General features: G+C 34.9%; 16 protein-coding genes and 1 pseudogene across 25 annotated transcripts; 7 read left to right on the top strand and 10 right to left on the bottom strand.

The window, feature by feature from the left end:
* Positions 1-1,051: 1,051 nt before the first annotated feature.
* On the bottom strand, positions 1,052-5,054 carry LOC18052515 (disease resistance protein At4g27190). The gene is made up of 4 exons (XM_024190168.1): positions 1,654-5,054; positions 1,426-1,513; positions 1,302-1,327; positions 1,052-1,164 (listed from the first exon to the last, which is right to left on the bottom strand). Exons 1-2 carry the CDS (start codon positions 5,041-5,043, stop codon positions 1,442-1,444), a joined length of 3,462 nt encoding a protein of 1,153 aa, XP_024045936.1. The 5' UTR covers positions 5,044-5,054; the 3' UTR covers positions 1,052-1,164; positions 1,302-1,327; positions 1,426-1,441.
* Positions 5,055-8,043: 2,989 nt separating this feature from the next.
* LOC112101008 (probable transcription factor PosF21) lies at positions 8,044-11,483 on the bottom strand. The gene is made up of 6 exons (XM_024190900.1): positions 11,453-11,483; positions 10,781-10,921; positions 10,283-10,640; positions 9,142-9,274; positions 8,890-8,974; positions 8,044-8,429 (listed from the first exon to the last, which is right to left on the bottom strand). Exons 2-6 carry the CDS (start codon positions 10,917-10,919, stop codon positions 8,044-8,046), a joined length of 1,101 nt encoding a protein of 366 aa, XP_024046668.1. The 5' UTR covers positions 10,920-10,921; positions 11,453-11,483.
* Positions 11,484-12,857: 1,374 nt separating this feature from the next.
* On the bottom strand, positions 12,858-15,644 carry LOC18052514 (cytochrome b561 and DOMON domain-containing protein At3g07570). The gene is made up of 4 exons (XM_006447834.2): positions 15,401-15,644; positions 14,797-15,199; positions 14,008-14,291; positions 12,858-13,119 (listed from the first exon to the last, which is right to left on the bottom strand). Exons 1-4 carry the CDS (start codon positions 15,587-15,589, stop codon positions 12,889-12,891), a joined length of 1,107 nt encoding a protein of 368 aa, XP_006447897.1. The 5' UTR covers positions 15,590-15,644; the 3' UTR covers positions 12,858-12,888.
* A 6,620-nt stretch (positions 15,645-22,264) lies between these two features.
* Positions 22,265-29,421, top strand: LOC18052513 (auxilin-related protein 2). Its single transcript, XM_006447832.2, has 8 exons — positions 22,265-23,423; positions 24,292-26,119; positions 26,204-26,336; positions 26,407-26,507; positions 26,611-26,676; positions 27,292-27,381; positions 28,430-28,606; positions 28,866-29,421. Exons 1-8 carry the CDS (start codon positions 22,804-22,806, stop codon positions 28,902-28,904), a joined length of 3,054 nt encoding a protein of 1,017 aa, XP_006447895.1. The 5' UTR covers positions 22,265-22,803; the 3' UTR covers positions 28,905-29,421.
* A 2,200-nt stretch (positions 29,422-31,621) lies between these two features.
* Positions 31,622-34,185, bottom strand: LOC18052512. Of its 3 annotated transcripts, none has more exons than XM_006447831.2 (5): positions 34,011-34,185; positions 33,761-33,853; positions 32,958-33,192; positions 32,456-32,544; positions 31,622-32,343 (listed from the first exon to the last, which is right to left on the bottom strand). In XM_006447831.2, exons 1-5 carry the CDS (start codon positions 34,101-34,103, stop codon positions 32,074-32,076), a joined length of 780 nt encoding a protein of 259 aa, XP_006447894.1. In that variant the 5' UTR covers positions 34,104-34,185; the 3' UTR covers positions 31,622-32,073. The 3 variants fall into 3 exon arrangements, with proteins under 3 accessions (XP_006447894.1, XP_024046946.1, XP_024046945.1); XM_024191178.1 differs by having other exon boundaries at positions 31,622-32,331; XM_024191177.1 differs by having other exon boundaries at positions 32,456-32,538.
* Positions 34,186-34,515: 330 nt separating this feature from the next.
* Positions 34,516-43,064, top strand: LOC18052511 (homeobox-DDT domain protein RLT3). 3 transcript variants are annotated; one of them, XM_024191103.1, is made up of 18 exons: positions 34,516-34,621; positions 34,891-35,014; positions 35,356-35,760; positions 36,244-36,302; positions 36,454-36,696; positions 36,812-36,874; positions 36,951-37,167; positions 37,348-37,448; positions 37,805-37,891; positions 38,025-38,156; positions 38,617-38,757; positions 39,077-39,199; positions 39,333-39,788; positions 40,178-40,594; positions 40,743-41,360; positions 41,614-41,718; positions 41,829-42,048; positions 42,489-43,064. In XM_024191103.1, the coding sequence occupies exons 2-18, from the start codon at positions 34,957-34,959 to the stop codon at positions 42,509-42,511; spliced, it is 3,468 nt and encodes a 1,155-aa protein (XP_024046871.1). In that variant the 5' UTR covers positions 34,516-34,621; positions 34,891-34,956; the 3' UTR covers positions 42,512-43,064. The 3 variants fall into 3 exon arrangements, with proteins under 3 accessions (XP_024046871.1, XP_006447893.2, XP_024046872.1); XM_006447830.2 differs by having other exon boundaries at positions 34,516-34,688; XM_024191104.1 differs by lacking the exon at positions 38,617-38,757 and having other exon boundaries at positions 34,516-34,688.
* Positions 43,065-48,630: 5,566 nt separating this feature from the next.
* Positions 48,631-51,394, top strand: LOC18051641 (xanthohumol 4'-O-methyltransferase). Its single transcript, XM_006447829.2, has 3 exons — positions 48,631-48,981; positions 49,099-49,700; positions 50,657-51,394. The coding sequence occupies exons 1-3, from the start codon at positions 48,936-48,938 to the stop codon at positions 50,954-50,956; spliced, it is 948 nt and encodes a 315-aa protein (XP_006447892.1). The 5' UTR covers positions 48,631-48,935; the 3' UTR covers positions 50,957-51,394.
* Positions 51,395-60,030: 8,636 nt separating this feature from the next.
* On the bottom strand, positions 60,031-62,926 carry LOC18051640 (glyoxylate/succinic semialdehyde reductase 1). 2 transcript variants are annotated; one of them, XM_006447828.2, is made up of 8 exons: positions 62,601-62,926; positions 62,360-62,470; positions 62,149-62,250; positions 61,595-61,696; positions 61,178-61,293; positions 60,937-61,015; positions 60,687-60,857; positions 60,031-60,374 (listed from the first exon to the last, which is right to left on the bottom strand). In XM_006447828.2, exons 1-8 carry the CDS (start codon positions 62,703-62,705, stop codon positions 60,285-60,287), a joined length of 876 nt encoding a protein of 291 aa, XP_006447891.1. In that variant the 5' UTR covers positions 62,706-62,926; the 3' UTR covers positions 60,031-60,284. The 2 variants fall into 2 exon arrangements, with proteins under 2 accessions (XP_006447891.1, XP_024047783.1); XM_024192015.1 differs by lacking the exon at positions 62,149-62,250 and having other exon boundaries at positions 62,601-62,912.
* A 483-nt stretch (positions 62,927-63,409) lies between these two features.
* LOC18051639 (adenine DNA glycosylase) lies at positions 63,410-66,732 on the top strand. 3 transcript variants are annotated; one of them, XR_002907027.1, is made up of 8 exons: positions 63,410-63,880; positions 64,006-64,065; positions 64,264-64,383; positions 64,454-64,551; positions 64,860-65,401; positions 65,513-65,619; positions 65,854-66,007; positions 66,353-66,732. XR_002907027.1 is itself a non-coding variant. In XM_024190108.1 (7 exons), the coding sequence occupies exons 1-7, from the start codon at positions 63,410-63,412 to the stop codon at positions 65,950-65,952; spliced, it is 1,497 nt and encodes a 498-aa protein (XP_024045876.1). In that variant the 3' UTR covers positions 65,953-66,732. The 3 variants fall into 3 exon arrangements, 1 of the variants encoding a protein (XP_024045876.1); XR_002907026.1 differs by having other exon boundaries at positions 66,322-66,732; XM_024190108.1 differs by having other exon boundaries at positions 65,854-66,732.
* A 381-nt stretch (positions 66,733-67,113) lies between these two features.
* LOC18051638 lies at positions 67,114-68,950 on the top strand. Of its 2 annotated transcripts, none has more exons than XM_006447826.2 (5): positions 67,114-67,397; positions 67,733-67,808; positions 67,951-68,147; positions 68,280-68,352; positions 68,444-68,950. In XM_006447826.2, exons 1-5 carry the CDS (start codon positions 67,299-67,301, stop codon positions 68,596-68,598), a joined length of 600 nt encoding a protein of 199 aa, XP_006447889.1. In that variant the 5' UTR covers positions 67,114-67,298; the 3' UTR covers positions 68,599-68,950. The 2 variants fall into 2 exon arrangements, with proteins under 2 accessions (XP_006447889.1, XP_024047288.1); XM_024191520.1 differs by lacking the exon at positions 67,114-67,397 and adding an exon at positions 67,422-67,614.
* A 73-nt stretch (positions 68,951-69,023) lies between these two features.
* On the bottom strand, positions 69,024-71,485 carry LOC18051637. The gene is given in 8 exon segments (XM_006447823.2): positions 69,024-69,362; positions 69,364-69,424; positions 69,505-69,515; positions 69,517-69,563; positions 69,940-69,990; positions 70,278-70,460; positions 71,020-71,051; positions 71,141-71,485. Coding segments are annotated over 8 exon segments (492 nt in total). The 5' UTR covers positions 71,224-71,485; the 3' UTR covers positions 69,024-69,338.
* A 430-nt stretch (positions 71,486-71,915) lies between these two features.
* Positions 71,916-73,984, bottom strand: LOC18051636 (ultraviolet-B receptor UVR8). The gene is made up of 4 exons (XM_006447820.2): positions 73,526-73,984; positions 73,029-73,245; positions 72,601-72,913; positions 71,916-72,520 (listed from the first exon to the last, which is right to left on the bottom strand). Exons 1-4 carry the CDS (start codon positions 73,834-73,836, stop codon positions 72,036-72,038), a joined length of 1,326 nt encoding a protein of 441 aa, XP_006447883.1. The 5' UTR covers positions 73,837-73,984; the 3' UTR covers positions 71,916-72,035.
* On the top strand, positions 73,982-76,916 carry LOC18051635 (transmembrane 9 superfamily member 12). Its single transcript, XM_006447818.2, has 2 exons — positions 73,982-74,286; positions 74,599-76,916. Exon 2 carries the CDS (start codon positions 74,669-74,671, stop codon positions 76,637-76,639), a length of 1,971 nt encoding a protein of 656 aa, XP_006447881.1. The 5' UTR covers positions 73,982-74,286; positions 74,599-74,668; the 3' UTR covers positions 76,640-76,916.
* A 6,802-nt stretch (positions 76,917-83,718) lies between these two features.
* LOC18051634 lies at positions 83,719-98,437 on the top strand. 2 transcript variants are annotated; one of them, XM_024190199.1, is made up of 22 exons: positions 83,719-83,895; positions 84,007-84,573; positions 84,758-84,978; positions 85,079-85,168; positions 85,491-85,625; positions 85,724-85,845; positions 86,197-86,361; positions 86,643-86,748; positions 86,956-87,061; positions 87,166-87,276; positions 87,743-87,906; positions 88,045-88,162; positions 88,323-88,547; positions 88,880-89,070; positions 89,210-89,377; positions 89,541-89,646; positions 89,858-89,995; positions 90,163-90,321; positions 90,431-90,637; positions 90,981-91,175; positions 97,976-98,047; positions 98,146-98,437. In XM_024190199.1, exons 1-22 carry the CDS (start codon positions 83,848-83,850, stop codon positions 98,302-98,304), a joined length of 3,573 nt encoding a protein of 1,190 aa, XP_024045967.1. In that variant the 5' UTR covers positions 83,719-83,847; the 3' UTR covers positions 98,305-98,437. The 2 variants fall into 2 exon arrangements, with proteins under 2 accessions (XP_024045967.1, XP_024045968.1); XM_024190200.1 differs by lacking the exons at positions 97,976-98,047; positions 98,146-98,437 and adding an exon at positions 91,290-91,306.
* On the bottom strand, positions 92,311-92,993 carry LOC112100754. Its single transcript, XM_024190201.1, has 2 exons — positions 92,811-92,993; positions 92,311-92,503 (listed from the first exon to the last, which is right to left on the bottom strand). Exons 1-2 carry the CDS (start codon positions 92,937-92,939, stop codon positions 92,318-92,320), a joined length of 315 nt encoding a protein of 104 aa, XP_024045969.1. The 5' UTR covers positions 92,940-92,993; the 3' UTR covers positions 92,311-92,317.
* Positions 98,438-98,620: 183 nt separating the features above from the next.
* Positions 98,621-106,263, bottom strand: LOC18051633 (flowering time control protein FPA). Its single transcript, XM_006447816.2, has 4 exons — positions 106,064-106,263; positions 105,627-105,941; positions 100,790-102,003; positions 98,621-100,155 (listed from the first exon to the last, which is right to left on the bottom strand). The coding sequence occupies exons 1-4, from the start codon at positions 106,064-106,066 to the stop codon at positions 98,949-98,951; spliced, it is 2,739 nt and encodes a 912-aa protein (XP_006447879.2). The 5' UTR covers positions 106,067-106,263; the 3' UTR covers positions 98,621-98,948.
* A 3,188-nt stretch (positions 106,264-109,451) lies between these two features.
* On the bottom strand, positions 109,452-111,611 carry LOC18051631 (annotated as a pseudogene).
* Between the last annotated feature and the right edge of the window lie 28,346 nt (positions 111,612-139,957).

Genomic DNA, 139,957 nt, shown 5'->3' with positions numbered 1-139,957 from the left:
AAATCAAGATTTATATAAGCCGTATAAAAGTCATCTATGGAAATTAAACTGAAATAAAGTACGCAAATAATATCTTTGTGAAACTAAAAACTCCAAACACAAGTTGTTCCAGACAAAGTTATGTTGAAATAAACATTCAGCACAACACCAGAACATAGTCAACGCACTTAATCATCTCATGATAGAAACACAATAAACTCTTCAGAAATCAGAATGATGATGGCCCGATTTCTGTTCTCACCCTCCAATAGTGAAGCTCCCACCGGCCCCCACGGAGCCGCTGCTCCAATTCTGAAACCTGTTTCTCTGCTTGTGCCTGTTCATTTTGCATTTGATAATGATCAAATGGTTGTGCATTTTCTTGGTGCAGCTGCTGCTGAAGGTAAAATTTTGCTTCAAGCATTTATATGTCAGCCAAATCCTGAAGGCCTTTTGATTGATCTCTGATGGCAGGGCATCTTCTCAGAGTTATTTCTGAGATTGGCTTGAGACAGGATTGGGCACAAGTAGCAGAGAAGCTTTGAACTTTGGAAAAATGGTTACCAAGAAAATGTGGCTACAGATTCAGCATCTGTTACTAGGAAATTGTCATTCCGCTTTTTATTAGTTAATGAAAATTTTATCCCGAAACTTATAAATTTGTGTTCCATTGGCAGCCTGTTCTATTGCCAGAAAGCAATGTTGCATTAGCATGCGTTGATCTGGAAAGAGGAAAAATCTAATTTTTTTAATTCAGTAACTCAATACTGCAAAACTGCAACTAAATTAGCAGGCTCTAAAAGTAGGTTACTAGGATATCAAATAATTTTAATTTTTTTTTTACTATGAAAAACAATTAAAGAATAGAAGAAATAGAAGAAGAGAATATCATTAAGGTATCTCTTAAATTGACTATTAACAAAGTGCAAACAAAAGAAATAAGGATTCACAATTATTTTTCTCACTTGTAATACCAAATTACATTTATTTTTCAGAATTGACATCAGCACTTTCCTGCCGACACTTATTACATTGAGAATACGTCTATGGTTAACAAACTCTAATTGTTTAATATCTAAACAAACAACATACATTATGGATACCAAATTTTTACAGGCAGCTCCACGAACTAAAGTAATTATTATTTTAACATCCCAAGCAATCTGGCATCTGGGCTTGGCATACCTGAGAGATTGAAACCAGAATAAATAACATCATGCACAATCCCGAACGAAGAAAATACATGAAATTCTTTTGTGCATTTAATATATAAGACATGAAAAAGGAGAATGAAATTCAATAAACTGGTGATGTATGCGAACCTGTCAACGCTCCTTATATGATGGTTCTGAAAACAAATCAAGTATTTGGATTAGTTAGAGCAATGTCAAAGGATAAATATGTGACAAAATCTAGGGAATTTAGTAAAATTTTACGCATGCATACCGTTTGTTTTACACAATCAATTCTCAGTGTCAGAGGAAGTAGTCTCAGATGAAATTCCTGACTTCATTGGTTCTTTCTCCCGAATTTTCTGCCCCAAATGAAAAATAAAATTAAAATGGTGTGCTAGTATAAGTAGATGTAGAAAATTATTTTACCACCACATACAAATACAATTAAGAAAAAAAAAACAAGGAATTTAATGGGCAAGCAATTGCTAACTTGACGTACCTTCTCGTTGTACACGTATTGTTGAATGGTGTGGTTAAGGTTACCCGTCCAGCGATATTCACCATTTACTAACACACCTTTCAGCAGCTTGGGTGTCAGTTGGTCTCCATAACCAAAGGTCTTCATGCTTGGACAATCAATTATTAGCAAAGCCGCCAAAGTTAGGAATTCAATAGTAGCATGTGAACCTGCTGAAAAGAAACAAGCGAGGCTGTCTAAGTGACAGAGTTGTATGATGAACAAACTTGGAAACGTGATCTTCTCTGTTGATGCTCCCTGCAGTCCCACTTCTCCATCATCATCCATGATTATTTCTTGCAGTGTTGGGCAGCTGCTTACTTCTAGGCTTTCAAGTCGCACCAGGCTTTTGACCATGGAGGTTGTGAAGAGTTGTCGTAGTTGCCCACATCCCCGAATTGTAATAGAAACCAGGTTTCCCAAACTCGGAGTCGGAGAGGAGGTTGAGGTTGTGGCGTGAATGTGAATCTGATCTCTTCTGTTCCGGTACAGTACCATCTCCTCTGCTGCTGCTTTCTTCCCAAGATTTGCCGGAAATACTTGTCTCAACTCATCGCACTCTTCCACTCTTACTTTCTTCAGGTTACGGAGGCTTACAAATTGAGTGTCACCCTTCCATATGTCTGTCATCCGAGGCAGGTCGATCAGAGTCAGTTTCTCTAATGACGAAAACAACTCGATTTCTTCTTTTGCAATATTAACCCTTTCAATTTCGAATACAGACACCAGCAAGTCACAACTTTCTACCCTCAAACGTTGAAGATTTTGAAAGCTTTGTACCAAATGACTTGGTAAAATTTTCAACATACTGCCACAATCTTCCACATCTATCCTTTTTACATTGCTCAAGCACCCGGCTGGGAGTTGACCGTGGCATATTTCAACAAAATTCTGATTTTTATGTATAAACAACCATTCTAACTTGTGGAGAGTTACTCTTCCTGTCCTTTCCAAAGAGTTCACGAGACATTTCATCTCATTGCAGCTGAAAATAACTAGAAACATCAATTCGTTAAAGCCATCATTAGCTAGGTCCGAGACTATATTCTCCAAATCGTTGACATCTACCAAATCAAGAATCTCTGATCTGAGCAGCAAATTCTTAATCCAAGAAGGTAGCGCTGAAATCCTCATGTCCTGTGAAAGCCCCATTGCTCTCGAGCATCTCTTCTTAAATTTTCTAGAAAATACTTCTATATCTTCACTGATATAGCCCGCCGCAAGGTCGCCAATTGTAATCGAAAAGCTTGTCAGATTTTGGAAGGACATATCAGAAGGCATGATTTTGCCTTTCGGGATGCCAATATGCAAACTAGTGAGTCGACTTAAGGCTCCTAACTCAATAAATTTGGCATTACTTCTTGCATCTTCTTCGCTCTCAAATTGCCAGTGGCAAAAACTGTCTGACATGTATAACTCCTCTAACTTACGAAGGCTAGAGAGGACACCTCGGGGTATTAGTTCTAGGTGCTCACAGTCTGTCAAATCCAACAATCTTAGATGACCCAATCGTCCAAAACTGACCGGAATTTCACTTACATCAGATTCTGAAAGATCAAGAATCTCTAATCTACTTAACTCTCCGATTAAAGATAGGTCGCCCAAGCCACGGCAATCATGAAGACTTAAAGTTCTAAGGTTAATAAGGAATGAAAGTGAGGAAGGCAGTGAAAACCCTCGGATTCCTCCCAAGTCTAAAACTTTCAGATCTTTCATCCCTTGAAAAAATCTGTCAGGAATAGCCAAGGGAGAATTTTCCTGCAGGAATAAAGCTTGGAGCTTTGGACACTCCAACCCCTCATGTACCTCATGAATATCATTGAACATCAATGAGATTCCAGTCAGATCTTCAAATGTATTTATGCTTGGCCAGTCTTTTAGCTCGACGCCGGCCTTAATCATGAACTTATTTTTAGACGCTATTTGTTGTGCAACATAACGCACAACGTCATGCATTTTAACACGCCCTTCCTCCTCACCATCAATTAACAAATAAGAAAAGATAAGGGTACTTACGGCACTACGTGCTCTGCCTCTGGCCTTCTCCACTGAATCGACGTTTGGGAAGCACCTCAAACCCCATCCGTATCTCGCCAACACTTCAATTGGAATATCGTGATCTTCTGGAAAGCAGCTGCAGAGTCGGAAGATTGATTTTGCCTCCTCGCTTTTCAGATAATTGTAGCTCAGCTCCACGCGTGAAACTACAAACTCTTCCATCCCTTCGATGTTCGTTGTGGTGGAACTTTTAAGTTGCTCGGCTGCATCTTTCCAAACATACTTGTCTCTATCCTTCAGCGCTCCTCCTATTGTGAGAATCGCAATTGGCAAGCCACCGCATCCGTCAGCTACCTCTCTTGCCGTCGGGTTTATTTCAGGATTATCTACTTCTGGACCAGCTACCTTCCTGAAAAGGCTCCAAGATTCCTCTTCTGTTAAAGTTCTGACATCAACAATATGAGCTTGCATTTGATTGCAGGCAGCACGTGATCGAGATGTGAGCAAAATTTTACAGCCTCTGTGATCCTTTCCGTAAGGAATACCAACCCTAGCCAATTCTACCTGCACCCATAAGTCGTCCAATATGACAAGCACTCTCTGCTTCTCCTTGATTCTTTCGCACAAAAAACTAGCTCTTACTAACTCGTCATTGTCAGGCAGTTTTTTAATACCTAACCAGCCAGCAATCTCATCTTGAATCTTGGTAATGCTTGGAGTTTGAGTCACAACGGCCATCGCTACTTCATCAAACATCTTCTTTTCTTTTGCTTGCTTCTGAATTTCCTTGACTAGTGCGGTCTTCCCGACACCCCCCATTCCGCATATTCCAATTATGCTGACATTTTCATCCTTCATGGCCTCCATTATATCCTTCATTGTTGATTCCCTGGATTTGAAATTGTAGAATCCTTCAGACAAAGATATTATTGCTGGTGGAAGGGCAGGACGAGACACATCTTTTCCAAAATTTCCTTCAGCCATGAGAGCAGACATTGCCAGAGTCTTCTCCTCTGCCTCCTTGCTGAGTTTGTAACGTGATTTGAGATCAACGCACAACCCGCCAAGGCATTTCTTGTTTACTTTCACTTCATCCTCCAAAAACTTTTCCGCTTTTGGAATGATCTCATCAACTTTTGCTATCCATCTTTGAACCTCATCCTTAATAGCTTCTCCAATTCTTCTTGCAGCATCAATTTCCGCTTGCAAGTCATTTTTTCTATCCGTGAGCTTCTCTGCTTCTGTCCTCAACACTTCAATGTTGTGTTTGTACTTACACAAGTAACCAAACTGACGGACTGTTGCATTGAACAACACGTCAACAATCTTCTCCGTAATAGGCTGGGTAACTGAAGTAACAGTTTCCGCGGCCATATTCAACTTGTTTGCTGAGGTTAAGAATGAAGGAATAATGGTATAAAAGGTAATGAGCAGGCAGTAATTTAGGCTAGGATGTATATATTTTCTGGGGCAGTTTGCAACAAATGAAAGGGTAAGAAAGCAATCGCTTGCAATATTGCACATCAACATGCATATATATACTTGAGGTTGACGACCAGATTAATGGTTGTGTCAAAGTGTGTATTATAAGAAAAAGAAAAGCATAATAACAGAACAAATATTGCAATCGGACAAAGAAAGAGTAAAGTGTTAACAAATTAATATAAAGCAAAAGATAAAGAACAAAAAGTACTTAAAGAAAGAATGCTCATCAATGAATATGGCAACAGATGTGCAAAACTTAAAGGCCCTCGGAAGTATTCTTTTTCGTTCACGGCACTCCTGGTATAGAATCTTCATAAGCTTATAATTATGATGTTGTTGATATATTCTTGTACACCTTAAGAGGAGAAACCCAACAAACACAAATTTCTGAAAAAACACCTTCCCCAGTTGATATGGCGAAGAAGACTAGTGCAAAAAAAAAAAAAAAAAATTTGAAACAGTTGCACATAAATTCTGCCTGTTCATAGCCCTTGTATCAAATCTTTAATCAAGTGAACCAATGCACCAATCCTTAATTTCTCTTTCTTTAGCTAATTGCATTCTTCCTACACGATTTATCAGAAAATTATATAAACTTGCTTGTAGTTCAGTAATTATCTATTGTGCGTTGTTTATTAAACCTATTTTAATAATATTACTAAAATGATATCAATTTTTTAGATTTTAGCATTTATTAGTCTAGTTCATACATAAAAACTGTAGGCTCCGTTTGTTTATATAATAGCTTTCTTTTTATTTACAGGATGGTTTTATTATATGCTGCTATACAGCTGGATCGATCCCATGCTTGTTTATGGATAAATTGCAATAATATTTGGCTCAATTCTTAGCAATAATCAATTGGATTATACGGTGATTTTCATAAACCAATGTTTAGTTTGTCAGAGTGTACTATAAGAGACAGAAAAGAATAAAAACGAAGACTGTAGATAAAGGAAAATTAAGCAGCCGCATCAAGCAAAAGAAAAAAGAACAAACAAACAAATAAATGATGCTCAAGAGGAGTGCTTCCATTCTTGCCTTTGCTCTCAAGGCTACTTGCTTTCATAAATATTATTTTCTATGGGGAAAGTTACGAGGAGTAATCTGGTGCTTTTTACAAAAATTATATATTTTTTAAAAATTATTATTGTTGTCTTGAGAATAAAGCAACAAACTCCGATCCCTGTACAAAAGGGTTAGTAGTTCTAGCACTGTTACCATTATAATTCTAGCATTGTGGTACTTTTTTTTTTATTACTCTATAAAATAAAAATTTTTATTTATACCAAAAGGATTGTACGCAAGAAACAAAAAGAATGGAACTGTGATTAAACATTTTATTTTTGTGTCCGCCTTAACTAATCTGTACTTTGGAACTTTGTTGCAAGAAAGTAGATGTATCTATAGATACAAGCTATTAATTAACAAGTATGATTACAAGCTATTTATTTATAGCTAATATGTCTATGCACATCATCAAGAAAGAAAGCGAGAATAAAAAAATGATTCATATATATCAGGTGCTAAAATGATGACGTGCAAATAACCAATTTAATACTAAACGCATTATATATATAATCGAATCCAGAATTTTAAAGTGCGGGAAAGTATGAGAAAACTCATAAGCTGTTGGGTTTATTCGCTTTAAATTTTAAATCTTTTAATCCCCATGTTTTAAAGTTTTTTCGGACTCTTCCCGCTCTTTCAATTCCGGACTAGAAAACTATATACAGTAGAACCCCAAAATAGGAATACTCTATATAGGAATAACCTCTTCATAGTACTAAAAAATTGTGGTAACAACTTGGGACTAGTTTTAATTAAGAATAAACTCCACATTGTAATAAATTATATTTTTTTAGGTCCCGTCTTAATTAATAAACTTACCTCCACATAGTAATAATATTTTTAAAATATATGTCATGTTACATTAAATAATTAAGATGAAACAAAATATCTTTTTAAAGTTACTTGTGACAATGATTTATTCTTTAAAATTGCAACCACATCTTTTAACTTGCAGGTATGTAATAATTGATCAGGATACCCATCTTCTTATTGAAACCAAAATATTTCTAACTTCTTAAGTATCTTAGTAGTTTCTTGGCATGAAACTTTTTGTATTAATTTTTTGAAACTATATATCTTTTTTAATTAATATTTATCCATTGAATTTGACTCACTTACTAATTAATTTATTAACGTCTATACATTGAATTTGACTCCCTTATTAATTTATTAATACATGAAATAATTTACCTCTATATCACTTGCATTAAGGATAATTAAGTAAAGACAATAATTTTTGTATTATACTTCTATTGAGTTATAACATTTTATAAGAATAAATTTCTCCAGTCCCAACAATATGACTATATAGAGGTTTTACTGTATATATATAGTCTTTCTCTAATGCAGACACCCTTATTTTTTTTTTCATACAGACACGCTTCTAACCCATACGGTTTAATAGAATCAGATTTTAACGTAATCAAAACTGTGTTGCTTAACAGTGTCTCAGCAATAAAAAAAAAAAAAACGATGACGTCCGCACATGACAATGACAATGACTATATACACACACATATAACAAAGAGCAACTTAAACCCTTCAGAAATCAAGATTTAAGCAGCATCGATCAAAGCCATTTATGGAACTATGGAAATTATAATAACTGACATAAAGCATAGCATATTAAGTCCTCCTGAATTTTTAATTAACCCCAAACAACAAACTATAGTTCTGTTGAAATAAGCAAACCACAACATAATAAATTAACACCGATACTTAATCATCCAATATTAGGAATCCTATAAAATCCATAGAGTGATGATGCCTCATTTCTGTTCTTACTCTCCAATGTTGAAGTTCCCAGCACGGAGCAGCTCAAAATCTCGGCAGCTGTTGCTGTTGTTGAAGTTGGCGGGCTTGTGCCTGTTCATTTTGCATTTGGTAATGGTCATGTGGCGGTGGATTCTCTTGGTATAGCAGCTGCTGCTGAAGTTGGCTGCATTCTCCTTGCTCATTCTGAAATCCAAAATTATTTAGCCCGAGATATGGCTGCTGCTGAAAATCATACTGTGGTTGTTGATCCAGATACGAGTTCTGAAGCTGGAGCTCTGGAAGCAGTTGTGCGACGGCGCCTATGGGTGCATTCATGTCCTGATAGCTACTTTTTCTGGATAATCCAAAAAGAGCTCCAAGATTAGGTATTTTTTCTCCAAGCACGGTCTTCATATGCTGGATTTCACTTCTTATTTGATCATTCAACGCTGCCAAAAGGAAAGGTCAGAAGAAATTAATTAATGTTACATATATGTATCAAATAAGACAATAAAGATTCAATTCAAGAAATATGTACATATTCCTTCTTTGATGCGAACGTTCATATTTTTAAAGTGCAGAATTGAAATTTGACAACATTATAAGATCCGAATCTACATTTTAAAAATGAGGGAGCACGCACTGAAAACGATTATATAATATTTAATCTCCCATTATCATTAACATTATAGACAGCAAGACTTCGCGTGGTTCAACAAAGATAATGAAGCTACAGCATGAATATAAACACAATTAATAATATCATAATTTTCCTCATCATTATGCTCTATTTATATGCATGGAGTCAATAACTGATTCACAAATAACACACAGCAACAGACACACACTAAATCAAACAAAGAGAAGTGTAAGGATATATATAGCAAAGGAGACAGAAGAATTACTTACAGTCTTGCAAGTGAATCTTTTGCAACGTGATCTCCAATCGATGTTTCAGCACGGCCTTTTCAGCATCCAATGAATTGCTTTCTGTCTGCTTGTAATTAGTAGACAAAAATGTTTTTAGAGATACAACATATATCACATATGAAGCGGTTTCTTGTCTTAAAAAATAACATTGAATGAACAGATATATAAATCATTGCTGCATATACCCTACATATAGTCTATAAACTACAGGTTTATATGACAATTAAATACCTCCAATAGGGTCAATTGAGCAGTCAATGTAGTTGAATTAGATCGCAAATTATGCATCTTATGTTCAAGCATGTATATGTACAGCTTCTTCCGTTCCTTTGCCCTAATTGCTGACATCCGGTTTGCCACGATCCTATGACACATATTCAAAGGAGCACATAGAGTATGATATAGAAACAATCTTTTAACCTTTGTTATAAAACCTACAAATAGGATTAATTAAAATTCATTTTCGCTTGCAAGCATATAGACCTGCTTATATAATCATCATATGCATTTACAGGAAGTATGAAAATGCATGATTACATGACAAATATAGATCAAAAGACGATAACACTTGAAACAAATCAAGCCATGGACGTAGTACAAAAAGTTTGAATAAATCAGACGAATTGAGGAAACTTCTATAGATCATTATTCTGTGACTGCTAGTCTCTGGACTTTAATTTGAAAATCTAGATGAATACCAAATACATGTTCAATAAACACTCTTCTAATTAGTTCTTTGATTTGCACATATAATCTTACATAGATTCTATGAATTGAAAGTTTAACATAAAATTACATTTTATACATAAAATCTTTATCTAAATTTCTATTTTTAGTATCTTTTTCATGCAAAAGACATCGTTATTTACGTGGAAAACAAGCGTTAATGATCACGGAGCTCGCGAAATACTTATCTAATTCATGTCTAATGTTCCATTTCAATGTTTGACAACATTATATAACATCATGTGTTATATTTAAACCAAAATGCAGATTGAAGTTTAGTACTACCAAAACATGAACAACTATTATTCGATATATAAAATATTGATACAAATATATTCTTACAACTATATTTCTCAATTAATGAATTCAGATCCACTTAGACATAGATTTGATGATCATTGGCGTATATACGACTAAGAAAACATATATAGAACCTATATTTTTTTATAAAAAATGTATCAAATAGATTTTGGGTACCACTTGTGAATTGAGAAATGAACACCATAGAGGTGCTAATAATAACACATTTACTTATCAGCATATTAAAGTAAAACTAAAATGAAGAGAAATAAGTCACTAATAGCACAAGAAAAGAGTGTATGGATAGCAACGATTGTAAGTTTAATTTTGAAAGAAATCTATGTACCTCTTTGCTCGCTTAGGATCAAACATGGCTAGTTGAGCCAGCTCATGAGGAGGCATGGTTTTTTTGAACACAAGTGGTTTATCTTTGTCATCATCAGCTGTTGCCGGAGGTGGCTTATTGCCAGCAAGTTTGTGTGAAATTGGCAGTATCGGATCGGCCATTTCATCGTGATAACCATCAGCTTGAGCCATTGGCAAAACTCCGGTGTTTGATGCCGACGACATAGAATATTCCTCCATAGAGGGGACAGGAGCTCCAGCAACGGTCATGCTCAAGAACTTGGAAAAGAAATCTTCCTTGGCCACCTGATCCATGTCATCCACAGCAGAAGCTGCTGTTGTTTCTTTTGATGAGCTGCCTGCACCACATATATTCAAGTTCAACTTAAAAGTTAATGTTTACTAATTTTTTTTTTTTAAAAAAAAGAAAAGAACTAAATAAAATCATCTCTAATTAACTTATAACTTGTTTGGCTAGGGTTTCATATTTTTCTATCACCTGATCCTTCAAAATTCAAAACACTGAAACCCGGTGGAGCTAGTGGCGTTGGAGGTAAGATCATATTATTTGTATGATAATCATCAAGAGGAGATGACAAATTTTCTTCTTCTTGGATTGGTCTCTTGCCCTTATCCATAACTGCAAATCCCAACAAAACCTTCAAATTCAAAAGCAAAAAAAAAAAAATATTGAAAAACAAAGCCACCAGAATTAAGATCATAATATAACTACTAAATAGGTCAAAATTGCATCCGCATCATGTATCAGAATTTCATATCGAAATGCAGTTTCAAGATCTTTATCTCATGATCAACTGATAAATAACTTTTGCAAAAAATATCATGGTTAGAAACCCTAATAAAAAAACTTTTGGAAACGTTGTGATCTAACAAACACTTGACTAATCAGAATCGATCTAATAACTATATATAATCAAGCTTCTACCTATATATGTATGTGTAGATGATGCGTATACATGATGCAATTGTGAAAATAAAAAAGAAAAAACCCCACAAAAAAAAGGGTTATCAGAGTGATTATCTGATGATATTTACAAATGAAATTCACATTTAGAGAAAGATTAAACCCTAGTGATTTTTTTCAAGTTTGTAAGTGAATAGTGATACAATAACAGTCACTGCTAGAACATATTTATAGGAGACCAGAGACGTGGTGGTTGGTGTGAGACTCAATTGAGAAGCAAATGGACAAAGAATTGACAGAATGCCAATGACGGGATGAATTTATTGAGGAATTTTTAAATTTAGTACTTAATTTATGAAATTGTTGTCTTTATCCGAAATCCAACGCAGCCTTTGGGGCCCACCTGGGCTAGGACTCTGCTACGCTTCTTCAGTAACAAGAGAATTTTGGTCAACGTTTGACAGGTCAGCTGATAATTAGGCGCTTGCAGGTCACTTAACAGATAATTACAAGGTTCATTTTATTTATGGCAACCCATCTGGATGAGTATCTGCTCTCCAAATGTGGAGTCTGAGTAAATTTGAGTCCAAAAATGGAGTTTACTTTAATGAGATTTACACTTTAATTATTATAATTATCTATTAGTTAGTTTTCGGTGTAGACGTCAACTCTTAGCGAAAATGCGGATTTAAAATCTAACCATACAACGATATACATTTATTGTTTTCGTTCGAGTTCGGGCTTTATAAAATAAGAATGTCCGCACCAGAAAAAAAAAATTTCATAAATAACCAATTGTGTTCATTAATTTCATATTTATTTAAAAGAACAATCAATTTAGTAGTTTTTTTTAATTAATTAGAGTTTCAACCCCATCATCAATTTGATTGTTTATTCAATTTCAACATTATTTGGTTGTCTGACATTAGGAAAATTATTGAATGGACGAATAAAGTGTAGTGGGGATGCAAAAAAAACAAAAGGTACCAATCTTAGATAAGTAGTTGAAACTTTTTGAGCTTTATTACAACAAGAGGAGTAGAGGACCTCAAGTGGGACAATTGAGGTGAAGTGTTACTTTCTTTCTCATTTCATATTGAAAAGTTTTGGCATAAGGCAACATCATTTGCACGATGAAAATATTGCCAATGGAGAAATGAGTCCTAATTGAGAGCATGACTCGTACAAATCAATATACCGAGTGCAGGTACAAGATGTAAAACCCAAAAGTTCAAAAATCAGCAAAGACGTTTTTAAAAATCTTCTAAGGTACAAGGGTTGTTATGATGTTATACATGCATCACATAATTTTCAAAACTTAGATAGGGCATTGGTTTATCTAGGGAAAATAAGCGACACCCCCTCGTGCTTGATTTTATTAAACACGAGGAGCATTTTTATTCATTTTCTCATTTATCTATTTTTGTTGGTTCTGCGAATGTCTAAAAGTAAAAATTTGATATAACAAACTAAAAATGAAATATTCCAATAATTATAATCATATGTTTTCATTGTCTTTAGAAAAATCAATAGAATTTATGAATAAAACAAAAAAAATTAGTCATTAATCAATATATATAAAATAATTAAAAGGTACATCAATACTACTTTGACAAAAAAAAATTTGTAATATTTTTTTTTAATGGTCCAAATAGCATTTTTCATAAAGTAGTAAAGAACTTTTATTTTCTCATCCACATCCTTATTTCTAGAACAATAGCGATCAAAAACAAGATGGCAATAGTGATCCCATAACCAGCATTCCATCCCTTTCCTTTTTCACCCAAATGAATTCCGTAGAAAATATTTGCTATTGCAAATATGATCAGAATCCTCCCCATGTTGTGATGGTACCAATTCCAATATTTTCTCACTTTTGATTCCTTGTTGGGTCGGGCCAAAAATGCCATTACCTATAGCACAAATCATTTAACATTTTACATTTTATAAAAATTTAAATTAAATAATCTAGTGACACATAATTAAGAAAAAAAAAAGGACAAAAAATTGTTAGCGGTTTATCAAATAAAGTTTTGTAAATTTTCTAAGGACTTTGTTTTGACGGCAGCATAATGGAGAAATTATATTCTCGATTTGGCTATAAAATAAACACTGTAAAATTAAAGAGGCCGATAGTGGGGCTATAATTGATGAATCGTAAAATATACTGGGCAAAGTATAATATGTGGTGTCAAATGTAAAATTAACATAAGATGGGGAAATTTTCAATTCAATTTTTTTATTTTCCTAGATTTTTTATTTTTTTCTGGACTTGGCCACCCTAAAAATTTATGTAGTGTTCCCTCCTGCACATTATGGTTAGAAACAAGGCAGAGCTAAAATCGAAAATTTGAAGGGGCCAAAAAGCATTATAAAGTAATGAATTTAGAAAGTTCAAAGTCTGTAAACGATATTTAGAGAAGAGAGGGGTAAAACGTAAACCTTTCAAAGTTATGGGTTCTAAAGTATAAAAATGTGTACTTTACATGAAATGAAAGCTTTTGGAGGGCCTTGGGTCAGGGCCCAAGATCTAAGGCCGTATCGGAGGTCCGACCCTTATTAGTAAGTTGCATATAGTTTAATATTTTATCATGCTTATTTTTAAAAAATGGTAAGAGGTATGGACTGTGGACAAAGCTTAAATTATTCCTAACAATTAAATTCAAGTGACAAATTATATAAAATTGTTTGAAAATCGTTCCGCATAAGTAAATATAAATTTATTAAGTGTGGGCATAAAAAAAAAAGAAAAAAAGAGAGAAAAGACTCTAAATTGCTAAATAGTGAGAACAGAAACGAACCTGGAGGCAACCAAGAACAAGTATGAAGATTCCAAGACCTTTGTGGGTTGAAACATCGGCACCGAGTTTATTTTCCAGCACAAGTCCGCTAATTACACCAGCTACGCCAAGTACAAATCCCAGTGACTGAACCAAAGTATGCGAATAAAACCAAATTGGATCCCATTGCTTGAAGTATCGAGCCAATATTGCTCCGATTATCATCAAAATCCCCCAACCTAGAATGTTCAGTATTCCATGGCTCCTCCTTAATTTTTTATAAGGAGTTCTTGATGACGCTTGACCTTTTTAATTGTTCCCACACAAAATAAACAAATTCCAATAAATTTAAATCATTCCAAATAGTCGACGGTTTGTGTGTCAATTCTTGTGAAGCTGAAGGCCTATTTGTGCATTAAAGTCATCATTGAGGGTGTAGGTATCTTAATCATAACACAAAAGAAAATGTACCCAACATTGTTTTTCAATTGACAAAATGTTTGGTAAGCATTGTTATTATATTACCAGATTGGGGTGTAACTCACGTAATATATTATTGGTCGTATTGTTATCATCACTGTTCAAGTGTCCCTAATCATTAACTGTGACCAAAAATAAAGATTAAAAGAATAATTGAACCCATAGTACATTAACTAATCACATATGCTTTCGTAGCGGGCGGCACCAAACTACACACATTCTATTCTCATCACATAATTAAACAATTACATTAAGCTCTATATGGCCAAAACAATAATATAATTAACTAATCATCAAATTAATAATTAATATACGTAGAAGGTAGCTCACCTGTAACATAATTCAATTCGGCAGTGACCTGGTCCCGGTGCCGTGTCAACTCATAATCCGTCCCCGTCGGGAAAACTCCGACGGGCCCGACGGAATAAATCAAACGTGTCAGCGGCTGGTTGGTGTTCAACTGAAAAACTAAGTACAAACGTGAAGATTGAGAGAGGATCATTGAAGAATTGCCAGTAATTTGTAGGCTTCCTTGATTAACAACGACTTGGCTTGGCTTTTGACCTCTTAGGGCATACTGCCTTATGGTGGGGGTGCCGTCGGCCGACACCCACCCTACGACGGCGCTTGATCCTACCATCCCCCCGCTGGGTGAGAATCCCATTGCTATGTATGAGTTGTTATCCGGCGCCGATAGAACAAAACTCCACACATCTGTTGACGTCTCAAGATACTGCATGTGCAAAAAAAAAAACTTACTGTAATCAAGTATATTATGATTATTAACGTGCAAAAATGTTACATTTGTATCAAAAGGAAAAGGGCACTAGCATATATTTTTGTTAAAAATTTTGATTTATTATTTTTTTTTCATGCACGATTTTATAAATCTACCAGAACCTCCGAGATGGTATAAGGGAAAAAGGAAGCTTACCCTGAGGATGAAGTTGTGGGGAGCCCAAACAGAAGCGCAATGAAGGGAACTTGAATCGAAGGGGAGGCCATTGAGGGTGAGATTGGTGTTGCATGAATCTGCACCTTGAGAATTCACAGAGGCTAATAATAAAAAGCCACAAGAGATGAAGAAGTAGAAGAGAACTGGAAAATAATGAGAAAGCCTCATGATAATTTTTCTCTATTTGATTCAAGTTTTTCAGAGTTGTTGAGGTGGTTGTTGTTTTGATATTTGGAGAGTAATAGGAGTAATGGGTGGTCTCATGAAGCATGATGACTCATGTAAAGCAAGGGGAGCAGTTGAAAATGATTGATTTGATTATTATTTTTAAGTGCAGACGTGCATCATAGGGTGCAACGATTCTGAATAAAGTAATGGGGCGCATTAGCAAATATTAGGTAAGCTCCAAAAGCCCGGCTGGCACTATTCCCATGATATTCATAGAAGGCAACGTTAACGTTGCTGATAATTTAAGACTGCGCGATTGATAATAGTACAAAGAGAAATGGTAAAAATTGGTCGGCAATTTTAGGATGAATAGGTTTTGTTCTCGCGCGTCCTCGAAAAGACTCAAATTGGTGGGGATAAAGACATAAAGTGAAAGACATATAGTCAAAATTTGATGTAATATCCAAGTTGGAATAATAAGAATCTTAATTTTAAAAGGGTTAAAAATAATTGGGGTATGTTTTCTCGTTTTGTACGAGTCAAAAAATGTTCAAACCACCATAACTGAATATTTTACTTTATACTTTTTGGCCTTTAATAAAGTTAAAAATGAGAGTTCTTTCGTGAACTCAATCAAGGTCAACATCTTAAATGTCTTACAATTTTTTATAATAGCTGATAAGTAGTTAGATTTACCAGTGAATATGCCATCTAATTAGTAGTTGAATGACATGTTATCTTCATAATAATTTGTATGAAATAATTTGTGAATTGTGTTCATAACATCACTCTTTATAAATACAAGTTTAAATTTATAGTCAAATGACTAGACTCATAGTTTGCTTCGCTGAGATTTTTTATTTGAGGCCTTGTAAGTACTCTCTCTCTCTCTGAGACAATAATAGAATTCACCTAAATTTAGATGTAATAATGAAATTATTTGCTAAAATGGACTATATTTGATTTGGAAAATGAATAAATATGATCCAATGTTTCACATTTCACATTTTACAATCTTTAAAAGTATAACTTAAAATACAGATATTGTTAAAGTGATCCCACGAAACAAATAATTTTAATATTAATTTTAAATAATTAATGTAATAGTTCATGTGATTGTATTAGATTGTAGGGAAAAGGACATTCAACTCCCCAACGTTTAGGAAAAGGGACAAAAAACCCCTCAACGTTTTAAAAATGACTTATAACCTCCTTTCTGTTAACAAACACCGTTTGTTTTAACAGTAAATTTATTTTTAATTTTTAATTACTATTATACCCTTATAATAAATAAATTAATATATTAATTTGAGATATATCACAATTAATAATTTTTTAAAAGCTTAAAATTGAGATCCAATTATTTTTTTATCTCTCACTATAAGTGTCGTCGTCAAGTCAATCTAGTGTAATGGTTTTGATTCCTCAAAGAAAAAGGGTTTAATCAAATTTCGTTTTATTAGTAATAATCACATATGAAAGGTTTGATCATTAGAAAGGTATAATTTATAGCAAATCATTTGGGCAAAAATGTAATTGTATCTCAATTTTTAGTTTTAAAAATTATTAATTGTGATATATCTCAAATTAATATATTAATTAATTTATTATAAGGGTATAATAGTAATTAAAAATTAAAAATAAATTTACTGTTAAAACAAATGGTGTTTATTAACGGAAATGGAGTTATAAGTCCTTTTTGAAATGTTGAGGGATTTTTTGTCTCTTTTCCTAAACATTGGGGGGTTGAATGTCCTTTTCCCTAGATTGTATGATGTTAATGCTCGTGCACCCGATGCCAGAACATCTCAAAAGAAGTAAATATTTTTCCCAAAGCTTGTTTTAAAGATTAATCAATCTTTTATTTCATATATTGACAAAATGTATATTTTGTAAAGTGGCAGGTCTACTGGAGAGTGGAGACTAATAAGTAACAAGAAACAGAATAAAGTTTGGGTATTTTCGTTATGTTATTTCAATGTCTTTTCAGTCTTTGTAAGCCTTGCAAAATTGGAAGAAATATATATGGCGTAATTTGTTTTATTAATTAAACACATACGCACACTACATGAGACTTGAACTTAAGATTGAAGTCTTGATAAGACTAACCAATGGGCCTTTGGTCCAGTGGGAGAGCCCTTGCACTTAGAATAATGAGTGCAAGGGTTCGAGCCTCCATAAAAGTATTTATGGGACTTATTTACAATCATTCCTCAATTATCACATAATTGAGTGGAGCCAGTCTATTCCTCACGAAATGTGAGTAGAGTGGACAGCTCTCGAATATTTGAGAGGGTTTGAAGAATTTGGGCAGCGCTTCAGAGGAGTACATGCCACGATAAAGGTCCCAATTGTAGAATCTGTGTGTAAATATTAATTGTAATACCTACAGTCCTGTATAAACAGTATTAAAAAAAGAAAGTCTTGATAAGACTATCACTAATAAATGAACCTAAGTTTTAGTAAGAAAGGATTTAATTTAGTGAAGATATAAAAATATCTTATTTTAATAGAATTTATAGATGATAAAAGGAAAATTATTAGCTATCCACCCAAAATTTATGTTATTATAAAAAATTTTAAATTTGTCTGATTTTATACCCATTATTTACATTTTCTATCTACTGACCACCAAGATGTTATAGTCCATGGTTGATGACTTGACTGATGATAGTATTTTAATGATTCTATAAAATTTAAAATATAAAAGAGATATTATCATTTTATAACCTAATTTTTTTGACATATCAATTTACCACTAAAATTTCTTGACAATTACTTTTCCCCATTTAATGTTTCAGTTTTTTATCATTTTACTATTAAATCATTAAAGTTACTAAAATTTTAATAAAAAAATATAGTAAAAGTCTAATTTACTCTTAAAGTGTATAAGTGTAGTTTAACACTCTAAATAAAAAAAAAATTAATCATATACAAATAAATAATGTTTTTACCAATTGATTATTTATATAATTAATTGATAAAATTACAAAATTTTATATCTTGTGAAATTTTTAAAATAATTTAGTAGTAAAATAATAAAAATTAAAATATTAAATAAAAAGGTAATTGTCAGAAAAGATTGATGATAAAATGATATATAAAAAAAAGGATGATAAAATTATAATGTCTTAATATAAAAATTAAAAAGAAGAATAAAGATAAAGGTAAAGATAAAAACTATTTTTATAATAAAAAATAATTTAAGAACAACCTAAAATCCCATCACCACCCACTTATCTTTTTTGCTTTAAAATTTTTCCAGGATACCGAATTAACTTCTCTTTCAATCCCACTATCAAATGCGATTTTCAGGCCTTGAAATTAGAACTTGCGAACTTAGGCGTGGTACCATTGCTTTGTGTCCCCTGCAAATCCCAATTTTCAGTACCAATCAGCTGCCACGAAACCCTAATCACCTAATAAACAATATAAATTGAAGAATTTCACCACTCAATTCAATTCTCATAAAATCAAACCTGCCCTTGTTGGTAAGCGCAATTGGGGTTTGCAAATACCCAACAAAATCTTGATTATACCAGTCAAAACCAAGATGAAAACTCCGAACTTTTAGGGTTATGTTTCTGACATGAATGGCTAAGAAGGTTGTTGCGCTCGCAGTGGCCCCGCTGCTGGTTTTGGAAGGCAGCGAGGAAAAGAAATGAAAGAAAATAATAATTAAAGGAAAATGTAAAAAATAATTTGTCTATTTTTTCAAATTTTTTAGTTTTCCAAATTTTGGTTTTCTACTATCTTATTTTGGTTTCTTTTTCTTATTTTATTTTCTTATTTAGGGTTTAAATAAAAAAAAAACCTTGAAATTTAAGAGTAAAATTTGTCATTTTACTATCTAGATTATGTTAAATATTATAAAATGTAAGTTATTAACATTTACATTCGTTTGAAATTAATACAAAATGTAAATAATAATTTTGAAGTTAAAGAAATTAAAATTTTGTAATATTTTTAAAAAGAGAATACCTTCAATGATGAGTGACTTACGGTGTATTTGGTACACTATTTTATATTATGTTATATTATATTATTTTAATACAGGTATATTGAATTATATTATATTATATTAGTATTGTATTATACTAATGTTGTACAATGTTTGATGTCACACTATGGTACATTAATTTTTAATTATATTATATTTGATATAATATAAAAAATAATAAATACAAAATAATAAATTATATTATTAAATTTATAAATAATATATTTAATTTAAATTTTATATTTAGAAAATAATATTTATTAGTACATAAAAAATACAAAATATAAAAGTCTTAAATTTTATAAATTTTAATGTTTTTTAATAAATATGTTAAAAATATCATAATTCTTCCTAAAGATTGAAGCTTATAACCTTAAATTTTCATAAGTATATTTTTTAGTATTTTCTAAATATATAACCTGTGAAATAAAGATTGAAGCAAATAATTTAATAAAATAATTTTTAAATAATTTAACAACATAAACAAATATTTAAAATCTTCAAAATTAGTTTAAAAATCATCTTAGGATAATAAAATAAAAGTTTATATATATCACAAGACAATAATAAAATAATTAAGTGATACAATTATTGTGACATATTCACTAAGAAAATGAATTGTGCTAAATAATCCAGTAATTATTTATATTATTACTTAAAAATAAGTAATTTAATTATTGTAATGTAATTAAATAATGTAATATTATATTATATTATTTAAGTATTTATTATTACTTATATTAATTTATTAAAGATTAATCAATTTTATATATTAATTAATATAAGATAATTAAATAATACAATATTTAGTTTTAATGTAATAAAATTTGAAATATAATATACTATTATTTTTAATAAATTAATAAATTTATTTATTTATATTAAAAATTATAATGTAAGAAAAAATAAAATATTATATTATATTAAATTAAAAAATTATATTTATTATTAATATAACAAAGTTTACAACAAAAAAAAAAGGCCAATGCGCCCTAATACCGCAATTGGATGCTTTAAGTGCATATCTAAAAAACTCTTCAAATAAGATTTTATTACTTATTTGAAGAGGCAAACACTCCAATTAAGATTTTTCAAATAAAAAATGATTCCTTCTTTTTAATTTTGTAGAGTTGTTTTTTTACTCTTCAATTTATATTTTATTACTTTTTATTGGAGAGAGAAAGAGAAGTTATTTAATTACCATTTATTTTTTTACTCTTTTTTTACCATATAAGTAAGCAAATAAATATTTAAAAGTAAAATTAATAGAGTTTTTTTAGAGATGATCTAATCATAAGGTTGAATCTCATCAATGAGAGGTGTGCCAAACAACACCTATAATTTTCTATATAAATTTTTTTAAGCATTCGTTGCTCCTTTACAATTTACGTCACTTATTTTGATTTGGGCCAATAACATCCCAACCCTAAATTTCCATCATCATCATCATTAAGGATGGGCAAACTGTTCGGTTTTTGCCAAACTGAACCGAACCGAACCGAACAAAAAAAATTCAATTTGGTTCTAATGACAAAAATTGAATGGTTTGAAAATTTACGAACGATTGGTTTGTATTCGGTTTGGCCCAAAATGAACCAAACCGACAAACCAATCAGTTCGTTTGAATTTAATTAAAATATATATTAAATTTAAAATATAAAAACCTAAAATCAATTTTCATTTGCTAGTTCCTAACAAAGAACAACCCCAATCGGTAAATCCCTAAATCGACATCCATCTTTCACGGTCAACAGCGGCACGATAATCTTTCTCGGTCGCAGCCTCTCACGGTAACGCCATCGTGGACGCAGCCCCTCAAGCACGATCATCTCGCGGTCTCACTCATCAACCATCAGTCGACTTAGCTCGTCATCTTCAACCTTCGCCGCTTGTCTCACCGTCGTCAATCATTACTCATGCTTTATTCACGTTGCTTGTCTCTCACTCATCACTCCTAGTCGGCCCGTCATCTTCGCTATTGCAGGTGTTTATTTATTTATTTATTTATGCTGCGTGTTTGTTTTACTTCTGTTTGAATCTTGTGAAGGGTTGCTTTTGTGTTGCTGGTGTTTGAATTTCGTGGGCTGTATTGCTTTTGTGCTGATGTATTTTGTTTTTGTGCTTCTAGTGTTTGAATCTTGTGGGTTATGGCTACCATAAGTGTGAAATCGGTGTGTATAGTGAGAATCCATTTGCGAGAGAAACATGTGTATTTAATAGTTGGATTTAAAGTTTATCATGCTTTTATGAATGAAAATTTAGAAGATATATGAATTGAACCAAACCTAACCAAACTGAATTTCAAAATCAAACCAAATTCAATTCGGTTTTAAAATTTGGTTTTTATTCGGTTTGAATTTTTAAGAACCAATCGGTTTTGGTTCGGTTTCAGTTCTGGCTCCAAATCGAATCGAACTATAAAACACCCACCCTAATCATCATGACCATCATAATAATAATAATAATAATAATAAAAGACATGATTTATCAGTGTGAATGATCAAATTAGTGAATACTAGCATTGAATTCTAATTCTTATTTACGACTTACAACGTACGAGGAGCCTCTTTGATACTAATAGATAAAGTACATCTTGCGTAAGAACTCATAATAATACAGGGATCTAAACATTATTTTGCCCTCTGAAAAAATATACTTCAAAGATGCAAAAATCAGGGTGAAACCGGAAACAAGTCCCAAATAACAAAGCCTTTCAAAAAATAAACAAATCCCAAATCCTCCTCAACAAAAATCAAACCTCAAAACTAATCCATCACCAGGGGGGAAAAAAAAAATACAAGAGCAAAATGAAAATGGAAATAAACAGTAACGTGTCTTAGCCCACGGCATAGATAGAAGCCTCGAAGAAAGAGGAAGACGAAGAAGAAGTACAAGCACAAAATAATTTTGAAATAAAAAAAAAAACAAATATTTTCACATCTCCTCTTTCCTTGCTATTATTAATCTAACTCGGTTCTTTCTTTCTCCTTTTTTGTTTTCCTTTTCCTTTTAAGATCATTGTTAATTTTCAGTTTATAAAAAAAAAAAACTAATTATTCAATAATTGACTGTTTACCCTCCAATTTATTTCACCTTCTTTTGATGCCCTTCATTCATTTTTTGTTCCTTTAGCCATCGCCTTGCCCCAGATCTGAATCATTACAGAAACCAAATTTCAGTTCAATCACTGCCGTCAGATTTGTTTTTGGAATTAATGGATGAATTTCCAAGTCTTTTGGCCCGAGATTTCGGCTTCAAACCGCAAGGCAAGTCGGCTCCAATGGCACCGTCTCGTGCTAGCAATTCGAGTTTCGTACTCGGATCTAATGCATCCGAATTCCCAAAATCCTCCTCGCTAAGATCGACGGATGTGTTCGACGATCACGATCGCGATGGACCCTTTTTCAACGACGTGTTCGTCGGTCCGCCGAAGTATTCTTCCACTTCAGCCGTCGATTCTCGCAGCGGTAACACGTCGTCGTTTGATTACGGCTCTATTTCCGGTTCTTCGAATGCGAATTCGATGCCGGTTTATGATAAGCCGGTTTATGATGACGATGTAGATATTTTCAAAGGATTGCCTGGATTAAGGACCTCATCGACTCCGGCTGCGGCGGCTTCGTCGTCGGGCGCGAATTTTGATGACGTGTTTGCCTCGTTCTCGAGATCGTCGGCGAAACATGAGAGCGCCAGAGAGAGTTCGCCCTTGGATGATCTTTTGGGCAATTTAGGTAAAAAAGAAACGGAATCGAGGGTGAAATCAGAGAAAGATGTGTCGGCTTTTGATGATTTGTTGCCTGGTTTTGGTCGCAGTAGGTCTCCTAGTAGTAACAGGTATGTTCTTTTATCTGCATTTTGATTTAATCTTTTAATTTGATGTGAAATATGACATTTTGATGTGTTTGCAAATATAGCTCTATCCACCCTAGAAATATGAGCAGTACTATTGGAGTGTAATTGGTGGCAATGTTTGAAAATCTAAGTCTGGAATGTGGTGTTACGAAACAAAAACCATGTCATTATATATTGTAAGTAAAATGTTGCTAGTCTGCAATATATTTACATAAAGGTGGCATTTGCAATTTTTTCGTAGTGTTTTACTCTTGGAATGTGCTTGCTGCGACAAGATTAGTGTTATTTTGTTCAATGTAGTAAAATGTGTCCCAGCAAGTCGTAAAAGTCCCTGCAGACCTAGGAAGCCATATTGAAGCCAAATTATGTTGTTTTCTGTAAGACATTGCAGAGGCATTCTATCTTTGGGCAGTGAGCCAGCAACTTTGTTTTGTAGAAGAATTGAGTGTTTTTAGGGCTAAGTTGTCACATCAATTTGTTTTTTCTACAGCAAAATTCAGTAATTGGAATGATATGAGATTTATGTAAATCCTGATTGGAAATCTAACAGAGGATGTTCTAATTGAAGAAAATAAGATTTCAGCTGGACAAGAGACAGAAATTCAGCTGAGGGTTTTGACAAGTCAGTGTCGTAGTTTCACTTTCATGTATAGATGTGGGAAATGCAATTAACATAAAAATGTGACAGAATTTGTTTTTGGTTTTTTCCCGCTTTTCTTTGTCATATTCAACTTTATACCACCCTTATAATAGAAAGTATATGTGATTCAGTATGACATGATGCCCTTTGTGTTATAGTTTCTGCCTACGAATTAATATATGCAGCTCCTATCTATTTTCCCTTGCACAGGTCAACATCAGAGTCCAGTCAGTCTCAAAAACCACCTTCTAATTCAACCAAGACAGCATCTAGTGTGATGGAGGATCCCTTTGGAGTTTCGGAATCAACTTCAACCCACGTGGGTTCGTCTTCAGAGGTGTTCACTGATCGACTGGAAGAAATTGGTAAATTTGGTGGCTCTGGAAGTGCAAAAGTAAATGGATCATCTGTAAGTGGGGGAGTATTTGATGATTTAGATTCCCTTAATATTCTTGGGAAATCTGTGCCTCCAGTTTCACCTGAGATCAACAAGAGAGGGAATGATAGATCTTTAAGAAGTAAAAGCGTGAGTGGCACCCAGACTCATCCCAGAAAAGAATCAATTGATAGATCTTCAGTGGAAAACTTTGATGGTTATGCACAGAATAATACACCTGTTGATAATTTTCAGGGATCCAATGACACCCTTTTTAACATGCCGAGTGTTGCAACTGATTCTTCTAGATCTGCTGGTAGAGCTACTTCCCCCCCATCCTATATGAGTGCAACCGATTCTCTTAGATCTGCTGGTAGAGCTACTTCTCCCCCTTCCTATATGAGTGCAACTGATTCTCTTAGATCTGCTGGTAGGGCTACTTCTCCCCCGTCTTACACAAGTGCCAGTCCTAGCGAGACAAATTCACAAGTCAACACAACTCCAAAATCAGAAGATCTGTTTGATTCAGCTGAAGATTTGTGGCTTACTGTTTCAGAGATTCCTCTTTTTACGCAGCCCACAAGTGCTCCTCCGCCTTCAAGGCCCCCACCTCCAAGACCTACACGAGTTTCTAAGTTAGAGACTGGTAATGCAAGAAAGAAGGCTAATGAGTATTCTTCTTTCTCAAATTCCCCTCAATGTACTCATAGCCCTAAGTCAACCCATGCTGGAACAAGGAGCTCAGCAGCATCTCAAATTGATGAACTTGAGGATTTTGCTATGAGTAGGTCCTGGAATAATGTTAATGAATATGGAGAAGTTCCTTCTCCTGAAGATGTGGAAAGCTCCATTGCTGCAGCTTCTGCTGCCGCAATGAAGGAGGCTATGGATAGAGCAGAGGCTAAATTCCGCCATGCTAAGGAAATGAGGGAGAGGGAGTCTTTCAAGGCTGCAAGAAGTAGAGAATCTGTTCAACCAGATAGAGAGGAGAGAGCTACGCAACAAGATGCTCAAGAGAGATTAGATCGTGAGATGCAACAGAGAGAAAAGGGGGAAGAACAGAGGAGACTTGAGAGAGAGAGGGAGAGAGAAAGGGAGGAAAAAGAGAGAGAAAAGAAGAGAATTGAGAAAGAGAAGGAGCGAGCAAGGGAGATTGAGAAGGAAAGAGAAAAAGCGAGACAAGCTGTGGAAAGGGCTACCAGAGAAGCACGAGAAAGAGCAGCTGCTGAAGCTCGCCTAAAAGCTGAAAGGGCAGCTGTTGATAAAGCAAACGCTGCAGCCCGAGAGCGTGCGGAAAGAGCAGCTGTTCAGAGGGCACAAGCTGAAGCTCGTGAAAGGGCTGCGGCAGAAGCAAGAGAAAGGGCAGAAAGAGCTGCTGCAGAAGCTAGGGAAAGGGCAAATGCAGAAGCAAGGGAGAAGGAAGCACGGGAAAGAGCGTCTGTTGCAAGGACTGAAGCCGAGGCACTGCAGAGAGCTGAAAGGGCTGCTGTACAGAGGGCTGCTTCAGAGGCCAGGGAAAGAGCTGCTGCAGAGGCTAGAGAAAAAGCTGCTGCTGCAGCAAGGGCAAACCAAAACCAACAAAAGAATGATAATGATCTTGAGTCCTTTTTTAGCATGAGTTCCCGACCAAGCAGTGCTCCTAGGCCAAGGGCCAACACTTCAGTGAGAACCTGAACTTTAAAATCTGTCTATGTTCAGACTTTCTACAGTTTCAGAAGCCTTATATATTGAATCTCTGTATTTCAGGATTCCCTGTTTGATAGCCAGAGCAAAGGAGGCCCTGAGCCAGCTAGGAGGACATCAGTTGGAGCCTCATCTAACATGAGGAAAGCATCTTCTACTACAAATATTGTTGATGATCTTTCTTCGATTTTTGGAGGTAATACTACAAGATATCTTGTTTTCTTTTCCGTATAATACTAATTGACTGGACTACTTCCTTCCATTAGCTGCTGGATCATCAGCTGGAGAGTTCCAAGATGTTGAAGGGGAAACTGAAGAAAGACGAAGAGCCAGGTTAGAACGCCACCAAAGGACGCAGGAGCGTGCGGTATGTATTATATGTTGCATGAAAGCCATTATTCTACCTTTTAGGGTTGGTCCATATGCTCAGTTCCACCTCCTTTTGTTAAGTGCATGCAATTTTTGTTCAGGCAAAAGCTCTGGCTGAGAAGAATGAACGTGACCTTCAAGCCCAAAGGGATCAAGCTGAGAGACATGTAAGTAGGGCACAATGAATTTTAATTGAATCATGTTTGCTTACAATGAATTTTATTTGAATCATGTTTTCTTGTCTCATTATTCTTTCTTTCCCACCATCTGCTTCTCTATAAGAATGTTGGTTGTTGTGTTTGAGGGGGTCAACCTTAGGACTCTTATTGCTACAGCCTTCGCTGCTACTGCACTGTACAGTTATATTACCTTTTTTTGGGGTTATTTTTTGGTTTTGTTGTTGTGGGGGGGGGGGGGGGGTTCTTGAGCTGGGAACCTTCTTACTGTTTGTGGTTGAGGGCTGGGATAGGGGCAGTTCCTTGCAAATCAGTTTCCAACTCAGTTTGGGTTTTAGTGCAGGTCAATATAACCTAGAATAGAAACCAATTCTAAGTTGTATTTATGTGCAGGTCATTTAGGGAAACTCAATCCTAATTGTCATTTACTAGAAGCTATGAAACAAATCAATTAGATTTGATAATTAATCTTGTTTTAAGGAGTGCAGAATGAAATATGATGTATACATATATTGTTTGCATGTGCTTTCCCCAGTGAACTATCTCCTTGTTGAGGTTACTTCCATTTCTCATTGTCTGTCTAATATTAGTCTATGTTGATTCCAGAGGATTGCAGAAACTCTTGATGTTGAAATTAAGCGCTGGGCTGCTGGAAAAGAAGGGAATATACGCGCTCTCTTAGCTACAATGCAATATGTGAGTTATTCTTGTTTTGTGTGTATGTTCTATTACTTTACTGTATATTGAAAAAGTACTCCCATATCATTCCTATATCTCATGGTTTTATGATAAGTTGTTGTTGTCGCAACTCTGTAAATCTTGCCTGCAATCTTCTATGTCATCATTTTATAAAATATGTTGCCTTGCTGTGCATGCATAGACACACATCATCTTATCACTGTATTTACACCATATCTCTAGACACACATCATCTTATCACTGTATTTACACCATATCTCTATTCTAGTTTTCTAGGTTTTGGCAATCTGCTGTCTGTATTTCTGCTGCGTAGTGTCGGGCAGTCAGAAGCTTGACACTATTTGGCATGATACGAGTACTCATTAGATGCATTGCCCTTAAACTAGACACTATTTGGCATGACACTAGTACTCATTAGATGCATTGCCGGTTTTAAGTCTTCTCTTATTGAGTCTGGAAACATAATAAGTGTAAACTATTTTCACTATTCTGACATTTTCGACCATCTTATTGTGAACAATATGTACAGAAAGAATAAACTTATTTACTTCTACGTAATGCTAGACCATAGGTAGGTTTTAGAATTATAACTTTCTTTTTGGACCTCAAAGTTTGGCTTCGAGATAAGAATCCTGCTCTTTCGATGGTACTGTTAGCTGATGAGAGATTGGAGAAGCTTGAAGTACCTAATACAGATTCTAGATCGTAAGAAATCTAAAATGTTTGAGGACCAAGTAGTGCTTAATGTAGCAAAATTTATTATGAGAAAGTTTCTACATGAGTCAAATTTTGTGTACTAGGAAATAGAACTATCATCTAGTTATCAAGCAACTGTTAAGTTAGACACGCACGTGCAGAGATAGAGAGAGATGGAGAGCAATGTTTGTAGATCTCTTAATTCCCCAACCAAATTGACTTTCCTAAGCATGACCGCTGCTATAACTACTTTTCTTAGGTTCTGCAGAATGAGCAACTTCGTTTAATTAGTAGTTTTACTATACTGTTATCACCATCTGATCTTATGAATCTTTTCTGCAACAATTAGGTGCTCTGGCCTGAAAGTGGTTGGCAACCTGTTTCTTTGACTGATTTGATTACTGCTGCTGCGGTTAAAAAGTGTTATAGAAAGGCAACTTTATGCATCCATCCTGATAAAGTGCAACAAAAAGGAGCCAATCTCCAACAGAAGTATATTGCTGAGAAGGTGTTTGATTTGCTTAAGGTACAACAAATATACTGTCGTTTTTTCATACTATTATGCCTTGAAGGCTTCAATCTTACTATGCAAGATAGTTTTTTAGTTTACTATTTTGGGTGTTTCACTTTTTGCTGTCAATTCGATGACAAGCTACTGTTACATGCAAACATGAATAGTGAAAAATATGCAATTGGAGTTTCTATACACCGTGTTTAACGCATTTACGTCTGAATAGTGAAAAATATGCAATTTGCGCTCATTTTTCAATTGTTAAACAAAACAGGAAGCTTGGAACAAGTTCAATTCGGAGGAGCTCTTCTGAGTTCAAGTAACAATTATTTTACTCAAACTTCTTGATTCTTGGGAGTGGAACCATATTGACTGTCTCAGCTGATACATTCTTCAATCTGCTGTCACATTCTGCTTCAATTCACGTCATATTATGTCTATCAGCTGATAAGAGGGAGGCTCGGGGGCCCTTTCGCATATGCCAAGATGCCTATGTCCAAGTGTCTGCGCGCTATTCTTTTGCTGTAAACAAATGTTCCTGCATATGCATCAGGAGGTGTAATCTTTTGTTCGTGTAGAGTAATATTTGGTGCTCGAGTTCAGTCATCCCATTTTCATGAGACGGACGTTTGTATTTTTTGTGGTGTTAATTCATTTATAGTTATTATTTTCGTGGGGGTTTTTTTGGCCGTGGGTCTTTGGTATATTGAGTGAATACCAATATGTTCGTTACTATCAAACCGACTGTATGAATGATCCTTGTATGATTGCTGCGTTGGGAAGCAAACTCTTGGCAGGACGTGGCAAATATATGCTATCTATTTCTTCCATTCCATTTTTTGTTTTCAAGCAGTATACCATGCATATCCATTTTCTGGTTTGAAAAGTTTAAAACAATCATATACATCCGTAGGAACCACTATTATTACTAAATGATTAATAAACCGTAATTATTGCAGTCAAAATTTTTTAAGAAAAAGGACAGTGACTCCTTAACATTTGGGAAAAGGAGGTTTTAAAAAAGATATATAATCCTTATTTTTATAAATAAATTTTATTTATCTTAATAGTAAATTTATTTTAATTTTACAATTACTATTATGATCTTATGATAAATAAGTTAAAATATTGATTTAAGACAATGAACTTCTTGGTTTTACTTTCTGTTTATTCAATTTACCTTTCATCCGTACATAAGTCTATTTAATATCTTATTTTGCCTGATTTGTTCTAGAAGAAAATAAATTTGATTTTAATTTTATCTATTAGTCATTATTTTTTATCATCCTATCATTAAAAAGAGTATATTTATAATTTAGAGTGAATATTTTTTGTAAAAGGTAATTTCATCTCAATTTTAAGTTTTAAGTAAAAAGTTATTGATTTTATTATACACGTCATCGATGACATGTCTTAAGTCAATATATTGATTTATTTATTATAGGGACATAGTAGTAATTATAAATTAAAAATAAATTTACTACTAAAACAAATGAAATTTACTAACAAAAATGGGGGTTATATGTCTTTTTTGAAACATTAAGAGGTTTTATGTATCTTTTCTAAAAATGTTAGGGGGTTCATTGTCTTTTTCCCATCTTTTTATAGTAATAATTTATATAAGAATGTTTTCATATAATTATAAAAAATTATGATCTTAATTTAGATCAATTATAAATATGAATAAACTATGTATTATAATAAGCTACGATTTTTCAAAATCCAATCTTAAAAAACTTGTCTTCGTATTATAATAATTGTTTGTATATTTGAAAAATATATGTTGTATTACATTAGAGGTTTAAAACTAAATTAAATATTTTTCCTAAGTTGCTTAGGATAATGATTTATTTTTTAGAGTTATTACCAATTATTATATAATATATATAGAAATTGCGTTACGAGAAAAAAATTGAAAAGAACACAAACATTTAAACTTTTTAAGATGACTTAGTAGATTCTCAATCATATAAAAATAATGTAAAGCATTCTTTATTTCTACATCACTTGTACTAAGAATAATTACGTCACACCAATAAATTTTTCTATTAAATTATAATGTCTTCACATTAATAAAAATAAGTTGAAACCAACAATATGACTACGGAGATATTTTCCTATAGGGATATTATCATTTTCCTATCAAATGTATTTTGACACATCATGTCAGGACCACGGTTTGGTAAAACCATCAATTTACCACCAAACGTTTAAATTGTTAGTATTTTTCCACCATTCCGTTAAAACTCAATTAATATGTAACGGAAAATTCATAAAAGGTCAATTTTACCCTTGGAGCGTAAAAGACCATATAATTATCACACGAATTTAGTGGATGAGTTTTTTATTCACATCCAAATAATCTTTAGGAGAAAATTAAAAAAAAATGGATTGGGTTCTCTGGTTAGGGCAAATTAAGAATTGGAAATTTTGGAGCGAAATGCCATAGGATTTAATTTTTTGAGGGGTTAATGCTTAATAAAAAGTATGTTAATTTTGAGGTAAGATATTAAACTTTTAAAATGATAGGGACCAAATAATATTTAGTTGAATAAACCTTTTTTCGAGCCTTTTCACACGGAAAAAAATATTTATTTTTAAAATTTTTTAAAACCCAGACTATTACATTAACATGATAATTATATTGTTTTTATTATTTTAAATTTTACTCTCACAACCATCAAACAATTCAAAATCTTTAAAGAAAATACCACATAATGCTAAGTAAGTGAATTAACATTCTCAAATGAGAGATCAACTAGAATTTTAAATGTAAGTCACTTGTTGGTTAACTAAAACTTTAATTAAGTAAATACTTAAACATAATTTCTTAAATGACATAATTTTGTAATTTGATTAATATTTTAATCTTAAATCACATAAAACTCAACTTGTTGCTGAGATAAAGCAAAAGCTCAATTTTATAAGCTCAAGGTTAATTACATGATCTTTTACGCTCCAAAAGTAAAATTGACATTTTATAAAATTTTCGTTACATATTAACTGAATTTTAACGGAACGGTAGAAAAATACTAACAGTTTAAACATTTGATGGTAAATTAATGGTTTTATCAAACCGTGGTACTGACATGATGTGTCAGAATACCTTTAGTGGGAAAATGATAATATCCCTTTCCTACATAATCAATCAATAAACCAATGTCGTCAACGGTTTGAGATTCGAGTTGGAAGCGGGAATTGAAAATATACAACTTAAATCTGGTCTAAGGGACTAAAAAGTACAAAAGATCTGGTCGAAGAGGTATTAGCATCAACTCGAGAAGACCACCATGCGCTTTGCTGAAAGCATTAACCTGATATCATTCTTTTGTGGTTTTACTACCTCTGAAATCTAAACAAGCAGAACATCATTCACTGGTAACAACTTACAATACTTGTAAGGTACCGTATGCATGTAGCCAATGAAAGAAAACTGTCACTGTGGGATCAAAATTTAAGAAGTTATGCAAAGATGAAAGAAGCTATATCACAACCTCGAATGTACTGCAACCTTGACAGAAAATGTACAAAGCAGTTAACCCAAAACTAGTCTCAAGGCGGAACTTGGGTTTTAATCTACAGCCCCGATCAAGATGTTCTGTGTGCACATCAGCCAGTCGATTTCGAAGGGTAACCACATTGATCTCATCATCTTTGCTGAGCTGAAGTTCACACCCAGTGCAATAAATAAGTTGGCAGTTCTCTTGCAACTCTCCTCGCTTACATATGGGGCACCATGTCTGTTCACATGGCTAAGTGTACCCAACATCAGAAACCATATTGTTTTCATTTATGTTCAGAATTGGGTTAATGGAAAGGCAAAGACAAAAAAAAACCTCATGATTCTTACATATGAAATTATACCTGGTCATTTAGGTGCATATGCTCATAAACTGCGTTAGCCAAGTACTCATCTTCTTGATCTTCCCATGTTTCAACAGGGATTTCTGGTTCTGCAAAAAGCTAGAGTAAGAATTCAAGCTCAAGATATGATTACACCATGAACAAACTCCTAATGTGCACACATACACACAGGCAGATTCTCCAATCTGTGTGCAATGAGGAGAAAGACAACGCAAAACTACAAGGCCTAGCAAACTTGGAAACAAGATGAGGTAAAGCAGCATGGCAAACACAAGATATGAGTACAATAATATAAGGCAGAGAGGAGAAGTGGAGAAGAAGAACAAAGTCCAAGAACAAACAGAAAGGACTACAATCTATACCTAGTTAACTAGAAGATGATAAAAAGCACATCCACAGAAGTTTTCACAAAATATTTACTTGCACTGCAATGCATATTCTCCTCCTCCTCTGGTTATCAGGAGAATATAATCAGATTTGTAGAGCAGCAACCATAATTCACCTTTTCTAGTTGGTTCAGCCCTGAGATCCTCATAAAAGATCCTCTGCATCTCTAATAATATTTCTTCACATTCGCCTTGATAGGTGCTGTGAAGACCATCATATTCCCATAATATATCATTGGGTTCGGCTGTAGGAGATGATACTTCCATACAGTCATTTGGTTTTAATGGCAAGTTCTTGAATTTTTTCAGTTCATCAGAAACTATGTCTTGAAAAGCAGATTTGATGAAGTCCTGGAACCAAGGAAAAAAAAAAAAAGTGAACAGCTAGGGATTATACAGGGAAACTAATTCTACAAAGAATTTCTCCACAAGGTAGAGAAGAGAACTAAGGGCATGCCAGAACAAAATCAGTCACTACCGTACGTCAAAGCAATTAATTGGATTCAAATAGTCTGACACAAATATAAAGAAATGCATACTTTGCAACAAAAAGAAAGATGACAATTGGATGTCTTCATAAGAAGGTGTCTAGAAACCCTGAGTTTCTCCAACTATGAAAGCTGATGGGAGCTAATATAGAACCAGAAAAATGTTTTAACGAATCATCAGTTCTTCACTGTCTTAATATTCCACAATGCTTCACATACAAATACGAATGAAAAGCAAGAAACCACAGATGGCCATTTTACATGTTCAGCATTTTAAATTCACAATTTGCTTTCGTAACGGAATTTCGAGGTTCCAATGCAAGATTATTTGAAACAGCATGCTAAATGCATAAGATAATCAATCGTATACCAACAAAAAAAAAAATCGAAACAGGTACAAGAAACGAGTGATGTGAAGTAACAAATTAAACCTTGTGGTTTAAAGATTGAGCAGCAGGCAACCTCATTTTCCAAAGCAAACGGCTCCTGTCCTCTCGTACTCTCTTGTAACAGTTGTCTCTAAGCTACAATTCGTCAAACAAAAGCAAACAAAATTAATCCATATGACAAACCCACATCCAATTTCATATCACAATTGTTAAATGATTAAGAAAAATAACATTAAATACATTGGGGAAAAAAGCAAAAATAAAAAGAAGTGAGAATTAAAAAAAGAGGAACCTTGGCTTTCCAAAGTGGGTAATTGTTGAAATGCGAACTGGGTTTTAGAGAAGGGCGATTCGGAACTGCTTCAGGTTGATGATTATCCGCCATCGTTTTGACTTCTGAAAGCAAATCCTCCGCAGGTGAAAAACGAAAATTTCACGAAAACGGAAAAGATTTTCAGATTTTCGAATGGAACCTGACCAAATTTTATTTCCCCCGGCGCATTTTGATTATTGGGCCCGTAAAAGCAAGCCCAAACTCCTACCATAGGCCCGAATTAAGTATAGCCCAATAACCGAGCTCGATCAGACGGTATCGGATCGTCAGAAAGAAGTCCATTTTGAAGAAGATATTTTTATGGTTTCTTGATTGACAAGGCCGTAGTTTAAAAGATAAAATCCTCAAAACGCAAAATAAAATACAAAAAAAAAAAAAAAAAATCTAAAACGAAAATATAAAAAGGAAAAAAGAAAAAAAAAACCTCAAAAAAAAAGGACAGTAGATATAAAAATGATGATAAAACCCAAAACCCTACAATACTCTCTCTCTTCTTCTACAAAACCCTCACACTCTATTAGGCTTCTCTTGCATGATTCACATTTCTATCTCATCGTCACTCGGGTCACGTACGTCTCCGCTTCCCATTTCATTCCTTTTTCTTCGCTGCTTATTATATAAGCTGAACCTTTCAGTGTTAGTTTGACACTCTTTATCACTTGTTTTTTTGGTTTTGATTGAAACGTTTCTGGGTTTATTTGTTTACTTCGTTATAGTCAGTAGAGTGAATGATTGATTTCTGTTTATGTATTTGCGTTTCTTTCTTGAACTCCTGGTTTCTTTGTTCTTTATAAAATTTTCTTTTATTTATCTTGTTTTCTGTTTCATCTTGTTGCAGATTACAGGGAATTAAATGGGTTTAGCTTGATTTGGTTTATTGATATAACGAAGGAGTGGACAGAATATGGAGGTGAAGAGGAAAACGCCGTTGCAGGCTAAGGCCCTCCTGAAATTCTACTCGGGTATGTGGGAATTGCCTTTTAATGAGGTTTTGTTTATTTGATATTGAAGATTTTGTAACTTCATAATTACTGGGTGTTAGATAAGAGTGTTGTGTTTTCAGGTTTACTGTTCATCCATTACGTTTGAGTTGAGCAGTCTTATTTCTTCTTTTTAATAGGATTAGTTTTGAGTTTAACTTTATGGAAGTTCTTTTCTGGCTTTAAGTACTGGGGATATGCTTTTTTCAAACTTATTTTGTTTATTGCTGTAGTTCTTGAGATCATGTATTTTGCTGCGTTGATATTACCACCGTATTCTTCGTTTTAGTGATTTGTTAACTTGATGCTATTGCGTAATGCAGAAGAGAAGTATCCTACAAAAAGTGAAATGGAGGGCCTTGCTGCAGCTTTGGATTTGACGTACAAGCAGGTCCGGACATGGTTTATTGAGAAGAGAAGGAGGGACAAAGGTGATAATGGGATAGTCATACCATCCTCGTCAAGCAAGAAACTAAAAGGTTTCCATGGAAGAAATCGATTGGGAGTTGTCTCTGCAAAAATAGTTAAAAAACAGGACTCCTTAATTCACAATAAACATTTATCCTTGATGGTTTGCAATGGGACTGGTAAGAAGAAGAATGCAGTTTCTGTTCTTCAGGATTTGTTAACTCCTGATTACATTCTGAAGAAGGTATTCCGCAAGGATGGCCCTTCACTTGGTGTGGAATTTGACTCTCTTCCTTCTAAAGCATTTTTCCATAGTAAAGGTATACTCAAGGATCTTCTGCTTGTTTGTTGCTTTAGTAGACGGTATATATGTAATTATACGTGTAGATGTTAGTGCATTGTATTCCACTGGGTTGTTGTGAGTGGGACACTTTATTTTATTGCCAAGCTCAATCAAGGTCAAAATATTATTTGAGAGCATAATGGTAGTGTATGTCTCATGGATATTTGGTTCTGTTAGTTGGAGCTTGATAGTTCCTGCCATGCATTTTTTTTAACTGGGGCATGGAGGTTTTAGTTACCTTATAATGACTACTATATCAATGGCACAATTATTATTATGAGCGCATGAATGTGTATAGCAACTGACTGCCATTGTTTCTTTTTCTCTTTCATCATCAATTCAGAAGATAGAAGTTATGTACATTTGATTAGATTCATAACTCAATATTTTCTTTAGTTCTATGTTGACTTAGTTAATATCTCCAGTATAAATTTTACTTATACTCTGTTTTCATGTTTAGATTCTATAAATTCTTGTCCTCCTTTGCAAGAGAACCAAACAGCAAAAAGAAAGAGAAAGGTACTGAAAATGTATTTATTGGCATCGTCAGATACTGAGATTACTGCTATGAGGCTTCTTTTGATTTAACCAACTCTTTGCTCCTTTCCCCAAATTCTTTTCTGGGCGATTTTTGACATTTCTTTTCATAATGTTTCACTTCCATTTCAAGGTTTCCATTCATGATGAGTTAGATCATCAGGAGTGTTGCACAAATACAGATCATGTGAGGAAGCATGGTATGGGAAAAGGTTTGATGACTGCCTGGCGGGTAATGAATCCAAATGGTGGGACTGTTCCTACTGGCATTGATGTTGCTGATAGACAAGTCACTGTTGTACCTCAGATGGCAACCCCTCTATCACAAAAGCCACCGCTTCGAAAGAAAAGGGCTCAACAAATTGTTTCTCTATTGGTTAGTATATTAATCTGCAACTAATCATGTACTATTTTTGTTGGCTTGCATGGCATTTGAATAGAATAATGTAGCAAATGTTAGTAACTTTGCTGATAATAAGATGCATTTTCAGAAACAGAGAAGGTTAGCCAATAATCTGCAGAATAAGAGGAAGCCTGTTGCCAAAGGGAGACAGGTGAGTGTGATTCTAATATTACAAAATTTGGCTTGGAATAGCTTGTTGCAATAGTGACTCAGGTTTAACATGCCAGGTGAAATTGGACAAAGGGGAGAGGCTGAGGCAGCCAAACAAAGAGAAATGCGAACTCGCTCCGGATAGCGTTATATCTCAGGAGCGCCTTGATCAAATTGCAATGCTAGTAGATGATGAGGAGCTCGAGCTAAGAGAGTTAGAAGTTGGACCCAATCCACCAACATGTTGTGATCATATTTCTACTAAAGGACTGCATGGTTGTTCTCTTTGTAGAGGTTGGTATTTATAATGCCTGGTGGTTTTTTTTTTTTTTTGGTCCCCCGGTTCGGGAAAGAAATATAATGTCTAAGATTAGTTAAACAAGATTGGCTGTTTATTACTATAATGTGTCTATTTTGTGCATGCATAAGGTGTTCTAGAATTTCAATATCAGGAATCTTTTGTGATTTTTCCAGATTTACTGGCCAAGTTTCCTCCAAATTCTGTTAAGATGAAGCAACCATTTGGTACTCAACCTTGGGATTCTTCTCCAGAGACTGTCAAGAAATTGTTTAAGGTAAACAGAGAGGACTATTGCTTAATTAATAATGTTCTTTTATTTCCACTTGCAATGTTATTTGGTTTATGTGTAGTATGTCAAATGGGTCCGCTGATGTTCAATTTGTTGGATGAGGTTGATGCTATTTGTACCAATTATGGAAGCCAACTACTTATAATGCTCATCTCTCATGTTATAAAATTCTGTTTTAAGTGCTGACTGATAAAAGAAATTGTAATGTTAAAGATTTTTCTGCTATGGCTCTTTGGCTAGGTATGTAGGTTTTCACCTTGGAAGGTAGTTAAATACCTCAATTTGGTTTCATACTTTGGTTTTAATTTTCTTGATAAATCATAGAGTGCTTGTCTTGACAGGTCTTCCATTTCCTTTGTACTTATGCTGGTATTGTAGATATATGCTCATTCACACTCGATGAGTTTGCTCAAGCATTCCATGATAAGGTTATTTCTCATCTTTAAGCTTACCTTAAAACTCTACTGGTTCATTTGAAGCTTTGGATTAGTTATTTCTGAATTTGATTGACAATATATTCTTTGTTGTTGATTTCCTTGTTGCTGATATTATGTGCCTCAGGATTCCATGTTATTGGGTAAGATTCATGTGGCCCTGCTCAAACTTCTTTTATCTGATGTTGAAATGGAACTTGGCAGGGGGTGTCCCCCTCATTTGAGCGTATCATGCAAGTTTCTTGCATTACTTCACTCGGTGAGTATGCAACCCATTTAAGTGAAAGGCGTCAACAATGGTATTTAGTTGATCACTATGCTGTCTGTCTCATATCATTCTTCCTAGTTGCTAGATTGTTTCTTTGGAGACAAAACCTCTGCATGCTATCATCAAATTTTCACCTTAATTTTTTCACTAAAATTGATGATCTAGATTTTCAGCCATTGATTAAATTATAATTTTTCAAATTGCATTTGTTGGTTAAACTCTTCTTTTAGTTTAAAAACAAAGGATTTTGGTTTTTTATGATCCTTTTGACTTATGCTACTCTATATTTTAGTATTTTCGTCCAATTTTTTTAATATATTTTTTTATGTTGATTACACCCGCCTTTCTCTCCTGTACTTGAGTTGGTTCATATCAAAATCTCTGTATTATTAGTAGCAGAGATATGTAACCATCAAACAGATTTGTATTACTAATTCCATTGATTTTCTAGGTTGAAAATCAAGAATTCTTTGTGGAGTTTTGGAACAAATCGTTGAACCCTCTAACATGGACTGAAATACTGCGACAAGTATTGGTTGCAGCTGGTTTTGGTTCGAAACAAGGGTCGTCAAGAAAGGAGTCCCTTAGCAAGGTATTCACTAATTGGCACCTGCTCAATGATTTTCTTTCGTAATCGAGAAGTTATTCTAATCATCGAGAAAGGAGTCCCTTAGGAGCTCTATTTTCATCAAATGAAAGGCAATGGGTCTGTTGTCTGTTTGCTTCTCTTGGCTTATTTTGATTGTTTTAATTTTGTGTTTGTGGTATACTGCTTGAATTGCTCTATATCCTTGACGAAATGGTTTTTTGGTTAGTTCGTATCATTTTTTTATTTGTAAACAGTTTTCTTAGGTTATCTCAATATTTAAGCTTGGATGTTGATATTTAGTTATCATTCTTATGTTGTTAAGGAAATGATCCTCATGCTGAAGTATGGCCTTCGGCCGGGTACCTTGAAAGGCGAACTATTTAGAATTCTGTTAGAGCAAGGAAATAATGGATCGAAAGTCTGTCAATTGGCAAGATCTTCACAGGTAAGATATTGAAAAAGTTATTTTCTTGCATTTCTATTTAGATTATTCATCATTATTGCTACATGTTATGCTGCACAGAAACCAGCGATAACTCCAAATATTTTGACCTTAAATATTTGTTTTTGCTGTGAAGATTGCTGAATTGAATCTTGAAAGCACGACTGAGGAGGTTGAACTTTTAATATCTTCAACACTTTCAAGTGATATTACTTTGTTTGAGAAGATAGCTTCATCTACATATCGTCTACGTATTAACACTTCAAAGGAAGCCGATGATTTTGAATCAGATGCTGAGGATATTGGCAGTGTTGATGATAACTCCGACGATGATGACACATGCAGCAATCGTGATGATTCTGAATGTAATTCAGAAAATCAACGTCAAAGAAGACCTAAGTACTTGAATTGCCGTAAAAGTGAAAATAACATGTTGACAGTATACATGGAGATTGATGAGTCTCATCGAGGAGATGTATGGTTATCGGGACTTATGGAAGGCGAGTATTCAGATTTAACCATTGATGAGAAGTTGAATGCTTTGGTGGGTTTAATTGATCTTGTTAGTGCTGGATCTAGTATCAGAATGGAGGTAATCATTTTGCACTTTGCACGACTAAATTTTTGAAGGCTTTTCTTTGCTGTTGTTTTCGTCTCCATCAAACCCCCCAACCCTAACGGAAAGAAACCCTGTCAAAAATGATGATTTTAGTATATCCATTTTGATTGGATTGGGTCTTTATTTTTGGATTTTTGGTTTGAATCAGTAACTATTGTGTTGCTATTAAATTGTGATGACTGTTTTTGGTAATTGTATCTTGTCTACATATTTGTCATGTTCAGCATTATTTGCTGCTCAATTATGACCTTCAGAGATATTATACAAGTTGGACATCTTATTAGATTGAGCACCTTTCTAATTTTGTATTTGATTTGATTCAAGACCGATTGCTTGATACCCAATCTGTTGATTTTCTTTAGGATCCTACAAAAGCCATTGCTGAAAGTGTTCCTAGTGTTCGTCATTATGGTTCAGGAGCAAAAATAAAGAGAGCATTGCCAAACCAACATAGTCTCCCTAGGCCGTCATGGGTCCATGCTGGGGACTTCCATGGTGTAAGAGAAACAAACACATCACGGGAGTTGCATCCGCTTGATTCTTTTTCATTGATATCAAAGTCTTGTGGAAAAGAGAAATCAAGCAGTGTCAAAGATGCAAAAGCAACAGAAGTTTCCACTGATTTACACCCTATGCAATCTATATATTTGGGTTCTGATCGTAGGTACAATAGATACTGGCTTTTCTTGGGCCCTTGTAATGAATATGATCCTGGCCATAAGAGGGTTTATTTTGAATCTTCTGAAGATGGTCACTGGGAAGTGATTGATACAGAAGAGGTAACTTTCTCAGCCTTTGTTCTGGAGTTTGAAATTTGCTGATTTGTTTATTTTTTCCGGTGAAGTTTAATTCTATGGGTCTTTTCTGTATTATCTGACCATTTCATAACTCTTATAATTTGCTTGTGTTTACTTTATCCAAGTGCAGGCTTTGCGCGCCTTGTTGTCTGTTTTGGATGACCGGGGGAGGCAGGAGGCTCTTCTTATAGAATCTTTGGAGAAGCGAGAAGCTTTCCTCTGCCAGGCAATGTCAAGTGGACTGGTAAACAATACTGAAATCAGGCATGTAGCACAATCAGATCAATCGGAGCTAGATATAGTTAGAGAAGACAGTTCTTCTCCAGTTTCTGATGTTGACAACAATTTAGCACTGAGTGAGATTGGAAAAGAGTCTTTGCCTTCATGTGGAGCTATAGTTCTTGATGTGGGAAAGAAGGGAGAAGAGCAGCACAGAATGTGGAGCCGTCTCCAAGAATTTGATGCATGGATATGGAATTCCTTTTACTTGAATCTTAATGCTGTAAAACATGGTAAAAGGTCTTACCTTGATGCTTTAGCCAGATGTGAACGGTGTCACGATTTGTACTGGAGAGATGAGAAGCATTGTAAGATATGCCATACCACATTTGAGCTTGACTTTGATCTAGAAGAAAGATATGCTGTCCATGCCGCTACATGCAGGGGTAAAGGAGACCACTTGGTTTCAAAGCATAAAATCCTATCATCACAATTGCAGTCCCTGAAAGCTGCAGTTCATGCAATTGAGGTGTGTTGTCATTTGGCTATTTGGCTTTGTTTAGTGTGTAGAAGTGAAAAATCAATAGTGATGCTTGCTTTCTATATTTCTGAGAGTATGGAAAATAGGAGCTATATATAAATTGCTATGCAATTGGACATATTCCCTTTTCCACACTGAGGTCCTGACTCCTTGATAAATACCATGGGTGCACCATTGTACTTATATGGCTATGCATTCTTCTATTATATCCTTATTTTCTTTTCCTGCTTGATGTGTGCAGTCGGTTATGCCTGAAGACGCCTTGGTGGGTGCTTGGACAAAGTCTGCTCATAAGTTATGGGTCAAACGGCTGAGACGCACCTCATCTTTGGCCGAGCTCTTGCAGGTTTCATTTTGTTTTCTCTTTGAAATGTTTATAAAGGGGTTTCAAGCAGAAACTTGTTTTGGTTGATGCCTATCCTAGTTTCATTTTATGATGTTGAATCCATTTGGCAGGTTGTTGCTGATTTTGTCAGTGCAATCAATGAGGGCTGGTTGTATCAATGGAATGTACAAATTGCTGATACTGTCATGGAAGAAATCATTGCAGTCTTTCCAACTATGCCGCAAACATCATCTGCACTTGCATTGTGGTTGGTAAAATTGGATGCCATCATAGCTCCATACTTAGAGAGGGTTAATTCCGGAAAGGAGGATGCAAGGATGAGATGTAGAGGTATCTTCTTGTTTCCTCAAAGACCCTTCATATAATTTTTTTTTTTTTGGGGGGGGGGGGGGGGGTGTTTAATAAAGTATGGGCCTTATTAATTACTGATCTGGGTTTTGCAAATATCTTAAAACGTTAAATTGTGACTATTGTAATTCAGTTCTTAGGTTACTCTCTTTCTTGGAAGCATGTTTTTCTTGAGCATAGTGTTCTCAGGTGTCTCTGGAAGCTTTAATTTCTTTCTTGGTGTGATGGGAAGTTTTGCTGCAAGCCTGCATTTAAACTAGAATGCATTATTTTTCGGACTTTTCCCCATTTTTTCTAGAAGTTGCTGCATGTACCTTTCAATTTGAATATCCATGAAGATGTGTATATTGTTTTTTCTCACATGTTTAGTGAGTTTACAACTTGCTATTGAATTGGAACTGATAAACTGACATGTTGTCCAGGTAAGCAGGCTCTTGTCCAATAGCCCCACATCTGGTCTACTGCATGGCAAGCGGCTTGCGGGTTTAGATTTCAGCATATGGATTACTTGTTAGTGGCTTGTGGTCACTACATTCACCGGTGGTCATACCAGGCTAAATCTGAAATCAGCAAATCACTTGCAAGGTTTTCAGGATTTTGGCTGAAGAGTATCATTTTGACACATTCCAGGTCCAAATGCAACAGGATGAAAGCAATACACTAATTTGTACAGAGCAGAGTTTTCGACTCTTCCAATCTTTAGCTGTTGCTTTACTTGGGCAAAATTAACGAGTTACATATTGTACAGCATTACATCGCTACATACATATTCAGGATAGCTAAAAAGCTTTTGGTACATAAAGTTGTTTACCAAAATTCCCCTTGGTTGCAAAATAACCTGATTCCTTGATTTTCTTGTAGAAAGGGTTATTGCTCGCTCCTACTTTTGGTGTTTGAGTAATCAAAATTTTGTCCGTGTATAATTATCAAATTTACCGTTGTCAATAAAGGGATGAATTTGATCCACGAACTCTTGCCAGCAAGAAAGGGTGGGTAACTTTTTTAACTTTTCGCTTGCAATTCATAAAGACGGTCGGATAGTTTCAGATGAGATACTCATCTAAGATTAAAACTTAAATCAACCCCCATTCAGTTATTGGAAAAGTGAATGCTTTTGTCCAGTCATAAGGCCGATCTTAGCATCCGCACTTCCACAATTTTATGTGAATCTCTAGAGATTTTTAAGTTTTGTTTAGGGCGGGAATTTCACTATGGTATGTGTTACAAGGTTTGATTCTTTCGTAATTGAAATAAGACTGGCCTGATTGAAAATTCAGGCTTAGTAGTTTGTGATCTGCTTAATTTTATTATGTTATTTTAAAAAGAGAGCCTTCAAGTATTGGTATGACTTAAATGATTTCTTCTTGTAATTTTGACTACAATTGTTATCTTGTTGAGTAGCAGATTTAGACTTAAACAATAATGGTACTTGTTGTAAATAGTGATGCGGAGGCTTGGGAATGCAGTTGCATTAAAATATTTGTTGGGAGAGCTTTACCGGGGCTCAATATAGTTTTCGAATACTAGATGATTTAATGCACCCAAAAATAAATAAATAACTATCAACTTGGTATTAATATTCTAGAATTATTATAGTATAGAAAGTGTAATTAAGAAAAATGTGAGAAAATTGAAATTGTTTTAGGAAATGTTTCTAGAAAAGAATCTGGAAATATTTTTTAAAAAATTTTGAAAAATATTTTTGGGAGAATATTGAAAACGTTTTCTCATATTGTTTTTGGGAAAGCGTTTTCAGATTGAATGTAAAATATTAATTTTTTTAAGAAAAATGAATTTTGAAAATGATCTTTACTTACTTTAATTATCTCTTGAATTACTGAATTCCAAACCCATGCAATGCCTCTGTTCTTCAATGCAGGCCCTTTATATAGACAAATGATGACTTCAAAAGTCAACAAATGCATACTTTGCATTTAATATTAATGCAAGTCATTCCATGCATTCATTCGAATATTCTGTTCATGCATTTTACCAGTCATTCCATGCATTCATTCTAATACATGTCCTTGCGTTGAATTGTAATGCATGCTCATCCAAAGTCAGCCTATTTGCTACTAATTATTTATTTATATTTATTAACTTTTTAACTTTTAATTCAAAAATAAATAAAATAAACAATCGGTGTAGCGAACTAACAATGTATGTTCGTGATTTAGGATTTAATATTTTAAAATAGATATATATATTTTTTTAAGGATGATTGGTCATTTCACAAGGCGTTCTCTTATAGATTAAAGTCTCCCAAATAGACTTAGCTAAGGATTTAATGTAAATTGAGTCTCGCTTTAGTATATTCATACTTTCTAAAATCACAACTCACAGTAGTTGCTCTGTCATTGTGACCCAAGTTATGGGTTGGGGTGAATCTTTGAGCATAACATCCACATTTAAGTAGTAATAAGTTTTAAGAGCCTTAAGGTTTGTTCTGATCTCAGATGGAATTCACAATGTGTGGAGCTCCATTGTTTTCTTCACATTATATTTTAGTACCTCTCCAGCACTTCACTTTTATCATCTTATATCTATTAAGGTGTTCATTTGACTTGTTCAATAATGACATTATATAGAAGTATCACATAAATTATCAAATAATATACGCAATCTCAAGTAACACTTGAGTGTAGAGAATCCGAAGAGAACTGACAAATAAGCGATAAGAATTAAAGAGCACGCGAGAAGGAATTGATGAGTGAAGGACCCAAATTCCTTCAATTACTGGAAACAACGGATTTATCTTTCGTGTTCAAGCTTCTAAAAGCTTCAAGAGCTTCAAGCGCGGATCCGGTGGCTGCAAAAGGCATTCTCTGCTCAAATTAGTCTTGGTTCATGAGAAAATACAGGATTAAAAAAAAAAGGTTAACTCTGGATTTCCCCTTTTGAAATGATCATCTTTAAAATATCCTTCAAATTTTGTAAAGCTCAACTTACTATCTATTTTTGCAAAGAAGATTATTAAAAAAAAAAAAGAATCATCAATGAGCCTGCATTTTTCTTTCATCTTTTAAATAAAAACAACGATAAGTCGAGATTTATAGTTCTTTGAAGGTATTTTAAAATTTGTCATTTAAAGATGGAGTAAACCGAAATTTATCCTAAAAGATGTATATAATTAATTTTGAGTTGTCTGTGTCTCTCTATTTATGAGAGAGAATCGATCAGTTAATTTCTCGGGACTAATGTTTGTATCCCTTTAATTAATCAAGACTTTTATCAATAAAAACTTTTCAATTGGAGAGAGATTAGATCTCTTTTTTTATTTTTGGATCGATCCGGTCCGTTTCATTTATTTATCTGTCACGTGATTGTAATTGATTTGTGTGTTTTATTTTTTTATTTTACTGCACACTTCTAGAGTTAATTACCAACTCTATGGCGTCTTTACCATCTTAACTCACATGTGGCATAGTGGCGGCTAAATTTTATTGCACTTACGATCAGAAAAATAAGAATAAAATCATGAAAATTTTATCTTAAGAACAACATAAGGTGATTGCAGTGAGAATGAGAATGTGACGAGAAACTGAATAAAATCTCATGATTAGAAATATTGAAGAAGACGAGCCTTCCAAAATTTGATTTCCCAAGAGAATGGCCTGCGTAACTCCACCCACAAATACGGGTGGGCATATCGGATTTTGGTTCATATTGTTCGGATTTCGGTTTGGATTTCAATCCGATTGGGTTAGAGTTTGAACCCAATCAGGTTGAAAACGTCAACTCGAAACGAACCAAATTGAATTTAATTTGGTTCGGTTCGGTTCGGGTTCGTAATTCGAATCGGATTGAGTTGGTAATTCGGGTTAAAATTTCGGTTTAGGTTAATTCGAGTTAATTTAAGTTAAAACAATTCAATCTAAAAATTTGGGTTAGAACGAGTTGGAACAATTTAATCCACAAATTCTACCAAAAACCACTTAAAATCCAAAAATCTCAAATCAAAACATCTTTAACAACAAACATCAACTAAAATCATTAATCATCCTTAACAACATTTCAACAAGTCTTTTTAAAGTTAATAAAACATAAAACATATAGTCAAAGATTTTTTTTAATACATATATATTTTTTAACTTTTAAAAGCCAAAACTAAAAATAAAAAATAAAAAATCAACCCGTTCGGGTTAAAATTCGGTTCGGGTTTAAACAGGTTGCTAGTTTAAATCCGTTCGGGTTGCAAATGTTAACCCAATCCGAATGCCCACCCCTACCCATAACGCAGAAAAGTAAATTACGTGCAAAATTTATGGCTTCTCTTCTCTGCATCACTGCTTTAGTCTGATGGCATTCACAATGTAAGGAATCCCATTGTTGTGTGTCCTCTTCACAAAGTACTGTAAGTAACACTTGGGGTATTTTTATCTCACAATTTGTGTAAATTTACCTCATTTAAAAAAAATTACAAAAGGATCACATATTTAAAAATAATAATTTAACATAAAATAGTTTAAATGTTTAATTAATTAGTTCTTTTTTCATAGAGGCCTCTTGATCATTGTTAATTACTAATGGTGTGTTTATTTCATAAAATGAGGAATGAAAATGAAAAAATGAGAATGAAACTCATGTTTACTTAGCAAAATGTAATTTATGAATGAGAATAAAATGTATGGGTCCCACACAATTTGGGAATAAAGAATGAGAATCTTATTCCCATGGAGGGTTGAGAATGAAAATCAGAGAATGAGAATGGAATATATGTTTACTTTTGTATCCCTATATTTTTTTTCATATTTTCCAAATTACCCTCATTCAAATCACAAATAATTTTATTATTTTAAATGTCATTAATAATAATTATTATAATTATAATTATTATCATTAAAGTTTATTAACTTTATTATTTTAGTTATTATTAATTATTTTTATTAATATTATCATTATTAACAATAAAAATAATGATAAAATAATAATTAATAAAAATAATTAATTTATCATTATTAACAATATTATCATTATTTTTGTTATTATTATTATTATTATTAATAAAAATAATAATAACAATAATTAATAATAACAATAATAATAAAGTTAATAAAATTTAATAATAATAATGTAATTTTCATTATCTAGATACATGTATAAATATTATTATAAAAATGATATTAATTAAAATAATAATAATAATAATAAATGTTAATAATGATAATATTAATAAAAATAATAATAACAATAATTAATAGTAACTAAAATAATAAAGTTAATAAAATTTACTAATAATAATAATAATGTAATTTTCATTATCTAAATACATGTATAAATATTATTATAAAAATGATAGTAATAAAAAAATAATAAATGTTAATAATGATAATATTAATAAAAATAATAATAACAATAATTAATAGTAACTAAAATAATAAAGTTAATAAAATTTAATAATAATATTATTAATATTAATAAATGTTAATAATGATAATATTTATAAAAATAATATTAACAGTAATTAATAATAACTAAAATAATAATGTTATAATAATAATAATAATAAATGTTAATAATGATAATATTAATAAAAATAATAATAACAATAATTAATAATAACTAAAATAATAAAGTTAATAAAATTTAATAATAATAATAATAAATGTGAATAATGATAATATTAATAAAAATAATATTAACAATAATTAATAATAACTAAAATAGTAAAGTTAATAAAATTTAATAATAATAATAATAACAACAATAATGATAATTTTGTTAATAATGATAAATTAATTATTTTTATTAATTATTAATACTATGGGTATTTTGGTAAATTGATTCTCTTTCCCATTCCTTATTCCCATTTATTTTGCCAAGTAATCACATCAATGACATTTCAGCACATTCCCATTCCTATTTATTTTTGTCAAGTAAACATTAAAATCTCATTCTCATTCCAGCTCATTCCCAATCTATCTCATTCTCATTCCTTAAAGTAAACGCACCATAAAAGTTAAGATGAGACTATTTAAACCCACCAAAATATTTACTAAACCCAATTTTTAATAGAACTTTTTATTACTAAAATGCCCATGTTGAAAATTACTATTATAGACAGCACTACATAATTTGATAAATAAATTAAAAAAATTAATGATTTACTCTCATCTTCATTATTCAGTAGCAAATTTTGTTTTTAAATTTACCCATTTTATTGAATTTAGTTTTCCTCATCTATACTTTTGTTAATGGAACCAAGATTTTTCCGAATTTGTTAAATATTTGGCTTAAAGTCATCGTTGGTAAAATTCCTGTTGCCTTTCACCAATAGTTTCTTTCTTTCCAACTTTAAGTTTGATTGTGAACTCTTCCTGATTAGCAGCTGCAATCCATATACGAAAATTAAAAAAAAAAAAAAAAATCCAGGCAAGAAATATTAATTGCTAGATTTTTTTAATTAAGCATTAATGTAAATGTAATTTATTGTTAGTTGTTTCTTAAAAATTGAAGTAATTAATCAATTTTTGGCTTTTCCATTTGTCTCCTTACTCCTTACATTAAAGAAAAATTCATTTGAAGATCTTCCCGAATGTTGCATGCAGCTGGCTCCGCAAGCTTTTAAAAAATTATTGATGTCACACATTTTACGATTTTCGTTCACATGCACCAATAAATTAACAATTCTCGCAATAATCTCGACATAAATAGTAAGTTTTGCGCTATAAATATCGATCCTTTAACATATCTGTACCAAGTAAACTCTACCCTAGCTTAGAGAGAGAGAGAGAGAGAGAGAGAGAATGGAATCAGCTGACGTTCGCGAGGACGTCCTAAGAGGGCAAGCCCAAGTTTGGCAACTCATGCTCGCCTTTGCAGATTCCATGGCTTGAAAATCTGCCGTGGAGCTTCGCTTAGCCGATATTATGCACTGCCATGGCAGCCCAATCACTTTGCCCCAGTTAGCCTCAGGTATTATTAACTCGCCCCGTACATGCAAGCGAAGGCATAACTTAATTTATTGATTTCGCCTCTGACTGTAAATTTTGGATTTATTTATCTCTGATAATATGTATTTTTTTTGGTCAGGAATTAACTCATCGTGTCCAGATGTTCACATAATTCCCTCCCTTACGCGCATCATGAGAATGCTTGTCCGGAAAGGAGTTTTCGCCGCACATCGTTCATCAGACGGCAGTGAAGAGACGATGTACGGATTGACGCAAATATCAAAATGGTTACTACGTGACTCCGAGATGAGTCTTGCTCCGATGATACTTTTCCAAAACAGTCAACTGCTACAGGCACCGTGGCATCACCTTAGCCAATGTGTCCAAGAAGGTGGTAATGCTTTCAAGAAGGCTCACGGCTGTGAAATGTGGGATTTCGCTTCACAAAACTCTCAATTCAACAACTCGTTCAATAAGGCCATGGCATGCACGGCAAAGATTGTGATGAGCACACTCCTCTCACACTATAAAGACGGGTTTGATGGCATACGATCACTGGTCGACGTGGGTGGTGGCACTGGCGAAGAGCTTGCCGAGATTGTCGAATTCTATCCACACATCAAAGGTGTAAACTTTGATTTGCCACATGTTGTTGCCACAGCACCTGTGTATGAAGGAGTCTCGCACGTCGGAGGTGACATGCTTAACGCGGTTCCTAATGCTGATGCAGTTTTTATGAAGGTAATAGTTTTGATCCAAGACCTCTATTAAGGGTGTCTTTTATTTTATTTTTCAAAAAAAATTCATAATTCAATACACGAGTAACATGAAATATAAATTGAGATTCAAAAATTGAGTTTAACATAGGATAAATATTTTGTCCTAAAAAATAGTAAAATTCTACACTTAATCTAACTCCTAAATATAGTTTAATCCACCCCTCCCTTAAGATTCAAATTTTAGGATCAACCAAATAAAATTGCTTAAATTAAATTAGTCGATCGAACATTAGAGGACCTTTTCGAAATCACTTAGGGGCTCTTTATTTTTCTGACTTAATAATTTAATTTCTATAAGTTAAATCATTAAATCTATATGTTTTTTCAACTTAATGAAAATTTTCAATCATTAAGTTATTAAATTATTATGCTAATATTTTTTAGTTTTTTGTTTAATCTAAAAAATCTGAATGATATCATTAAAAGTTATTCTCTAAAATATCCTTATCTTATTAATTAATTTTCATCATTATATAATAATTAGCATCATTACCCACCTCTATAAATTGCGACAATATAATGGTAGAGTAGACTTTTATTATTATTATTATTTACTTTCTTTAAATTAGCATAATTTATCTTCATCATATAAAAACATTACAAACTACAATAAAATTGATTAATATATACTTAATTGCCTAAGCACTCCACTTGCTGTTTTTAACCCAATCCCTACAGGCTTTATTTCGAATTTAATAAAAGAGGGGGGGGGGGGGGGGGGAAGACCGTTTAGAAACACTTTGGAGGGGGTGGCCATTGGCCAAAAACAGCTAAAAAGGAATCCAAATTAGCAGTATTTAGGATTCGAAAGGAAAAAAGCACTTATCCTCCATTGTGACGACACTTGTTTATTATCATGCATGTACATGCTGTATAAAATTGTAAGTTGCCTATTTCTAACCATACACTTACATACAGTGGATATTGCATGATTGGGATGACGAAGCCTGTGTCAGGATTCTGAAAAACTGCCGAAAAGCAATTCCGGAGAAAACTGGAAAGCTTGTGTTAGTCGAAATCGTTGTAAAAGAAGATGATAACGACGTATTTGGCGACACGGCCTACTTATTTGATCTATGTATGTTTGCTCACACAAGGTGTGGGAAGGAAAGGACTGAAAAAGAATGGAAGCAAATATTGGAAGAAGGAGGATTCCTCCGCCATAACATCATCAACCTACCGGCTGTACCTGCCATTATTGAGGCCTATCCGCAGTGACATTAATTTGAAGCTCAAATAAAATTACAAGTTTCACTCCCACCGAATACCAACTCTTCCCCTCCCCCCCCCAAAAAAAAGCATAAAGTGCATTTACGGCTAGCTTAATTAATTTCTATTTGCTCTTGATTAAAAATAAAGTTCTGAAGTTTCACTCTGAACCGATCGCAGCATCATCATTGTAAGAAGATTGCTACTGTGAAGCATTTGCACTAGTTCGATTGTTAAATTGTAATGATGCTTCAATAAGAATAATGCAAGGGTGTGCTTGAATTCCGTTTGGCTGAAATGTCAGATTAATTGTTGTCCGTATTGTGTATCATTTGATTCTTCATTTCAAGGCTCCAAATGAAATCTACAGCATTTGTGACTTCGCAAGCTACATTTTCCTGTCAAAATCCGTTGTAATGGTGCTTAACCAAATTATTCAAATTTTATGCTCGCCTTACTTTAGAGGATTTAACTATTTAAAAGAAATTTTACCATCTCTATTTTCAAATATCTAAAATTTTTGCTTTTTCTTAGTAGACAGATAGCAGATTACTAATTTTTAAAATATTTTGCTCAAAATATAACCAAACAACACAAAAAATTTTTAAAATAATTTTTAGGATTTAAATAAATATTGTTTATCATTATATAAATTATGCCAAACATATACTTTTAACGTACATCACTTGGCCTTTATATAATTTGAATTGGGGTTAGAAATGTAAATAACATAATGATTATATAAGCTGCATTTGGTATTGAGATTTTGTGACTTAAAAGTTATAGATGTTGCATGCTGTGGAAAAAAAACTATAATTATGAAATAAAAGTTAATAGTACACAGTAAATACAATTTTTAAATAATAATTTTGAAAAAATTAGTAAAGATATAATAAATTTTTCATCATACAAGTGTAAAATCAAATCAATTTAATTTTCAAATTATAGCAGATAGTGTTAAATATCAAACACTTTAGTGCGGTACCCATTAAACTACAGCTATCCAATCTTAATCCTAAAATGGTAGTGGTAAGTAACGTGCACGGATCAATCATATGAAATCCACATGATTATCAAAGTTTTTTTCCACCCGGCAAGTTTCTAAGAAAACTTTTGACAACAACAGATGAGATTGATTATTGTCGGTCGTTGTTGTTGTTATCGTTTTTGGTGTTTTGTATTCATTTTCAAAGAAGAAGATGTCGCAATGAGAACAATAAGCTCATCTTTTGACAACAACATATGAGATTGATTATTGTCAGTCGTTGTTGTTGTTATCGATTTTGGTGTTTTGTATTCATTTTCAAAGAAGAAGATGTCGCAATGAGAACAATAAGCTCATCTTTTGACAACAACAGGTGAGATTGATTATTGTCAGTCGTTGTTGTTGTTATCGTTTTTGGTGTTTTGTATTCATTTTCAAAGAAGAAGATGTCGCAATGAGAACAATAAGCTCATCTTTTGACAACATGGCAAAATTATTAATACGAGAGCAACATATGAAGCCATTGAGACGACTTTTTAGTTCATCCCACATGCTAATGCCGACTCTCATTCATTTTCAAAGAAGAAGATGTTGCAATGAGAACAATAAGCTCATCTTTTGACAACAACAGATGAGATTGATTATTGTCAGTCGTTGTTGTTGTTATTGTTTTTGGTGTTTTGTATTCATTTTCAAAGAAGAAGATGTCGCAATGAGAACAATAAGCTCATCTTTTGACAACATGGCAAAATTATTAATACGAGAGCAACATATGAAGCCATTGAGACGACTTTTTAGTTCATCCCACATGCTAATGCTGACTCTCATTCATTTTCAAAGAAGAAGATGTCGCAATGAGAACAATAAGCTCATTTTTTGACAACAACAGATGAGATTGATTATTGTCAGTCGTTGTTGTTGTTATCGTTTTTGGTGTTTTGTATTCATTTTCAAAGAAGAAGATGTCGCAATGAGAACAATAAGCTCATCTTTTGACAACATGGCAAAATTATTAATACGAGAGCAACATATGAAGCCATTGAGATGACTTTTTAGTTCATCCCACATGCTAATGCCGACTCTCATTCATTTTCAAAGAAGAAGATGTCACAATGAGAACAATAAGCTCATCTTTTGACAACAACAGATGAGATTGATTATTGTCAGTCATTTTGTTGTTATCGTTTTTGGTGTTTTGTATTCATTTTCAAAGAAGAAGATGTCGCAATGAGAATAATAAGCTCATCTTTTGACAACAACAGATGAGATTGATTATTGTCAGTCATTGTTGTTGTTATCGTTTTTGGTGTTTTGTATTCATTTTCAAAGAAGAAGATGTCGCAATGAGAACAATAAGCTCATCTTTTGACAACAACATATGAGATTGATTATTGTCAATCGTTGTTGTTGTTATCATTTTTGGTGTTTTGTATTTATTTTCAAAGAAGAAGATGTCGCAATGAGAACAATAAGCTCATCTTTTGACAACATGGCAAAATTATTAATACGAGAGCAACATATGAAGCCATTGAGACGACTTTTTAGTTCATCCCACATGCTAATGCCGACTCTCATCCATCGAATTGCATGGATATGGTACTCACAGGACACAACCCCACTGCCAATATTTGTTTGTATACTGATTTCTGGCAATTATAATGCGAACAAAACCTTGTTAGTATCAGCCTGCATCAGTCATTCTTCGAGAATTTTTGAAAACCATCATCACTTCTGACACAAAATCCGGAAAAAAGAAAAGGACCCAAGAAGTGTATAAATATTTGTTTTATAGAATATTTAATTTGTTTATATTTAACCCGATTTTTTAGAAGAGATTAGTAAAATTTTATTGATTTTGATTTATCACTTTGGGCTTGCTTGGGTGCGCCCTACTTGTAGAAATAGAGAATGAGTAGTGATAATTAATCTCTCAATTTATCTCATCAGTCTCTACTTTTGATTTAATTTATTTTAATTACATAAATACCCTTATTAAAATAATTATTTATTATTTTATCTTCTCTCTCAAATCTCTCCTCAAACGTCACCATCCTCACCACCTATGTTTTTCACTGCCAAAATTAACCATCAACATCAATTAGAGAGGTTGTCCCTAACTTCCAATGAGTCTAATGAGGTGTAATTCCACCAAATTAATTTGTTCCATAACTGACAAAACTTAACTTCAATATCTTTGAATCAATAAAAAATATAATCTGACTATTTTTTCTTTTTTTCCTCCGTTGTTTATAGCCATGATCAAGCACCGAGGACCAAGAGGAGTAAAAAAAAAAAGATGAAAATTGTACAAATAATTGTGATTCACTTCGCCTTTTTCTCACTGATACTTCTATTGCATCTCCCAGTTGAGTCTGAATCCCTCAATCCAGCTTCTCAAGAATTTTACTTATGAATATTTTGTTTAACCGATAGTACTTGAATTCAATTAGATGAACATTTTGGATAATTACTTGTTGACTTTGGATCGTGGGTTCTATTTTTGGAATATCTAATTAACTGGGTATTACTTTTATTTAGTTATTAGATTTGACTTTTGTGAATCTAATTACTTTGTACCATTAATTTAATTATTTAATTTTTATTTCAATTGAAAGCATTGTAAAGTAGGGGTTGAAGAGATAAATTGAGGGGTCAATTATCAGGACTCATAGAGGATTCTAGATTATCCATGTTAGAAGGAAAATTGTGTCATAAGCTGGCCACTCTGCAAGATTTATCCATGTTCCATGCACAAGTAGGGGGAGGGGAGAATGGACAAACCCAAGAGGCATGCATAATGGATCCAATTAATAGATATGAAATATGCGAAAACCTAATGGTCCGTCATATTTGCTTGCTTCTTTTATTCTCCTAGATCACATTTGCCCTTTACGACATGAGGTCCTGCCCCAAATACCAACTTGCAGGAAAAGACAGGGAGGGCGAGAGCCCCGTCATAACCTTCAACGATTGACACCTAACTCATGCTCTTTGTATTAAAAATAATACTAACTTTAAATCTTATTCATCATTCACAAGGTTATCTCAATTATAGATTTTTGTAGTTTGATATGTTAGATTTATAATCAGCAACATATTATATAAAATTTGTAAATTACGTAGTTATTTTATAAGTATATGGTGTTTATGCTATTCATTGAAAGTGTGATGATTGAGTTTTATATATATTTATGTTATCCATTGTATCGATCCTCAACAAGATTATTAAAAGGTTGGGGCTATTTAAACCCTGTAAAATACTCATTAAACTCAAATTTTAGAATATTTTTCTACGAACCAAATTACAATTATAGTTTTTGGCACAACTTTGTTACGAAGAATTAGTCTTCCATTCTTCATCACTTTATTTCTATTAATTATTTAATGCTTGCTCTTCGAGTGATTTAAATTCCTCATGGAAGGGCATGTGCTCATCTATGTAGGGAGGGTTTTCGTGCATGGAAGACTAAGACTACATAGGAGAAATTACAGAAATCAGTCTTTGTTGTTTGTGTTGGCACAATTTTGTTATGACGAATTAGTCTTATGGTTTTCATCTGTTATGTCTGTCCTATAGCTAGGTAAGTTCTATATAATTGGTCCCTTCTGGGAAGGTCGTTTGTCATAATGAATGGATTCTTTCTATAGGCGACAAGTATTTCTTGTGGACAAATTAAACTATCAAAAGAGAAGTGGGGGCTAAAGATTCATTAAGATGTGGATTCAACAAGGTGGCGACAAGATAATAAAATCGGAATCTGAACAATTTAAGTCAAATAAGTTGTATCGACTAGCTCTTTCTTAATAAAGTATTCAAAAATCTGGGTGTAAAAAAAAAAAAATTACAATTATAGACAAAAGTAATAAAAATTAAATAAGAGTCTTACTCTTTACACCGTGTTTAAACCCATTTCTATTGTTTTAAAAGAGATTTTTTTTCCCACTTTAATACTATTCCCATCTGCAAGTAATTGTGCGATATTTTTGCTCTAGCAAACTGGTTTCTGGTGGTGGAGCTACTTGCCTTCATTTCAGGACCTGATATCTTTGTTCTTGAATTATGGGGCTGCACTAAACTATATTCAATCTTCTTTCGATTATGTACATAACAAATAACAAACATAAAAAAAAAAAAGCATAACGAAGCATAAATGACATTAATTATTATAATGCTGATTTGATTGGTAAGGATATGGCAAAGTGGCAGGCATAAAAGTGAGTTAACTAAAAAGGCTAATTTGATTGGTAAGTAAGAGTTTAATTCGAATCCAGTCATCCTCTTCGTCTTTGTCAAGCAAAATCATTTTAATTCTCTCTCTCTCTCTGCTTTTTCAGTCCAAATGTGTGGTTGGTTAGTTAAATTTGAAAATTTTGATTTTGTTCACTAGTTATAACCTTACTTATTATAATTGTTTAGTAAAAGATAACTGAGAAATATCTTAATATTTAGTTTGATAAATCTAAACATCGAAATGGGTTCATACATGCTGATGCAATAATAATTTATTTAAGGCTATTTTGGATATATAGGTAGGTTTATAAAGTAAAATTTTAAATTTTATTAATAAGTTTATTTAAAAAATGGGCTTAATGAGTATTTTGATAGATTCAAATAACCTCACTCTTACTAAAATTATACGCTCCTTTTCTTTCTTTCGATAATTTAACTCTTTAAAAAGAATTTAAAATCTCAATTTTCAAAAATTTAAAATTTGTGCCTTTTTAGTAGATAGATAGCAAATTACTTAATTTTTAAAAATTCTACTTAAAATACAATCAAACAATACCAAAAATTTTAAAAATAATTTTTTAGATTTAAATAAATTTTATTTGTCATTAGATAAGTTATACCAATCATATACTTTTATGAGTTTATTGTACATCACTTGACCTATATATAGCTTGAATTGAGGTTAGAACTGTAAATAACATATAGGGGTTTCATAAGGATTTAAAAAGGGGAAAAATAGCATAATGCGATTTGAATTTGTGTTGCCCACGTACTTACTTCCACAGGCCCGCGACTGAAGTTGGAATTCTGTTGGCCCAATTGAGACAGACACATGCATCTGCGATTGTGAGCCAGCTAATGACCCAAGTTTGTCCTTATATGCCGTATGATTCTATTGTCACTCCCTTCGAAAATTCTATGAACCCCCTTCTTTTTTGGCATTTCTAACTTTATTCGACCACATTTAAAAAAATTCACATTATTTTTTAAATTTTAAAATAGACAAAAAAATTCAAAAAAATTAATCAAGTAGATGCTTCTCACATCCAACAAAATTTCATAAGATAAATAGTATAAAATTCATAGTCAATAAAATTCGTGAGATATCATATCACAAGTGCATTTTTTTAGTTTAATTGAAACTGAATAATCATATTAATGAGGATATAATTAGTTAACTCTTCAAATTTAATCTTAATTTAAAATAATTACAAATAATGTGACTCTTTTATAATTAATCTTTTAAAGTGGGGTGGTTCACACAATTTGAGGGTGGAAATATCACCACCCAATATAAATGGTACTTAAAACGACAATAAATGATATTGAATCCTATAATATAACCACATATACCATAATGTAAAATAATAACCAGCAAATCAACAAATACAAATATAATATTTTGTATGATACTATAAAATTTTGTGAAAATTAATATAATTTCGTGGGCAATTTCTTCCTTTTATATTATACAAAGATAAAATAATCAAATTAATTTCCTATGATTATTAAATATTTGGATTCAGTACTGAGCTGACTTTTTTACTAATCTTTTAAAAGATTCAAGATAATTATTGAATATGGAATATGAAACTAATTAAATTTTAATCGTATATTGTTAACACATGCATGTGTGGTAGAAAAATATGAGGAGCTAAGTATAAATAAGCTCAGCATTATATTCAAGTTCGATTATAAAACCCAATAAAAACTATGCAGTTTGATTCTGGTTGCAATTTGTGACTAGACCCCCATAAACATAGCCATTTAAGAACATCATGACTGAAAAATGTAGCACTCGAAATATATGTGTTAAAAATAATAAAGCAAACTCAAAAACAAAATCAATTACAACCAAAAAATAAGGGGTGGAGCAAATATTTCAGGTTTAAATTTTAAGGATAGGGCTATGCACCGCAGAATTCATTGTTAAATGAAAGAGTTAGATCATTTTGAGGGCTTGTAACAACTAATTATTTCTTAATCTCTTTAGTCTTGATAACAAACCCATATGCCTCTTATGGGAAGCAACTTTCCTCATTCATGTCCAAATTAAAATTTAAACAAAATTAGCTATTTCTCACACAAGTTTACAGGTGAAGTAGATGTCCTTCAATATTTGTGAGGATAGAATTCTAGACTGTATCATAATAAACTTGATATAAATAACCTTAATAATTAAAAAAAATCTCTTAATAACAAAAATATTGACTGAAAAAAACTGGACTAAATCCATATAGAATGCACTTAAGAGAACATTAAATGTCACTACTGTAAATTTTCTATGAATTAAAAGTATCGGAATCATATACAATCTATTAATTGAAAAAAGGTATTAATCAATATTTACAATTTAATGAAAAATACATTTAATCAACATAAAATTTATTGTATTTTATCAATATAATCAATTAAATATGAATTATTGTACTAAATATAAATTAAATTAACCAAAAATTAAATTCATAATTATTGATATTTGAGAATTCAACCCCAGAACTCTCAGATGCAATATGAAAAATTAGAGATGAGATCCAACTATGTATAATTTTTTTTTAAAAAAAAAAGTAACAATGAGCCACATTTTATTTAATAGGATATCATAACAGTTATATGTTTAATTTAGTAAATTATTAATTTATAATAACATGTCATAACAATTATAAAAATTACAGTTTCATCGTGGGATAGACTGCTTCATAAATCAATATGCAGAGAGCTGTGCTGAGTAACCAAATTTAATTATAAAGGAAAATGAAGTCATGCTTGGATTTTATTTATTGATTGTTTCCATAATGTTTCATTATTGCAGAATTGAGCAAAACTCTTTTGTTGTTAAAGATTCTATTATTAAGTCAAAACTAAAGCTTCATTTTTTGTAAAGAAAAAGTTAATTTTTTTTTTAAAGGCATTTGATGTAAGTATATATAGTCTAGTTGGTTTGGTCTTTTTTAGTAAAAGCGGTTTAATTCTTAAAGAATATATTTAATTTGAAGTGGGGTGAAGAAAAAGAGGGGAAAAAAAGCATTGATGTAATCAGAACACTAGGAGAAATTGATGGAGGGATGATAGAAAATTTTAGTTCACCTGAGCACTTCAGCCGGGTTCAAGTTTCATCTAAAAGGCCTGAACTTGACCTGAAAGTCCGAAAAATGCTAAAAAATTTAGAAATATATATTATTTTAATTAAAATACAAATCTTAATATCTATTTGACCCACTCATAACATATATATAAAATTTTAAATTATGAAAGGCTAATTTTTAAAAATATAATCTAACGAAAAAACTGAGTTTTATAAACTATAAATTTGTAAAACATAATATATTGTTTTAAATTTTATAATGTAAAAAATCAAACTATTCGGCTTGGCCCAAAAAAGACTGACCCAAATCAGGCCGACAAAGGACATGAGAGGGTCAGACTTGGGCTTTGTCAAGCCCCTGAGGCCGACATTTTACCATCCCCAAACTGACGAGAAGAGCCGAATGTTATAAAATCTACAGCTTCTGCATCACTGGTTTGGTCTGATGGCACTCACAATGTGAGGAGCCCCATTGTTCTTTTCAAAGACTTGAAACCTTCCTACGGAATGGCATTGATAATTTTTCAGACAACCATTATTATACATCAAAAAGTTTGATCATGGAATAAATTTTCATGAGTCGTCATCTTGTGGTCAATTCTCCAGAGGAAGAAATTAAGGTTAATATAATCCATGAAATAGCATTGTTGCATGGTAAAATTGCAGAAAAACAGCTACCAGAATTCAAAATCAGAAAATGTTGGTACATTTCTGGATTGTCTAACACGTCTATCCGCACCATATAGATAAAACATAACAAGAATCGGAAATTTCTCTGATAATAGTAAGTAATCTACGTAGTATTGAATAGCAAATCAGCTTTTTATGTGATCATGGGGCTTCTTCAAACAAATTCACATCAGATATAGCAATAAATTAAAATTAGAATCCCCATTAAGAGCTATTCGCTACAAATCCATGAGCACATTTTATATCAAAAGCCATTTACCACCATGATCACAAAAGCCATGGATTCCATACTGCAAAGATTTGAGCAATCTTACATGAGAAGCTATAACTTCAAACGTGTACAATGTTAAGATGATCTTTTCAGATCTTTCACAACCTCAAAAACAGCAGAAAAGTCATTATCTCCTAACCCCAAACTTCTGGCCTTCTTGAAAGCCTGCAGCAAACATATTTATATCAGATTCAGTAAGCATACAGCTTGCTCGAAGTAATGGTATCCACTAACAAACACTTCCAGAGTAGATACATTATGCTATTTTATGTACTCCTAATGATGGATGATTTTTCTTTTAAAACAAATAATGAGTGATTTTCCTTCACAATACATGCCAAAGATATCCATCAAAACCAATATAACTAGCTAGTCTTATTAAAACTGTGCGCCCTGCACCAGGTGAGAATCTACGTCCTAATTGGGAACGAAAAATTTAATTATTTGTAGTTGCAATGAAGATGAAAAAAGAATTACCTCGTTAGCAGCTGCTGCTATTGGCATCGATACAGCATTTTCATCCCCAAGGGCAAGAGCCAACCTCATGTCCTTCTGCTGGTGTTTAAGAGGAAAGGCAAGGGCATAATTGCTCTGGAGCATAGGCGGCCCTTTCCCCTTGAACATAGGATTAGCAATACCACCCAGGTCCTGCCAAGACATAATACAAATCAACAGCTAGCTCAAAACCAACATAACCTGACACAGAAGTGCTTGGCTGCTCCCTCACCAGTACATCAAGTAAAGTGCGAGGGTCAAGTCCACTCTTTTCAGCCAGTACAAGTCCTTCAGAAAATGTATTCATCATACTGAAAACAATATTAAAACCATGAGCTCCAGTATTTTGAACTAACAGAAAGCAAAATGAAAATGTACACTTATGAGTTGACTACTAAATATCCTTTGCTGAATAATTCAACTAGTTCATTTGGAAACCAAGAATTATATCTTGTTTAAAAAAGAACCATTACCAGCCCATTATCATGTTAACAACAAGTTTCATTTTTGCTCCGTTTCCGACCTCCCCCAAAAAGAAGGCCTTCTTTCCAATTACATTGAGAGCTGAAATTGCTTCATCATAGAGTGCCTACACTTAGAAACAGTTATGTAATCCAGTTAACACTGCACAGACTTTTTTTTTTCAAAAAAGGACAGTTTGTAGCCGACAAATAGTTTAAATATAGAGTTATAAAAAGGACAAAAATGTGCATTGACATGATGGCTGAATTCAGACAAGCACAACCCCTGCTTTAAAAAGTAATCAATAGCAAATATACAGAGTTCTTTCTTTTTCCTCATAACTGTTAGCTTCAAGACATAATTGGCCATAGTCAAAATATGAACTAGATATTAATGCTGCAGAATAGTGAACCTATCTATCAATTTACCTTCTCCCCAGCAGAAAGGATTACTAGTTGACCAGTTTCTGCAGGCTGCTTGCTACCTGAAACTGGAGCTTCAAGGAAGTGACCGCCTTTTGATGTAATTGCCTGCAGATATCGAAAAGAAGTAAATTATGCTTTATTACTCTTTTGTTCTGTCCTCCAAATTCAATCATTTTATAAGCAATACCCCATCAAGGGACAATCAGACTGTAGAATACAACAAAAATTTATCATCAAATGTTAAAAAGCCCTCCCCTGACAAATCTTCAAAAGTAACATTAGTTTTAGGAGACAGCAGAATATAGCAACTTATAGCAACCTAAAAGATCTCTTGATGTATCACCGTTGTGAACTTCAGTATCACTGTTATGCACTACATAACATTAAAATGAATAAGTATATAAAAAAACTATAATAATACAACAAGCTATCACCCTACAAAGACCATGTAGAAAACCCAAACGTCCCATATTCTCTATTCAGAATCTAAATTTGAGCTCAAAACAAACATTTTTTATCCAAACAAAATTGACTGAAAAAATAGCAAAAAGGCAGACCCGGCTGATCTTTATTGAAGTTTCATGATCAACTGTTGACATGTCAATGTAACCTTTCCCAGGACAAATTTGCTCCAAAACACCACCTTTGTCAAAGACAACCTAAATCAATCCCAAAAACACCAGACCCCAATTAAAAGAATCACACATAAAACTAATACTGAAACAATGAAGTCGTCAAACACCACAAAACACACAAAAGAATACAAACCGAAAGTGCAGCCGCAGGATCAGCTAACATCCCAATAGTAATCGTACACTTTTTAATTACTTCTGCTGGACTTCCTCCAACTGTAGCACCGTGTGCCACGAGTTCATCACACTACATGTACCAAAAACAACATAAACAAAATTTCAAGCTTTTTACTTCACAACACCATAATCTTCAATCGTAAAAGTTAAATAACAAGAACAAAATAAGCACAGAAAACCAGTGTTACTCAATACAATACCTTAGAGAGAGTCCTGTTCCATACAGTAACTTTGAATCCATTTCTAAGCAAGTTCATAGAAATGGCCTTGCCCATAATTCCTAAACCCAGAAACCCCACTTCCATTTTCTTGTTTTTTCAATATCTTCCTCCTCTGTGTTCTAAATTTTTTCCGCTTTTCAGATCTACTTACTTGCAACTCTCAGCAGAGTCCAAACTTACATAAAGCAAGAATCTTTAATCCTTGATACGATCTATATCATTGTCATTTTATATTAAACAACAGAAAAATGTATTATACAATCAAAATATCATTATCAGCTTTAATGGAATACTAAATTTCAAGTGAAAGATATTGTGGCAATATCTCTTTACTTTATCTGATTTGCGGTCGTGGGGTCAATACTGTATGATTGTTAATGGACGGGTAGATGTGTGCCACGTCAGTCTGTAAGTGTTAGTTTGTCTGACATGTTTTGTCCTCCACTATAATCGGAGACATCATGGGTTTGTAGGGCTGAGCTGGGTTCAGAATGGTTTAATTTAATGCCAATCAGTGGAATCCACGTGTCACGATGATGGTTGATTTTCGTCCACGTTTGGCACGTGCGAAATGCTGTAGATGATGTTAGAGCTCACCACGGGCCGTTTCGGCCCCTATCGGATGGGCTGCGCCCCGACTTGTTGAGCCAAGTTTTGACAAATTACCAAATAAGTCTTATACTTTATATTAATAACAATTATGTGTATGGTTTTACCACTTGTCTCAGAATCGTCCCTATCATCAGGTATCAACAAAATGGCAATAGATGCTAATAACAAATGACTTCATGTCACTTGTCCTGTGGAACAAATCCCTTTTTAGTGCGGTCTCGAGTCTTGAACTAAGAACATCATTAAGCAGCAGCAGCAGAAGCACCCCATTTGAACAAAATAGCTCGTTTTGCTCTCTAACAATGGACAACGAAAGGAAGACGAAGAAGAAGAAGGAACGACAGTTACCAGAAAAGAAAACGGCATTGCCATTGGAAGAAGAAGACATAGAAGATTTATTTAGCGAAAAGGAGGTGAAAAAGATAAGGCAGTCTTTGTTACAGTGGTATGACAAGAACCAGAGGGAGCTGCCATGGAGAGAAAGAAGTGAAAGTGATAAAGAAGAAGAAAAAGAAAAGAGAGCATATGGTGTGTGGGTTTCTGAAGTTATGTTGCAGCAAACGAGAGTTCAAACTGTGATTGATTATTACAACCGTTGGATGACAAAATGGCCCACCATTCATCACCTTGCTAAAGCATCTCTTGAGGTGCCAAAAATGTTTTTATTTTTAATTTTTAAATTACTCTTTTGCTTGTAGGGTAACTTTGTCATTGTTACGAAATTGTTTCTTTTTGCTTTGTGTGATGTAATGTGTGTTAATATCTTGTGTAGGAAGTGAACGAGATGTGGGCAGGTTTAGGTTACTATAGACGAGCACGGTTTCTGTTAGAGGTAATGACTTTATGGTTGAAAACTTAGTACCTTGCAGGCACAGTCATAGCAATTGTTTAATTTTGATATGGTTGGTGCTGGAAGGTTGATAAGTGTGTACCTAAAGAGCTTTGAGGCAAAAGATTCGGATTTAAGAATATTCAGATGAGAGTATGTTTGTCTTGATTGAGAATATGTGTTTTGATGTTCCATAATTAGGGAGCAAAGATGATTGTTGCTGAGGGAGATGGGTTTCCAAATACAGTTTCTGATTTACGGAAGGTTCCTGGAATTGGTAACTATACAGCTGGAGCAATAGCCTCCATAGCATTTAAAGAGGTTAGTGGCTTATGCATTCTTTTCTGAAATTATATGAGGGGAATTTTTCTTTAAAAGCATATTATTTCAGGTGGTGCCTGTGGTTGATGGAAATGTAATAAGGGTGCTTGCAAGACTTAAGGCCATCTCTGCAAATCCAAAAGACACATCGACTGTTAAGAACTTTTGGTGAGTCCAGAACACAGTTTATTTAACTTCCTTTTCATGACCCTTTTGTTTTTTTGTTTGTTGGAGGGCTTTGATTCATTGATTTACACAATCTAGTAAATTGCATTCTCGTATCATTTATTAGTTTTATTCATAGTACCGCAATATGATGGTTTGGAGAAACATTGATACATCTACATAATCAAAGTGCATTCTCGTGTTAATTAAGACTAATGCAACAATGAAGCCTATTTTGAGAGAAAAAGTAATGACAGTATAATTTATGTTTGTGTTCTCAATATTTTTAGTGCATGTAAATAATTGGACAGGAAGCTGGCAACTCAACTAGTTGATTCTTGCCGGCCAGGGGATTTCAACCAATCACTCATGGAACTCGGTGCAGTCATATGCACACCTTTGAACCCAAATTGTACTTCATGTCCTGTTTCAGACAAATGCCAGGCATATTCTATGTCCAAATGTGACAATTCAGTTCTAGTCACAAGTTATCCTATGAAGGTTCTAAAGGCCAGACAAAGACATGATGTTTCAGCTGCTTGTGTTGTAGAGATACTGGGAGGTAATGATGAATCAGAGAGAACCCAACCTGACGGTGTATTTATTCTTGTTAAAAGGCGAGATGAAGGTTTGCTTGCTGGTCTTTGGGAGTTCCCATCTATTATATTGGATGGAGAAACTGACATAACCACAAGGAGAGAAGCCGCTGAGTGCTTTTTGAAGAAATCATTCAATCTTGACCCTCGAAACAACTGTAGCATAATTTTGCGAGAAGATGTTGGAGAATTTGTCCATATTTTCTCTCACATTCGACTCAAGGTGCATGTGGAGTTATTGGTCTTACGTATAAAAGGTTTGAAGCTTATTTCTCCCTCCCATCTTATCTTCATTGTTTTTCTCTTATTATATAAATTTTGAAAATGTAAATGAACGTATCCTTGGTTTGCTTTGCTTTGGCATGAAGGGGGGATTGACAAATGGGTTGAGAAACAAGATAAAGGAACTCTTTCTTGGAAATGTGTGGACGGCGGAACTCTTGCAAGCATGGGATTGACATCTGGAGTAAGGAAGGTAATGATGGGTAAATCCCCTCCAATTTCACATGATAAGAATTGTTTATGAAGAGTTGCCTTTGATAATCACTTACTTTTGGAGTTGGCTAGCCTTATTCCTTATTGGAACTTGGATCAAACCAAATGTTATTCTTTCTTTTAAACTTCTTCCTCATTTGGTTGGTTCATTTCTTTTCTGTCATTTGCAAGTTCTTTTATTGTTGATCTGCTTAACATCTGTCTTTTCAATCAGGTATACACTATGGTTCAGAAATTTAAGCAGAAAAGGTTGACCACTAATTCCATCCCAGAAAGAAAAAGAACAAACACGAAGAGACTAAGATGTTCCTGAATCAGATATTTTGTGGTGTGCTCCTCAGTTTTTACTAAATCAACAAGAAATTTGTGTAAGTTGCCTTATGCTGCCGTCCGATAGTATAATACAGCTCATTTTGTTTCTTCAATCGAGGTTGGATTCTGCTTTTTAATTTATAGGAAACTTGGTATGCATGGAGCATGGCATTCATTCTTACAAATGTTTACTTTTTCACCGCACGGTGTGGCATTTAGGTTCGCCCAGTTGGTTACTGTTTATCATTGAAATATTTGGATTGCATATCGAATTCCATCTTAATGTCATTACTGATAAATAGAAGCCTACTTTGTACTGCATTTTCGTTGGGCTTATAGCATTTTTAACACGGTGATGAGCTTCTGATAGATTGGATTTTTGTGGATTGTGGGAGATCAAGAAACAAGGCAGCAGAGTAGATAGAAAGTCTGAATCCTGAACTCTTGAGGACTAATGAAAATATGTGGAATCCTTCAGCAGACAAGCCTGTTCAAAAGGGAAAAAATAGGTCCATTAGGGGGATACAAGTTCCATCCTTTGCATCTCCTGCTACTCGTTATGTGGCTGCATTAGCTTTGCTTCATCTTTTTGGAATGCAATGGAAGCAGACTGAAAATCAAGTTTTTCGATATCTTCGCACTCGCAAGCAATCTCCCACATATCGTTAAATAGCTTTGTAATGAATGTCCTTATTTTAACAGAAATATTTATGAACATTTTTATTTCCAGCTTCTAAATGAAGCTAATACTTTATATATGTATTTCGGGGATGTGATTTTATGCTCTTGCTTTATAGCTGGTTGTCACGGGCTGCTCAAATTTGTCACTAACAGAGGCTAATTCCCTGTGCACCAATTTGCTGCGCAAAACACTCATCCTATGACAAACCGGTCAATTTGAAGTCAAAAATATTGGAAAGTGGCCTATGCCAGTTTTGTAAATATTTCATTTTGGTCCCCTTGAAAGAAAATCAATGGAGACGTGGACTGTGTTTGGCAGCATATGTGAGGGACCACGAGTTCAGAGTTCGACATTATCTACCGCAAGGACTCAAATAATTTTGTTATTATCTAACTAATAAAAATTATAAGTCCCAAATCAGAAGAAAACAATATATAAGAAACCAGTGGCATGTATTCTCCTAGACTTCATGTGGATCAGAAGTTCCATTCCTAGTGGCTTCTTTTCTTCTACCATAACCTCAACTGCACATTTTCCCTTTTTCTTTCAGGCTCAAATAAATAAAATTTAACATTTCTTGAATAAGAGAAATTTAATAGATATAATTTTTAGCAAGAATAAATTTATATTAGTAATTTGTAATTTTTTACATTTTCATTGTTGATATGTCTATACTGGGCGGAAGAGCTGTAGGCGTTTCTAGCTTTCCATCTTCTTCATACTTCAGCAGGAATGTCAAAAGCACCTCCTCTGCATTCCCATTGGTATATATGTATATTATTATTTAACATCCATGTGTTTATGCATATGGAATTATGCCTTTTGATGATTGCATGCTGTCAATCTTATTTCTTAGAAGCATGCCAACTCTGAAAAAGACTCAGAAATCTGTGCCGCTTCCTATTTACAAACATAAGAAGTAGCATGACATAATTTATGCAATCAATCCTATATAGTTTGGATTTATTAGATTTAGTTGAGGTGAGTTGAAAATTCAATTTTTTATCTAGTTAAAGATTAAGTCAGTGGCTGAATTCAAGTAGATTTTATCTCCAGAGGGTTTTTTCCTTCTGAGAAAGCTAATGTGATTTTTCTGCAGCAAATGGCTTGTACATCAGCAGCTTTGCGTGGATGTATAGCGTGCTCTGCTGTGCAAGAGACATCTACTTCTGCAGGTTAGTTGTTGCTGCTGCTTGTTAGCTATGCTTGAGTGCTTTCATCACATTGCATGTTGTTTAGGCGATAATTCTGATTCTTCTAGAGTTCAACATTTAGAAAGGAAAAGCAGTTTGTATCTCGTTTTTCATCTGTGATTAGTTGCTGCTGAAACAAAGGAGGCAAAACCAGTCGAAAAAGAAGCTCCAACAAAGCCAAAACCTCCAGCAAGAGCTCCAAAAGCTCCTGCCAAGCCATTGCCTGAGTTGATGGAGGAGGATGTGATCCCTTCACTCAAGGCAATACTGGAAGCTCAAGATGATCTCTCCAACATTGAGCTTTGTTTTAAAGACAATAAGGTTCCTAACCATATTTTCATTAAAGCACTTGACAAATTTATCATCATTTTCCCATTCAAATCTGTACGCAACATGTTTAATAAGTTCATAAATCAGATCTTTTGATGCTGAATTAGTTTTTGGAAATGGCAGTTGGAAGGTTCATTTATGAAGAAGGGCAATAACTATTCCTTCTGGGCTTTTTTCCCTAATGGAATCTTGGCAGGTATGATTTTGTAGTGGCAATTTGAGATATTGAACTCGTGCTTTTGTATCAAGTCATGGCAGCAACACTCAAAAGTTGTTGGTTTGGGCAGGACCAAAAGGGTTTTCATTGTCATCCTATGGCTCAGGAGCAAGCACGGTTGAACCATTTCTCATTGATGAGAAGAAAATCACAGCAAGGCATGTTGTCTTCTGGGTTGAAAAGCGCTTGGCTGCTCAAGGAATACTTCCTGTGTGGAAGGAATGATCATGTATAAATTTCTCTGATTCATTCCAAATTATGTATACCAATAATAATAAAATTGTATAACAATTTTGGTCAACAACCCATGAAGATCAAGCCAAATAACTCATAAAAATCGAGCCAAATAAAGGAAACCCGAATTTCGGAAAGAATGAAGAGAAATTGGACCATCTTTAGGTCGCCTTCCCTCAGGTCAGCAGTCTTAGCTATTGCTAATATAAGTGGAGAATTATCATGACTTTGTTTAACCAGTAAAGATTTCAGCGTACTGGGGTTAATAGCTAAGCATGGTCAAGAGGATGATATTCCCAATGAGGGTTTTAAAACAGAGAACACTAACTGCTCATCCACCCATTTACGCATCCACTATAACAAACTTCACTAACATGAAACGTGCAGTAAGAGAAAGAATTTTTGCAGGCAGCATCTTTAGCGTTCATCCTCGGTCACAAAGCTCATATTTCATTGCAAGCAGCAAGATCAGTTTCAAAAGTCACACTGTCTGAACCATGCTTTTGTCATATAAATCACATACAAGCAGTGCATGCCATGTCTAACTATGCATGCCTATGTGCAAAGATATCATTTTTTTGTAACAAACCACAAAAATAAGTAGCGCCCTTGTGGAAAATTAATGAACACAAATACAACCGGTGCTCCAGCTTCAAAACCATTTTTGATACTAGACATAATCAAAAGTACATCTCTACTTATGTCAGTGTTAGTTGTCAAAACTTGCACCGCTAGCCTGCATTTTGCGACGAAGTTCAGCCAAGAAGTCCATCTGTGTGCCCGATGTAGATCCCATACTGTTTGTTGGGGGCTGCATCTGAGACACAACACAAAAGCATATCATAGGAACATAAAAGCATAGTATACGAGAGGGAGGGAGGGAGTTCTTTTATTCACCTGGTGAGGAAGTTTAACCCCCAAGTGTGATGCACCACTTGAGTAAAGAACTGGTCTTTCTGAAATTCGGAATAATGCAAAATATAATTAAAAGCTCAATATAATTTCAGCTATCCATCAGCATGAACATGTACCTTTTTGCATATAACTTTAAATTGGGAACTTCTTCCATGCTTAACCAAACTATGAAATTCTTGCAGCTAAATTTTCTAAAGATGAAAAAGGCAAATGATTGTCCTAAATTTTATCATACCAAGGAAAGGAGCATCTTGTACACAAGCACACAAGTTCCAAGAAAAATGTACCAAAATGAGTAGTGATAAAAATGCTATTGCTTCTCAGATGCATACACTGGCATACCATTCAAACCAAAACAGATGAGAGATGCCATGCACCAGACAACCAAAATAAAAGTTTTGAAGCTCTTTCACTCACCAGATAAATCTATTGATGGATCATGAAAGAGATTCCAGATAGCTCTCCCGCCTAAAAATGAAGATACAAGAAGGAAACAGATAACAGATTATAAAAATGCATGCATTCAACCTCACAATCATCAAATTAACTCAGACCTCAAGTGTTTAAAACTTCCATTTTGCGATAAAATGCACTAAACATTAATTATGCACATGTCAGCTTAGCTGGGTAATGATAATATTAAACAACTTATATGCAACAGCACTTGTCTGTCGAAACTAAGTTGAGAATGACAATCTAAAAAAGGAAAAAAAAAATGTAAATAGTCCTTATAAGAAACTATAGTGGACACATACGATCCTTTAAAAGCTGAGCCCCTTCACTTCTACTAAACCCTTCTAAAGGTACTAATCTTGGTTGGGAGTTCACATTCGCGAAATTGCTGCTTCCTGAATCCCCATGATCTGTAACAGCAGCATTTCTCAAAGCGGCAAGCTGATTCTTCTCTCCATCATTCCCATAAAGATTGCTCGACCGATCTGCAGAGTTTAGTTAAATCAGTCCATTATGAAAAAATGGCATGTGTATGCGAGTAATACATCATAAACCTAACAGAACAATTATTGTCTCACTCCCTTAAACTATTAACCTTATACTTAACATGAAAACAAACATGCATGTAGCCCGTGTCCATGAATGAAACGTCTTTCAAGTTCCCACTGGTAAACACAATGATAATACTTCAGTAGCTAACCCAAAGACAAAAGTATTTACAGGCCGGATCATGATGATTACACATGCAACTAAGACAAAATAAGAAGATAAAAACACAAGATCCATCACAACATCATATTTTTCTTTTTGGTTCTTATTCAATTCAATTCAAAATCTGAAGCAACACATCACAAAGTTTCTTCCCCCCTCCCCCCCCACCTTCCCGGGTCCATATTACACATTAACACAATTCTAAGATTTCAATTTTTCCAATATCACCGAGCTCACAGTTCTAGCATCGCCTTTTAAACAATTTACAATTCTAGGAAACGACATCACTTCAGATCACAAAAAACATTAACAAAGAAACTGAAATAAACGAACCTCCGGATTTTCGCCTATTCAGAGACCGATTCCTGCAATTTAAAAAATTACAAAAATTAAATTATCAAACTTTTTTTGGTTATTAATTTTGGTTAGCTGAAGTAGGAGAGATTTTGTAGACCTTTGATTGGGGGGAGCGTAGCGCTTGACAACAGCTGGGGCGGAATCTGCTGCTGCGGCAGCTTGAGCAGGGTTTTCGAGCATCTTTCTTTGTACTTGTTCTCCCTTTAACTGCACACGTACAGCAACGCCGGCAGCGAGTCTACGCTACGGCCCTCACCACACTAGCTCTGGGGTTTTGTGATGAGAGAAGAGGGGACGGCTTGTCGTAGGGAGTCTTGACTTCGATCAGATTTCTTCTTGGTTGACGCCCCTTTGCTGGATTGGTGATGCTGTCACGCAATACGCGAAAGATTTTTTTTCGCCATCAATTTTATTAGTAATTTGTTTGTATATTTTATTCGATTAATTATTTTTTGTTTCATTTTCCTTCTATTTAAATACCGTATGCATATTGAAATAGAAGTATCTAGTTAAAATTAAAATTTCTTAAATGTTGAATCAGCTGATTCTAATTTGATCCAGATATATCTGGAATAACAATAAGCAATTTTCTCTTTGAAAAAATCTGATGTCATTAATCAAGTGAGAATTTAGGTCTTAAAATTTTTATTGATAGCATGCGTCGTTTATTTATCTATTATATCTCTTATTTCACATTAAATTATGATGATAGTTAAAAAATGGTTATTTTTATTACTTATTTGTTTGGATGGTGATGGTGATGATGATGATAATAATAATAAACCCTATTTTGTTGCTTAGGAAACCAAAAATGCAAATTTTTATCATCATCGCCAATTATATCCATCAAAATAATTGATAAGTGGTGGCAATTGGATATTTATGACCCATGAGGCCAAGACCCAACCAAACAGAGAATGCAGGACCAAAAAATAAACTAGTAAATTTCTATCTAGAATTATTTTACAAAAACAACTCAGTTTCAAGCTGCATCAATCAGCTACCAGCAGTAAATTATGATCAAAACCTGAGACAGCTTGTAAAACTTCACAACCCTCTAAACAATCAAGCAACATTGGTTCAGCTTCATCACTAGAACTTCCTAAACCAAGCCTGCCATTTTTGCCGAAACCCCATGTCCAAACCTCTCCCATTGAAGTGAGAGCCATGGAATGCGCACGCCCTCCTGACACTGACGCAACACTTTCGCCTTCCAATCCCTCAACCACCAGAGGCACATTATCTGGTCCCATTCTTCCCAGCTGAGAACTCCGGTTCCATCCCCAAGAAACAATGCCTCTTGCACCTCCTGTAACATTAGACGATCGTACTTCGCAAATTGCCAAAGAATGGCCGAGGCCTGATGATATAGACACAGGATGGAAGTTAATATCAACTGGGAACATTCCCATGTCTTGTTTCTCTCTGCCCAACTGACCATATACATTGCTCCCACAGCTTAATAGGACGCCATTACCTGAAACCGGACAATGGGAATAAACATGCTTGTATATCTACATGACTAAAGGAATTTAAATTTACATAAGTATTACTTACGGCCAAGAACCAAGGAATGATCAAATCCACACGCAATGTCTACAACTTCAACACCTTCCACAAGAAAAGGTTCCCAGATTATAGGCATATATTTCTCCTTCTCCATTCCTTCCGAAACCAGTTTCTGAGCTTTTTCAATAGTTGAACTCGAGATTTCTTGGTCACTTTCAGAAGATCTATCTATATTTGAATCTAGTGGAGAGCTCTCCAAAGCTTTCCCAAGATTGCCTATCCTACCATCAGCTGAATAACCCCAACCAAACAATTTCCCATCCTCAGTCTGTGCAAGAGCATGACCCCAACCAAATGATACCTATCAAAGAAGATAAAATAAATTTCCAAAATGGCATTATAATTGAATCCAAGCATTCTATGTGCAAATGGAGCATGTGCTGCTAGGAGTTTCTACCTTAAGCATAGAAGCCCACCTTGACAATCTTTTCTCCAGCAAGTGCCTCGACTCTTGAGGGTACAATGGCCTCTGTGATATCTTTCCCGAGACCAAGCTGCCCACGTTTTGACTTTCCCCAAACCCACAAACTGCCATCATCTCCAATGGCTGAAGAGACAACACCAGATGCAAATGCAGCACAAACATTTACCTGATCCAACCCTTCTACTCTCTTCGGATCATTCCATGTGGCTCTGCTCATAATCGAAACTTTCTACTCATTAATTACCTCTTATGTAAAAGTGTACAACACCAGCTAAGAAGAATTCATTAAGATCATTGAAGGAATGAAAGTTTTCAATTAAACCTACAAAATATTCTACATTTGCAGTTGCCAAACGTGCATTCAAAGCATTTTCGTTTCTTTCCCATCACAGTCAACGATCGTGAGCTCTTAAAACTCGTTCAGGTCTAAAGACAAACACTTGGGCGTGCCGATAACAAACTCGTAAACAAGAATTAACAAATGCTGACCTGGACTCAAGAGCTCCTCGCCCCAGCTGAACCTCGTTGTTTCGGCCCCACGCCCAGACGGCTCCATTATTAGTGACGGCGAGGGAGTGGTAGTGACCAGCACTAACACTAGTAACATCGGAGGGAAGACCAGGAACTCGAGTGGGCTCGTAGGCGTCGCCGCCAACGCCCGTCAGCGACGTCGGCAGACCTAAAGCTCCTTGGCTTCCGTCACCGAAGCTCATCACCGCCGTGCCACTGGCGCTCCTCATGAATATTCGACTAGTGAGGACATTTACGTGATTATGCACTACACTTTTGAGTAACCGCATCGGATCAATTCAATTCACCGTCGGAGATTTTTCAAAATTTCGACTAATAGGAACATGGACCGGGTTATTCACGTAATTTCATCTACAAACGGGACGAGCCTTTATATTTTGGGTCCATAAGGCCCAACTACTTAATGATTGTTCATTTTGCATTCATTAGCGGATTCGTGACTAAATTTAACCTAAACCGACGAGAACCCCAGTTTAAAAGAATAAAAATTTTATTTTATTATAACCATGCATTTCTCATTTTCTTTTCCTTTCTTAATTACTACTCAAATCAATTCATATTCAGATAATATATAAAATCCCGGTCCATGTTCTTGTTCGCTCTCGGAAGAATCACACCAAAAGATTAAACAAGAACGTAAAGTTCTGCTTCCTTTTCACGCGCTCGGATCCTCCCAGATCTATCCCCGACCCAAATTCATTTCTTCAGATCTGCTTCAGGTACCCTCAATTCTTGCGTATTTTCATTGGAATGTTTGATTAATTGCGTGTCTTATGAGCTTTCACGAGTTATATGATTATTTTCATTCATAATTTTTGCTGTGTCTTGAAGCTTGATCTATATTGTTCTTTTTTTAATCCCCTTTTTATTTGATGTGACTGAATACGACGTGTCGTTTAATGGATCTATGTATTAGAGAATTCGAAATGAACTTCTTGTTGATTTATTTTTGATTGCTTAGAGTTGAATCTTTGGTTTGTTTGAAGGAAATGTTGTGCAAATACTGACGAAGTTATGTTTGATAAATGTAGATTTGGTGTTGAATTCGTATGATATTAAGGTAGATTAGAAGACAGCGAGGCAGTGTTTGGATATTTGAAGATGAGAGAAAAAATATCCATGATTCTTTGGGCTTTTTTGTTTGCGGTTCTGTTTGGGCAAGTTTGCAATGGGTTTTATTTGCCTGGAAGTTACATGCACACGTATTCGAATGGGGAACCTATAGATACCAAAGTTAATTCGTTAACGTCTATTGAGACCGAACTTCCATTTAGCTACTATAGCTTGCCTTATTGTAAACCACTTCGTGGGGTCAAGAAAAGCGCAGAGAATCTTGGGGAATTGCTTATGGGAGATCAGATTGATAACTCTCCGTATAGGTTTCGGATAAATAAGAACGAAACTTTATTTCTTTGCATAACGACCCCATTGAGTGAGAATGAAGTTAAGCTTTTGAAACAAAGGACTCGTGATTTGTATCAAGTGAATATGATTTTGGATAACTTGCCTGTGATGAGGTATGCAAAGCAAAATGGGGTTAGCATTCAGTGGACGGGTTTCCCCGTTGGGTACACTCCGGGTAATAGTAATGATGATTACATTATCAATCATCTAAAGTTCACTGTTTTGGTTCACGAGTATAAAGGGAGTGGCGTTGAGATTATTGGTACTGGGGAAGAAGGTATGGGTGTGATTTCTGAAGCTGATGATAAGAAAGCATCTGGATATGAGATTGTCGGTTTTGAGGTTGTTCCATGCAGTGTTAAGTATGATCCGGAAGTCATGACAAAACTCCACATGTATGACAATATTACATCTGTGAAGTGCCCCTCGGAGCTTGACAAGTCTCAAATTATAAGGGAGCAAGAGAGGATTTCCTTCACTTATGAGGTTGAATTCGTGAAGAGCAATATAAGATGGCCTTCTCGATGGGATGCTTATTTGAAGATGGAAGGTGCTCGTGTACACTGGTTCTCAATCCTCAATTCTCTGATGGTGATATTTTTCCTTGCCGGTATAGTTTTTGTCATTTTCTTGAGGACTGTGAGGAGGGATTTGACAAGGTATGAGGAGTTGGACAAAGAAGCTCAAGCACAGATGAATGAGGAGCTTTCTGGGTGGAAGCTTGTTGTGGGTGATGTGTTTAGAGAACCAGATCATCCAAAGCTTCTTTGTGTGATGGTTGGAGATGGTGTTCAGATTACAGGGATGGCAATTGTCACTATCATATTTGCAGCCTTGGGTTTCATGTCACCTGCTTCACGTGGAATGTTACTGACAGGAATGATATTTCTTTTTCTTTTCTTGGGTATTGCTGCTGGTTATGTTGCTGTACGAATGTGGAGAACAATCAAGGGAACTTCTGAAGGGTGGAGATCAGTTGCCTGGTCTGCTGCATGCTTCTTCCCTGGAATTGTCTTTGTTATCCTAACAGTATTAAATTTCGTTCTTTGGGGCAGTAAGAGTACCAGTGCTCTTCCCATTTCCTTATATTTTGTGCTCTTGTCCCTCTGGTTCTGCATTTCTGTGCCACTTACTCTCTTGGGTGGATTCTTTGGGACACGAGCTGAGGAAATAACATATCCTGTGCGAACCAACCAGATTCCCAGGGAAATTCCTGCTCGCAAATATCCATCATGGCTTCTTGTGCTTGGTGCAGGAACCCTTCCGTTTGGAACCCTCTTTATAGAACTTTTCTTCATTCTTTCTAGCATTTGGCTGGGAAGGTTCTATTATGTCTTTGGTTTTCTGCTGATAGTTCTTTTGTTGCTGGTTGTTGTTTGCGCTGAAGTGTCTGTGGTCCTAACATACATGCATCTTTGTGTGGAGGATTGGCGTTGGTGGTGGAAGGCTTTCTTTGCTTCAGGATCAGTTGCACTGTATGTGTTCCTGTACTCTATCAACTATTTGGTATTTGACCTGCAGAGTTTGAGTGGACCCGTCTCTGCTCTACTATATCTTGGTTATTCATTAATCATGGCAGTCGCAATCATGTTGGCAACCGGCACCATTGGCTTCCTTACGTCTTTTTACTTCGTCCATTACCTTTTCTCGTCTGTAAAGATTGACTGAAAAATTGTGTTTGTGAATCAATCTTCATCGACCAGGTAGAGAAGACTCCAGTACGTAGGAAGAGGGAGTTTTCTTGGTTCAGCCTTCCTTTTGATAGATTTAGAGATTATGATATGCTGTCTCATTCCCCTATATTGTTGTTCTTGTTTTTCCTATTTTACTAGTTTTGAGCATCATTTTGGATTACCTCTCTCAGTTTACATTGACTGTTCTACAAAATTGTAATTTGTTGGTTTTGCTCTCCTTGTACTTTCGTTAGCTTTATCATTGAAGAGAATTTAAATAGTCTTTTTCTTTATATCTTTATATGTTTGGACATCGATTCAGCTTTATAAATTTTTTTTAATAGAAATTGGTAAATCTCGCTGAATGTGGAGGGTAAAAGCAATGATCATTGAATCGTACATTTGTTTTATGAAGTTAAATAAGCATCAAAAGCTTTCATTAAGCGTCTAAGTGCTTTCATTAAGCGTCTGAAGTAATCTCAAAGTGCTTGTCAGGCAGTGCCTATAGGATGTGTCAAAAAAGCAGGACGCAAAACACAAAAGTACTCCCAAGTTCCAACCATAACACTTTAGATGAGGCAACCTCGTTGTAGTTAAAAAACTGTATTTGGTCTATTATGAGCAGTTGAGCCGGGAACACAACACCGGCGCAAAACAAAAGTTTAAGCGGAAACTCTGTGTATGCAAGTCCACGCGTCCCTTTTTTTTTTATCTTTTTCTCTCTTTATCTACATACAGACAAGTTTAGTTGTATTTACTCTATTATGATGGAGAGAAGGTGAAACCTGAGGGGTGAAGCTCCAAATCCAAGCGTTAACAAGTCAGTTTGTTGTTTCATTGTCGGGAGGCTAGTGATTCCATGTGGCCACTTTGCTCTTTCAATTTGCAGCTAAAGTCATTTGTCTTGAGTATTTATCTCAAGATTGTCCCAATCAATAAGGGCGTTAACAGGGTCGAAGTTAATTGTCTCCAGGCTTTTGTTCTCTATCGCTGCAAGTGCTGCATTCAAGTCATTCAGATACGCAGTTTCTGAAAAATGCCCCTTTGAAGTTGGCAAATTATTGGGTGCAGAATAAGCAGTATTCTGGGGCTGGTAGCCATAAGCTGCAGCCTGAGGCAGACATTCGAAAACTTCATCCCGAAGCTGGTTACTGTTAGCTGCACTCTGAGGCTGATAATAATCATAACATGCATTCTGGGCTTGAAAATTAAAAGAACCACTCTGAGGTTGATAATCATATGATGCATTCTGAGATGAACTAAAGCTTACACTCTGGGGCTGGAAGTCTTTCAGATATGCCATGTTCTTCGAATAATTCACATTTGAAGGAAAGAATCCATTGGTTGCAGAATAAACTGTACTTGGATCTGTTGCACTCTGGGCTTGAGAAGCATGAACTTCATTCGGCAGCAAAGCATGCACATTGACAGCACCGGTGGAATTATAAGGGAATGCGTGCCCCTGTGAATCAATAAAGCCTGCTGTTGCAGAATGGTCAACTTTCTGGGACTGCGAACTAGCAGAGCTACTAATTATCCTTTGAAGGCCGATACACTCTCTCATTTTGTCAGGTGTGCTATTTTTAGGGTGTTTAGTCTCTGGGATGGAATTGGAAGAAGGTGTTGTTGCCTGCTTTGACATACCGGCACCTTCGACATCTGAATCTGCTCTTTCTTTATGTTGATTAACAAGCTTCTCACCAGTTTCTTGTGTCAGGCCATTTGACAATTTTCTACATGTTTCAGCCTGAGATATTGACAATATTTCTTAGCCTACACAGTACTAGCTTTAGTATGAAACAGAAACAAATTCATACGTTGTTAACAGATAAGTTTTGGAATTTCACTTTCTACAGGATCTTAACGTGTGTTATGTATTTTCAGAAATTATTTAAGTTATTTTGCTCTTTGTGTGGGTAGTGTGACACCAGAAAACTGGAAATTACTTAATAGAAGATCCATGTTATGAACAAACTTCTCCATTCAAATTTCCAACCTTGAAGGCTAATTAATCAAAGTTAATTCCTGACACCAAAAACTGAAACCCATTATGAGAACATACATGTTTGTAATAGCAAATAGATTTGTCACTCATTAATTACCAAACCAAGTAATTAAGTTACCTGGAGTTTCAGATAGAGCTGTCCCTGACAATCCTTAGGCATTTTATAGGTTTTCTTGACTTCGTTGTCTTTCCCTTTGCCTTTGAAGCTGTCATGCCAAATTGCCAATCCCATTACACAAACTAATAGTTAGCTTACGTACCAAGGAAATGATACCATTAACTAAAGCAGAATAAGCGGTTTTATGAACAGATAGCTATATACTTTTTATATCCATATGCTCCGAGTGAATGGTTGCTCGTAAAAGAACCAATGCCCGATCCTGCAGACAGCTGAGAAACTGTGGTACCTTTTAGTCCATGGTATTGAAAAATATATTGTTCACTCAAACATTAACACCCTATTAAAGGCGATGTATATCGTTTATTGATTATCACTATGCTTTAAATTTTAGCCACTAATAACATTAAAATTTCAAACAAAACAAGTAGAAGTGAAAATGAAACTTACAAATCTTAGATGGCAACTCCTTCACTGTGACCTTCCCCTTTCTGTACTTCTGTGATACACCAAATATTACTTGTTGGTGGTAAAATGAAAATGGCGAACATCTAATAATAGGAGTTTGCTGCTAAATGGCAGCCAGATATAATAATGAAGACACACCTGCAGATGGCTTTTAATGTGGTGAAGCTTGAGCCCTTCAATTCCTATGGCATCCAAAAGACGTTTTGGAGTTACTTCTGCAAACATTTCATATGAATTTACATGATACATTATCACAATCAAAAGATAGAAAATAATATGACTAGTACGAATACAATAAGTGATATAACATTGAGATAGATACCATGATCAAACCACTTCAAAAGAACATTGCAATGCAAGTCATTAGCCAACATGATTATTGTAAGGGCTTTCAATTGAAAATCTACTCATATTAGCAGGTTGTTGAGGGATATGTCGATTGTGGAACATAGTGATTTCTGAGTATAGCATCAAGAGGTAATCAAACAAATAAACATAACCTGAGGATTCAAGAAAATGACGGCAAGAAATTAAATAGTAAGTTTCTATATCTTGTACCATCAAGTCCTAATTCTAACTCTCATCTGGTCATACATCTGTAATTATGTCATTTCCTGTCTTGACAAGATAATCTCAGAAATTCTGAAATTCTACAGTTGAAGGAAACTGCATTAATATTTCCACTACTACATAATCTCTGAAAGATCTGTAACTTTTCTGTAAAAGGAAAATAGTTAATCAGATAGCAAATACATTCATCATCGCATAAACACTACAAGAAATGCAGGGAACATTTATTACAAAAGTGAATAAGCACAAATTCAAGTATAAACTGCACTTATTTAGTGTAACACATCAATATTGTTGGTATCATATTACCATCTGCAAACTACTGAAAAACCAGATTTTCAGTGACGAAACCCAAGCTGAATCGCAAAACATATTTATTGTCATTAAACCATGTTTAAAGTGCTTTAGAAGCCGACAAATGCATAAATGTCATACGACAAACATGATTCAAAGAAGACGAATATATGCTATAACAAACACATAAAGTAAATCCTCTAGAACATGACAACTGACACTTGTGTCCAGCACTTGGCAAACAATAAACAGTCTTCCTGCAATTTATTATGGCAGAAGAGTAGGAAACTAAATACATTCACTAATCTGACAAAAAATTCATCAGCAACAATCAAACACAATAAGTACTTTACAAACGGGACAAAGCTTTAATCAGCATTAACAACCAAGATAGTCAGTACTTTTACTAATCCGACAAACACTTCGTCAGCAGACATCAAGAAGCACATACTTCCCAGATTACCGTTAAAAGTACTTTTGACATGCCATTTATGTTCAAAGGCAGTTAAGTGCTGTGAAGCTGAACAGACATTACTGTCACAAGTAATAAGGGTTGCTTTTCATGTGTACTCCAAGAAAAAATAATTGAGGACAGTGATGCCTTTATGCCTTGAGCGTAGAAGAGTATTAGCTGCCCAAATTGAGTAGTATTAGCAACTTGGACATGAGGGGATAAGCTAAGCAAATATAAAAGGTTCCTTTATTTTATATTTATAAAATAATCAGATCATGCTGTCTTAGATTCTAAAAGTTTTCTAAAATATTTGACCTGATTGTTCTTTGAAGATGATGTCATAAGCTCATCAAAGTGCTATATGCAGCCACAGTTGTTTTTGAAAACAAATACATTACAGACACACAAAGCACTGGATTACCCACACATCCAGAGAAATAAAGCACTGGATATGCTTATGAACATGAATATGACAAAATCTTCACACCATCTCTGTGTACAAAGCAACACATGCAGATTAAGATCTAATTGAATAGACAAGCAAAGCAAATCATAAACATGAAATCAAAGCAACCACTTTCAGAAATGCTTTTGATAACCATTTGATTAAGCACAAAGTTGGCAAACAAAATAACACTATCCTGAAACGACTAGATTATCAAAATAAAAACAAAATTCATGATATGCAAGAGAAAGGGTTACTGACTATCAGGTCCACCAAGCTCATTAAGAGCCTCAACAAAACGAGCATGAAGTAATGGAGTCCATCTAAGGCGATGCTTGAACTGGGTAGTAAAAAGATGAACAGGAAGCTTTTCTTTAGGAGGCGGCTGCTGCTGCTCAATTATCACCTGCTTTCCCTTCCTTTGTCCTTCTACTTTCTCAGCAACAACAGAACCGCCATGAATTTTACCAGGACTCGGAGGACCTTCGATTTCTTGTGTAACAAGCTTCAATGTATTATCGACCCAATTCAGAAGGCTCTCTTCTGAAGACCAATTATAACCATCAACAACAACTTTCCCTCTACTACTACCATATTCACATTGATTTTGCTTCATCAACATATTTTCTGAATCCATTTCTTCAATTTTACACCCCCGCAAAACCAAGACTTACATATAACAACAACGACAGTTGATTACGATCTATGCAAATACAATTGACCCCACAAAGGAAAAACGTTTCGTGGGGTCCACTTCATGATAAACTTAGACTTGGTGTAATAAAGGATAGAATCAGACAAAAGTAGAGACCAATGGGTTCTTCTGTATGTGTAGAGAGTGAGAATGGAAGCTGAAACTGTGACAAAGAGGAGACGAAACCGAGGAAGTTGAAATTGGGCAAAGCTAGCTAGCTAAGCCTCACTAGTGAGTGGCAAATGAGAAGTGAGAGTGTGCAAATTTTGATAAGTGGGTTCAGAAATACATCGTACGGAGAGCCAATTTGACAATGTGACACTGGCTGTGACTGCTTTTTTGGCAGTGAGTCACCATCATGAAAAATGGACACACATCCTCTGTATTTGTTTCCATTGTTGCATGTATGGAAACGTGGAAGCCTCGTTTCAGCTGGCCTTAATTTTTGTTCCATTTTCCTTTATCAGTTTTGTTCCATTTTCCTTTATCAGTTTCATCATATCTTATTATATCTCAATGTAAAAGTGCTTTTAAAAAAAATAAAAAATCCCAGTGATAATATGTTCGTAACTTTAACATTCGTGAACATACAGTAGAAGACAATTGATTATTTATCATTCGTTTTCGTTTTGAATGCAAAAATCTCTAGCGCCAAACAAGGCTTTAGTTGTTGGGTATGGATTGTTATGTATGTTTGTCAATTTGTGAACAGGCTTTAAATGTGTAGTTAATTAGAGGAGGTTAAACAATAAAGACCTGTGTGAACTCATTATATCCATTGAACCGGATCAATGTGTGCGTGTGTATATATTTTAGAAATATTCCAATTTAGAATTTTAGATTTGTTAAAATTTGAAAAAATTGTTAAGCCATATAGTTTAATATTGTAATGTCTGTGAAACTTCATAATTTAATAGTACAATGACACAATGATATTAAACCATATGGTTTAATAGCTTCTTCAGACTTTAATAAATTTCAAGATCTCAATATATATATATATATATATATATATAGTCTAAAATCCTAAACTTTGTTAAAATTTGAGAAATCTATTAAGTTTTATGGTTTAATAGCATTATATTATTATACTATTAAACTATATAGTTTAATAATTGTTCGGAACTTTAACAAATTCAAGATATTATATTAGAACATCCGCACTAAACAACTTTCTGCAACATTATATTTTATTTTGCTATTAGATATACTAATGTCCTATCTGAATAATTCTTTTATGATGGATCTTAGGTCAGAATGAACTGAATTTACTTATAAATAGCGAAATTTCTTAAGTATAATATTTGTTTCACCATCACCTGGACAAGAAATAAAAAAGGTATTAAATTACGTACAATAATTCTTTTTTTAGTTAAAAATCCCGTGCCATCATGATTAGGATCCAAGGTTAGTACTATTGAGAGTTGAGACTGTCTTTAATTTTGCTTCACGTTCGTTAAAGTTCAATCAAAATTTGGAACTCAATAATAAATATAACATTTACCTTTTATGGTTTTTTTTTTTTGTATAATTAATATAAAAATCGAGTGCATTCTCAATCATGTCCAGCAATAATTAATATTCAGGTCCATGATGAGACTTTGAATAGATTTTGTGATTTAATAGTTGACTGCAATTTCCTTACTAACATAACATGCAATTTTATGATTCAATACATGATACTCTGATACCCAATTCTATTCGTATACTGTAAATTGTATCTTACAGATATCTTCAATTGAATTCTTACCAATTTAGGATATATAAAGATTTTGGTCAAAATTTTAGAATTTTAAGTTATATACTTAAAAAAGAACATTAATAATTAGTGCATTAATGGAAAGATTTTCTTTTTCTCGATATAGTATTAAAGAAGAAACCACTTCAACCACTTAGTAAATATCACTAAAATAAATAATTAAACAAAAGTCCTAAATCATTCCATAATAAAGTATTATGCAATAATTAATGGGCTAAAAAGGAGTCCGTTTACAAGCAATCAAGAAATTCAAAACTAGCCGTTAACATTTAAAACCGACAGCTCGCCCACACAGCTCAGCCATTAACGCTCCATCTTTCTCCTCTAAGCTCAAAGCCTCAAAATTTATCTGACTTTCACGATCTTGCATTTCACGACGTCACTTTCTCTGTAACAATGTTCACTGAAGGCTTAGACGAATCCGCTATCAACTGGGTCAAGCAGGTACTCTTTTTTAATTTTCTCTCTTTCATTATTTTATTCTTCTTCATTTGGGTTGGTTTTAAAGCCTCTTTGAATCTTGATCTGTAATTTTTTCCTCTTTTTTTTTCCCAGAAACAGGATTGTGTGGATGGAGAGCCGAGAATTCGATCACCATTAACGGAGAGATTATCACACGACCCATTTCCAAAATCTCCTCTAATATTCAACAACAACAACAGCAATGCTTCTTCTCTTTTGTCTCCTCACAGTTTGCCTCCTTTGAAGTTCCACTCTGGTTTGTTAAAGAGTGTACTGACTCCTCGTCTCGACGACGCCGAAGATTGTGATGATAATGAGAATGATAGCGGTAATGAGGAGGAGAGTGTGGATTCGGTTTCTAGTAATATGGATGTTAGCTACTCTGAAGAAGAAGACGAAGAAGATTTATTTGATAAGGCGAGTGAAGGGATGCACAATGATGATAAAGGAGAGACTTTTGGGTATAAATCTGGCAATTATGCAAAGTTGAATAGAGGGTTTTTCAATGATTTGAAGATTGAGGTGCCCGAGAATAACAGAAGATTTCCTGATGGTGATTTAGGGTGTAACAATTTTTCAAAGAAAATTTTGACCCCAAGTTCTGGTAGTAGTAGCATTAGCAGTCACCTGAGAGAACGAGTTCAATTGCGCAATGCTCAGGTGAGGTTATATCAAAAGAATTACCCTTTTTATTGTTCGTAATAAATGAGGTTGATTGTAGAGCTTAGCAAACTAGGATTGTGTTTAAGAAGTTAAAATTTTTTATTTTAATGATGAATGATGTTGGATATTATGTTGACATAACAAATTTATGAATTCAATTTAATGTTGATGATGCCTATAGCGTGCTGCAAGCAATGTGAAAACTATGATTAATGAAGTGGATGATATGGGAACACCAAGTGCACCTCCTATTACGGAAGTTGGAGCCGAGGAAAAAGAACAAATGGAGAAAACGGGGAATGGGGTCTGTGAGTCAAGAGTATCAGAGTGTCTGGATGGCACTAAAAAAGTTTTGACCGATTGGAAATCACAGTTTCAGAATGTGAGTGAGCTTGACGAAAGGTATTATAATTGCTAGTTCTCTTTTACACTTCGTTTATAAATTGGTGGACGTTTTTGATTTATACAAAGTTTTTGAGTTTCTTTATATTGCCTTATGCAGAGAAAACAATACTACAAGTGGGGAAAAGGTAGAAAAGATGTCTTATTGGCAAACCAGTTCATTGGACAACTCACCTTATTATAGCACCAGGTGCAATATTTGACCATAGATTTGGAGCTTTATTTCTGTATTTGGTATTTTCACAGTACTTCAAGAAATATCCTTTATGAGTTATGTAGTTTAAAAATATAGTATATAGTTCTATAAACCACAGATTGTCAAGTTCATTTTGTTTTATTTTTTTTACATGGAAGAAATTATTCTTAATTAATTGAATAAAATTTCTATGGGCATGCATGAAGCACACAGAAGAGAAATTTGATAATGTGTTTTCTATCTTTACGAACTTTTTCACATATCTAAAATGCTCCTTTTTATTCTTCTTACGGAATCTTCAATTCAATTCTTGCAGTGATCAATATGCCTGGCAAACACTTGTAGCTTATGATGCTTGCATCCGCTTGTGCCTATTTGCATGGGCAAGAGGCTGCACAGAGGCACCAGAGTTTCTGCGTGATGAGTGCTTGCTTCTTCGTAGTGCTTTTGGGTAGTAACTCATGCTTGTGAATTTCAATTTATCCATCGTACACTCTTTGGTTCATTTCAAGTATGATTGGGTCCATCTGAATGTTCATATTATTGTAGGCTACACAAATTTTTGTTGCAACCTCGAGGTGTAAAACCAGTAGAATTGGGGAATTCTAAGGGTGCACAACATGTACATCTTGTGAAGGCAAAAAAAGTCATGGGAAAGATAAGAGTGGAAGGTAATGTCTCCATGTTAGAACATAGATTCATTCTTATTTAGAAATTAGATATTTGAAAGGATGGGCTTGAATTTAATTTTGTTCAGTATACTTTGGTCACCATGTTCAAACTTCCTATTGTTTTTTATACATTTGATCATAGTTTTAGTCCACATTTATTTTACATATGATGATGTTCAGTTCATAGAAGTGGTTACAGAAATTTAGGTCAGTAACTCCGAACTTATACCTCTAAGCTTACCAATCTGTCTGTCTTGGATGTTTCAAAATAGAGAAAAGGATTGAAATTGTTTGGAATGAAAATTCCGTGGATTGCATTTGAACTGAGATCTGGTTGTTTGAAAATCACAGTGAAGAAAGTTCGAGTAATACCAAGGCGGAAGCTTAGAAGCACATACTCGCTCCGTAGTGCTATGTACATTGAAGCAGGGGCACAGTATGTCCGGCGGGTTTCATCTCTAGTGAAAAATGGCATGAATTCTCTTAAACTAGCCTCATTCCCGCTGCAATCAGAAGGTTTGTGTTCATTGCAACACATGATAATATTTTCTTGGTTCATTGTAATTTGCTCTACATTGTAGATGGAAATATCTGGGAGGCTATAATTTGAAAGTTTTGATGTTGTTGCATTTGGATTATGAAGTTCATGTTGTAGTTAAAAAGAGTCCATGGTGAATATCTTCAACTGTCCGAGAAATGTAATCATGATGGACTTTTTCGTGTATGTCATGGATACATCTGGTGGTGAGGGTTGATGTCTTTTATGTTGTTTCTGAACTATTGAAAAATAACTGCAGATCATTTATCATGCTTATTCCAATTGAAGAGTGCTACAGAAGAAACCGATGTTGAGAAAGGTTCTACCATATGCTTGCTTCCTGGAAGTGGCGATTATCATGTCTTGTAAGTTGCTTTCTTACTTTTCCACATATGCTGGCTTTTATTTTGACAGATTTGCATCGCTTATCACAGCATATACCGATTTGTTAATTATTTAAATCAAACTGTAGTAGATAAACAGCCCCTTGAAGTATAGTATGATTAGACTTTTGGGCATTGATACGCAGTAACGAATTTTAAAGTTGTTCTTAAATGCACTTGTAATTTCAGTTTTCCTGAGTGCGAAGGGGATGCCCTCTTGGTTGAAGTCCAAGATAAAAAGAACTCAGTCCATGGCAGAGCTACAATTCCAGTTTCATCCTTGACTGATAACCCTGTATGTATCCCTTACTCTATATCCAGTATTGGGTCTTTCGTAGAGAATAAATACAATTTCTACCATCTGATTATGTACTGAATGTGATTGTTGGTATCATTCAGAATGACAGAATTAGATGGTGGCCCATTTACCATGATGATCAAGAATGCGTTGGGAAGATCCAGCTATCCATTGGTAGTACAATCACATCTGACGAGACTAATCATATAAAGGTTTCGTTTTACCATCCCAACTCCACTGGCAAAAATTTTTATTCCAAAAGTTGGTTTCAAATTTCTGATTTTATTTTTCTTTTTCAAACTTAGGGTATTTTGGCAGTGCTTGTTGAGTGATGGCTAGTAATACTATTAATGGTCACTTTTTTTTCTCTAAAGTTCATTTAGTAGCAGGCTTACTTAAATTAATATATCTGAAGTATTGGTTCTGCTATATACTTAAACTAATAAAGTGATGTCCGGTAATATGGTTAATAGTAGATTTTATTTGGGAAACTGGAAATCATATATTCAAAGTTATAATACCTGGTCAAAGACTGGTCTAATGTGAAATGAATATTTTCATGATTTCATTTCACGGAAATTAGCTTTTGTTAGCTGGTGAACATGAACATGTCTGCATGCTGAGATGAGATTGTGCATGACAACCAGGTTTCCATTTTGTGGTCTTTACATATTACAGAGTGGCTCTGTTGTGGAAACTCTGGCCTATGATTTACTGTTGGAAGCTGCAATGCGTGCACAACATTTTCATCCTCGAAACTTGAGGCTACAAGGACCTTGGAAGTGGCTCTTGACTGAATTTGCAGATTATTATGGAGTTTCTGATTCATATACAAAACTCAGGTGGTTAAAAATGTCAATTTTGTCAAGCTAAAAGCTCATATAATGCACTTACATTTCTTATCCAAAAAAAAAAAGAATATAATGCTCTTACATTTAGGTTGCCTTGAATTTTTTTCATCCTTTTTGTTTCCTTCTTAGATATCTTTTACATGTAATGAATGTGGCAACTCCAACAAAAGACTGCCTAGAGCTTGTCAATGAGTTACTTGTGCCCATTCTAAAGGCAAGAAGTGAGAAAAGTTTGACTAGGCAGGAGGTACGGCTTCCCATTGCATTTATTTCCCTTTTGAAAATCTCATCATTTATTGTCTTTGCTTCCTACTGACCTAGAGGTGATAGCATTTTTCCTTATTTATGTGATCCCCAGCTAGCGAGGCTGATGATCATTTTGAATATTTGAACTGGCTCTCTTGCAGAAAAGCATGTTATTAGATTGTGAAACACAAATTGAGAGTCTCTTGGAAAAGGTTTTTGAGAACTATAAGTCCTTGGATGAAAACTCTCCAACAGGGTTGGCTGAGTTGTTTGGTCCAGCAAAAGAGTCTGTTGCACCAGCTCTAGCTCCTGCTGTTCAAGTTTACTGCCTCCTTCATGATATACTATCTCAAGATGCACAGACTATGCTGAAAAACTACTTACAGGTGATTTAATTTGTTACTGGAACCAATGTAGGCTAATACATTCAACTCAGTTTCAAGTATGTATGCACATGTAAGACAAACGTAAATGTCCGTAAGTAGCCACACTCTTTGCATCTTAGAGGTTATTAATATTTTCACTTAGTGGACATTGAACTATGTCATGATGCCTGGATTGGCAGTCTGCAAATGCTTTACCAGTGGGATAAAGAACTGGCAGGAAGTGGAGGAGAGGGGGGAGGAGTGTCAGACAGTTTTGTTCACATTCTAATATTTTCTTACATCAAACATACTGTAATTCAAATTTCAACCAAGTTCCTTGTTATGTTATGCAGACAGCAGCAAAGAAAAGATGTCGGAACCACATGCTTGAGACTGATGAGTTTGTGTCAACCAGCTCAGATGGTTTCCTCATGGACTCCATTACAATGTCAACTGCTTATTTGAAGATGAAGAATTTGTGTATAAGTATAAGGAATGAAATTCAGTCAGACATCAAGATACACAATCACCACATACTTCCAAGGTAGTAGCAACAATTATTTAAAATAAAGTTTTTCTGCATCTTGGAATGAAGTGTCCATTGACAAAGGTTAATTTTTCATTCACATACTCAAAAATCAGTCATATCCAATACCTTCTAACACACATTTCTCTGTTTCCAGTTCAATTGACCTTTCAAACATTGCTGCTGCTGTTTACAGCACCGAGTTGTGCAACCGGCTAAGAGGTTTCCTAGCAGCTTGGCCTGCATCTAGCCCACTTCCACATGTTAATGAACTTCTTGTAGCAGTTGCTGATTTTGAATGGGACATTGAGTCGTGGAATATAAGGTTCGTCAAGAAGTTCACCAAAATCCCATGTGGTGTTCGAGGAAATAAAATATAGTAGTAATAAAAAGTTTTAAGTATTATCTTGAGTGCTATCAACTCTGTTTATAACCTTTTGTGAATGTCGAAGCCATTGGCCTCATGCTCTATGTTCTTTTTGCTTCAGTCCAGTGCAGGGTGGGGTGGATGCAAAGGGTCTGTTCGATGACTACATAATGCTTTGGGTAGAGGATATGCAGCTTAAATTACTTGACCTTTGTAAGATGGAAAAGGTATCCTCACAATAGTTCTATGCACGCTTGAACAATATGTAGTCTCTCCTTTCCGATTATATTCACATATGATTTATATGCATACAATTCTCACCTTATGTCTACCCCTCATTCACTGAATTAATCAAGCATGGGCGAAAAATTAAGTGAATCAACAAATTGGACACTGCAAAGTGAACTTCTTTGGTTTACAAGGAGTTACTTTTTGCAGGTCCCCTGGTCCGGAGTAGCAACAAGTCACTCCACCTCACCGTTTGCAGAGGAAATGTATGAGAAAATTAAGAACTCTCTTATTGAGTATGAAGTAGTGATCAACCGCTGGCCTCAGTACTCGCTGGTATTGGAGAATGTAAGTTCCAATCCTTTTCTTCCTCGACAAATAAGCTGCATACGAGCATCAACACTGATATTCTGTCTCTCTTTCCTACAATATTCATTTCACACCTTGGACTTTTGATAGTAGTATTATTTCATTTCCATTGACACTTTCATAATTGCTTTATTCATTTCTCAAAGGCTGTTGCCAACGTGGAAAGAGCTATCATAAAAGCTATGGAAAAGCAATACAACGACATTTTGGCTCCTTTGAAAGACAGCATTCAGAAGAGGCTTAATCTTCATGTACAAAAGCTTACAAGAAGACAGTCATCTACCCTGTACTCTGTTCCAAGTCAGGTGAGTGCACCACATTCATGCTCTACTTCATAACATGGATGTTGACCTGGTTCTCTTGATATTCTTGAACCAAGTTTATTTTAGTTGATAATGGAAACGGTTTTGGCAGCTGGGAACTTTCTTGAATACCATCAAGAGAATTCTAGATATATTACATTGTCGAGTTGAAGATATCTTAAAATCGTGGGCATCTTGCTTGCCTGCTGTTGGAGATAAGAAATCACTCTTCGGAGAGCAGATGAATGGAGTGACGGTTCTGTTGAGAACCAAGTACAAAAATTACTTGCAGGCAATAGTGGAGCAGCTAGTAAGCAATGTAAGCGTATTTGCTTTCACTCTGTGTTTGATGTTAACTCAAGTTGCTTAAATTTGATTTTGGTCTGTCGTGCTGATCCATACTACTATTTCAGCTGATTTCTAGTTCTCTCTGTTCATCCTTTTGACGTAATTTTAATATGCTCTATTGAGGGGTTAGGACTTTTGGTCTGCCCTTGTTTAGATGTTACTTTCTAACTTTTCTAATGTAAGTTTTCTCCCGCTTTGTTGAGGGTTATTCGTTAAAAAAAAAAGTTCATAATTAAAAATATAGTTTTTCATTAAAGCTCTCCTAGAACTTGTTGAAAAAGAATCACCAATGGTTGTTTGTTGAACTATTTCAGATGCAAGCTAATCGAACTACACGTCTTAAGAGGATTCTAGAGGATATAAAAGAAGAAGACGCAGAGGCTGATGTTCGTGAAAAAATGCAGATGTTGAGTTCACAACTCATTGACTCCATTTCCAACTTACATCAAGTCTTTTCAAATAGGATATTCATTGCCATCAGCCGTGGGTTCTGGGACAGAATGGGACAGGTGAGAAACTCCATGACCACAAAAAGAAAAACTCATTGCCATTTTAGTTGGCATTTTTTTTAATTCTAACTCGAGAGAAAAGACTTTTTATTTTTCTGTTCATCTCTTTTTCAGGAATAACTTTACTACTAACACCCAACTATTAATTAATCAAACCATCATCTACCAAACACTCAACCACTAATATTAGGTAATTAACAGCTGTTTACTAATTGTAGCTAGTTACTAACTGTTCTTTCTGCAGTCCCAACGTGGAACTTTCCAACACTTTCCCTTTAGCTGATGCGAAGACACTTTGCATTCCAAACTTGTAGATTAAATCCTGAAACGTGGTGGTGGGTAGTCTTTTTGTAAGCACACCTGGTAGTTGGCTTTTGGAACAAACATATGGAACACAAATCTGCTCTGATTCAAGTTTTTCTTTGATGAAGTGTCTATCAATTTCAACATGCTTGGTCCAATCATGTTAAACAGGGTTGTGAGCAATACTTATTGCAGCCTTTTTGTTACAATAAAGCAATATAGGACTTTCTGTCTTGACCTTCAAGTTAGATAGAACTATCCTTAACCACGCAATAGCTCATATATACTGCAAACTCTACCTCTGCATTAGAGCGAGCCACCACATGTTATTTCTTGCTTCTCCAAGTAACTAGGTTTCCTCCAATGAATGTACAATACCTGGTAGTTGACCTTCGGTCTATCTTAGAACCAGCCCAATCCGCATCTATGTAAAATTCTAGTTTACGTTCTTCTCCCTTTCGGAATAGAAGGCCTTTACCTGGTGATCCTTTCAAATACCTCAAATCCCGCAGACAGCTTCAGGGTGAGACTTTAGAGGAGCATGCATAAACTGACTAACTACAGTCACGGCATAGGCAATGTCTGGCCTTGAATGAGATAGGTAGATAAGTTTGCCCACCATTCTCTGATATTCTTCTCTGTCCACAGGTTATCAGTTCTCTAAGTCCACGATTGGTTTCAATTGGAGTATCAATTAGTCGCCAGCCAGCCAATCCGACTTCTTGTAATAGATCTTAGGTATATTTCTGTTGAGTGATGTTGATTCCATATCGCGAGTCCCGAGAAATATCTCAAGGATTCTACATCTGTTCAAGGAAGATTGTTGGCTGCATGTAGATCTATGGGTCATTGGACGGATACAAAGCAAGTCCACAATCTGCTATGTCTGATTTTTTATCCAAGGCTTTTAATTCTTCGTTTATTGCCTTTTTCCATGGATTTGAAGTTAAGGCCTCTTGAACAGATGTAGGAACTCTTTGGGACAATAGAGATGTGAGAGAAGCACCATAATGAGCAGAAACGTTCTGCAAAGACGCAAAAATAAGACATAAGGTGTTAGGTACAACTCCGAACCCCTTTTCTTAAAGCAGTACGTAAATACATCATCTTGAGGAGCAGAATTAGAAATGATAATTAAAGCATTATTTTCATTACTAACAATTGGAGCATGGGAAGCAATGACAATCCTTTTATTCTTGGAATACGTTCTTAGAGCGAGTGTTTTCTGAGCCTCAATATCTATCTTTGTTATTAGTTGAAAGAGTGTTTTTTGTGGAGTCGTACATTCTGATTGGTTGGAACGATGACTGTTAAACTGAATTTTAGTCTTACGTTGAAGGAGGTAGGTTCTTTAGTGGATGTTACTTCTGATTCCTCAGTAGCTGACTCCATGTTTGGAGGGCCCTTTGTAGTAGTATCCTTAGTGGTTATTACTTCTGATTCCTTAATAGATGACTCCATGTTTGGTTTGTTAATTGGCTGCACAATGTCCTCCACATCCTATTCCCGCCTATCTTCCTCCACATCCTACTAAATTAATAATGATTTTTCACAAAGGTCATATCCATAATAACATATGTCTTCTTTGTAGAAGGATGAAAACATTTGTACCTTTTTTGATGAAGAGTAGCTAAGGAAAATATCCAAGTACCTTTAGTGGTAGTAAAACACACGTCAAAAATCTAGGATCAAGTTTACTCTGTAAATGGGGTTGAACAAGAGCATGAGTTTCTTCACAAGACTTTGACTATTAAGAAGGCATTCTGTTGATTAGATAAGTTGCAATAAGAATGGCATATTTGTTGAAAAGTCAAGTCAAATCCGTGTGGACTTTTTGCACACGGTTTGAACACGGTTTGCACGCGGTGTGGACGCGTTTGGAACGCAAGTTTTTTTCTTGATATTTGTTTCATGAATAATGCCAACATTTTTCCTATAAATAGCTAAGCATTCTTCATTTGTTTAGCATCCCAAAATTATTAAGCTTATAAGTTTCTAAGCTTTTAAGAGAAGTGAGAGAAGTGTGAGAGTGCTGGGTATATTTGGGTTATGGGAAAGTGAGATTTCTTTACTCAAATACTTGTACTCTATTAATTGTTAAATAAACAATTATTCTTTTTTACCTCCGTGGATGTAGGTTTAATTACCGAACCACGTAAATTTTGTGTCATTTATTTTTCAGTAATTATTTGGTGCGCTTGATTCCGCATTCCGCGCACAACAAGTGGTGTTAGAGCCGACGGTTCGTACTTGGTGGATACGGTACTGTTCATGTATACGGTACTATTGACGTATACGGTACTGTTCACGAATACGGTACTATTGACGTATACGATACTATTCACGTATATGGTACTATTCACATATACGGTACTATTCACATACGGTACTGTTCACGAATACGGTGGAGACGACCATTTGTACTTGAGAGACAGTCTATTGTAAGTAGTGTGTATTTTTGCATGTTTAAGAGTTTAAGGATTTTGGTTTTTAATTGGATCAAGTTCCCGTCCAGTTTCCTGGGAACTTTCCTAGTGCATTTATTTACGCGAAATTAACATTATAAAGGCTATTTTTCAAGTGGAAATAGTTCGTTGAGAAAATGGTAGAAGGTGAAACTTTCAGAATTAGGGAGAGATCAATTATTTCAGAAGATTATTTCAGGAGACAATTCAGGTGGGAGGCGAGATTTGTCAAATCGCTATTCAGCACCTGTTATAGGAGGCCAGAAGATCGATGTTGAAAAGTTTGATGGGAAAATCAACTTCAGCATGCGGAGGCGCGAAGTTATGGATGCCCTTATTCAAATCAATCTCGATGTTGTTCTGAAAAATAAATGACACAAAATTTACGTGGTTCGGTAATTAAACGTATATCCACGGAGGCAAGAAAGAATAATTGTTTATTTAACAATTAATATATTGAGTGCAAATATTTGAGTAAAGAAATCTCATTCTCACACTCTGCAGGAAAGATAAATTCCCCAGACACACTTCTCTCACTTATCTTAAAAGCTTAGAAACTTATAAGCTTAACAATTTTGGAATGCTAAACAAATGAAGAAAAAAATGTTGGCACTATAAGCTTAGCTATTTATAGGAAAAATGTTGGCACTATTCATGAAACAAATATAAAGAAAAAAAACCGCGTTCCAAACGCGTCCAAACCGCGTTCAAACCGTGTGCAAAAAGTCCACACGGATTTGACTTGACTTTTCATCTATTCGACTGCTTACGTACTCAAAGGTTGGGATCAAGCTTGCCGTAATGCCTCAACATAATCAAAGGATCTAAATTAATTTCAAGCAATGTTGAAACTTAACTCCCGAAATCACCTTTGTCAACATGTCTGATGGGTTATCTCTAGTATCGATCTTCTTTAATAACACATTACCGCTCTCGATAATCTCCCTCACATAATGATATTTCACGTATCGTCCGAGAATGATACGTCTGATTCTTTGCAAGAAATCACTTTGGTTATCACAAAAGACCTTAATGTTCTTTTGGATCTTTCCAAAATCACCCAACAAGCCTCTCAACCATATAGCCTCCTTGACAGCCTCAGTTGCTGCCATATACTCTGCTTCCGTAGAGTAATTGTTGATTGCAAAATCGACCTCTAGCTAACCGAACCTCCACCCAATGTGAATATGTAGCCCGTTGTTGATCTTCGCTTATCTAGGTCTCCAGCGAAATCAGAATCACAATACCCAACACATTGTTGACCACAATCCTTCTTGAACAATAACCCAACATTAACTGTCCCATACAGATATCGGAGAATCCACTTTACCGCAAGCTAGTGATTTTTACCCGGATTGTGCATGTATCTACTAACCATGCTCACTGCTTGAGATATATCAGGCCTTGTGCATATCATAGCATACATATAAGACTACCCACAACACTAGCATATGGAACACGAGCCATGCAATCACGCTCTCCTCTTGAGATGTAGGACATGAAGAAGAACTTAATTTGAAATGAGGAGTTAGAGGTGTACATACCGGTTTAGTTTTGTCATCCATATCGAATTTTTCTAGCACTTTCTTAAAATAAGACTTTTGAGTCAACCATACACTCCCATTCTTCTTATCTCTACAAATCTTCATCCCAAGTATTCTTTGTGCATCACCCAAATCTTTCATCTCAAACTCAGAAGCCAGCTGCTTCTTTAATCTTTTGATCTCATCTCTATTCTTCGAAGATATAAGCATATTGTCGACATAGAGTAACAAATAGATGAAAGCTCCATCTGATAGTTTTCTAAAAAACACAATGATTGTGTTCACTTCTGGTGAATTTTTGCCCTTCTAGTAAGTATTTTAGCTGGTTGGAACAAAAGAGATCAAGCAACTTTAAGAAGATTTCTATTTTTCCTTCCTGTAATATCATTTTGTTGAGGTGTATCAATGCAAGTTGACTGATGTAGAATGCCCTTCTAATAGGTATTTTCAGTTCCTGGTTCAAAGTATTCTTTTCATTGTCAGATCTCAAAGTCTAGATATAGAATCCAAATTGATTCTTGATAAACTTATGGAATAAAGAAAAAATCGATAAAATCTTTGATTTATTTTTCATAAGATAGACCCATGTGACCCAGGTACAATCATCAATAATGGTGACAAACTACCGGGACCTACAAATATTGTTAATACGGGATGGTCCTATACATTAGAATGAATTAGACTAAATGATGCAGAAATCCGACTTTCTTTTATTGGAAAAATTGAGCGATGATGTTTAGTAAAGATACAAGATTTGCAATGTAAACTGCTGATATCTATTTTTTGAAATAACTTCGGAAATAATTTCTTTTAGAGGGTAACGATTAGTGCTAAAGATAAATCTGTCAAAATTGTCTTGATGAGAGACGAGATATTGAGGCTTTTCTTCACCACTCCTCTAATCACTACCCAAGTAGTTAAGTACGTCTCTTAGTTTACCAGGCCCAATCATCTTCCTTGATCGATCCTGAAAACAGCAACCAGATGGAATAAATTCAACTGAACATTTAGGTCCTTTGTGAGTTTTCCAATAGACAACAAATTATAAACCAAGTTTGGAACACGATGAACAGATTGTAAGATTATGGTGTTCGAGAAGAAGTGATTGCCAGGTTATTATGTTTGAGATTTTAGCAGTTATCTGACCAGCAACTGAGGAAAAAGTCTCATCAGCTACTTTAATTTTTTGTCTACCTGAACATGGTAAATAACTATGCTTGTCATATGATCAGAAAACCTGAATCAGTGATCTAGGTACAAGAATCATGTTTTAGAAGTATTGAGGAGGCTTTTGTAGTTGATGAAGCCATGGAACAAAATGGTGGGTTCAGGGTTGGTGCTGGAGAGATCAAGTTGGTTCAACAGTTGTCAGAGCTTTTCCAAATCTTGTTGGTTGAATCCCTCTAGTCCTTGTCCATTGCTTCGATCAATAGTTGAAGTCTGATTTGCTTGGCCTGCCCAGTTGCTTCAGATTTTGTGGCTTGCCACATAGTTTCAAATATGTGGCCCATGTGTGCCTCTATTTATTGCAGTAGTCACAGCAAGAGCAGAATATTTTATGGTTGCGTCTCCACCCTCTATGGTTTTAGTGTCCACCAGTTCTTTGCTCTAATGATAGCGAATGGTCCATCAAAATCAGGTAGAGGATTTTTCCCGAGGACTCGATCCCTTGCTTGCTCATACACTGAATCTCTTATAGCCTTTGCATCTTTGGAACATTGCAGCTTCACATTCTGGTACAAATCCATTTCAGATAACAACCCTTTGAGAGTGTTATAGTAGTCTGTGGCATTCATGTACTTCCTGCTTTGCGATATAATCTTAACAAAACCAACTTTGGAATATGTTTTGTTCACAGCATCCCAAATCTATTTGGCTGTAGGAAGTGCTATATAGGTTTTCTTGATTCGGGGTTCTAAGGAGTTAAGTAACCAAGATATTACCATGTAATTCTCAGGATGCCTTATCTCAAATTTGGGATCCTTTCCTTTGCTTTTCAAGGAGATTTTCATGAACTGAGAACACTCTATGAAGTTCATTCCATTAAGTTTGGAGGTGGTAATCTGGAGGGTGGAGTTCTCAGCATGAATAGCACTGAAAGAGGTGTCAGCTTTAGTCATTTCTAAGATGGCTTCAGGAAGATTAAGTTGGCAATTAAGGCCGTAGAAGAAAATGGCTATGAAGGCCATGAATAACACTAGGCAGAAAATCTAAAGCTCTGACACCGTGAAGAGAAAAAGGCTTTTTAATTCTCTACTTATCTCTTTTGCAGTAATTACATGTATCTCTGTGTGTGTGTGTGTACGGAGATTAACTTAACTACTAACACATAACCATTAATTAATCTAACCTTTATCTACTACACTCAGCCACCAATAATTGCTAAATAACAGCTGTTTACTAATTGCAGCTAGTTATAACTGTTATTTCTACAGTTTCCAACGTGGCACTTTCCAACACTAACAAACTTAATTTGTTATTTTACTAGATTGTTCTCAAGTTTCTCGAAGGCAGAAAGGAGAATCCAGTGTGGTATAATGGCTCTTACTATGCTCTTGGAGTAAGTAGTTTGCTTTTTCATTCTATGTTTTTGCTTCTCGCGCATTTTCTCTTGCAACAAGTTTCATTTGAAGCACTTCTAATTTTACTTCTCTGCAGATTTTGGACGACACATTTGCCTCCCACATGCAGCGATTGCAAGGAAATTCACTGCAAGAAAAGGATCTTGATCCTCCTCGTTCAGTAGTGGAAGCTCGATCTATTCTCTGCAGAGACGCAGCTAATTCAACAGATACATCTTCCTACTACTTTGTCTAGCAATGATCTTCACAGGAGTATAGTGACAAAAATTTTCAGCCCATAAGTTTGATTCTTTCTGTAAATTTTGAAAACAAATATACAACAGAAACGTGAAATACTTGTAGCAATTTTTGATTCATAAACAATAAAGGCCAGAAAATTGCCATATTTCTCTCTGATGATGGTTCTGGAGTCTTTGCAGATGTGCTGAACCATTAAAGCAAACATCATTTCTCGATACCAACTTTAAAGATCTATCATAGCAAATAATAGAAGATATAAAATCTAATGCACAGCCTGGGTCTAAGAACAATTTAAAAGAAATTATGAAAGAGATAATCAACGAAAGCTTCTTGCTGTCATTACTCAATTTCAAGTTGCTGTAAAGACTAGCCAATCCACAATTTTTGTGAAAAACAGAAAGAAAGTACAAAAGATAACTTGGTGATAAAAGTAAAGAAAGCTTTACAGTCTATAGCTGATCAGGAAAATGCCACATATTATGTGTGATTGTACCATTTCAACAAGTGATAGCTAATCATGTTAAGACATGCTGCCGTATTGTCTGAAGACCTGAGCTATTCCATAGAAAATGAGCATTGATCAAACAAGCAAGCTTGTTAATGATAAAATTTACGAAGAGAGAACATGTCTGGTCCGGTTCATGTCCCTTTCCCTCGTTGAATTTGCTGAAGGAGAGCAGCTGCTAGCTGTAATGTTGCTTGCAAGCGTTTCTGTGGATCTGCATCTGCATCCTGGTTACCAGTAGTTTGAAGTTGTTGACTCTCTGCTTGTCCTGACTGAACCTCTCTCTGTGTTGCCGGATTCACAGAGGCAATCACACTTGATGTTTGCTGCTGACGCTGCAACTGTTGCACTTGACCAAACTGGGATGTCTCAGGCATCACCGGATTATTTTGTAAGGCATAAACCTGTGATGATCTAAGTGGGCTGTCAGACTGATGTCCTGTGGCAGTCTGCCTCTGATTCTCAGCCGTTGATACATTTGGAGTGAACCCTGCCTGCCCCTGCTGCCCAAGAAGAGTTGATGCCAGTTGCGCAAGTTGTTCTGGTTGCAGGGATGCAATTGGAGTGGGCAAAGAACCTGAAGGTTTTGTGTCCTGATGTGACAACTGACGGTTTTCAGATAATGGGATGCCAGAAATTCCATCTGTATAAGCAGAGCTCGTTTCTTGCACTACTTTCGGCACAACTGAAGGATGCCCATCAATAGATGAATCAACAAAACTATTAGATGCCTGAGATGGTATATTTCTGTTACCAGAGACTGGGTTTTGCATATAGTGAGGAGAATGATTTGGTCTCAAAGAGGTGTTAATTTGATGAGGTGGGTATTCATGCCTGTTTTCACCGTACGAGTCAGAAATGTTACCCATAGAATGAACTGAACCTGGATATGATGCAGATTGTGCTGACATAGTCATATCTGGAAAAGAGACCCTTGAAGGAAAGGGTTCTGAACGCACTGATTGATTTAGATACGATGCATCAGCATTGAAGGATAAATAGTTTGCATCTTTGATCTCATTTGGATGGTGTATAGGCCCCTGATTGTAACCAGGAGGCTCCAGCCTCAAAACAACACCCGAAATGCTCAGTTTGCCCGGTACTTTCAGTACTTTCTCAGAAAATTCTGATGGGGGTACAAGAAACAAGGTGGTCTTGTCATCCAATTTAGCAACCGCTGCTCGTTGCTTCTCCTCCAAATAGTGCATAAATTCATTGTAAAATCCAATATCACCATCACTACCCGGGACAAAAAAGACAACCCAAGAACCAGATGCTTGGTAGTAATGTTTTGCCAGCATGTCTAGACCAGTCCTTGCAGTGCAATCTAAGAACTCAGGCCTGCAGCATAATATTGGAGTCAAAAGATGGTTTCACTGTTTCAGAATGTAAATGCAGGAGACAAATAAACCTGTATGATTTATGTAACACATGTTGCTAAAAAAGTGCATTGAAATTCAAATTTTCTATTGTCAAGGCAAGAAATTTCACAAGGTACTTGAATGTATCAAAATACTTTCATATAACTAAGAAACATCATTGCATTTGCACATTCAAAATGTTTGCAAACATCCTGAAAAACTTAATTTGGACTTGATCCAGTGATGAAATTGTGATGAAATTCTGTACTAGATAAGATTCAGGTAAATTGCACAAATTCAACTAAAGCAGGTAAATTTCACAAGTTCACCCGCAACAGTGTATAAAAAGTTCAAGCACGTAATTCAAAATTTGTTGGCAGTCAGTCAAACAACTGGTATAGAATCCTGCTGCAAATCATTTGCTTCAATCTGTAAAATTCTTTATAATGAAGTTTGCGAAAGGTTGGACGTGGATAATGAAGCGAGAACTAGACAGTAATAAATAAGCAGATATAGAAGCTACAACAAACAAGCAGCAGGCAACAAGAAACCCTTTCTTACCCTTAAAATCTATAAAAGAACTCAGTATTATGTAAGGAAGGTTTACTACTTACAGCATCATGTCCATTACTTTTCCCACAGGAAAGCAGCGAGCACGACAGACAGGAGTTCCTCCTTTCGCTATAGTTCCCTCCCATTTCCACTCCTTGAAAGATGGCTTCTCTAATTCAGGAGTGAATTTTTTCCTGTCAACAGGATTTGGTGGCAGAGAACCAAAACCTGCCTGAAAACTATCATGAGGTGTTCTCCAGTGGTCATTCTTTTCTCTGCAAGGTAGAGCTAAATTCATCTGCTGATCGGGGATCTGTTTATACCCAAAAGGTCCAGCGTCTAAGTTCTTATTGAAGACCTCAGGTTGAGAAAAATCAGAGTATGTCCTTGAAAAAGTGTGTTTCTCTTGCTCTAGATCAGAGAAAGGATACTCTGGCAGCTCTTTGTCAGGAGGAAATGAACCAATCTTTAATTTCTTTGCTCCAGGTTGGTAATAAGAATCTTCTGGCGAATCCCACGACTCTTCATAAACTGGACGTTTGTGAGCAACTTCATGGAAGTGAGGTGTCCTTTCAATGGGAGGACTCATTCGATGTTCATACATGTCTTGAGATAGTCCTGGTTCATTTCTGACTTCTCCAAGCCTCATTGGTTCATATGCATTGTTTCCACTACTCCATAAAGTACCTTTCCTATTAAAATTATAGACATCAGCATCTCCAGAATCCAGATTGGAGATAAGCTGTGGAGATCTAACACTCGGATCTCCTGCAAAGCTCCCAAAATTCCTAGCTGGCCGAAAGTTCTCAGAAGATCCAGAACGACCATTCAACTTGAAATGTGGGGAGGAAGGGCCATTCAAGGAGCCCCTTCCACTGTTAGCACCTGCTTCACTCTTTGCGAAACAAATATGGACACGGGGATTTCCAAACAATTTTCCTTGAAGAGTTTCTTTTGCTCTGCAAGCTGAGATTATGCTCCTAAATTGAACAAAAGCATAACTACGACCTGGAAATACAGTAATCTTCTCTATCTCACCAAATGGTGAAAAGGCCTTCCTTAAGATCACTTCATCCACTTTCAATAAAGCTGGAAATCCAATCCATAAAACTTCACTGGGTTCTGCATTTTTATCAGTCATTTTGGATTTTTCAGAGTCAGGACTAAAGTGACGTAATCTGGAGTCCCTTTGTGAAAAAGGTGATCCTCTTAATCCAGTGCGTTGCTCATCTCGATGTTGTAAATACTCTCCATCCTGTGATGGCGTTGACTTATCCTGTTATTAAGAAATTTGCTAAGATAAGGGAAGTGCTAACCCTCACTGTATAAGCAATAAAATAAAATAAATGAATTGAATCAGAGCATATAGGCTTTGCTGGAATGCTAATTACTGTTCTACATCTAATAGAAATGGTAATATGGATAAAGTAGATGACAAATAAATAACGATGTTGACAAAATGCAATTCATGCATGCATTGCATATGGTCAATTTTTTTCCTTTTTTTGGAAAAGAATATGATCATTTCTACTTGCACGCAATCTAGTGGCAGATAGCCATTAGGAAGTTCCATCAATTTGCAATTTTCTTGCAGAGAAATCTAAAACAAGTTCCACTAAATGATAGAAAAACAACTGCATCCCAGCAAACAGAACGTGCTGTGCATTCTACCTAGAAGCCATACCAAAAGCATATTAATGGTTTCAATATTTTTCCCAGTAATCTGCAGTAATAATTTTTTTTTAATTAATCCACGCACTCATTGAAGCTCAAACCAAGGCCCTGAGCCCTAGGAAGGCCGCTCCTTACCACCAGAGCTAGACTTTGGCTTCACAGAGAAATAAATTACGAATAGAATGAAATATTAACAATGCTAAGCTCAACAGGTGAAATGTGAAGAATGCAGTAGCACATTACAACAAACAGAAATATGGCATTCTCTTCCCACTAAACTAACAAAAAAAATAAAGAAAAAGGGATCTGTTAGCATGGAGAAACACTGAACAAAAGAAGTTCAGCTCTAGGGACTTCACAAAATGTGCTCTATCTCTCCTTTGCACCCTTTGTTAAATGATGCAAAGCAGTAGTCACAACACAATTACTGCATAACACCGTTAGCAATAATAAGTAGTTTAATCACAGGAATGTGCGCATACGATATGACACACAAAATTATTCAGACAAGATCAACTGAAACTGTTGAGAGATCATGATTTAAAGAAGACAATGTGACCTCTCAAAATTCTGAAAATTGCAGCCTCGCTGCAAGCAATTACATATACATAATTGCCGATGATTTTTGAAGTAGATCACAAGTTACAATGAGAATGCTATCATCTCTTCCTGCACACTTGAAAAAGTCACATGGAATGGTCAAAAGCAATTTCTCTTTTGCGCTTATTGCCCAAGCTTTGGCAGGCAGGACAATAGTGTTTCCACCCTAGTATATTGAACCCTGGAGAGCCATTTAGCAAACACAAAGCTTCTATCTGGCATCCATTACTCAGTGCATAAACCAGATATAATATTAAATTCATTAAGATCTGTAACTAGTATGCATTTAATGCTATCCTTATCCACTAGTTTATAAATCAACTTGATAGTCTATGACATGAATTTTTCCATGAGAATATCTGGGAAATGTTAGAAATTATCTGGTAATAACATCTGACTCCAAAATACAAGCGCTCAAAGGTGGAAAACTAAGAGGGTCATCTATCTTTCTCTTCTCGCACACACACACATGCATTAACCTTACATCTGGTTTGTTTCCTTATTCTTCAATCTTTCATAAATATTGTCTCTTTGGAATTTTTATTGCTTTTGCTGTCAAATCGCCAATATCTTTCGTATCCATCTTTACTTATTTTACTCTACTTGAAATTAACTTGACAGATCTTTATATCTTGGTCAATGATATTTGTTTACAAGTTTCAGTCAAGTTGTTTCTTACCAAGGTAAAGGGTACAAATAGCACTTTCTGAAAAAAGATAATAAATGGCTAATAATTCTCTTCTTTTTCTCTTATTGATCCAATGAAAGGAAATATACACTTTGACAAGTAATGTGAACTTTTAGATTTTAGATGCGGGTACAAGCAATACAACCATCTCCTAAATTTGCAAGGAGATTTATGCCACCAATCAGCACGGCATACATATTTATCGTATTCTCAAAACCTTGGACAATTTCATTAAGTAGTTCAGATCTTTTTCAACCTGTTTCCTTTAATGGCATTTCAAATGAGTAACTTATTTTTTTAGCATTAATATAGAGAATGAAGAACTTATTTCTTGCACGGTCAGGTTCATCCTTCTTATTAGCTAATTACACGAAATATTTCATGGTTTTACGAACATCCCATGAAGATTAAGCATATCCGCATATTTATAGGAAGGGCAATATTATGGAACTTGATAACGATGAACGAATAACTTGGAACAAGGAAATGGTTCAATGATGGAGTTATGGTAGAGGATTATAAACATGTCACCTTGAAACAGATAATTAATCAAATATTTATAATCATGACAATCTAGCTTCAGCAACTATACAGAAGACGGCCAACGAAGTCATTCTAAGTTCAATGAGTTCAGATAAGAGGTAAACTGCTATCATTGAAAAATATCAGCCATAATAAATAGAGCTGCGGCCGAAGCCATCCACCTCATTGAGACATATGTTTAACTATTCTTTTAACTTTCATAATTTTGCCAAATCCATCAAATAATCAGTTATTTTTAGCTAATAATATACAGTGCTCAAATGGAAAAACATAATCCATCCACTAATAATCAACTTCCTTTAGTTATTAAAATAGCTGGTGGCAGGTACTCATTATAAAATTGAAGAACATAATTAATTTGCATCACTTTATATGTCTTTTATGGCATTGAGAATTACTGTGATAGAGACCAAACTAGTTCTGTATTTAGTAAATGAGCAATCTGAAAGCATAAGTGAAAATCCAGATCATCCCTGATGTTTGCAATTTATAGCCCAGTTCAGTCCTCATTCCTCATTAATTAAAAATAAGATCTGTAACATTTGCTGCATGTTATATCTTACCATCACTGGTATGAAAGAAAATGCAGGAGTCTTTTGCAACCTTATATGGAGATAAAGGTACTCTGCACATGGACCTCAATTATTATGAAAGATTGCAACAGACAGTCAGACAAAGACACATTAACTGATAGTGGAAGAAAGGGGCTGAAGGAATTTCTGCGGTTACATTACTTAACTCAATTGCAGAATCAGAGCCGATGCTTAATTTTTTCGTTTTGTAAACTGCTTCTGTTCTCTGACTAAAGATATTAGTTCTTGCTGTGCTTTATATTTGTGCGGAGTAGAGGTACTGTGGATGATGACACTGAGTTATTATGAAAGAATGCATCAAAGGCAGATATATTACCTGCTACTGCATGAAACTGAATTTAGGAAATTGTTGCCATTACAATTACATTACTGGTGCAAATATGGAATTGAAGCTGATGATCCGTGGTTATTTTGTTTTCAAAGTGCTATCTAATCAGAAGTATTAATTGGATTGGAGTACAAGTATCTTTAACAGCACTGCTTTTGATTGAAATTAAGTGTATATTTAGGATTGAGGTAAATGTGGGTTGAAATGGTTAAGTATAATTGGGAGATTACCAAATATTATTAAACATACCCTAATTAATTACTCAATTGCGTCCACCTATTATTTTTTGTGCTGGTATCAGTTAACAATTAGAACATTATTTGACTGCAAATTCAAATACTATTATTCTTTATATGGTGAATCAATATCATCAATTTATAAACAAATACACATCCACATATATTTTCCGAAACTAACAAATCAAAGATTAATAATAATAATAATAACAACAATAAGTAATTAAAACAACTAACCGCCTTGGCAAATTCGATCCTAAGCGGATTGCCAGCAAGAGGGAACCCTTGAAGAGCCTTCATGGAAGCAATCGCGTCCTCCTCCATTTTAAAATTGATGAAAGCGTAGCTTCTTCCAGGCTGAAACGCTACGCTTTCAAGCTCTCCGAATCGCAGAAACTGATCGGTCAAATCCGCCTCCTCTATATTATGCGACAAGTTCCCCACCCATAAATGCCTCGACGGCGGCGTATTGGCGCGGCCTCCGCCGCCGGAATGCGTTCTGTCCTCTAATCTCCCGCCGCGGAACCGCTCCCTTCCTCCGCCGCGGCCTGACTGTTTAAATTAAGCGATTGAAACCAAAAAATAAAAAATAAATTAGAAATTCGAAGTGATGGTAATATGTATAAAAGTTTTTGAAGATTTAAGATGAAAAAAAAGAAAAAAAAAAGACTGACCATAATTATTTGATTTTGCGTTGCGTAAGTTAGAGATTGGAGACTTGGAGGTAGAGTTGATGGCGTGAGTCTGTAGAGATTACTTTACTGAAAACCTGAGACGAAATCGAGCTATCTTAGTTAGGTTTTCGAGATTGCTATTCAATTTTGTGAATTTTTAATTTTTAAATTTTTTTAAGCTCTAATTTAACACGGATTCTTTTTCGTATAGAAACACGGATTTTGATGTAATACGACAAAAAAAAAATTTCTATTTGGTAACGGATGATGCTCGTACGTGGCGGCTTGACACTTGCACGGTCTTTTATTATTATTATTTTTTTAATTTATATAAAGGATTTATTTATTTGTCTATTTAATATTAATTTTAATGATAAAATAATATGTAAAAAAAAATTAAGTGATAAAATGAATAATAATATCTCTTACAACTCATAACACTCTTTATACATTTTTTTATATAATAAATTAAATATTCAACAAAATTTAAATATATTATTTAAAAAGTAATGATTCATTTTAACTTATCACCTGCAATTGACTCTTTACATAAGTAATGATTCGTTTCACATTCGTGAACTAATTTTAGAGTTGCTAGCGCTCCTCTGTACCCATATCCAAAGAAATAATTAAACTTTAAGAACAAACGATACAAACGTTAATTCACGTCAAAATAATTGCAAGAAAATGGAAGTAAGTATCCAGATATGTCTAATGCCATCGGTTACTCTGTAAAATTAAATTTAATTCAATCATGGCATAGAAGCATAAATGGATTAACTTTTTTTTAAAAAATCGATGAAGCCATCCAAAATTGGAACATACATAGGATATGAGTATAGCTAGGAAATATGTATAATTAAACATGAAGAGGGGCGGTGTTCTCAAATCTAATCTCAATCCGCACATGCAAAAGCTATCATTGATAGGATTGAAATTAAGTTGATTCAGTCTATAAATCCTAAAGTAATGTACTAATGATCTAGCGAACGATGATGATGCTTTTCTTACGGTAACCTTACGTACTACTGTCTAATTTATCCAGCCTCAACAATGAATATTCTTAGATAAATCACACAATTTAAGCTGGTTCCATGTTTTTGTAGTCTCGATAGTGAAAAGCCTCTGCAGATGGTAATACTTTCTTAATAGAAAAAGCTAATTTTAGGGCCAGTTTGTGATTACGGTAATTGATGAAATAAATTATTTTTAGTATGTGGATGAAATAATATGAGGAAAATTGAAGTTTGGTAAATTGTATTATTGTAATTGCTGTGGGTTTGAAAAAGTCGAGCATATGCATTTAGTAAATTTTATTATCAAAATTTTATTTTATCATATAATGACTAAAATAGACATAAATTTGAATTGCCTCTCACTTATATATTATGGTTTATAGAAAAATAAGATATAATAATTTTTTTGATATGATATTAAAGTTATAATAGGAACTTAAGAAAGATGTGGTAACTTATTTAAGCCCATTTAGGATTACGGTGGAAATGATATAAGTAGTTTATTTTGTACATGTCCATGCCACGTCAACATCAAAAGAATACGGACTTTGACTTCACGAGAAATTCTAAAGTACATCTTATATTCTATATCATCAGTTGATGTGAAACCACCAATTAATAATATTTTAACATTTGTCAAAAATTTTAAATTTAAAATTAATTAATCAAAGTCAAACAATTTTTTAACATAAAAATTAATTAATAAGGCAAGTACACAGTGAATGGAACAGAATCTGAAGACTGATCAATTCCTTCTCTTTCTTTTCCTCATGTTTCTCTTCTTGTTAACGCAAAATGTTAATTCTATTTCCATCCCTGTCGTAAAATATGCTTCAACTTTGCAGTACATTGCCAAGATTCATCGCGGCGTTTCACAATTTTTTATAGGTCCTTTAAACATTTACTTAATTAGGCCAAAAATCAAAAGAAAAAAGTCCTTCCACTCATCTTCTGCACATCAACGAAAAGAACATTCCACTGCAATCCCAAATCCATTGAACTTGTTTAAAATTCTTTAACTCCAAATTTAAAACAATCACAAAACCCAATGCATCACTAAATGTTTGGATCTTATCAATTCGATACAAAACTCATTTTAATTACCATGGATGCTAAACTGGGATAGAGAGGGGTCCGATATGGTGTTAATCTCCATCCAAGGTCTGATATGGTGTCAATCTCCTTCAAATCTTACAACTTCTTGCCAATAAATATTTTGGGAGTTTTTGGTTTGTTCCAGTAAATAGAAATTAATTGATAAGAAGAAGAAAAAGATTGATATCAGCTGGCATTTGGAGGAGAGAAAAATTAATGATGGCTTGCATTCTTGAAATTCAACAAAACGATCTTTAACGTTGTGAGTAAAAAGTGAAATCGGTATTTTGTGTTTCATAATTCATTTGATCATAATATTGTACCAAATAGTTACTCAACTTGTTTTCAGGAAATGAAAATGAAAATGTTACCAAACTAGCCCTAAACTATTGAACATTCTCAGCCTCTAGAGCTACCAAGTTTCTTGCCAATTGTATATAATAAGTCTACCGGAGCAGACACTGAATTGTTTATAGGCCCCAAGCATTTAGCTTTTATCATGTTCCATGACAACAAATTAACTTAAACTTCCCTTCCATCTTCGCCTGTACCAATGACAAAGTTTCTTTCTTGTTCAAGTACTAATTAAAATCGCAGCTATGTATGTAATCAAGGATTTATTGCAGCATCTATGAGAACTGATAAAGAAATATATGATGAATTGGTTTCAGACCATGTATGAAAGAGTTCTTCGCATAAAGTTTGAAAATAATGTCACCATCTAATGAGGAATTATAGATTACTATTTATGGATAAATCAATGACATAAAAATTATGTATATAATTATGCACTTTTTTAAAAAAAAAAAAAAATTGGAACCTTGAAGTCCACCACCTCCTTTTGAAATAGCCAGCGATATAAGCCACTCAACAGGCATCGAAAGATTGAGAAAATTAATTAAGGAGCAACTTTCTGAAATCTACCCAGGCTGGACGCATGTAGCTTGTTTCTTCAATACAACTGATCAATAAAGAAAGTGCATGACTAATTAGATATATTGAAGAAATTAAAAAGAAAGAACATATATTATAATTATAAGATCATATAATCTCCGCGATCCTTTTAATTTATAACCTGCGAGTGATTCATTATGCGTGAGCAATGCTTAAGTCCTTTCACATTCATCATCAGCCGGAGAACTAATTTTATTGGAGCTCCTCCTTCACACCCAAATTCAGAAAACAGATTAAGTAGCATATCAAAATAATTACGAGAAAATGGCAGTAAGTATCTACAATGTTATCCGTTGTCTCTGCAAAAACAACATATGGCCCTGTTACTCCTTTGCACGTCCTGCTGCCCGTGGCATTTTCTTGGACGCCGGTTCTTCAACATCCTTGAGCTGGTAGTAGTGTGGAGCAATTTCAACCAACCACTTCGGTTTTAGGTCTGTTACCTGCCGCATATATTCCTTCGTCGTCAGAACCAATTCATGGTAAATGACCCATCTTGGTAGCACCTGCCCCAACCCTGAACTGGGATGTATATGAGCCCTCTGCGGATGTTTCACCGTCCAGTAAGATCCATTCTTTTGCAGCTTTGCAGAATGAGGGAAAAAGCCAGATGCGATGGCCTTTTTTATGGCGTCTAAATCATTGAGATTGGAAGTAATTTCAATCTCAACCCTGGCAAGGAGTCCCTCCAGCTGGTCCCGTATGTCTCTGGCACGCTTCATACTCCTGATCTGAATATAATTCTCACGACACCACTATGTTGAGTAATTACATTCCCTCCAAGAATTGTAAACCCTTAGCAAAGCAATGTGATCCTTAACATCTCCCAAGTGGAAGTTCAATCTTGCATTGTCTGCATGTATTTGCTTGTCCTTTGGACGATATAATATTGAATTTCCAACAGAAGCAATGGTGATAATCTCATACGAACACTTGTATTTATCTGAGGCAACTATTGTTTTAGATAGCATAGGATCAATAGGGAACTCAGCCATCTGCCTGCCAACTTTAGTTAGCTAACCAGCTTTATTTAATGCACCAAGAGCATAAAGCAGCTCAAGGGCTTTGAGTAGTGCCTCCTCTGGCGGCAGGTCTATGAGACCAAAATTTACCAAGTCATCAATCCCAAGACATTTGAGAATGAGGACAATATTTGCCAGATTGGTTCGTTGTATTTCTGGCACAGTATTATCATCCATACCCTTGTGATAATTGTGCAGAGTGTACAAGCGAAAGCATTTTCCTGGACCTGTTCTTCCGGAGCGAGCTGTACGTTGATTGGCTGAAGCTTTAGAGATGGGGTTTACTAACAATGACTCTATTCCGGTCTTTGGATTATATGATTTCACCTTGGCAAAACCTGGATCAATAACATACTTAATTCCATCTATTGTCAATGAAGTTTCAGCAATATTTGTCACAAGAACAACTTTCCGAGCCCCCTCTGGTGTAGGTTCAAATATTTTTGCTTGAAGCTCAGTTGGTAGGTTTCCATAAATGGGGCAGATAATCAATTCAGCTATTTTGGTTCCCAAGCCTCTCGTCCTCTGCTTCAAAATCTCCTTCGCTGTTTCAATTTCATCCTGACCAGTGAGGAAGACCAGAATATCTCCAATAGGCTCATTTACATGGATCTTTAGCACGGTGACAATAGCTGCTTCTATATAATCAGCTTCTGGCGCTTTCGCATAAAAAAGTTCAACAGGATATCTCCTCCCTGGAATTTTGAAAATTGGTGCTGAACCAAAGTAATCGCTGAACTTCTCTGCATCAAGTGTTGCACTTGAGATAAGCAACTTGAGATATGATCGGTAGTTAATTAAATCCTTTAGTAGTCCAAACAAAATATCAGTTGACAAGGTTCTTTCATGAGCCTCGTCCACTATCAACACGCTGTAGCTCTCTAGACTTGGTTCAATTACAATCTCTCGCAATAGCATACCATCCGTCATGTACTTCAAAACAGTCTTATCTGAAGTACAATCTTCGAAACGAAAGGAATAACCAACCTCATGCCCAAGCTTGACACCCATTTCCTGAGAAACTCGAGCAGCAACACTCATGGCGGCAACCCGCCGCGGCTGAGTGCATCCAGTCTTTCCCTGCTTGGTGTAACCAGCCTCATAAAGATATTGGGGTATCTGTATAGTCTTCCCAGAACCTGTTTCTCCGACTGTACCAAGGACCGGATATTCACTAACAGCTTGAAGCAGTTCCTCCCGAAATGGATAGATAGGTCAAGTTTTTCTCTCCTCCTGAAGCATCTCTAAGGCTGATTTTACCGCGGACTTGTCAGGTAACTCGCTGTCAAACTCATCAAAATTGTCACCATCAAACACAGATTCCCTAAAAAAGTCAACAATCTTGTCCTCAATCTCAAACACATATTGATAATCATCAGATTGCTGCTTTTTATTTTTTGAACCGTATTTCAAGTCTGCCTTTTTCCTTTGTTGTTTCTCCCAGGCATCAAATGGGTTCATTTTGTCCCCATCACTCTCATGACTACAGCTGATACAACCTTCCAAATTCAGTTGAACCAACGGGAATATTTGCAGGAAGAGCAGCCCATTGATGAGTCCAATTATGAGCAGCCCAAAGAGGAAACCATGTCACATATTGAGGAGGAAGCAGAGCGTAATGAAGCACAAAAAAGCACACGTATAAGGAAGCCCCCTGGGTGGTTAAAAGATTATGTCGTGTAGTGAAATTGATTTGATTTTAAAACTCCATAATTGCTGGGTTATTTCTTTGCTGTTATTTTTCTGTTACAAGTGTTGCTGAGCTTTAAAGATAGAGGGGTATATGTAGAGCATAACCCATTTTTGTAAAGGACATCGGAAATGAATCAATTCTTATTCTTCTCGACTCTTCTTTTATTCTCAATTTCTCTCTCCAAACTTGCTATTTCTTTTTAAATTTTGGGAGCTGGCACTCACTCGAAGAGTGTGACTCAATCGATACGGCCTTCGGTTGCAAGGGTGTATCATTGGTGCTTTCATGGCAGATTCTGAGGTGTTAAAGACGATTCAAGAGCAGTTTGAAAGCCAAACATTGTCGTTGCATCAAACATTGCAACAATATATGGCAGCGGTGGATTCTCGCCTTGACGATTTGCGTTCACAGATCCATGGCTCTTCCACCACCTCGGGTAGAGCTCTTTATCAACCTAACCCAATATCTCATTCCCCTGAGGTAAATTCTGGTGGTACTGGGTTATCGCAAGTGTTACGCTCTATGAAAATGGAGGTCCCTAAGTTTGATGGATCTGACCCAAACGGATGGGTTTTCCGAATTGAAGAGTTCTTTGATTTTCATGGTACCTCGGAACCTCTTTGTTTACGTATTGTTTCATTTCATATGGAAGGACGCGCAGCGGCGTGGTATCAATGGATGAAGATGAACAGCCTGCTTACAACTTGGAAGGAATTTTTGCAGAATCTCAAACATCGCTTCGGTGCATCCCTCTATGACGATCCTCAAGGAAACACTACTACAAAAATGACTTTTACTGACACTTAGTTATTGACACTTTGTAAAAAGTGTCAATAATTGTGTACATATGCACCATTTTCCGCTTTTAACAAATAGATATCATAAATTATTGATATTGATGTGTCAGTAAATTAAACATCAGTGATCACTGACATTGAAGTATTAAAGATTAAAAAAAAAATCATTAAAATTTGCTTTAACTCCAACTCGAACCTAGGACTTTTAAAATTCAAAGCTTTAACATATGGACAATACACCATTGGACCTTGTAGAATTAAGATATAATAGCGCTAATAAATTAAAAAAAAATAAAATAACAAAAGCAAAATATAACCCAGACTTGGAAACTTTATTTCATTTATGGACGCAAATATTTGAACTAAACCCTATCACTAGCTTGCTTTCTCCTTCTCTTTTTCCTTTTTCTCTTCTCGATCTCTTTTGTTTCCAGTTGTCCATTTGCAAACTCATTTCAATTAATTCAGACAGATAATGAAAAGCTAAACCCTAATTCAAGCTTCTCTTTTCTTTTTTCCCCATATCGAAAAACAAAGTGAAACCCTAATTGAGGCTTCTCTTTCCTTTTTCCTTTTTTCCCCAAATCGAAAACAAAGCGAAACCATTTTTTCCCCAAATTGAAGAACAAAGCGAAACCCTAATTGAGGCTTCTCTTTCCTTTTTCTTTTTTTCCCCAAATCGAAAAACAAAGTGAAACCCTATTTGAGGCTTCTTTCATCGGAGTTTTTTATTTTCCTGCTCAAATTTCACTTTTTTTGTTCGCTACTCGAAACCCATTTGCTTGACTTTAAGATAATTGTTGAGAAGTTAGTTAATTTGTTTGCTATAGAAGGTTCACCTATGCCTAGAATTGTAGAGGAGGATTTCAACGACTTTAAAGGCAGAGAGGTTTATTTTAACAATTGGTAATGGCTTAATATTTTTTTGCAATTTAATTACTGGGTTTGTTTTATTTTAGCTTATGATTATTTTTTGTAATTTTAATTTTCTGGGTTGTTGCCGATGTTGAGAAATTCATGTTTATTTGGAAGGTCGCGCTTTTTTTTACGTATTGATTTAAATTCTTGTTTAAGTCTTGTGGCTTTGAAGGTTTAAGCGAAATGGGGTTTATTTTATAAACGAGGATCCTATGTGGGCTTATGGAAATTGGATGTGTTTTAGCTTAGCTGCCTGATTAATAAGTTCTTGTTTTTGTTCTCTGTTGAGCCTTTTTATTTTGGAGTTTGCAGCAATTTGTCATTCCATAGTACGATGGAAGTTTAATGGGGAGTTTATTGGTGGATTGTGTTAGGAGTTGGCCCTTTTTTTTGGTTGAACTTTTATGTGATCTGTTTTAAGATTGAGAACAAAAGCTTTGATCGGTACTTGTGTAAAGTCTTATCGGGAAATAATAAAAAGTGCTTTTTTATTATTATATAGGGAAAGGAGGAGCTGGTGAAGCACTTTCAGAGTTTTGACTTTCCATGTGATGAATACCTTCCCGTTTGCTTCAGTCCAGCCCGGGATGGCACAAGAAAGAATGTGAAACAAAGCACTATTGGCAAATGTAGAGGCACTAACTTAAATTTGTCTAAGTTAACCCAAACCACAACAATGGCAGAATTTCAAACTGCTTTTAAAGATTTAATGAATCAAGTGACTGGAATCTCAGAACCACTCTTGATCAGTTTCTTTATCACGGGATTGAAACCCGATATTTGTCGTGAGTTGCTTTTTGCTCGGCCTTCTTCTTTGATGGAGGCATTTGCATTAGCTCGTGCTTATGAAGCGCGTGCTGAAGAGGCCAAACAGGGGCATCATTTTGTACCGAAATGGAATAACACGTCACTAACCCCTCACACACATTCCTCCTCACCCAAATTTCCACCTAACCTATATCAACTTACGTCAGCTCCACCGGTCTATTCAACTAGTGTAGCCCACACACTCACTCCTTCACAAACTAATCCTTCCCTCTCTAAACCAAATATGTTACCACCACTTCTACCCACCCCAAACTTACCGATCCGCCGCCTTACTCCAGCCAAGCTCTGTGACAAACGTGAAAAGGGATTGTGTTATAACTGTGATAAAAAATAAAACGCTAACCATCGCTGTCACAGTAAGTTTTTGCTTCTTATGGGTACGGATGATGTCGAACTTGATTTTTGTGAGGAATTGTTGTCATCGGATTTTGTCGAAGAGGTCGTAACAGGGGATATTTCCAGCTTGAATGCCTTGGCGGGTTAAATCAATCCACGCTCACTCCGTTTGGTAGGTGAAGTTAGTTCTCAAAGTTTTCAAGTGTTGATTGACAGTGGTAGTACCTACAACTTTATCAAACTAGCATTGGTAGAGCGTTTGAGCTTGTTAATTCAGCCAAAAATAATTTTTCGTGTTTATATTGGCAATAGGGATTTTCTAGTGTGCAAATTTTTTTGCCCGCAGGTTGCTCTCACAATGCAGGGTACGGTTTTCACTATGGATCTTTTTGTTCTTCCAATTGAGGGGCCTGATGTGGTGCTTGGAATTTAATGGCTTCAACTCTTGGGCCATGTCTATCATGATTACTCCGCTCTTTCTATGGATTTTTGTTGGAATGGGGCACCAGTGACTCTTGGAATTCAATGGATCTTTTTGTTCTTCCAATTGAGGGGCCTAATGTGGTGCTTGGAATTCAATGGCTTCAACTCTTGGGCTATGTCTATCATGATTACTCCGCTCTTTCTATGGATTTTTGTTGGAATGGGGCACCAGTGACTCTTCGCGGTGATTTATCCACTACTTCATCTCTAATCACCTTCAATCAGTTGCAATCTTTAGTCCACAATGCTGGTATTTCTCATTTATTTGCTCTGCAACCAGTACATGTGCTTGGGGAAGAATCGGCACATACTCCAGAGGGTTCTCCTTTTGAATTGCCTGCAAATTTAACAGAGCCTTTCGTTACCCTCTTACACACCTACTACAACCTATTTCTCCCACCGACTACACTACCACCGTATCGTACCATTGATCATAAAATTCATCTTCTCCCAAACACAACTCCAGTAAATGTCCGCCCATATTGCTATCCCCATTTCCAAAAAAATGAGATGGAAAAATTGATCCGTGAAATGTTAGAACAAGGCATAATTCGACCAAGTCAAAGTCCATTTTCGTCGCCCGTCTTGTTGGTGAAGAAAAAGGATGGGACTTATCGCTTCTGTGTTGATTACAAGGCTTTGAATGCAGTTACAATTAAAGACAAATTTCTCATCCCAACCATAGATGAATTATTTGATGAATTAGGCGGGGCTGTAATTTTTACCAAACTGGACTTGCGGGCTGGTTACCATCAAATTCGCGTGCACCACCGCGACATTTATAAAACAGCTTTTCGCACTCATGAGGGCCACTATGAATTTCTAGTCATGCTGTTTGGTTTAACAAATGCGCCTTCTACTTTCCAAGCTACTATGAACCAGATTTTTACTTCCTTTCTTCGTAAATTTGTGATTGTTTTTTTTATGACATTTTGGTTTATAGTGCTAGAGTGGAGGAGCATTTCGGCCATCTTGAGCAAGTTTTATTGTGCCTTCAATTCCATCAGTTCTTTGTCAAGTTATCCAAGTGCTTGTTTTGTCAAGAAGCTATTGATTACTTGGGCCACATTGTTTCAGCCTTTGGTGTGCGTGCAGACCCTCAGAAAATTGAAGTTATGGTTCGTTGGCCACCTCCTTAGACCATGAAACAACTTCGGGGTTTTTTAGGTTTGACAGGTTATTATCGGCGGTTTATTTGCGGTTATGCTTCTTTAGCAGCCCCCCTTACCGACTTACTATGTAAAGATGCCTTCAAGTGGACACAAGCAACAACCGAAGCATTTGAAGCTCTTAAGAGAGCAATGGTGGAAGCCCCGGTGTTGTGGCTGCCGGATTTTGACTCTGAATTCATTCTTGAGATTGACGCATCTAATGTGGGGATCGGGGCTGTGCTTATGCAATATGGACACCCCATATCTTACTTCAACAAGAAATTAGGCCGTCGACTTCGTGCTTCTTCTACATACCTCAAAGAATTGACTGTTATTGTTGAAACAGTGCATAAAATGGCGCCAATACGTGTTAGGCAGATTTTTTGTCATCCGAACGGATCATAAAAGCATTAAAGAACTCCTACAACAAGTATTCCAGACTCCGGATCAGCAAGTTTACATCAGAAAATTATTAGGCTATCACTTTCGCATTGATTATAAATCGGGTTGCACTAATCTTGCAGCAGATGCCTTATCACGCATTTATGAGGAGCCTAGTGTGGAACCATCAACAAGGCCTACCTCTTGTTTGCCTCTTCTTAGTCATCCTTCGTTTGAGTTGTTAGCAACCCTACATTTAGAGAATTCCACTCTTCCTGATATGATTGATCTTCATCACCAATTTGCTGTAGGATCTCTTTCAAGCGATTACTTGGTATAAAATGGGTTTCCTCTTTATCGCCATCGCTATTATATCAGTCCTTCATCATCATTGAAAGTTGTTTTATTGGCTGAATTCCACTCTACTCCACTTGCTGGGCATGCAGGCATCAAACGCACGTTAGTCCGATTGGCATCTACCTTCTTTTGGCCTAAAATGCATATTGATGTTGAGCGATTCATGGCTGAATGCCTTGTGTGTCAACAAACCAAATATTCCACTCAAGCACCAGCAAGGCCACTGCAGCCTCTTCTTATTCCGACTTTAGTTTGGGATGAGCTCACTCTGGATTTTATTACTGGCCTTTCGGTTTCTCGTGGTTTCACCGTGATCTTGGTAGTTGTTGATCGCCTTTCTAAATCAGCGCACTTTGGACCCCTTTCAACTCAATTTACTGTTGTGAAGACAACTGAATTATTTATGGATATGGTTATCAAGCTTCATGGTTTTCCTAGCTCTATTATCTCTGATCGTGATCCTGTATTCTTGAGCAATTTTTGGAAGAAATTATTTGAGTTAAGTGGCACTACTCTTCGCCGCAGTACATCCTATCACCCACAAACAAATGGGCAATCGGAGGTTGTTAATCGCGGATTGGAACAATATCGTCGCGCTTTCACTCAAGAAAAACCAACTTCATGGGTATCTCTACTCGGGTGGGCTGAATTTTCCTACAATTCTTCTTATCACAGCAGCATCAAAATGTCTCCTTTTCAGGCTCTTTTTGGGCGGCCACCTCCATCAATCCCTCCTTACTCCAAGGGCTCTACTTCAATCCAAGCTCTTGATGAAGCATTAAGTGAGCGGGATGCGTTACTCCGCTCTTTGAAAGAGAATTTACGTTAAGCTCAACATCACATGATTCAAAAGGTTAATGCTCATAGACGTGAAGCTCAATTTGCTATTGGGGACCAAGTTCTAGTGAAACTTCAGCCATATCGCCAATCCACAGTGGCAACTCGTTTTTGTCAAAAGCTAACTAAACGGTATTATAGTCCTTTCTCTGTGCTAGTTCGAGTTGGTCCTGTAGCTTATAAGCTTGCATTGCCAAGTGGTTCTAAGATCCACCCATGATGGTTGTCGAAGCCAGCAAAAATAAATACCTACTCTAAATAAATTGTGTATAGTGATTGAGTAGGGTCGTGTCCACAGAGATCGGTAATTATTTAAATCCTTTTAAAATGTAAAACGTAAAATGGGGGAATTGTTGACAATAATAAAAATCAAATTAAAATAACAAGAATGCAAATTAAAGTTGTAATTCAAATTGGAGAAAGTGCTGGTTGAAGGAATTAACTCAGCTTGATTCGACTACTGATCATTGATTCAAATATAAATTATTACTACTTATGAATAGACCGGTTATAGTTACTGAGACCCTCTAATAGCCAATCTCTCCTTAACTAGTCGATAACCAAGGTACGACCGTTGGTTATTTCCCTAATCAATAGACAACCCTAGATACGATCATAGGATTTAATCAATTGACAGCCTGAAAAACCAGAGAGACCCAAATTCTAATCAACAAACGCATACGATGGTTCATTTAAATTAGATTGTTTATTCTCATAACACAACTCACTGCTATGTTATTTGTCACAAATATTAAAATCTTCATACGATGAATCTTTTAATTGACAATAGATTAAGTTGATAATTAAATAGTGGCCAATTACCTAATTAACAAACATAATCATGAAAATAATTCAGAGAATAAACAAATACCCAAAAAGCAATAAAACAATTAAAGCATAAGAAAGATCTCACAGTAGTGATGAATCAAAGCTTCATTAACCTTCAACCAGAATAATAGATTTAGTTCTTCATAGAGAGAAGAGAAAAATTTAGATCTAGGGTTTCTTTTCTTTTAAAAAATCTCTATTTTTTCACAATAGATTCCTCCCTTAAATACACTCTCTCTCTTCTCCTTTAGAGTTCTATTTAAAATAAAATACTAATATCTGAAATATTAAATTCGTAATTACAAAAATAACCAAAAATACAAAACACGTTAAACTAAAAACTGCAGGTCCGTAGTTGATAGCACGCACCCACGCCTTATCAACAAAGTTCTTCTGACGCTCATAATTTCTCCAAGAAAACAATCATCCTTAAACATCATCTTGTAGCTCAATTTTATCACCAATCAATAGAATTGCACCTACAAAAGTAAAACACAAGTAAATCACTATTATTAAGTGCAAAACATCGATATTAAGGGAAGTAAACAATGCAAAACTAGTGTATAAATTGCACTCTAACAACCCAATATTTCATATTTCATTTCTCAAACGTTTCCATGGTTCTCATACTCTTGCTCCCCATATCTTGCCATCAATTCGTGTGGACAATCAGCCATTATATCGACCTGTTGCAATTTGCGCTGTTAGAACTGTGCTTAAACAAGGGGACAAATGCCGCCAAATTCTGGTACAATGGCAGGACAGTTCACCGAGAATTCTACTTGGGAAGAGTTTGAAAGTTTCTGTAAACTTTATCCCGATCTTCACCTTGAGGACAAGGTGAGTTTTGAAGCTGGAGGGAATGATACAACCTTCCAAATTCAGTTGAACCAACCAGAATATTTGCAGGAAGAGCAGCCCATTGATGAGTCCAATTATGAGCAGCCCAAGGAGGAAACCATGTCACATGTTGAGGAGGAAGCAGAGCGTAATGAAGCACAGAAAAGCACACGTATAAGGAAGCCCCCTGGGTGGTTAAAAGATTATGTCGTGTAGTGGAATTGATTTGATTTTAAAACTCTATAATTGCTGGGTTATTTCTTTGCTGTTATTTTTCTGTTACAAGTGTTGCTGAGCTTTAAACATCACTCTCGTGACTACAGCGCTGCAAACCCTCCTGACCAACCAGGTCTAATATTTTCTTCTCGTAATCCAATTCACAAAGCTCTGCGCCAGTAAGCTTCTGACCTTCAAACAGGTTTTCCTTATCCTTCATACGATCTTTGATTTCCTCCAGTTTCTTTTTGCGCCTTTTTGGCAAGTATTTTTGTCTCGAAACTTCTCTTAAATTTTCAATTCCATCATTTTTTCTTAATCTCTGCATTGCGTCATCTTCCTCCTTCCGCGTCAACTTGGGCCCTGTTAATTTCCGTGTTGCTGCGACATCGCGTTCTCTGATACGTCGTTCTAATTCCTCCTTTCCTCTTTGATCCCGCAATCTTTCTTCCTCTGAATCCGAACCATCATCCTCCTCCTCTCGGGGAATCCGTCTCCTAACCACCCGTCTCTCTTCTTCCACACTTGCAATCCCCCTCATCATCATCATCTTCACTTCCTATCCTCTTTCTAAACCGTTTCTTATTAGTACTAGCAGTGATCCTGATAACATCGTCATCAGCATCATCATGAGCGGCGTCCAAAATAGTGTTCGTCTTCTGCTTCTTCACCAAAAGAGCAGCTCCAGTTTCCTGTTTCTGGTAAAGATTTGAACCGGATTCTTTACGGGGAACTCTAGCGAAAATTTCTTGAGTAAATGTACGTGTTTCAGTTATTGAAGAAAATTCAAATTCCTGAAGCTTGGTTTCCAAGTCAGCCGAGGACAATGCTTGCTTGGATAGTCCAATAACATATTGGACGACGGCGGGCTGAGAATATCCGAGCAGTGATATTAACTTATCGGATACCTACGTCTTCAGATTATCCTCACTATCCATTGACATCAGACGTTCAGAAATTATTGCAGAAAATCAAACTGGAAACAAGTAAACATAAGCAAATAGAAGACGTACATGTATTAGAGAGTAGAGCACTGAGATTATCTGTAATTCTGTCTCTCTAACTCTCTCACTCTACCGTTTGTAATTGTCACACAAAGATCGCACAGAAACACCCTTTATATAGGCTTATAATCCAAAACCCAAAAGGAACCCTAATCCTTAAACAACACGAAAGTCGGAGATGACAGCTTCTGTTGTCATACGCGCCTTTTAGCATTCTAACGACATGCCGTGCATTCATATAAGACAAAAACGACATGTCATACATATTCCTATCGAATATACTGAATTTTCTTTTTCCCTTTGGCTTCTTATCATATTATTATAAATATAAAGTAAGTGCTCATTCTTTCTGAGTATCTTCCTGGGACCTATATACGTAGTATAGAGTAAAGAGCGGTTAGAAAAGCAAACGTACTCATAAACTATTTATATATATGGTCGCTAGTGGCACGACGACGGTATCGGGAAGAAAACTAATATCATGAAGCTCTAGTATTTGTTTTATCTGTGTTATCCCATAAAGTTTAGGACAGATGAAGTCAAGGTTTCTAATGATTGATATTTCCAAAGCATATAATTAATCATGATGAGCAGCAATATTTCGTCCGATTTCATCTAAAGATCGATTGCAAATCATGCATTGTAAAATTATTTTTAACAGTCTTGAAAACTACTGCTCTCAAGCCAAAGCAGAAAGTTGTCAACTTTTAATATTTGCCTTAATTTGTGTTATGTGTATTATTAGTCTCATTCAGTAATGTCTGATGTAATTTTTATGCAAGAAAAATAAAACGAAAGTTAAATCAAAATTAGGGCTATTAACGAAACTATAGATATTGAAGGTTAATTAGTTCTATATCCGGGTGAAAGCTCGTGTAAAGGATAATTTGCGATCACCAGACAACTCCACACATTTCTTAACGAAACCTCAATTGTGAAAAAACATAGAAACAGAAATGTAGTTGTAGTACATATGCACAAAATATGAACAACACATTTAAGTAGACAGATTAAATGGCATCCACCGGGTACCGATCTCAATCACCCCGGCAACCACCGCAGCCACTATCGTCACCGTCACCCTCAGCAACTGAGACAACAACCCACCATCTCTCCGACCAGCTCTCCGGCCCCTTCGGGGTCAATTCCAATTTGACCTTTTTCTTCGTCTTTCTTTTCTTCTTCTACGGGCGGGGGATCCACACATGCAAACACAATCATTGATAGGATTGAAAATGCAACCACAATTTGAAAAAGTAGCATAATGCCACCAAAGAAGGTTTTGGAACTCTCATAGTTTTGTAAAGCTACTGCTAATGGCTCCATTCTTTTTTATCTCCTTAGGGCAAAAGAATTGAAGCAAAAACTTCAATTTATGGACCTTATAACAAGTACTGTATTTCATGGGTATATTCCTTGATGCCGTCCTCGGAAATTATATTTATAATATATATGTTTATAATTTTATTCTAAACTTCATCGTATCTTCGCGGTTTATTAAAAATGTTTAATATATAGTATCTTGATCGCATACAAAATGGTAGCTTCTAATCAAAGTTTCTGTTTAAAATATATCGACACCTTAGCCATGAAAGTTTTTGTAACGGTTTTTCCTAGAACATTCATCTCTTATTTATAATGTGATATATTCACCTATAAATATTTTATATGAAATTAAAAATTTAGAATCATGTTTTGAGGCTTAGGTGTTGTAGCTTTAATACAACGTTGCTGTGAAAATAAAATTATTATGGCACTGCACGTACGTACCAGGCACCAGCATCGATCATTTGGAATATTAGTTTTGACTTCACATGTTTGGCTTCGAAAAATTTCTGTGTTTCACTTTATAAGCATGTCATTGACAAATGACAATGACGGGCGGACTTATTAAAGGGCTGGCTAGGCTATGTAATCCAATCAAATCCCTGAAGAATTGTTAATTTGCATTCAAAGCTTGTGTACTCTTGAAGTTTTCATTTACATCCGATTTTCAGTAGCCTAGATAACTATTAGAGGTAAAACCACTAAAAAAATGTTAATATATATGTATCGTTTCAGCTGATCCAACGGTTGTCTTGAGTTTCTAATAAGTTGTTTAATAGATGACATTTTGAATTATCCATTATAAGATGATGTAGGAAAAGAAGAGGATGAAATCTGAATTGTATTATAATAGGCTTGATCTAGGATACTTGCCTGCAGTATATTTTTTTTTATTATAGCATACATATTAGTGCTAAAAAATGATGTCCAAAACATTCCCAAGCTTACCGAAAAGTAAGTAGTTATCAATTTTTGCACTTACTACAGGTGTTTTCAAGGGGGAATAACACTTAATATTTGGTCGCATAATTTTTTCGCCACTTGGGTTATTTATAAATTTTAATATCTTATTTTGTCAATTTTGTTAAAAGGTTAATGAAAAAAGAATATTTTGGTATTCGGTAAACCATGGCAAAACGAGTAAGCCTTTATTAAATAAAAGAAAGAGAGTACAGCGAATAAGATGGGACAAAATGAACCTTACTTCTTAAATACATGTTAAGTAAGGTCCAATAAAAAGCAATCATCAAAAGCTAAATTAAAAAAAGATAATGCAAAAACAAGTCAAAACCAGTAAATCTTCATTATAGGGGCAGCAAAACAAATAAAAAATCAAATTCGAATCGAACCGTAAATAAATTGGGTAAAATTTCTGCTAATTTGGATTCGATTCACTTATTAAATGAATATTTGGTTCATTTCATTTAATTCGCTTAGTAGAATTAATAAATGAATCGAATCTAGATTCGTTTACTATTTATTTATATTATAACGAATTGAGTTGAATATGAATTCGTTTACAAAAATATAATTAATAAACAAAAATTAAGCAAAATAAAATATAAAAGACCACAAATTTAACATCTTGCAAAATACAAATTTATTATCATTTATAATTACTATATTAGCCTTCAAATATAAAATTCTTTCATACATATTTAAGGATAAAAAAGTAATTTAATTAAACAAATAATAAATGAATTTTAAACGCATGTGTCGTATTTGATCTATTGATGGCCCATTTATTAAATAAATTCTAAACGAATAAGCAAATCAATATCCTCAAACCTGGATTCGATTCGTTTAATTTGTAAATTCACCCATTTATTAAATGAATTAATTTTTTTCAAATTCAAACCCATTTAATTCACATAGAATAGAATCGAATAAATGAATTCTGATCTGGATTGCCACCCCTCCAACAAAAATGAATTAAAATTGCTCTCAAAAATCAACTGCCAACACAATGAAGAAAGAATAATTTTTATGAGTAAATATGACATTTTAACATATACGTTGATATAAAATTAAATATAATAAAAAAAGTCACATTTAGATTTCAAAATGTTCTTTTTTGGTTTACAATTTAACGTGAAGGACAATGAAAAATAAATAAATAAAAGAATAAGAATCATGAGGGTTGGACAGGAAGTGCTTCATTTGAATGATAAAGTTTAATTCAAAGCGAGAATATTTATTAAGATAAATAATTACAGCACTCGTTATAATCTATCAAAGTTTCTATAGTGGAAATTAAGTACAAAACCAGAATCTTTAGGCATAGTACACGTACCAATCATTCATCAATCATCCACGTACATTTTCTAGCTAATGAGCTCCTAGAATATGAATCAGAATTTATATATAAGTAGAAAGGAAGCCATGCAAGGTTGGGTGGATGGTGGGTCTTCAATCACCTCCGCAACCACCACAGCCACCGCCATCGCTGCCACCTCCTCCACAGCCGCAACAACCTACCGCCTCTCCGGCCGCTCCCATGTCAATCTCAACTTGGCGTTTTTCTTTTTCTTCATTCTTATTTTCTTCTTCTCCTTGAGGAGGAGGAGGATCCGCACATGCAAAAGCTATCATTGATAGGATTGAAATTGCTATCAAAACTTGGCAAAGTAGCACTGCGCCACCAAAAAAACTGTTGAAACTCTCGTTCTGTAAATTTACTACTAATTGTTCCATTTTCCTTTTTTCCTTAGGTTAAAAATATTGAACAACTTCAATTTATAGGCCTGATATGTACTGCGTGTACTTATTAATTTGATGCCGTCCTAGGAAAATATATTATATTTATATGAATTAGCTTGAAACTTCTTTCTATCTTCGCGACTTGTTTAACATAAAATATTTTAGCAATATAGCAGCTTTTTATAGTCAATGTTTTTGTTGTGTTTACTTAACGTATATCGATCGATATCATATCATATAGATATATAATCACGTACGTTAGATTGTGCAAGGGTATTAATTTCCAAGAAGATTCATCAGATTTTGAAATACTATATAATGTCAAAAAAGTGAGCGGTGGGCAGCGCTCATCTAGAAGAGTGGTACGCACAGCAAAGGAAAGAGAAAAAAAAAAAAATAAAACAGTAATATTATTATTTTAATTGAAAAAGGGGAGGAACTGAAGCTATAAATAGAGGCCTTTTCTTCTTCAATTTCATTTTGAGAAGAGAAAAGAATAATGAGAGTTGAATGATTAGTGAGTAAGATATTGGGTGTATTGAGGTTCTAGGTAGTGAGTCAAAATAATACAATATTTGTAATCCTCATTTTATTAGTGAAATATTTTCCTTTTGTCTTCATTCGTGGACGTAGGTTAAAAGTCGAACCACCTAAATTTTGGTGTTTCTGTGTGATTCTGTTGTCTTATTATTTTTTAATTTCACTTTAGTTGCGTGTCTACTTCACTCTTCACCAATTAATTTTTCAATAGATAATTCAATATTATATAATTCTTGAGAGTTAGCTTTAAATTAGATTTAGGATTGAGGTATCATGGTTTTGATTAATTCATGGATGCCGTGGAGTGGAATTGACAGTTATGTACCAAGTATTTATTAGGAGTAGAATAATCATTAGTTGTCAAATTAACAATTCTATGTAGCTTAATTTGCAGTTGAATTATATTAAAAATTTTATAGCGAATTTTCGAAGAAGATACAATAGAATTAACATTCCTTGTGAAAGGCCGTGTAGTTGATTACTCCTGAAGACTTTGGAAGTCATAATGACCAGAATAAGAACATACCTGGTTACTTAATAACTAAAATATTGTCCATTTGTCTAGATATGTTACTAATTATTATCATGCGGGTTATGGGTACGCAAGTTCACTATATCCCTTGAGTAGGGGATATTTTTATATGTTCTCCATTAATTTGAAAAACAAGAGTGGGTATAATTCAATTTATAAGAACGAAGAGAGATTTATGTTAGAGAACTTACAAGGAATGACGCTGGGTTGAAGAATTTTATTGAAAAAAGTGGGGAAAAAAAAACCAAAGAAAACAATTGTATCTGTTGACTTGTTGCAGACCAGTTCCTCTTATTGATAAAAACTTATGCATGTCGTGCGTATACCATCTCAGCATGGTCGGTGGTATGCCTAGATAATCATGCTTCGTGAGAAGAATTTGTGTAGGACTACCTCACTACTTTAGTGAGGCGGTGAGACAGCTCAATATTGTTCTGTCATGTGAGAGCCTATGGGATCAACCTACAATGAGACTCATGCTCTGCCACACGACAGAACACCATTAGACTGTTCATTATACTATTATATTGTCCATTATTGAGTTGATGGGATTACTCCAAACAGATTTTTTTTTTTTGGCTTTGCTAGTTGGCAGAGCAATCGATGAGGCCCGTCCTCACATTTTTTTTTTTAATTTAAAATTTGGTACCACGTTAATAAATGTAACCACAACAGGTTTCACTAACCTACCGAATGACAAAGCATAATTAACTAGGCATGCACAAGTTGACGAACGAATTCCATATATATATATTAATTTGATTAGCATGGATTTTGACGTTATTTCTTTTGGTTTTAGTATCTCGGGTACCAAAGTCGGACTGCTTGTGAACTATGATGTCATGTTATGTTATGTTAGTACAATAAAGATGCATTTAGTATGTAGGATAGGATGTGATATAATAATATGAGATGAGATAAGATACGATTATATGTAATATTGACTTGCGTTTGATGTAGTTCATAATTAGTTTAAATTGGGTTATATTAATACTATCTCATGTACCATATGATTAGACAGGAATTCATATGTAATTTGAAATTAAATATGACTGAAAAATAAACAAAATTTACTAAATGCTTGGATTTTGATTTTAATTTAATTATAAGGTTTATAAATAATTTTTTTCCTAATAATAAATTTAGAAGTCTAAATTTAAATTATGTTATTGCCTAGAATAATACTAATCCTCCCACCTCACTAGAGAAGAGTTCATGTAATGTATGGAAAGTAAAACAAATGAAATATAAAAAAAATATATTAATAAAAAATGAATTATTAAATATTTATATTAATTCTTAAATTTTAAATTTTAAATAATGGGAGAGAAAATATGAAAAAACTTTAAGCAAGAATACTACTGTTTATAAAAAAATGAATTATTTTCTATTTTTTAGGGCAATAAAATTTGCTTCTCTTTTATCCCATAAAAACAACATGGGATAGGCCCCCAGGATATAAAACATCATTATTGCAGGATTAATTGATGGGCTCAAACGGTATTATCCTTACATTAACTTTTACAACAAAACACAACATAGAATTATATTCTAGGAAAATAAGCCAACCCCACCCTCCTTTACAGCTTCCGAACAACCCATAAGTAAAGTTCATGGAGCGAGCTTTATTTATAATTATATATGTGTTAGAACATTGCATTGTATATTTAATTATCAATAGTGTTTGAACCATGCAAATATTCTCCATGTAATAAATGTATTTCTTCCAGCTTGGAGAATGAGATCAACTAATGGTCGGTGTATACCACTCAACCAACAAGTGATTTGCCAAGCTCTTTACCCTGTAGTAGTATTCTTTGATGTTTCTTGATTATCTTTTGCTTGATGCGGCTGCTTTTAGCTTTCTTAATTTACCATCTGCATTTGTTTTTATGCTTTTCTTGTTTTCTTAGTACACACTTAGATACCAACCGTTGTTTATGAACCATCAAGTACATATAATCCATATCTGACAGCAGAGGACTGAGTCACATTCACTGATTCCTCATTGTTTACATGGTGTGTATGAGATGTCAAAATATCGTTGCAGTTTCCTCGTAGTTTACTTATATTGACTCTTAATCTCTACATTTTATGCGAGAGTTGGAGCTTTCGTCAAGCCATTTTCACTCTGCCCGTATCAAAGTCGCTAGGCACAAGAAAGAATGCAATAGCAGCCTCGATTAAATTTACGACAATGAGTAAGATCCTTAAATTTGTAAGTGGTAAAATGGGGATATTTTACCTTGACAGCTTTACAGCAATAAATATACCTGAGCTTCTGTGGATCAACCTTATGGAACCGTCTGTCTAAGAAAACTAAGTTTACAAGAAGCTCTCTGCAAAACCATTTTTCTGGTGTCTAAAATGGACTTAAGCTTTAGGCCTTTAGTCATATTCCACTACATGCATTCACCCTCTAGTCACCATGTTTGTGGCTCTTATCCCCTGCAGAACCACGTTGCTATGTGTTGTAAAGTACTGTGAATTCACCAATTGCCTGGGAAACCAAAAGGAGCAGATAACTTACATAATGAAGCAGGGTCTTCAAGTACAAGAAAACTTGCAGCAACTATAATGTAGCAAAGAACGAGCACTAGTCCTTTGATATAATTAGAATTTCCCTCCCGCAAATTTAACATAACAAATATGTGAATACTATCAGAGTAATTTCAAGCTAAGGTTTCTAACAGAAGAAAAAGTTTGAAGGTCAATCCACAGGTAATTCATGGATAAAAGCAACATTCGGGAGTTGCATGATTGAAATATTTATGCTGGTATTCAATTTTCCTTGTTTCATGGAAGTAAAAGTTTCAATTTGCGAACCTGCAGTATGAAGGCTACCACTCAGACAGTTATCATAAGTGTGGCTGTCTCAAAAAGTTGAAGATGTAAGTCTATAGGGCGTCCCATGATCCGCCCAATAACAATAGAATAGGGAACCTAGTATCATAACAACAATAATTTCAGAGTCAAGAGATCAAGGATAAAAAAGATGAGAAGTAACCGAACGAAGTAGCTATCTAATGCTTGGTCCTTATCCCAAACATAGCTATAGGTGTTGATGAACCTATTGCCACCCCAAGGATAGGTCCTGCACAAGATAAAGTAAATTTTAGAGGCTAGTTAATGAATATTAGTCGTAATATGTTACTAGCAGAACTAGTACTCGGTACTTACAAGCTTGTCTTTCATTGTAAACATAATGGCACCAGCATGCTCTGCAGCATTACCAACGATTGGGAGTAGGATAACGCTGATAAAAGCTACAGGCATTTTCAACTCCATCGATGCTCCCTGGAAAACGTAACCATAAATGCTGTAAGAACATATACGGAAGACATGTCGAATTTATTACACAACAGAATCTGGTGTATATTGACTTGAAAATGGTACCTCGGCAGCATCAACCAAATATTCTGAGAGGATGGGGATCCAGTCAATCAAAATGAATAACCAAATTATTGATTCCCGTTTTGATATTTCAGGAACTTCATCATTATTTCAGTCCCCTTCAATCTGACTCTCTTCCTGAGATGATCCCAACAAATGAGCTGACTGTTTTGGCTATCCACAGTTAGTTGGGATTCAAGTTGCAAGTTTGAACAAATTCGAAATATCACACGTCGATTCAACAATTACAACAAGATCACTTCATTGGAATCCTTCTTTCTTCAAATGGAAGGAAAGATTCCTTAAATGTCCTTTCGGATTTCCTGAAGTGTCCCGGCAATTCACGAAATGTGAAAGGCAATTCCCCAGCCTCATTCATGACAAAATAAACCACCGAAAAGTACCCTTTGTTATATTTAATCAACAACAGCATATGCATACATTACAAAATTCACACTAAACAAGCCCAGTAATGTGCAGTTAACCCTTCACGTGGATATATTCTGATATTTCCGAGATGAAAAAGATTTGACTCCTCTGTCCCCTCTTATTGCTCAGCTCAAACCGTAACCCAAACTCTTAAATTGATGCTTGATCTGCTGTTCAGTTCTCAGTTTGATCTCAAGCTGAAAATTGAATCGATTCCCCGTCTATGCGGTGTCGTTTCGGATGATGACTAAACGCGGTGTAATTAGTATGTGAAACGGGTAAATGTTCACGAAGCCCAGGTAAAATGCATGCAAAGCCCCTAATCGTCCCTGCGGCTGGTGTATATTAAAACGCAGCGTTTTGATTGTAATAAAAATATAAAACCCGCGGTGCCACTCGGAGAATCGTAGTAGCTTTGAAGGAAATGAGAACAAAGGCGCGCGGTGGCAGGGCCCGAGTCCCTAAATTCGCTTCACCGAGTTGAATTTCAACAAGTCAGTCACTTCGTTTCTTCAATCACGAACATGAATTGGTAATTTCTCTCTGTCTCTTCATCTTTCTCTGTTTGCTTCTCGAGAGCCTTTCCTTCTGCCTAGTTAACCATTTCTTTTTTTTTTGGAACAAAATGGTTAAGTAAAGATGCTCGCTTGCAACTGCTCATGCAAATGTGGCTTTTTTTTTTAATGATTTAATATGATGATTTTCTTTCCGTGATTATTCTCTTTTGTTACAGTTTGAAAAATGTGTGTGTGTGTCTCATTTTCAAAGATCAGGGGAAGTCTCTGTAGTGATACATTGCTTTTTGAAAACAAAATATTAGTTGATGATATCATATGTTAATTTTACATTGCTTTTTGAAAACAAAATATTAGTTGATGATATTATATGTTAATTTTAACTTTTAATTAAGAAACTTTTGAATTGACAACTCCTGAAAATTTTAATTGGAGCTTTACAAAGGATGAAGCCAATGGAGAAACGTTAAGCAAAATGAATGGCGATGTAGCTATGGCTTCTGCATATAATGATGATGAGATTGGTATTCACATAGAAAATCATGGTGGTTCAGGCCGGAGTGGAGATTTTACGGATGTTGATTTCTTGGAGGAAGAGCCTTGTATTAAGTGTAATAGACGACGTGATGAGAACCTGTTGGTTTGTAGTCACTCTGGATGCCCAATTTCTCTACATGAAAACTGCCTGAGCTGTGGAGTTAAATTTGATGATGTGGGAAACTTTTACTGTCCCTATTGTTGGTATAAATGTGAATTGATGAGGACAAAGGAGTTGAGGAAGAAGGCTATGGAAACAAAGAAACAGTTGGCATGTTTTATTAATTCTAAAAGTTTTAGTGGTGATAAAAAGAAGGAGAATTGTAGAACAGATAAAGGAAATGAGCTGAATATGTCATCTCTTCATCAAGAGAGAAATTATGGTTATGGTGGTTGTGAGGATCGAATGGATGATGTTCAAGTTGAGGATCCAATTGTGGAAGTGGAGGGAGAGCTAGAGAATGATGGGGACAATGCAAAGACAGCTGATTCCTGTGACAGATTTAAGAGGGCACTTGAAAATCAGAGTGACCCTCTGGCTGTTCATTCTCATCCTGGAGACAAGATAAATAGTAGTCGAGAGAAAACACCTGGGATTGGATCACTTGTGAATTATACTAGTAAAGAAAGGCCCAATGAGGAAAATGTCTGTGAAACATATGAGCTTGAACTTTTAGAAGATGGAGAAACCAGTGGAAGATTTAGGACACGTCGATGACAGTGGACATGAGAAGATTGTTGAAAACCAACTGCAAGAAGAGCCTTACACTGCTTGTTGTGTTGGAGAAGAAAATATTGTGGATATTTTACTTAATTTATGGAAAGGGGATATACCTGACACTGAAAAATTGAAGGAAGAAAAGCGAGAAGAAGAAGAGAATGTAGACCCCAGAACTCTGAGAACTGAAATGTCTGATTCTGATATAGAGCCAATGTCGATGCACCTGAGGTGTGTTGCATGAAGTAGTAAGAAGGCACAATCTTGGGGTTGTTGATTCACCAAAAAAGTTGCCCTCATCAAAAGGTGCCAGCCCAGAGAAAACAAAATCTCAGAATGTTGACTTATCTTAAAAGTTATCCCTACTAAAAGGTGCTAATCCAGAGAAAATAGCTCGGGCTCGAAATGAGAAATCAATTGCCTCCAAAAAGTCTACACAAGCTTCCATTGGAAAATTGTGAGTCAGCATGTGCAGTATATTAGAAAGTTTATACTCTCTCATAAGATTTCATGTTGGAAATATTCCAATTTGGTTGCAAAATAGGAGTTAGTTGTGGTATTTGTATATGCTTCTCATACTGATTGGGAATTTAATTTTCCATTTCAAATTGCAGCACAAACTTCACATTTGCTTCTGAAAAAAATAGGAGATTACATTGGACAGCTGAAGAAGAAGAAGGTATGGATTCATGGTCATTGCAACTGTTTGCTTTAAATCAAAATCACTGTGCTTGTGTTTCCAAATAATGTCCTTTGGTTTTGATATCTACTGTAAATCACGATACTGTTTTCACCTAATAAAATATTTGAATCTGTATGAAATTGACAATTGATTCAATTTCATTTAATGCATTGGTGAAATTATTCTGTCTCTGACAGGGTTTTCCACCTTTACCTAATATTGTTTGATTCCTTAAAATCTTTCTTACATTTCAATTCGGGAGCTCATTTCTAGAATTTAGAAACTTTGCCTTCACTACTGCTTTGAAATTGAATTATGAGAATATATATATATATATATATATGATGCATCTCATGTTGTACATTGTTTTCATGTTTTTATATGCAAATAAGAGTAAGAGCTAGATTCTAAAAAGCTAAATTGTTGTTGTGATTCAGTCTTAAATATTCAAGATGGAGTAGTGAGTTGATTTAATTTGCGAGCTTGTTGATATATATTGCAGGAAGGAGTGGAAAAGTTTTCAACTAAAGTAATTAAAAATCTTCCTTGGAAGAAAGTTTTGGAATTTGGTTGTCATGTTTTTTATCCTACTTGTACTCCATCTGATCTCAAGGATAAACGGAGGAACATTATGGCCAAAGCAATCAGCAGAAGGTAATTTGGTCATGTATGACTCAAGATGTAGAAGCTAGTCTTTTAAAATCCTTAGAAGTTCAAATATGTGCTGTGCTTACAAGTACATCCATAAATGCATCTCACTCTTTCTCTCAGCTATGTGGAAACTATAGCTTCCAAAATGGGTTGTCTAGGTTGATCAAAAGAAACTCTCAGATGTAAATTTCTATAATGCATTCAGCAAGTTTTATGTTATTTAAACTTCTTTTGTTTTTCGTGCTATTTAGACTGCTTCTGCCGTCACTATTTCTGTATACAGCAGCTTGTTTACTAAAGTGTTCTGTTTACCCTTGTTTGTGGATCAAGACCTGAGTTTCCTGTATATCAGACTATTTTTGTGATTATTCAATGCTATTAGTGTACGTACCCAAGATTCCTTTCCGTCACCCAGTTTGATGGCTTAATTGAAGGACCGATGATACTTGTTTTAAAATATTTTGAACTAAGTTGGTCAGTTCGCATGGCTAATCGAATTCTCCAAATTGCAACCATATAGCTGTATTTTTGTGTTTTAATACTCACATAATGAAGCCTTTTTTATGACGTTTAAAGATTTTTTTTGTCCTATTGTCTCTGATTATTATCAGCTCATTCTCTCTAAGATTATGTGCAAATTTCTAGTACTGTCGTGTGCAAATGCTTAGCAGAGCCTGACCAGCAGTATTTTGTTTCATTTTATGGACATTCCAGCGCTCCTAAAACCATCAAGGAAAGGGAATAATGTGCAGCGGCAGTTGGATCTTCTTTCAGTATTCTTTGAATTTTTTTGCCAGCGCGCCTAAGGAATGTAAATTGCTGTGTTGCACGTGGCACATGCTGGGTACTAACAAAGAAAACATAACAATTTTGGTGGGTTGAATAGTCTACCAGAGCAAAGATTTGAGTTCACATTGTAGCTCGGGAAAATGAATTTAACAAAAATATTTATGAAGTGCATTTTCTTTTCTTGACTTGGATGTTCAAAGTCCGAATGTTGATTTTTCTTCCCTCTCAGTATTATTGACTCTCTAGTATGTAAGAAAGTCATCAACCAAAATGATGAAAAAGGTAATTATAAGTTTATTATGTATAGTGAGCCATTTCTGCATTCCGATTTCTGCATGCTGCATTACTTCTTTAACTGTAATCTCTATATTAGAGGTCTGATGCTAGCCGTAATCAAATAAAATTTTAAACTAAGAGACTCATTTCACTTATTTGGCATATATCTGAACATATTTGTAGTACAGCAGAATGTTGAGGTGCCACAGAAATGCCTGTGTCTGTGCTTTGATTGTAGCCTGTATAACTATTGATAGAAGCAAGAATTCCCGAATCTGGGGCAATTCAAGACGCAAATCTTTACGGCTTCATTTTCAGATTCATGTGATGGAGTATGCTTCCATGTTTTTTTTTTGGTCTCTCAATATTAATTTTGTTTCTGTCTTTGGACTCTCAATGGCAGAAAGTTTAATCCCGCAGACTGTGATGGAACGTTTAATCCGGCGGAGCCTCAGGCCGATTCCTATTCCTAATATGCCGAACTCCCCTGTACCAGATCCTGGGCATAATGAACAAGGTTAAAAACCAGCAAGTGAATGTTATTAAGTCATGAAGTATATGCTTTCATTTCGACAATGTCTTCTTGCTTCTTCACATCTCTGCCCACCCCTCACTAATTTCAACCATTTTAATTTATTGTATCAATTTTAACATACATACATACATACATATATATATATATATATACATACATAGGACAGTGATCCAATCCGGAGTCACGGATACGTTTTTTTTTTAATACTGTTATACAGGACTGTAGGTATTACAATTAATATTTACAAACAGATTCTACAATTGGGACCCCTTCTTTGTGGCATGTACTCCTCTGAAGCGCTGCCCAAATTCTTCAAATCCTATCAAATATTCGAGGGCTATCCACTCTACTTACATTTCGTGAGGGATAGACTGGCTTAACTCAATTATTTGATAATTGAGGAAGGATTGTAAATAACCCCCATAAATATTTTTATGGAGGCTCGAACCCTTACACTCAACATTGTAAGTGCAAGGGCTCTCCCACTGGACCAAAGGCCCATTGGTATTTGATTGCAATACGTTGATTAAACATTAACGGCTGAAAATCAATAAATGGATTGTGGGCAAAGTTTGTATATTTGGAGTCGGAACTTGAGTAATTGTTTGCTTTACAGAGGGCAGGCAGTGATGGAGAAGATAATTAAACGGGGGCTGGATTAAACTGTTCTACAAGAGCTATATCTTACCTTTTATGTGAGGTAGCCGAGCCCTAACATATAATTAATGTTATATGGCTGTCTCTATGATTCATATGATCTAAATTGATTTCTGTTAATTTAGTCAATCTTTTCTTTCTTCAACTCTCAAAACAGAGGTTTAATCTGTCGGAGTGTAACCGGAAGACTATTACAAGCACTATGCTTGTATAAAATAATGATGGAGCTTTCAATTCTCTTGAAAGAAAATTTAGTTGCTCAATCTGGATCCGTTTCATGGATTTTAAAATTGGCTTTAAATAATATGAAAAAATAGGTTCTTATATTTTCTTCACCAAGATCATTTTAAATGTGTATGTTAAATCTGAAATTAAATAAAAATATTTGAGGACAATTAAATTCGTCAAGTAAATAAAATCTACCCAAATAGATTTTAAGTCTGGCTACACTTCTACAGATTCTCTTCTAATATCTTTTTTTTTTTTTGAAAATCTTGAGACAAGTGGTAATATGATTATTGAATGGCCAAAAATTTTATTGCTTTTGTTTTACAAAATCAATTTCTTAAATTAGAAAAGTAAAACTCAATTTCTTAAATGAGAAAAGTAAAATAATAAACTTCCATTAACAAACCAAATTCTTCTTCTTCATTCACTATTACTTTTTTTTTTCCTAATCCACTTTCCTTGGTTTTCTACCTTCATAATCTTCTCCTTTCGAGATTGAGCAATGGCAGCTATGGGCAAGACTTCAACAAATATCTAAAAACTAGAGCCATAGGTAAAAAAAAAAGTTATTAAGGAATTGAAATATAAAGCCGTAGGGTAACTCAGTGAATTCAGTTTAGTAAAACTTCAATAGTCAAACAAGAAAAAGAGAGAGTACATGTGTTTAACATATTGAATGACCAGCAAAAACACAAATATTGTCATACAACTGAAAACACTGGGTAGTACTTCATGGGTTATGGCGTATTAATTGGAGGTATCGTGTCCATGTGAAGCTGGAGCATTTACCGGATTATTTCCACCAGCAGGAACAGTCCTCAGAACCCTCTGATGGAGTAACCCTTCTGTCATACTTTTGTGGACTAATCTTTCTGTCATTGAGAGTTCAAGACAAAGGTTAAGAAAATTAAAAATGCAATAAAAACAAAAACATAAAAATAGTGGAAGGATATATAAAATTAAAGTTCTTCAATTAATTGGATAAAAAAAATTCATGTATTTAATAAGTTGCACACCTTGGATAGCTGAGAAATTCCGAACTCTTGCTTCTATTACCAAGGGACATGAACTCATTGATATAATAACCATATAGGCAACCAGTAAAGTGCAGACTGGAACATTATTCCTAAAACACTTTGATATATTACTTATTTGAAGAAAGAAAAAAAAAAATGGATGGGGATTATTCAATTCTATCAATCCTTTTATACAATCACTGAAAAGGAAAGACTTCCAAAATTCAAGCTTTGAATTGTGTAAGTCAAAATTATTCATTGCTAGTAAATTCTCTTCAAAAAAAAAAAAAAAAAAAAAAAAAACAAAAACAAAAAGAAAAACAAAATTCCTGCTTTTAATTTCAAGGCTTTGAACAAGACCCCAACCATCTCCATCAGCACTTGTGAAGTTTTCTCCCCGATTATCAATTGTTTAATTTTTCCTAATCCCTAATTAATGTTCTACATTAGCAAGAACCTAGTTTTAACATTTCTATCACACAGGTCGTCGACTTCTCTACCTTCATAATATTGAATTTTCAACTTGAACTTTTGTTTCTTTTTGTTTAGAGTTTCTCTTTTAGATTACCGAAGGAGACAGACATAGGGAAAAGAAAAAGAAGGAAAAACAAGTTGCGGAGAAAATGACGAGTTTGAGATTAATGCGAGAAAATTCCTAGAGGTTAGTGGTGTGAATGTGTTATATATTCCAAAATGCAAGTGGATTGAATGGAACTTGCATGTGTAAATTTAAGTCAATAGCGTGGAAAAGCTAAAATCTTATGGCTTATTAATAAGTAATCCCTATTAAAGGAAAATTGTCGAGTGAATGAAAGGACTATAATGACAATTTTTTAAAATTCTCTAATATACTATGTCATTTATCTCATCAACCCCATTTTCTAATTAATTCATTTATTTGTGGAATTAACCTTTTTTAAATTTAAAAAATAATTAAGAATAAATGTATTTTTGCCCTGTCTCATTTGCTCTCTCAGTATCATAATTGGACTTAGTCCATCACCACTCCTAGTATGTATCTTACATAGAGGATGATAAAGAATCACATTAAAATTTTCGACTTCTAGATATTATGAAGGACTAAAAAACATGAGAAGCTCCAAAAATGTAAAGATTGGTGGAATAATGCAGGATAAAGGACAGCCCCACTAAGAACATCCAAATTGCTTTTAAATATCCATTAAAACATGTTTATTGTCATAAAACTGAAGTATTGGGTTGTACTTCATAGGTCATGTTTATTGTCATACTTCTGACTTTGAATGAATGCAACATGTAAGTCAAGAATGTGAAAGAACTGTAACCTTAGTCAGAAGTATATGCTTTCATCTCTACATTGTCTTCTTGCTTATTCACGATCTCCCTTTCGTTCATTAAACAAATGACGAATAAATGCTCGTTAATAGCTATTATGCCTCATCTCTGACCACCCCTCACCTTGTAGTTTTGATAGAAACTTAAATATTTGTGTTTGGCAAATGAGAAAGTTGAAAGAAAGAGAACGAAAATCTTATAAAGGAAACTTATAGAAACTTCTTATTAACAGAATAAATACATCTTACACATTTTTATAACGAGTATCAATCAATTGTTAATAAGCTATTACACACACACGTGAGATTTCTTAAACCAATATAACTAATTGAGCCACGTCAGCTGAGTGAGCTAATCTGCTACAGTCATACACACAATAACAACATGTGCTCGTTTCCTCTGTTTCATAACATTTTATCAACTTCACTAACATCCCCTCTTAGACTGAAGTTCCTTCTTCCCTCATTACTTCTTTTCTTTGCTGCTTCACATAGCTTCACTAACATTCCCCCTGGAACTAAAATGTCTGGGTTGAACATTTAGTTTGCTGTGTAAGTAATCAAACTGAGTAAATGTAAGTGCCTTGGTTAAGACATCTGTTGTTTGATCTTCACTGGGCATAAAACAAACTTCTATTTCCTTTGATGCCACATTATCTCTGATGAAATGAATATCTAGCTCAACATGCTTTGTTTTAGCATGATAAACTAGATTATAGGCTAAAGCGATTGCACTTTGATTGTCACACCACATAAGTGGTGTTGTGCTTAGCTTGATCTGTAATTTAGCAAGTAAAGACTTTATCCAAACAACTTCTGATGCAGCATGAGCTAGAGCTCTATACTCAGCCTCTGCACTTGACCTTAAGCCTGACTGTTTCTTTGAGGACCATGAAACCAGATTGGGACCTAGATACACAGCAAAACCAGCCACCAACTTTCTATCATCATGATCACAAGCCCAATCTGAGTCTGAGAAATAATTTATTTGTAGAGCTCCACAGTTGTAAAATTGCAGTCCAAAATGAATTGTTCCTTTTAGATATCTTAATAATCTTTTGTAGGCTCCCCCCAGTGTGAAGTTTTAGGATGAGATAGAAATTGGTTGAGCTTATTAACAGTGAATGATATCTCTGGTCTGGTGAGTGTAACATACAATAATGCCCCGATGATGCTTTTATACTGAGAAATATTTGCAATGTCAGTACTGGAGTCTTTAGTAAGATACTAACATGTAAATATAGGTGTTGGTACAGGACTGCAACTAACCAAGTCATGTTTTGCCAGGAGGTCAGCAATATATTTAGCCCGTGAGAGATGAATTCCATTTTGAAGTTTAGAGACTTCAATGCCTAAGAAATAACTAAGTTCCCCAAGATCTTTCAAGGCAAAAGTCTTTTGCATATCTTGAATAACTTGTTGAACTTTAGTTGAGTTAGATCCAGTGATGATAATATCATCAACATATACCAACACCAGGAGTAAGTGACCATTCTCCCTCTTGTAAAAAAGAGAATTATCTAATTTTGAATTCTGAAAGTGCCACTGCGAAAGCATGGCTGTTTTGAATCTAGCAAACCAAGCTTGTTTCAAGCCATAGATAGCTTTCCTCAACTTGCATATGTGCTAAGGTTTTTGAGAATTAACAAACCCCTCAGGTTGTGCCATATTGACTTCCTCATCAAGAATGCCATTTAAAAAGGCATTGTTCACATCTATTTGCCTGAGAAGCCAATTATTCATGACTGCAATACTTAGAACTACTCTGACAGTAGATGTTAGCCTATATGGTTATAGATATTGATTTTGATGATAACAAACCACATGTGTTGATTAAATAAAGATTTATGTATTGTGCTTTTATAATAAGAAAATAATTTTATAATCTTTGATTTTAATAAATATTGTTTTGAATTTCGGATTTTGACCTATTTGAAAATATTTAAATATTTTGGGCCATTATATAATTTCATATATTTTGGGTGATATCATAATTTCAGAAAGTTTTGAGATTGACAAAGTATTATTTAGAAATTATGAAATTGGACCTATTTAAAAATTTTCATAATGTTTTGGGCCATAATTTAATTTTATAAAGTTTTAGGGTCAAACTAAAATTTTAGAAAATAGTTCACTGTAGCAGTTACTAAAGCAAGCGGCTATCCAGATCCTGACAAACGGTAGCCCGAATTTGGGTAGAAAGCTTCTGGAACATAAACGGCATACCAAATTTCATAAGCGGCATACTGGATGTTCAGAAATTCAAAATTTTGCCTGTAACGGTAACATTAAGCGGCTAAC

The sequence above is a fragment of the Citrus clementina genome, unplaced genomic scaffold (genome assembly GCF_000493195.1).
Source record: "Citrus clementina cultivar Clemenules unplaced genomic scaffold, Citrus_clementina_v1.0 scaffold_2, whole genome shotgun sequence".
Taxonomy (NCBI): Eukaryota; Viridiplantae; Streptophyta; class Magnoliopsida; order Sapindales; family Rutaceae; genus Citrus; species Citrus x clementina.
Note: the sequence above shows the minus strand (reverse complement) of the source record. Positions and strands in the feature narration are given on the sequence as shown.

What these genes read in the sequence shown, in the direction of transcription:
- LOC18052515 (XM_024190168.1), bottom strand. Translation starts at nt 5,043, where the DNA reads ATGGCCGCGGAAACTGTTACTTCAGTTACCCAGCCTATTACGGAGAAG. An exon ending in AATACGTGTACAACGAGAAG is followed by an intron (nt 1,514 to 1,653) that starts GTACGTCAAGTT and finishes CATTTGGGGCAG; the next exon opens with AAAATTCGGGAGAAAGAACC.
- LOC112101008 (XM_024190900.1), bottom strand. Translation starts at nt 10,919, where the DNA reads ATGGATAAGGGCAAGAGACCAATCCAAGAAGAAGAAAATTTGTCATCT. An exon ending in TTTGAATTTTGAAGGATCAG is followed by an intron (nt 10,641 to 10,780) that starts GTGATAGAAAAA and finishes TATGTGGTGCAG; the next exon opens with GCAGCTCATCAAAAGAAACA. An exon ending in AAAGATTCACTTGCAAGACT is followed by an intron (nt 8,430 to 8,889) that starts GTAAGTAATTCT and finishes TCCTTTTGGCAG; the next exon opens with CGTTGAATGATCAAATAAGA.
- LOC18052514 (XM_006447834.2), bottom strand. Translation starts at nt 15,589, where the DNA reads ATGAGGCTTTCTCATTATTTTCCAGTTCTCTTCTACTTCTTCATCTCT. An exon ending in CGAATTGAATTATGTTACAG is followed by an intron (nt 14,292 to 14,796) that starts GTGAGCTACCTT and finishes ACAATTAAAAAG; the next exon opens with GTCAAGCGTCATCAAGAACT. An exon ending in TTGTTCTTGGTTGCCTCCAG is followed by an intron (nt 13,120 to 14,007) that starts GTTCGTTTCTGT and finishes TTTGTGCTATAG; the next exon opens with GTAATGGCATTTTTGGCCCG.
- LOC18052513 (XM_006447832.2), top strand. Translation starts at nt 22,804, where the DNA reads ATGGATGAATTTCCAAGTCTTTTGGCCCGAGATTTCGGCTTCAAACCG. An exon ending in TCTTTCTTCGATTTTTGGAG is followed by an intron (nt 26,337 to 26,406) that starts GTAATACTACAA and finishes TCCTTCCATTAG; the next exon opens with CTGCTGGATCATCAGCTGGA. An exon ending in AGGTGTTTGATTTGCTTAAG is followed by an intron (nt 28,607 to 28,865) that starts GTACAACAAATA and finishes TAAACAAAACAG; the next exon opens with GAAGCTTGGAACAAGTTCAA.
- LOC18052512 (XM_006447831.2), bottom strand. Translation starts at nt 34,103, where the DNA reads ATGGCGGATAATCATCAACCTGAAGCAGTTCCGAATCGCCCTTCTCTA. An exon ending in CTCAATCTTTAAACCACAAG is followed by an intron (nt 33,193 to 33,760) that starts GTTTAATTTGTT and finishes CCTTGGTTCCAG; the next exon opens with GACTTCATCAAATCTGCTTT. An exon ending in GGCTGAACCAACTAGAAAAG is followed by an intron (nt 32,545 to 32,957) that starts GTGAATTATGGT and finishes AGCTTTTTGCAG; the next exon opens with AACCAGAAATCCCTGTTGAA.
- LOC18052511 (XM_024191103.1), top strand. Translation starts at nt 34,957, where the DNA reads ATGGAGGTGAAGAGGAAAACGCCGTTGCAGGCTAAGGCCCTCCTGAAA. An exon ending in AACAAATTGTTTCTCTATTG is followed by an intron (nt 36,697 to 36,811) that starts GTTAGTATATTA and finishes ATGCATTTTCAG; the next exon opens with AAACAGAGAAGGTTAGCCAA. An exon ending in CTGTCAAGAAATTGTTTAAG is followed by an intron (nt 37,449 to 37,804) that starts GTAAACAGAGAG and finishes TTGTCTTGACAG; the next exon opens with GTCTTCCATTTCCTTTGTAC.
- LOC18051641 (XM_006447829.2), top strand. Translation starts at nt 48,936, where the DNA reads ATGCACTGCCATGGCAGCCCAATCACTTTGCCCCAGTTAGCCTCAG. An exon ending in TTTGCCCCAGTTAGCCTCAG is followed by an intron (nt 48,982 to 49,098) that starts GTATTATTAACT and finishes TTTTTTGGTCAG; the next exon opens with GAATTAACTCATCGTGTCCA. An exon ending in CTGATGCAGTTTTTATGAAG is followed by an intron (nt 49,701 to 50,656) that starts GTAATAGTTTTG and finishes ACTTACATACAG; the next exon opens with TGGATATTGCATGATTGGGA.
- LOC18051640 (XM_006447828.2), bottom strand. Translation starts at nt 62,705, where the DNA reads ATGGAAGTGGGGTTTCTGGGTTTAGGAATTATGGGCAAGGCCATTTCT. An exon ending in ATCCTGCGGCTGCACTTTCG is followed by an intron (nt 62,251 to 62,359) that starts GTTTGTATTCTT and finishes GGATTGATTTAG; the next exon opens with GTTGTCTTTGACAAAGGTGG. An exon ending in GCACTTTACTTGATGTACTG is followed by an intron (nt 60,858 to 60,936) that starts GTGAGGGAGCAG and finishes ATGTCTTGGCAG; the next exon opens with GACCTGGGTGGTATTGCTAA.
- LOC18051639 (XM_024190108.1), top strand. Translation starts at nt 63,410, where the DNA reads ATGTCACTTGTCCTGTGGAACAAATCCCTTTTTAGTGCGGTCTCGAGT. An exon ending in TCGACTGTTAAGAACTTTTG is followed by an intron (nt 64,552 to 64,859) that starts GTGAGTCCAGAA and finishes ATAATTGGACAG; the next exon opens with GAAGCTGGCAACTCAACTAG. An exon ending in ATTGGTCTTACGTATAAAAG is followed by an intron (nt 65,402 to 65,512) that starts GTTTGAAGCTTA and finishes TTTGGCATGAAG; the next exon opens with GGGGGATTGACAAATGGGTT.
- LOC18051638 (XM_006447826.2), top strand. Translation starts at nt 67,299, where the DNA reads ATGTCTATACTGGGCGGAAGAGCTGTAGGCGTTTCTAGCTTTCCATCT. An exon ending in AGAGACATCTACTTCTGCAG is followed by an intron (nt 67,809 to 67,950) that starts GTTAGTTGTTGC and finishes ATCTGTGATTAG; the next exon opens with TTGCTGCTGAAACAAAGGAG. An exon ending in TTTGTTTTAAAGACAATAAG is followed by an intron (nt 68,148 to 68,279) that starts GTTCCTAACCAT and finishes TGGAAATGGCAG; the next exon opens with TTGGAAGGTTCATTTATGAA.
- LOC18051636 (XM_006447820.2), bottom strand. Translation starts at nt 73,836, where the DNA reads ATGCGGTTACTCAAAAGTGTAGTGCATAATCACGTAAATGTCCTCACT. An exon ending in CTGGAGAAAAGATTGTCAAG is followed by an intron (nt 72,914 to 73,028) that starts GTGGGCTTCTAT and finishes CTTCTTTGATAG; the next exon opens with GTATCATTTGGTTGGGGTCA. An exon ending in TCATTCCTTGGTTCTTGGCC is followed by an intron (nt 72,521 to 72,600) that starts GTAAGTAATACT and finishes GTCCGGTTTCAG; the next exon opens with GTAATGGCGTCCTATTAAGC.
- LOC18051635 (XM_006447818.2), top strand. Translation starts at nt 74,669, where the DNA reads ATGAGAGAAAAAATATCCATGATTCTTTGGGCTTTTTTGTTTGCGGTT.
- LOC18051634 (XM_024190199.1), top strand. Translation starts at nt 83,848, where the DNA reads ATGTTCACTGAAGGCTTAGACGAATCCGCTATCAACTGGGTCAAGCAG. An exon ending in AGTGGCGATTATCATGTCTT is followed by an intron (nt 86,749 to 86,955) that starts GTAAGTTGCTTT and finishes TTGTAATTTCAG; the next exon opens with TTTTCCTGAGTGCGAAGGGG. An exon ending in AAAGTTTGACTAGGCAGGAG is followed by an intron (nt 88,163 to 88,322) that starts GTACGGCTTCCC and finishes GCTCTCTTGCAG; the next exon opens with AAAAGCATGTTATTAGATTG.
- LOC112100754 (XM_024190201.1), bottom strand. Translation starts at nt 92,939, where the DNA reads ATGGAGTCATCTATTAAGGAATCAGAAGTAATAACCACTAAGGATACT. An exon ending in AAGAACCTACCTCCTTCAAC is followed by an intron (nt 92,504 to 92,810) that starts GTAAGACTAAAA and finishes GCGTCTTTGCAG; the next exon opens with AACGTTTCTGCTCATTATGG.
- LOC18051633 (XM_006447816.2), bottom strand. An exon ending in GGATCGAATTTGCCAAGGCG is followed by an intron (nt 102,004 to 105,626) that starts GTTAGTTGTTTT and finishes TCTTAATAACAG; the next exon opens with GATAAGTCAACGCCATCACA. An exon ending in AAAGTAATGGACATGATGCT is followed by an intron (nt 100,156 to 100,789) that starts GTAAGTAGTAAA and finishes ATTATGCTGCAG; the next exon opens with GCCTGAGTTCTTAGATTGCA.